A 128,128-nucleotide genomic window follows, 5' to 3' on the forward strand; every position below is an offset into this window, starting at 1 on the left:
GAACGGGCTTCACTATCGCGCCTGCTTGGGTTCGGGGCGGGCTTTTTTAGTCACAGTTTCCTTTTTTGTCTTGCGTGGTTGTGTCTTCTCTCCCTTCGGCAAGTGTATATCGCCGATATACGTTATATCGTATAACAGTATATGCCTTCCCTGTAAGTTTTATATTTTTACCGCTTCTTCGAGGAATTTCCCCGTTCCTTGGCTGCCGCCCGGCTCTCGGCGGCCGCTGGGCTGGGTGGATCCCTGCTCAGCACCGTGTGGCAACCACCCCCCACTCCCGGCCCTCCTCACGGGGAGCCCGGGGAGCCCAGGGACCCCCCCGCTCCTTATCATCCAAGAAGAAAATGTCAGCTGTAATTTATAATGACTGATGTTTAACCCCCTAATCCCACCACCTGCTTCGAACACCACAGTAAAGTCGAGTCCCTACACATGCCCTGGTTTCCTCACCACAAAACTTTAAGTCCTTATGTGTACATGGGAAAGTCACCATTTTGCAGTATCACAGATGAGGAAGTGACTTCTCTGTGCTGCAGGAGGCAGTAGTGCAGGGGGTCCCCACAATGTCCAAAATTTTCATAAGGAGAACATGCTCCTTCCCCGCTTTGTCACATTACAGAGCACCTAGCTGGCTAAATACATGTACATTACATGATCATGCTAACAGTTTTGCTCTATAAACTTGAATACTTGTTCTAAAAGCTCTTGGATAACTGGCCTGGTTTGACAATTGAAAATAAAGCCAGTCATTTTCCTGTAACTTTCAGCAGATTTGGCTTTCCAAATCAAACTTGTCAATCTTAAATCTCCATTTCCTTAATTTCTACTTCTTGTCTACTATCTCATTGGTCAGACTGGCATTTCTTCCACAAATCATCCCACTGGTTACCTAATGTTGAAGACAGTTTTCACGCTACTCTATTTACCTATTAGTTAGTGGCAGTTTTTACCTTCAAGTCTGTCTTGAGTAAACTTCATATTGTGTTATTCCTTTAAATATTTAGTAAAAAAATTCTCATGCATTTAAGTGTTCCAATCAATTAGCGTTATATTAACGTCTTTTCACAGTCTAGAATACCAAACAGTGGTATTTTTCTCAAGCTCTGACAGTGAGGGTTTTCATACCAAGTTCAGATAAAGCTTTCAGTCCCACACATTTACTGAAAACAACACAAGGCACATAACAGAATTCTGCAGTGAGACTGAAATATTGAACTTGATTCAAATATACAGATAAGGAAATTCCCTTTTCAAGGAAAGAAGGAAGGAAGGAGGGAAAGAAAGAGAAAAAAAAGAAAAAGGCTTTTACCTCTAGTCAAGACAAAAATGTCTTGGGTAGCCATGTTTTCTCTGGAGTCCCCATGATGGGAGACTAGCCAGGAAAACAGACCAGAAAATTCCCAAGTAGCTCTTAGAAGTATAAAAGGTATAATTCTTTCTAATCTGATGCTAACTCTGTGTGGCTTTTAGGTGTTGCTGTCCTAGCTCCTTTCATGGGAAAGGTGGTAACAGAAAAAGTCTTGTAACAGTTATGCATAGTCTCATTTGGCAAATAATCCAGAAGAGAAGTGAACGCCACATTCCTTGTTGAAAAACAAAACCAATAATTTCTGCATTGCTTCCCTTTGAAGTCCATAGAATGTTTTGAATGTCAATATACATTTAATCAAACTCCTAGTAAGATTTTGTGCATTTCCATGAAGCAGCAAATATATTGATGCTAAAAATAACATTACAACTGCAAGACTGTTCCCTTCATAAACCAAAGGTTATGAGAAAGTAGGTTCAGAGAATACTGAATGTACATGATGACTGAAGTAACATGTTTCAAGATTTTAAATGTTAATTGGATAGATTATCAGCAGACATAGGCATTTGATACATATTTGACTTCAGCTGTTGTAAAACCTCTTTTCAAAGTGGGAGTATTTTTGTGGTATAAATTAAGAACAAATTTATTTTCTCTTTACTGCACATTTACTGCATATGTAAACACTAAAGTACAAAAACACATAGTTATTGTGTCTCTACTTCTGCTCTATATAAAGATATACTTTTGTTGAGTTCTTACTTAAAGTGAAATTCTGGACCTCTTGAGAGCAATACTAATGTGTGGTATTAACTTCAAATTAAAATTAAAATTTTAATTTTGTGGACTTATTCACCACTCAGAAATTAGGACAAGAAAGTATTTTGTTAGTGAAAATAAAGAGGCTGTTTTCATCTGCACATTGCAAAACCACTGTTACCAAAATGGAAAAGAGAAAACAGCAATCAGGAAGAAATTTTAATATATGATGACATCAGCTGTAACTCGAAGTTGCAGATTGCATTTTCTGTAATGAACAGGAGAACCTAGAACTGTAGTCAGAAAAACTACAAATATGCAATGCAAGGACGATGGGAACAGCTGTATGTCACACACCACACAGCATTTCCTTTTGATTGCTCTGGAACTGACTACCACCTCTAAGATGAGGAGATGCCTGAGAGAAAATTGCAAGGGGAAAACTATTTGTTGTTGTAGTTTGCTAACCTGATGCATAAGGAGTGCAAGTGGAAAATTTCATACTGGGCATCTATTTTTCAGGAATAGGAAGTAGCATAGTATCCAGACCTCTTCCTCTACCCTTACTGTGTCTGGCATTCCCACTCGGCTCTGACACGCATAATTCCTTTGGCCTCTGCCAGCCTGGACATCTCCAGTCAGCATCACTGGCACCAGGCAGCCATCTCAGCCATCACATCCATCGAACCATGAGCACCCACGACGCCCCACCACCAGTGTACACTCAGGTACACGTTGCACATGTACACTAGGACTCCGACACAAGTCCTTCTCCGCTCCTTTCCGTGGCAGATCCACCAGCGGAGCGTGGGCTGTGCAGTCCAAGGTCTCCCCCCGGCCCGCGGCTGCCCCCGCCTCCCGCCGCCCCAATGCCCGGGGCGCTGAGCCCCGCAGCGGGCTCCGGGCCGGCGCTGTCCGCGGTGCTGATCGCCGAAAGCGGCACCCAGGCGGCATTGGCCGGGAGAGGAAAGGTATGTTGGGTCAGGCCTGTGGGTATAGTGGGAAATAAACAAGCTTTTTAGCCAAATAAGGCATTATATGTACGTCCAGTAAGGATTTTCACAAGTGAAATAAAGTGTTTAGCTGTTTTGCCTCAGCTGCCCGTGATGGGGTTTCTGTCTCTCCTGTGCTGTCAGATACATTCCTGCAAAATGTGTTCATACTCATTAGTATAGAGTGACCCAAGTACATCACTTCTCTAAATAAAGAACAATAAGTGGCATTTTAATGTCTCAGAACACGTTTATAAGAAGAGATACTTCATAGCATATTGTAAATATATTTATAATGTATATCACGTTCAGCTAAATGGAACGAGGCTTAAAGAAATAATTTCTTAAAGACATGCTCTTGGAACAGCTAATTCCTGTGCACACAACATGAGGGACTGTTTTCTGTTAAGTCCTAAGTAATACAGAGTAGCTGGTTCAAGTAGTAATTATATAATACAAGACAGAAGAGCAACAGTGACAACATTAATTTCAACATCCTTAGGGATAAAAAGGTCCTAGTCTATTATGGGCACACAGTGCCTGAAAGTAATATTTGCAAAGCTAAGAAACCTATTTAGGAGAGAGAGTAATGAGAATTACGTGCTACCATTTAATGATACTAAGACAAACATTAAGAATCACAAAGGCATGTTTATTACTGGGTAAAAATAAGAAGTCCAGGAAAAAAGACAGCATCTCAAACTCAAACACTATTTGAGTTAATGCTCCTTTAGAAAATGAAAATTTTAATGATATATTTTATACCATACCAGCCAACACATAGGATGCAAGTTATGAGAAAAAATTAAAGGTCTAATTATTAAATTAGCAATAGATTTGCTTGGGTTTTTTAAAGTAATATTAGACATAGGAAGCCTTGAAAATTATTTACTGCATCATCAAGAAGCAAATAAACCAATTAAGGTTAAGAAAATGGCAAAGAAATATAGTTACTGATTTCTTCACATCTCTCCTCAACACAGGTGAGTCTTGGAAATACAAGATGGGGGCACATACAAGGTCTGGTCACAGAAGATGATATCTTTATAAAAAGAAGCTGAAAAATTATGATCTAAGGAGCAAAAAGCTGCATGTACATTATAGTGTACCTAAATTTTTTTTTACATTTTCAAAACACTGTAGCTGACATGCTCTGAAGAGAAAAATGCAATTGCTCTTTAAAATTGTGCCCTATGCTGAAACATCATCCCATACTGTAACCATCATAAAAGCAAGTTTTACTATTAGGTTGGTAGCTAGGAATACATATTTTTTTTTTTTGGTACTGACTGATAAACTTGATAGGATGGTTGAAATGAAATTAAAACAGTCATAGATGCAATGAAATTAAAACAGTCATAGATGCATGAAATTTAATATTACATTTATTTGTCCTGCTTCTGCAAGATATATTACACCTTGATAATAAGAATTGTACTAATTCAGTAAACATTCATTCTAGATACTGGAAGAAATAGGCACCCTATTGAAAAGACAATGAACATGTAATTTTCACTATGCAGACAGCAGCTAGGGCTGCAGTGCATTTATTCACAGAAATTAAATTTAAAAATATCCTCACATAAGTTTCCTAACAGAGAGCTGGTAAAGGGATGGACAAAATACAAACTTTGAAATTAAATTCATCCATCATTGCTAGAGAAAGCAATAACTTCTTCCAGACAATACATAGCAGAAATAAATCTGCTTAGGACAGGAAGTGATGCAAGTACATCAGTAAACTGAAACTGCAGCTGAAACTGCAGAGGGAACACAGTTACTGAAAACTGTGTGCTGGCTTCCTTAGCCATTAGATGCTGTTACCAAAAGATCTTGGTGTAGGGTCTCTCCTGTAATCCCAAATTCAAATACCCTGACTTTTGAAACTAGGAGAATGGTTTCTACCATGATTTCACTAGCAAAAATTTCAGTCAAAGAACACCCAACACAGCACATGGGTGTTTTTTTTCTTAAAAAAAAAAAAAAAAAAAAAAAAAAAGGAACAGAACTTTCAGATTTAGTTCCAGATTTGAAGTTGCTTAAGTGAAATAATGTTTAGTATTAGTCTCAGAAGTTAGGCACTAACATTTTTATTCTTTCTTAAAATGTTGATCACATATTTTAAAAATTGGAGATAAAATCTGCGTTAGCACATTGCAGCAGTTCACTAAAAAAATCTTTTTAGTCTATAATTAATGAAAAAAAATACTGTGTTTCTGACTACCAACAATCTGACACAAGAATGCATTCTGAAGCCACTCAATGAACAGGTTTTTTCAGCAATGACATTGTGTTTACACAACATGGCTCCAGACACCACCACATGTTTGGATCTAAACAGTTTTTCAGCTTGCATTTTATGCACAATTATATGTGTGTCATTCATCTAGGTGCTCTGAAGATTTGCATCAAGCACCAGTACTTGATGTATAAACCTAAGCAGGCTTCAATGAGGTGCACAAAGAGAGTCTGATTAAATACCAGTGCTTTTTCTATCAGTAGATTTATGATGAAAATCTGGTTCTGGACTCTCAAAATTGATTGATTTTAACTACTGACTAAACTAAATAGAAAATGCAGCTTATTTTATGTTCTATTTATGTAGCAGCTGTCCCTGACTCCATTTTATGACACGATAAAAAACATTGTGAAGCAACACCTTCATTACATGCAGTAGTACTTTTTCTACCTGTTTTCAGGGTTTTTTCTTTACAACTGCAATAGTGTAGGATGATCAGCCCCAAAGTATGTTGTTAATACTGGGGGGGGGAAAACAATTAGTATTTCAGCTGGTTGGTGCTAATTATTACATTTAAATTGTCAGGTCAAGATTACATCTTTTTACACTGTAGCTGACAAGGTTTCAAAACATAATGCACAGTACTGACTTTGCAAAAGCTCTCACAAAGCTTAGCTGTCAAAAGGAATAATGAAAGAACTTAGCTAGAAGTCACCACATAGAATCAACATACAATAATGCAGGTTTATCAAACATTACATCATTTACCAGTGATAATATAAATATCTGGAAGAACTGAAGGAAATAAAATATTTAAGTGTTAAAAAAAAGTAACAGTATTAACGTTCATAGTACTGAGAAACTTAAAAATCAACTTAGCACTATTAACCAAGCAGTAGAATGCAAACCTTGAATTCATTTATTTCGTTGTATGACTTGATACTATTAGATTTGTCTAACCACCCGAGCAGATTGATGAAGGACTGGAATCAGTGGCCCAAGGAGGCTGTGAATTCCCCAGGTAACCCTGGTTTAAGTGGGAGGTTGAACTAAACAGCCTCCAAAGATCTCTTCCAACTTAATTCATTCTCTGATTTAGACACTCAATTCTGTTCCCAACAATCATACTGCACTCAAATCAGTCCTCTGCCTGAAGTAAAGTAAGCCTCTTTTAAGGACAACATATACTTCATTTTGAGTGATTTCTATTGCAAAAGAAAACAGGACAAAAGACTGTTTTATGATACACCTTTTCAGTGTAACCTACTGCAGATAAGTGTCTATAAAAAAAACCACTCCTCACAGAAGGAAAACAAGTTTTTCCCACATTTTTGCTATAAAAACCAGAAATTAATAATAAAGCAGACTAACAGTCCTAAAAGTAAGAAAGTAGAATTGTAGGCCACCTACATCATTTTTTGTGGGAATTAACAGGTATATATTAAATGATGATGCTGGTATGGCTTTGTAATTAATAATTTTTTTTTAAGTTGAGCATCCAGTCCTCAGCAAATCTTTTGAAATTTTTTGCAACCTGTCTTTAAATCAAAATAGCATACCAGTCTTTTTAGCATGCTACTGTTTTTTTATAATTGCATTGATTCCTTCTTGTGTGATGAACACCAACCCATATTCCTCATACCAAGGATTTGCATCAAACAAGAAATAGTGCCTCATATGAAACACTAAAGATAAAAAGGAAGGTAGCAATATCTCTTGAGAAACAATCTTACTATCTGTACACTGGGGGAGGTGTGGATCTGATCACAAAGTTTGTATTCAGTCCATGTGCAAACAGAACAGGACTGACCTAAAATCATACAAAGGTTAATGGCTTCGGATCTGAAGAGTATTGCTACCTGAGTTCTGTTATCAGCTGCTGGATGATATCTTTTCATCTAGACCATGGTAACCATGGTTAGGATATCATGTATACTCATCAAGAAGCAGTAGTGTTCTTATTTATGATAGCAGTAGTTGCTATTGATGAATACTGTTGACCTGGCTGGTCACAGAATGGAAGAGGCAGCTGTTACTAAAAATTACTTTGTCCAGTGCTGAATCTAACCCTTAGCAGAAAAGTCTGACTTTAATGCAATTTCATTTGCATGACCTCTCCTAATTTTCTACAGGCAGTAAGAAATGGGTTCTACATGCAAACAGTATGTGACCTCAACTTCAGCACAGTCCTTGCTGGTAACAGCATGGAGAGAGGGAACTTTGTGCTTTTCTGCCATGACTACCTTCCCAAAAAGCAGGCTCTTGATCTACCTGATCTGTAGTTCTGTTGAAATTCATTCAAAACACACAAAATGAAAGTTGCTGTACACTCTGTTGCTCTCAATTCTTCCAGCATCAAAATGTGAATCATTAGAGTGAACCCTTTTTGTGTCATCTTTCATGATATCAGCTCATGTTAAAAGGCAAGCCAGATGTCTCTAGCTGAGGCAATCTGCAGGTAGGTGTGTGGTAACATCAATGTTAATTTTCAAGTCTTTGCTAATTGTATTGAGAAGCAAATTACATCTTTCTTCTGTATTCTTTCATCTTGAGAGAGATAACTGACAGAAGCCTGCATCTGAGGGATGCTACTGAAGGATACAGGATGTTTTCTATAGAGTTGAATAAGAAATTCTAAGATAAGAACAGAATTTTAGGAACTATTTTTAGGTTCTATTCCTGGTTTTATCATAAGAATGTCAATTCATGATGAGGGATAAGGCCTAAGAGTTAGCATTCCTAGTTCAAGAAACAAGTAGGATTGCTTAGTGCACCAAAGACCTTCATAGGAGACTTACAGAGAAAGGCAAAGTCAACCTATAGTATCTTTATTTTAAAGGAAAGGGGTCTTAGATATTGGTGAGTCCTGACCTAGTCTTCTCTTCTCTATGCATTTAATCAGAAGCAAAATCATGTATCTCATAGTTGAAATGTTAAAACACTGTGAGAGAAGAGTCATAAGAACATTTCAAAAATATAGAGCATTTTAGGCATACCAATAGTTTATTCTAACGGACCAATAGATTATTCTGGAAGAGCATATAGAGACAAAAAACATTATATACATCTATCCTTTCCAAGCCAATGTTCAGTATCAGTTTAAAGTGCCCTTGTCTGTAGAGAAAAAAAGCTGTAGTAAAATTAAAGGTAAAAATGCAGAGCAGATTTAAATCTCTAAGCGACATTTAATCTTGACAATTAGTTGAACAATTAATTGAACCACAAGTGAAATCCATTTGTCTTGGGTTAGTGTAGTGGTGTTTTGGAAGAGGGGGAGCCCCAGGGGTGGCTCCTGTGAGAAGCTGCTGGAGGCTCCCTGGGTTCTGCTCCCTGCCCCACCTCTGCACAAGGCTGAGCAGATAAGGGAAGCTGGATGCACCTCTGTGGGTAACATATGAAAGAAAGGGGAAATGAAACTGCAAAAATATAAAAAAGAGAGAGGTGAGAGAGCAATGCCAGAGGAAAAACACCAAGGTCAGTGAAGAAGGAGGGAAAGGTGCCAAGCAGAGATTTCCCCACAGCCAATGGTGAGATGGCAGCTGTGCCTCTGCAGCCATGGAGGAGCACAGGGGAGCAGTCCTTGGAGGACCACGCTGGGTTGAATGCGGTGGGCAGATGTGAAGCTGCTGGTGGGCAGATGTGAAGTAGCAGCCTGTGCAGGATCATGGAGAGGGTCAGATGTGGATGTCCTGTGAGAGGGACCCCGTGTTGGAGCAGGGGAAGACTGTGAGGAGTCCTCCCCCTGAGGAGGAAAAGCAGCAGAAACACCACGTGGGAAGTGACCCTAAACCCCCCCTGCCCATCCCCTGTGCCCTGAGGGGGAAGCAGCAGCAAAGGGATCCGGGCCCGGGAAGAAGGGAAAAGCTGAGTGGGGAGGGTATTAAGATCTGGCCATGTTCTCTCTCTCCATGTAGATTAAATCAGTGTTTTTTCTTCCTAAATTGAACCTGTCCGTTTTTTGCCTGTTACTGGGGAATGCAAACCTCCCCATACTTGTCTCAATTAATGAGCCTTTGGGTGGATTTTCTCCTCCCTGTCCCATGGTGGGGGTGGGAGGTGGGTGAGCAGAGGCCTGGTTGGTATCAGCTGGGCCTGAACTGTGACACCAGTACACAGTTATAGATGTCAATAAAACCTACATTTTATAAAAAGCAGTTATACAAATCCATGTATTTTATGAATAAAGATAATAATGAATTCCTGATAGTCAGTTGAGCTCTCTGATACCTTTATTTAGAAATAACTATAATAAGAGTTCTGATTGTAGCCTATCTCTGGGATATTCAGTTTTCAAATGAAGAATAAATCACAGAAAGAGGAGTTAAACTGTCTCTCAGTTCTGATTCCTGAATTTTCTGTTCTTGGTTCCAATAAATGAAGGCAAAGCTGAAATGACCCATGAGAGAGTGGGTCACAATATCACAATAGTCCAGCTGTAACAAAGCAGCACCACTGAATTCCCTGTCCTTTCACAGAGGATGAGAATAGTCTCTCAAAACACACAAGGTCAGGTCAGGTCACTTCTAATACAATGATCTTGCATAGCTATACAAGACAAGCACATGTTTTTTTCTTTAATAAACCCTGGTGATTTCTATAGTTATATCACATACCTATCATTGTCCCAAAATAGCACTGATACAATGAACATGGAGGGATTAATTATACATGGCAGACGTTTGAGTAATAGGACAAAACCAAGCACTTCAACTTAAGATAATGGAAGCTACTAACCACTACATTACAAAACTTTACTCAAAGAATGCAGACAAGCCTGTGTTGCACTCAAGCCAAGCAACTTCCACTTTTCATATCACATGCAAACCCAACTTGTAAGTGGGTTTCACCCAGTGAAATATTTTTTTTTCCTATTGCTGTTAAATAGGAAATTTATATTGTTTTCTTCCCCCACAAATCAAGTGCAGCTGAGGTATAATTTCCCAAATTTATTTTGTCCAAATTTTCACAGAATAATTTTCCTAATTTTGGTGAAGAATGGGTGAAAGAAGACAATAGCTCTAGCGAGATGCTCAGACAGTGTTTTAGCCCTGAACTATGGGAAAGAAACTAAGCAGTGTCCACACAGATTCAAAACTATTATTTTTCCACATGCTATACACAAGTATGCCACAAAATAATTCCTGAAGTATACCATGGAGATTTAAGCACTACTATTTTTACTGAAACCAGCCACTACTTTTCCATGAGCCACTGCATAGATATCTTGTGATGGGTAACACTTCCAGCTCTCAGATGGGATGTCAAAATGACAACATGAAGGAAATGCTCAAGAGGTGGAAACTACTCCTTAATACCTTGCAGATATTAATGCCAGAGTCTGAAACATACTGTGTTCTTGGTTTTGTGGAGGGGGGCCAGCACGTCCAATCTCCCAGGCTGTGACTGTGCACTCCCAACAGAAAAAACTGTCATTCATTTGAATGGAGCTGAGTTATTTCACGCACTGCAGCCTCTGTGAGAAAACTGCTGAGAAGCCATACAAGCTCCCCAAGCTTCTGTCAGCCTAACGATGAATACAATTACATGGCAGAGTCATTTTATTTACAGGTCAGCTGTGTAGCATGGGTACATACAGGGGACACAGGACACTCATTTGCTGCCTGATTGGTTAAATTCTTTTTAGAGCTAATATATACAGCTTAAATGACTGTGGTTAACTTGCAAGTCACCAGTGGCTTACTCCATGCATAGAAGGGCATATGTACAAAGGACAAGTTGCAACTACAGGAAGCCCTGAAAGCAAAAAGCTTTGATGTTGAAAATTTTTGCTGACCTTTGTCTCCGACTCACCCAGTCCAACTTCGAGATACAGAGTGACTTTAGAAAAATGGGGTATGTGGTACACTGCACAACTATGCATTAGATGGAATTGGTCTTTGTGGGAAATGAGAAGAGCAAGATCTTTTTTCATGTTCACACAAGTCAGTAGTGGCAACTGCCCAGGGGCAGTGGCAGGAGCAGGATACTGCATTCTAGGCCAGCATCTGACCGGTGTTGATACTTCCTGTCTGTACTAACTTTTTATATACATCTCAGCTCTGCAGAACGGCAACTGCTGGGCTTTTTGCTTTTACTGGTGGCATCAGCCAACTATATACGATGCACTTTTTTTGGATAAGCAGCAGCATTTGCACATAGGCTGGTACCAGATACCTCAGCTGACAGGCTGGACTGATTACTATCCAGGAATCACCTGAGCAAACAGCAGCTCTGAAACAGGAATACATGTCTAAAAGGAATACAGCTCGCAGCAAACTTTCAAGGAAATAGAACAAAAAATAATCTGCACTTTGCTTTCCTCTACTGTAGAGGCCTTATAGTAGGGCTCTGAAACACCCAACATAGTTGGACATGAAACATGCTAAATTAATCTATGCTCTCAGAAGGTGACATGGAAAAAACTATTTACAAGCTCCATCTTGGAGCCTGCTGGCATTGGCTTTATAGGACACGGGAAGTTTCCAGCAGCTTCTTGCAGAAGCCACCCCTGTGGTCCCCTGCTGTTGAGACCCTGCCATACAAACCCAATACACCTGTGCACTCTTCATGAGACAAACAAAACCCAGCTGGCTACAGCTGGCTACTTCAGGCCACTTACTCCAGTATTAGAATTTCGTCTAATTTATTATTTCTCCATCTTTCCACCTGACACTGGTCTTGTTCGCTTGGATATCCATGAGATGGATCTTGGACGAACTGATAGTTTCAGTAAGACACAAGCAATAAACCCAGAATGATCTGTTAAAATGCAAATGACATGATTTTATCTATCGCATTAATATTCATCCATCAGAGATTTTCACATAACAAACTCACTTCTCCAGCCACTGTTGGGCATTTTTTTTTCTTCCTTTTACTTGGACTGTTGGTTGAAAACAGCATATTAGCAATAAATACAAAGTAAGAGTTAGTCCTAGTCCATCTTTATTAATCTCTAAAATCTTGGTCTGATTTTTTCTTTGCAAGAACCAATGAACTCAAGGAACTATTGGGATCTGCAAGATGGAGAACAGTGCTGTTCACAGCAACCTGTACTTCTAACTATAGAATCATCACGGTTGGAAAGGACCTTCAAGATCATTGAGTCCAGCCATCAGTCCTCCACCACCTTAACCACTAAATCATTTCCCAAAATGCCACATCTACCCATTTTGTAGATATATAATACCCCCAGGGATGGTGACACCACCACCTCCCTGGGCAACCTGTTCCAATGCTTCACCACTCTTCTGGAGAAGAAATTTTTCCGAACACCTAATCTGAACCTTCCTTGGCACAACTCTCCTCAGTCAGGTTTTCTGTGGCTTTAAAGGACAGTTTACCCAAATAAGGATTACAGCACTGTACTCTTATCGTCTAGGAATATATTCCAGTTCAAAATGGCTCTTGGTAATAGCCCAGCAAATTTCAGACAGTTTAAAAAGCGAGCTATTTGACATCTGTTGTTCTCAGTATTACAGATCAAACTCTGCTTTCAGGCACCAACCCACCAGCCTACGAGAGGCTCTTGCAGGGAGATCACGGCTCAAGAGCAAGACCACGGCTCGCTGCCCGGACCCGCACCGCTGCTCGCTGGTACCGCCCGCCTGCCTCCCCCGAGCCCTCACGGCACGGCGCGCAGCCCCGCCTCGGCCTGGCGGGGCCTCCCGTTTCCCCGGCAGCAGCTCGGTCGCTCGAGCTCCGCCCCAGGCTCCGCTCGGCAGGCAGCGGACCGGGAGGCGCCGGGGACTCTGGCGAAATGGGGCTTGAGCCGCTGTTCCAGGCCTGGAGCTACTTCAGGCGGAGGAAGTTCCGGCAGTGCTCGGATCTCTGCTCGCAGCTGCTGGAGAGGCCGCCCGGCGAGCAGGTACAGGGGGCCGGGACTGGCCGGGACGCCGGGGGCTCCGGATGGCTGGGGCGAGAGGCGGTGGTGTCGGTCGGGAGCGGGCAGCTCGCCCCCGCCCAGTGGGGCGAGCACCACCGGACTGCCCCTCTACCTGTTGCAGCGGCCGGAGGGGCCGTGTGTGACCGCCCGTTTGAGGGCCGGAGGGGGCTGGGCCGGCCGCGCCGAGCCCCGCGAGGAGGAAGAGGAGGAGGCCGGGGCTGCGTCCCCTCACTGAGCTCTCGGCATCGCTCCCGAAGCTGGTGGCGGAGAGCGCGGGGTCGCCGGCTCCTCCTCAGCCAGGCCTTGGCGGCCCCCGCCCCAACAGAGCCAAGGGCGGGGAGCAGTGCAACAAGTACGGGGCTGAAGGGAGGGGAACTGTGACGGTGGTGGGGCCCCAGACTCCTCACAGCGGTAATTTCACTTCACTCGATATGTTGCGAAGCTGAAGGAAGAAGAGCCAAGACTAAAAGTAATGTCTGTTTGAGGGTGTTACTGTTGATTTCACACGGATGTTCAGGTATCACAGTTGCTGTATGGACTAAGCCTCATAAGGTTGAAACAACCATTTTAGCTCAGCTTATTGCAGGGCATTACCAGCAGACAGAAGGCATCTTAGAGCTACATATTCTAAGAATATTGAAGGCAGTGCTTTTCACCACAAAGGAGAACTCTGTAAAGAAAGCTGCACAGTCTCACGGTTGAGTAAATTGTATAAACTGACTTAGGATGAATATTTAAAAGAATCTTTCATATGCTGCAAGGCACCAACAAGGAGTCTTTGGCAGAAAATTTTTTAGTGATGTTCTTGAACAAATGCAAGTCCTATATAATTTGTTTGCATTTATGTTATTGGATCTTGATACATGCAATCTTTGCATATCACTTGATTTGTGATAGAAAGTCTTGAGACAGCACAGGTAATAACAGGAAATAAGAGTCATAAAGATTATAGTGCTTTTGTTGCTATTAATTTATACGTTTTAAATTAGTAAAATATTTTCCAATCTATGATCTCAGCAAATATAAAGACTGCTGTGGTTCAACTGTGTCCTGAAGCTCAAGTATAAAATTGTTTTGTTACACTTGGCAACTCCCAACATTTGCTGGGCTGCTTACAGTAGCAATGGGAAACTTATTGAAGACAACTGGAACTGACAGAAATGTAGGTGTACAAAGCTGTGCAAAATGTCTAGGAGGAAAACAACAAAACAGCAATGAGATGATGTAGATCCATTTGCTTTTCCTTATTTCTTTCAAATATATATTGCACGTGCTGCAATATTAAGTATACAAATTAAGTTGTTTTCTTAAATAAAGCTACCTATTTTCCCTAGAGACTTACAACCTTACATAACAGCAACGTGAGGGTTATTCCAAATACTAGGTAAAGTTGGGACAAAAAATTGATCACTTAATTTTTGAAATGATCAGACCAGCCTATAAGTAAGCTTCACCTTTTGTAAGTATGAAAGAGTGAAAACATTTAAAGTACTTATGCTTCATAAATAAGTTTCATAGGTGTTTCCATGTCATGATTGCCAGCAGAGGACTGAACTTTATAACTTAAATATGTTCATCTCACAGTTTCTTATTAATGTAAAAACTGTACTCTTCAGCAGCAGCGTATTTCAAACTTACCTGAAAGTTTAGATGAAAGAGAAATGTATTTGCTTCCTGTAGAGGCAAACTTGAAATGTGGTTATTTTGGCTCTTGCCCCATGTAATCTTTTGGAGGAATCCTTGTGTCCTGGGTTTGTCTGGGATTTTTTATTATTATTATTATTATTATTATTATTATTATTATTATTATTATTATTATTTTCTGCCTTCAGTTCATTTTCACAAGAAGCCGGGAGAGGACAAAGCCAGTGTAGCTCCTGTGGTCATTTATGTATTCATTTATTGGTATTATTAATAGTATTATTTCTTCTCTTCCACTGGGCGGGGGAAAGGAGTGAGCAAGGAGCTGCTGTCTGGGCCTAAACCATGACACCGTATTAAGAGCACTTTTTAAGCAGGTAGTAATGGCTTCTAAAAATAACTAAAAATACATCTTTAGCTTGGAAAATATCAGTCATCCTCTTTAACGTTTTAGCAGTGCATGGAATGATGTTCCAGTCTTTCTCTGAAAATAGTTTATCCATAGACCAGTGTTTGAGGAATGCACATTGTAAGCTTGCAGACCACCAGCAGGTGGATTGCACTCAATATAAGTACTTTATGCAAGTGGAGTAGCAGTTTAGAGACTTTTAAAATAATAAAATAAATTGAGAGGTGTTTATTAAATGACAGTTCAGCAGGATCTTGGAGTATACTATACTCCAAGGTGTATAATGTAATGTCTGAACTACTTTTTTCTATCATTCCTAGCTGTTAGTCCAGAGTACAGCTCCTCATAGAAGACTTAACATGATTTATACCACCTGTTTTTTTTTGATACAGCAGGTTGGAGAAACAGTATCAGTTAAATAACTTACAAAAGTGCAACTGGAACTAAGCTCAAAAGTGCAACTGGAACCAGCTCAACATACAAAATCTTACACTTGAAATATCTTCAAGTAAAACTTTTTCTAATTATCTAGTTAAAATATAGCTTTAACATTCATGGCAGACAACATGAAATGGCATTTCTCTTCAATCAGCTGTGCTTATGATATATGTTTTAGATTGTACATTTTTTAGTGTAATCAGCTCAAAATCTTAATATTTACTGGTTATCTGTCCAAGTCTGTATTTTATTATTCTCCTTCTGTTCTGTAAGGCCTTGCAGGACTTTTCTCTGTGTTGTTGCACTTATTTTTATAACACTGCTTTCTGTTACCCATCTGTCGGGTGCTCCCTGCTAGACTTCAGGCATAAAGGAAATATTATAGTGACTCAAGAATGTGTTTTATATGTAGTTGAAAGATTATGAACTATTTTGAACCTACCTAATATAAAAGATTAAAAAACCACAAATGTTTATACTGTAGCATATGTACTTTGCATTTAATAAAAGCATTATTTTATAAAACCTTTGAAAGATACCAGACTCAAAGGCTGAGCACAGAGGTAATTGGAACTCAAATAAGTGACATACATAATTCTCTTGACTTGTCTCCTGACTTGCCTCATCTCATACTACTGTACATTATTATTCCGTATTTATTATAATGGTACTATATCAGTTAAGTTGTCCTGCACGTTGGCCACAACAACCCCAAGCAGCGCTACAGGCTGGGGACAGAATGGCTGGAGAGCAGCCAGGCAGAAAGGGACCTGGGAGTCTGGATTGACAGGAAGCTGAACATGAGCCAGCAGTGTGCCCAGGTGGCCAAGAAAGCCAATGTCATCCTGGCCTGTATCAGGAACAGCGTCGCCAGCAGGTCCAAGGAAGTGATTCTGCCCCTGTGCTCAGCCCTGGTGAGGCCACACCTCGAGTACTGTGTCCAGTTCTGGGCCTCCCAGTTCAGGAAGGAGATTGAGGTCCTGGAGCAGGTCCAAAGGAGGGCAACCAGGCTGGTGAAGGGACTCGAGCACAGACCCTATGAGGACAGGCTGAGAGAGCTGGGGCTGTTCAGCCTGGAGAAGAGGAGGCTCAGGGGAGACCTCATCGCTCTCTACAACTACCTGAAAGGAGGCTGTAGCGAGGTGGGGGTTGGGCTCTTTTGCCAGACGACTTTCAACAAGACAAGAGGGCATGGTCTTAAGTTGTGCCAGGGGAAATTTAGGTTAGATATTAGAAAGAATTTCTTTACGGAGAGAGTGATCAAGCATTGGAATGGGCTGCCCAGGGAAGTAGTGGATTCTCCATCCCTGGAGATATTTAAGAAGAGACTGGATGTGGCACTCAGTGCCATAGTCTATCAACTGCAACAGTGGTAAAAGGGTTGGACTCGATGATCTCTGAGGTCCCTTCCAACCCAGCCAATTCTATGATTCTATGAATACTACAAAAGTTATCTAAGATTACTTTTTTTTTTTTTTTTTTTTTTAAGTTAATTAAGAATCCAGGACTGTTCTTAGGCAGATTGTCTGTGTTGCTTTTGAAAGCAGCATGTTAATGGTACTAGCAGTTCCTAAATATTTTGATTGAACTTTATTTGTCTTCTTCATGGACCAGAAAATAGTTCTTTCATCTTTCATTCTAGTATAACCTGGAGAAATGTCTAAAATGAAGTAACTTTTTTGTTACCTAACCTTATATGTGTGGTTTATTATGCTTATAAAACACACAGAAATTCTACATTTAATCATCCAAACCTTAATGGGAACACTTCTGAACAGCAGGCCCAAGATACGATAGACGTGTGCCTCCCAGCCTCCTCAGGTAGGGAAGGAAGAATCTTATAAGAACAGTACCCTTGGTCACTGTTCAGGAATTATTTTCTTGGAAGCGCATTAGGTTATGATACAAACCCAGCCACAGGAGGTGATATCCTTTAAAGAGGTGCTGAGGAATGGTTGAGTTAAGCTGTGATTGTTAACAGGTCAGAACTTTTTCCTTGCTCAGGCAACTAGCCTGCTCCTTTCTAAGACACAATGTAACAACAAGTAAGGGAAGAGTCTAACAGGGCATAATCTTCGGGGTGTTTTCATGCCTGAAGGAGACAGCCTTGCTTGTCTGAAAGCCTGTCCCATTTTCCCCAGTGGCCAACTGGTTTGCTAAATGATAGCACCACTCCTGCTTCATTACAGCCACAACACTGTTACAAAACTATGGGCAGCTGGAATCTGCTTTCCACAATAGCCTTAGAGGTAGGCATTTTTGCCCTTCACACTTATAAACGTATTAAGAAATTTTCTTGACCAATGGATCTGATATATCTCTTAATTTAGCACTCAGTGTACGTATAGCTTAGTATTCAGAATTTGTTTTGCATAAGAAGTGTAATGATGTTTAGAAAGTTCTCTAAGAGCATGGTAAAAGATAATTTGAGATCTCCAGAGTAAGTTGGCTTATGCTTCCAGCTAGAAGCTGCCTTAGTTGGTGTAGAACTCTCTATGAACTCTGTCACCAGATGCTGTAAGCCCTGGGAAGACTTAAAGGTAAAGTGTTGACCTTTTAGCCAGCTGGGCATGAATCAAGAATTTTCTTACCTAGCAGTATCGAATGGCATTATAAACCTGAATTCTTAAAGAACACATCAATGAAATCAAAATGTTTTAAAATCAGTTATGTTTTAGCCTGAAGAGTTCTGAATGAATAAACGTGCTGAACATTTTTATAGAATAATTGCCTGCTACTGACTTAAATTTTATGGAAGAATGGAATATTTTTTTTCTATAAAATGTCCTGTACTTTTCTTCATTTAAGAATTAGGGATATACATTTTATTGATGGAGTTTGTTTCTGTTATGACAATCTCATCTGAGGATAGATAAAGCTATGTCTTCTGTGACTAGCATTTGGGCACACAAACACAGAGCACTGATGCTCAGTTTAGTTATTTCCTATTCTAAGCAAAAGGCAATGTCTTCTATGTTTATAGTAATAGCGTGACCTAGAGGAAATACAATCCAGGGCTGTCTCTGTTGATCATCCTGATTAGTTACCTAATCTGATTATTCTTCTTTGTGTTCCATATGTCAGATTCAAGGCAATAACCAATACTGATGTATGAGGCCTGCTCTATTTTAACAATTAAAAAAAAAATTGCCTAATGTAATTAATAGACATACAGTGGATCTCCTGCCTTTAACTTGATTTATGGTCTACTATGAGGATTTGCTTTTGTTTATTCGTCCTTGCTTTTGCCACAGTGAACCTTCAGCCTTGATCACCTGCGTACTTTTTTAAGGTCATAATAAAGTTATAATGGATATGTTTATGTATTTGGAACGCAATTTAAAAAGAGTCTTCAATTGAACCAGTTATTGGCTCAAAAGACTTAATTATTAAGTTTATGCGTAAAAATTAGTGATACATACCACTACTTTTTTATTCCTGGGCAATGTGTTTTCTGTGTTTCTGTTCTTAATAATTTGAAGAGCATTTTCAGAATATACTAATTTTAATATTCTCTATATATTAAATTAAAGCTGAAGTTAATTGTAGAATGCTCTGTTAGAATGTAAGGTATATAATCTTGTTTGATTCCCTCTTCTAGTCTATAAGTATCAGAAGCCTTAAATTTTTAATATTCTCTATACTCTTCAAATAAACTGACTTTACACATTAATTTTAAAATGCTCTCAGTGGATTTAGAGATCTGGGTTAAATCCTTCCTTCATTGCTTTTACAATCTTATTAATATCAAAGGGGCTTTATATATGTAAATGAAGAATAAATTTGACCTTTTGTTTGAGATACAAGCTTACAGGGTAACACTATTTGTTAATCCTCTCAAAGAAGTCTTTATTCAGAATCTAGTTCCAGTGGATTACTTGCATGAGTAGCAAATGCTGGATCCACCCATGTTGATGTGTAAGATTTTTCTGTTTGTTTGGTTTTGTTGTTCCAGAATTGTGTAGAATGGGAGGGTTCTATTACCCACTTGAGTGTGATTTAAAATAAGTTACTTTTGTTGTTGTTTTTACTAAAATAATATATTAGCATGTATGAACAATGCAGACTATCACCTACATTTATATGAGAGTAATGTTTTTAGTATTATTGGCAAACTCTACTTTTTTTCCAATTTTTTCTGAATTTCTTAGTAATATGAATGCTCCAACATAAGCAAATTTGTTTTATTTTTAAATTATTTTCAAACTAATGAAAAGTGCCTAAAATAAGATACACATCTGTATCATCAAGGCATTTTTGAGTTTGTGTAGATGTAATACTCCTAACCTTGTCTTCATTCATTAGTGTAGCACATATGGTATGGAAGATCACCTACTGTTCTTAAAACATTTTCTAGTGTGCCATATGTGCTGTAGCACTTGGACACAATGGGATGAATAAAATGGAGCTGAAATATCTTGATGTCCTTAATTACTTAGGAAGCCAGGACATTTTATTCTTTAGAAGAAAAATACAATAAATAAAACAACATATTAAAATAACTTGGAGTTCATTTAATCATATGTCTAAAATACAAAGGTAGTTTCAGTGGCCTTAGTCAAGCCCAAGTACATCAGAGACAGCTGAGATTATTAACATTTAGATCCAAATATAAGCTGGTTTATGCATTCTAACACCAATGAAAAAGTTTGTGATTTCACATACGATTTTTAAAGGACCACAGAAATTCCAGTGCACTACAGAAGGAAGAGGAGAGATCATCACTAGTCTTACAGGTCCCTGCTGTCACAGAATTCACTGAGTAAGAATGCTCACATTGAAAGTAGACCAAATCTTATACCATAGAGTTTAGGTCTAGTGCTAGCTCAAGCAGTAGCTTGACGTTGTTCACTTAGTGAAATGTGAGCAAGCAGGGTGCCCTGGCTGCCATCTTGGAGAAGACATTAGTGTGGTCTAATAGCAGCCTTCTTATACATATAAGAAGGTTATAAAGGAGATATACCTGGGCCCCTCACCATGGTGCATGGAATGAAAGACAGCAATAATTCCATTTTTGTTGTTTTTGTTAATGTTTGGCATTTCCATTCCTCAATTTCTGTGTCCTCTCTTTTCAGGAGCTTGATTCTGAATACTCCGTGTTTCAGGTAAAATTATTTTCATAAATACAATTACTAGATATAGTCATTAGGAATGACTGTTACACTGAATAATACTTGTTTTTTTTTTTTAAATCCGTAATGGAATAAATTTGTTTTTAATCATTGGTAAGGCAGTACATTTGATAAAGGGTATTTTAAATAGGCAGCTTTTGTATTTGATAGAAATGTATTTCTCTCATATATTTCTTATGAGTTTATTCAGCAGTTAAGTAGCTTAGTGCCTTCTAAAAGCTAAATTGAATCTATCTTGAACTGAATCACCTTCATCTGCTGATGAGATTAGAGAAAAGCCAATGTGTATTTCACAGACAACAATGTTTATGCTCTTAGGGCTCGCTTTCGTGTTTCATTTAATGAGGTGTAATAGTGGGCTGCTACCCATACCCTTTCTGCTCCTACAGCTCATTCTCACTGCCTGCCTTGAGTAGAGTCTGGTACTTTGAAGCTGTGTGATGATGTTTTGCATTAGCAATGGGAAACTGAATAATTGATTAGTTTTCATTCTGTTAGCACTAGATTACTGCAATGGGAAGAATAGCAATGTGCAGGTGGTGGCATCCAGCCCACAGTCAGAAGAAATTAGAGGCAATACGAAATTGCATCTTTAAATACAGCTCAAAACATATTTTACACATGTCTGATTACGTTCCAATGATGTCATGCAAGTTGTTGGTATACAAAATGGTTTCAGTGAAATACAGCCAGATATCTTCATAACTCTGCTCTTCTCTTCTCAAGGTAGTTTCTGTGTTCTGGAATAAAATGCATGATAATGGAAAGGACTGTTAGGGAATGAAATATCTTTTACCAGATTCAGGAAATACATTTAGATTTTAAGTTTATCCTTTTTTTTTTTTTTTTTTTTTTGCTCTTTTGAGTTTTCAGGAGCAAGAGGAAGGTACTCCATTCAGTGACAAACAGGTTCTCAGGAACAAAGTGAAAAGCATTTTGTAACTTTTCTTTCTGGAGTTTAGACCTCCTAAGAAATACTATATCACTTTTCTGTACTTACGGTACTTAAAATATGGCTTCCCTCTGTAATTACTATTAAGTTATTGTAAAATTTTGTTCTGATTATGAGTTAAACAAGCCAAATCTGTTATGTTGTGAATGTGTGGGTTGTCTGAAATGAGCTGTCCTTTCTTTATTCCTACTGTTTAAGTGCCCATTTCATACAAATGCAAGTTGTGTTCATGAACACCAGCCATGTTGCTTGTCAGAAAACAAAATTATCAATCTTTTGAGTGGACTAAGCCAAGGTGTAAGTAATGTCATGTGGTTACTCAGAAGTATGTGCATTTATTTTTATAGCTGTGATTGTAAATGGGCCTTTGTCACACTGTTGGCAGTAGGACTCTTCCAGTTTTGTGATTAAACCCTTACAGATTTTCACTTAGCAAAAAATCTGTGCATTACACCATAGCAAATTACTAAAACTGTATTTTCTTATGAACTAAAACCTGCAACCCAGAAAGCAGGCTTCATACAAGGGTGAAGTAGCAAGAGGAAATAAGTTGAAGTCATTGAGCTGGTAAGAAAATCTTTGAACCGAGCATGAATTTTATGTTTCATGTAACATCAAGTGATAAAAGAAAACTTTATGAGCAAAAGAAAAAAATTGTTAAGGAGGGTCGATTTTAAAAGAGAAATGTGCATGTCTTATACTTTCTTTTAAAAAGTAAGCCAAAAGCCATTTGCTGTAGTTCTAATTAAGCCCTATGTGATTTGGTGAGTAAGTAGCAAATTGTTTTTCATTTAAAAGGGTGTCATAAATTTCATTTAATTATTCTGAAAAGATGTTTCTGACGTCTCCATCAGTATGCCAATATGCATTGTTACCTCCTTTCCCACATTTTGATTTTTTAGGTATTAGATATTTTTAATCTACAGACTGATGTTTTAACTAAGGAATAGTATAGGATATTTGAAAATTTTTTCAGTGTAAAGCCTCAGACCAGGAGCTTAACACTGAAAGAGCAGACTAAGGAATCTATATTTTATGACAGGTATTTTTTTCAATACTGACAAAGAAACATTTTGCTTTTAAAAACACATTATCTTATGTTTGTTATTTGAAAAATCACAATGATATACTTATGCCTATGTTAAGAACTGTCCCCAGTTTTAGCAATTAATGTAGAAACTACTTTTAATTCCCAGGAAAATATTAATATGAGCAGCTTTTTGTATCTCAAGTAGGAAATTAGCCCGTGTTTGGCTTTATTGAGATTTCTAATTTCACCATATTCCCAGTGTAGACATAATTATGTTGACTTCAGACATTTATGTCTTTGAAAAAAGCAGAGTACCTTCATGGTGTTAAAAATTCAACAAGCTAAATACTTCTATGGAAAAATGAAAAACAGTTAAGGGTGTTGAACATTTTAACTGCACATTGCAATGCTAATTAAAGGCTGTCACCCTACTTCATAAGAAGAAACGAAAAGATAATAAAGCAGATCTGAGTTATGTATCTCTGGCCTAGATTCAGATCATCCTGCCCTGTTTATTTCTCTTCTAACTTGAACAAATGTTTCTAGTAGTAGTTTAACTGGCTGGCTAAATCCCTCCTGCTTGGAAGAAAGCACATTTAAAAGGGAGAATTAAATATTTCAACATTTTTAGATACACTTTCTTTTTGACAGACTGTTATAAAATTGCACAGAAATATGAGAGGAAGGGAGACATGATGAAGTCTGAAGACATAATGAATGAGACGTGTCCCATTAAATGATTACTTAAATTATTTATTAAGCCTGGGGTTCAGATCTTCTCTTACCTCTTATTTAAAGAACAAATGTTTGCATGTGTTTGATCTTCAGTTCTATTAAGGTGTCATCAGTGTGTTTCTACTAACAATCTGATTGTTTTGGCAGTGATTTTTATTCTGGAAAAAATCTATAATGATCTGTTTAGTATCTGAAGGAAGATCAGGGACTTGTCTTGTGGCTGTCTTTATCCTGCCAAGTCTATGAGTACATTACAGTCATATTAGGTTATCAAAGTTGTTTGATCTGTACTTATTTTGCTAGGACTTCTGTATAGCTGCCACCGGTTTTTCTTTTCCCCATTGATCTGCTGTCTCTATAGTCTACACAAAGCTTGTCACATAGGCTATAATTTTGCTTGCCTTTCCACTCTGCTTATATAATCCTCCAAGACATTTAATGTAGTAATTTGTCAGTTAAATTCACTAACAAGTACTACAATAATCTCACAATCTGAGATGCTTAGTCTATACATTTGCACATTTTTTACAACTGATGCCTTGAACAAAGGAGTTTTAGATTATCTTTCTAAAGACAGTTTCATGTGTGTAGTATTGTACTGGATCTTTAACTGCTGGTTAAAAGAGTTTTCTTCTTCCTCTACAGATGCCTGGTAAGGGCATTATTTTGCATTACAGTGTTTTACTTACTTTTCTTTCCCATCCCAAGTTAAATAAGGTGTCTGTCAGCAGTGGACTTTGGATTACTCTGGTAGCTGGGGATTTCTTCAAAAGCACAAGATCATACAGTGTTGCCTGTGAACTAAATTAATCATAGCTGTTCGTGAGGCATGAAATTCTGTCCTCCGAACTTAGTGACTGTTGTCTGAAGTTTTGGTGCCCTTTCCACCTCCATCAGGTGGATGTAACTGCCTGGAAGTCAAGACCTCACTCAATCCTATTAAAATTGCGAAGAGAATAATCTTTTGCTGATTAAATTATTTACTTGGTGTCTTGAAGGTATTTTTGCTCTGTACTTTATCCTTATTCAGGCTGCCTGGAGCCTGAAAACACGAGCTTTGACAGAAATGGTCTACGTGGATGAAATTGATATAGATGAAGAGGGAATTGCAGAGATGATCCTTGATGAAAATGCCATCGCTCAAGTTGCACGTAAGAATGACTTTCACCTAAATACATTGAACCAGCAAGAACTCTTTTGGTCAGATTGTCATCTAGCATAAAATAGGATTTACTGCAGTGACCTGATATGGCTTTTAGCTGTTGCTACAAGATAAGTTGTAGATTGTTTCATGGCTGCATGGCAATGCTGAGATACACCACATGATCTTGCTACAGTGCTTAGGCCTGTCAGACAGTTTCATAGAGATGGTGTTTTGTCAGCTTTTCCTCTACACCTCTGGGCATTCATTTCTTTTACTTTTTTTTTTTTTTTTTTTTTTTTTTTTTTTTTTTTTTTTTTTTTTGTCTTCTTTAGGTACTGTGGGAAACTTGAGAAAAATATATGCCCTTGAAACTGTGAATATAATCCTTATGCCTGTACTGTAGGCAACAGTCTTGCCAAATCTGATGTCACCTTTTTGTGTCATTTCCTGCAAGCATTTTATGAACTGATTTTCTTTCTTCTGTTTTTCTCTACTTTTCCCTCTATAACTTTCTGGGCAAGTTTTTCATCCCTATCATTTATTTGGTGTTCAGCTCTTTTCACCTTCGTCAGTTCCCTTCTAAGTGGCCAGTAATTAGTAGCCTTCCACTACTTTGGGGCATTATTTCTGTTTTTCTCTGTTTCTTTAATGCAGTCTGCATGGGAATTCATATGCATCTTATTAGCTGTGGTTCTCGACCTCATAAATGTCAAGGAATTCAAGGGAAGACCTAGATGTTGGACAGAACTAGTATTTGAAGCATGAAAAGCTTTTCTTGTCTGGATAGGAGTATGCAATTGCATATCTGTTTGGCCACATATTTTTTTTAAAATTGCTATTACATGCTTGGTCACATATAAACAGCTAAGCAGTACTCATTTTGTATTTATGTGTTACGGTAATCTAATTACATGTATCTGTCTTAAAACAGCAAAATAATATAATTTAGACTTTTAAAATTTTGTTTTATGCCCCCTGTGGGAACGACCATCTGCCAAGAAGTATAATTTGATTAATATTATTGAGAAATAAAGCATTCTGGAAAAATGCACTCAAACTATATTTAAACTGAAAAAATGTGACTTTCTGGGTAGCATGTCACAGATTTCAAAGCCAAAGAAAAACAGTATGATAGTTAGCATCCACTCTTGAATCATGGAGACAAGACTGCTATTTGGGCTTCATATCTACTAGGTGTGCCTGAACTAGTCTGTAGTTTTTCAGAATTGGTAAGAACTCAGAGAGAGACCTCCCTGCTGTCTTTAATAAATTTTTTATTTGCAAGATTATATCGCTGCTGAATGTTTACTGGGAGTCACCAACTATAGTTCCAGCTGTTGCTTCTTTGTGTACAATTTCTGCCTGATGTGAAGTCCTCCTTTTCAAAGGTATTCTGAGGTGTTCCCTCTGTCTCCTCCAGGCTGAACAGGCCAGGTGCCTTTAGCTGCTCCACATATGGCTTCCCCCTCCCCTCTAAACCCTTCACCAACCTTGTAGCCCTCGTTTGGGCACTCTCTAGTGGCTCTGTGTCCTTTTTTGTACTTTTGTACTGTGGTGCCCCAAACTGCATACAGTGCTCAAGATGGGGCCACACCAGTGCAGGGTAATGTGGGACAATCATCTGCCGTGCTTGATGTGCTCCAGGACTTGTTTGGCCAAAATGCAAGACTGGGTATGTCAGAGGTAGTTTCAGCCTGAAGGTGAGAGAGAGAGAAAACTGAAAAAGGGCATACTTGGGGTTTATCTTGGAGGAAGAAAAGAAGGAAGGAAACTATATAGCTACTAGTTTAGCTTCAGTTTTTGGAAACATTTTGAATAATAGCAGTTCACAAATATCTGAAAAGTAGATGAGTAACAGTGATTTGTCAAGAACTGGCTGTGTCAACTTAAATTTCATTTCTTTCTCTGCATGGCATGAAGCAGTAAAGGGACCAGAAGGCATAGATGTCATATATTGCTTTTAATAAGGTTTCTAAAGCCATCTCTTAGACATTGACTGAGGAGGTCGGGAAAACTGACTATAATCAGTGAAGGTTATGGAAAATCCATTGAGGAACTAGTCATTCTTAATGATCCACTGTTGAAACAGAAGTATATGAAAAGAAGGACCCTTCATCTGTTCATCTGGGCTCAAGCCAGTTCAGTATTTTCATGCTTGACCTTTGGATATGGATGACTTTGAGCTTTACGGTGCCCTAAACTGGGCAGGAGTGTTCTGCATGGGTCTGATAACATAGGATACCATTTTCCATTTGCCTTGTAGCTGAAGGCTTTGTTCTACTTACTCCAGTCTGATTACTATTTTTGTCTCAGATTATACCATTTCAAATTAGCATTATTTCCTTGTACCAGTAATATTTCTTACTTCAGTGCTCTCTGTTGCTCTTAAGATGTTCTTGAAAATTGTGGGTTAGCCCCAGTAAGCAGCTAAGCAGCACTCATCCACTCCCTCCCTCCCTCCCAAGTGGGATAGGAGAGAGAACGGGGAGAGTAAAAGTGACAAAATCATACTCATTCTAGTAGGTACCTCGTAATAGTCAATTAAACAATTTTTCAGTAGTATAGTGCAATGTTTTGGTTTTTTTTTTAACTTCTTTTTCTGGTGCTATGTCCCCTCAGTTTGAACAAAGAAATTTCCAGGGTATTGTAAGACACAATCATCTCTGAACATCTCCTGGACAAGGGTGTAGTATCTCAATGTGAAGTGAGAAATGCTCTTATTTTATAGGACCAGGAACATCTTTGAAACTCCCTGGAACTAGCCAAGGTGGAGGCCCCAGCCCAGCTGTTAGGTATGTGATTGTTTATTTTTTAAAAATATGAGTCATTGCAAGTAGCAAATTCTAAATTTAACTTCTGAAAATGAAATGATTCATATATAAACATTCAGATTCTCTATCAATAAATACCACTCAACATAAGGCTAATGTGCTTAACACCTTCAGGCCAGTAACTCAATCAGGAAGACCTATTACAGGATTTGTGAGACCCAGCACACAAAGTGGACGGCCAAGTACTATGGAACAGGCTATAAAAACCCCTCGAACAGGTCTCACAGCTCGTCCAATTACCAGTGCTTCTGGGAGATTTGGCAGGCTGGGAACGGTAAGTGATTTGTCTGTTGTTAGATGATGGCTTTCTTGAGCAGAGTATCTTGTACATTGACATAGTAGTTGACCTTAACTCAAGTTTGAAGGTGGCAAGCAGTTTTAATTTTTTGTTTAAATTCTTTTCAAAGTACAGTTCTTGTTACTTTTCTAGTATGTGCATATAAAAAAATATACAAAGATTTCACCAAATGCACATTAATTCCAGATTCACAAGTTATTTGAGATTTTTATTCACTGGAGGCCATGAAAAGACTATGGCATGATTTCACCATGTGTATTTTGAAAATTTCTCCCAAGTTTTTCAGTTTACTACAAAACAATTACTACTCTTTCAGTGTCTGTCTCTTCAGAACATAAGGAAAATAAACTGTACTACTTTTAGGCTGTTCTATTGGTAAAATTAATAATCTGCAACTTGTGTGAACATGTAATACAGATTATCGTCACATTAATGGCTAAATCTTCCGTGATGTTTTTGTTACATATCCCAGCTGCCTTCTGTGCATCTAACAGTCCAAGCTACATGCTTAGGCACATTATGGAAATAGAGGAGAGACGGAAGAAGAGGGTAGTTCCAGAAGATAGTTCATACAACTCCTTTCAGGGACTTTATGGAAGTAGCACAGATTACTGGCTTTCAGAAAAGATGAAATTCAGTAAGAGGGGTCTGTACTGCACAGTAGAGCAGTGCATCTACAAATGCAGTTGGGTATTTGTGTTTTTTTATACTAATAATACTTTGAAATTTTCCAGGAAAAGCATAGGGCATCTTCCCACTTAAAAAATTCTTCCTCCCCTTCAGGCTTCAATGATAACAAATCCAGATGGCCCTTTCATAAATCTGTCTCGACTGAATTTAGCAAAATATGCTCAGAAGCCCAAACTGGCAAAGGTATGTAATTATTTTGGTTAATGTTTTGATGCCTTTTTCTTATTTTCTGTCATTATGCATTATCCTCATGCATGTAGGATTGGGAATACAAACAATGATGAACATTTTTGTAGATGTGATGTTTATAAAGATAGCGTGTTACTTATCTTTCAACAATGATTACCAGATTTGAAATATGTCTGAAGAGGTTATGTTGAAACTATGATCTATGAAAAACATTTGTATAGATTAAAATACTCCATTGGTAAATAACTTTGAAATATTCATATGGGCATCATTTTGGGAAAGACCTTTAGGATTAAGTCCATCACCATCCCACTATCTCTTAAGGGAAATTATAAGTCAGTTCTTTGTCAGTTCTGAAAAAACTGACTGTCCAATTATGTCATTGCCAGCAATCAGCCAGCACACACGTTACTGTAAGTCCATCACAGTCTGTAAAATAGGGAGAACCCTGAGAAGGATTAAGAAACACAAGACACATATATAAGAAACTAGGGTTACTTCTTCTGCCTGAAGACAGATAGCTTTTAATTGTGTTTGGTAACTATTTACTATTAAAGTAGTAGATAGGTTATCTTTCAGATGAATTACTTATTCTCAGCAATAGCTCTCAGAAATGAGAAGCGTATGTATTTTTGACAGTTGTGATTTTTAATTAGCATTTTCTGCACCAGGGCGGCAGCTCTGTTTTCCTTCAGTTTTGTGTGAAAAGAGGCTTAAGCCAAAATTTGTAAAGCAACAGACATAGAAGCATCCATAGGCAGCAAGTGTACTTATGTCGCTATTATGAAGCTAATGCATTATGACTTTAACATTTCACACAAAATGGAAGATCTAAATTTAAATTTGGAGCTACATGGATTTATAATTTTTTTAAAAAAAAGTCTCAGGGGTTGAGACTGCAATCTGTGCTCTGTGTTAAGAATTATTGACTGAAGTTTTAAAATTTTGAGCAGTCACCTCTCCTAGGTGCAAAAGCAATAAATCTTGGAACTATTAAATACATGTATTTAGCTTGTGTATTCATGTTGACATATACTCCTCCTACACGCTTCTTTCTTATGTGTTTGCTAAGTATATTCATGGCATTTTTTTAGATTATTGATCTTTTCACTGTATGACTAAGTCTTCCAGAGTTTTGAAGTATACAGGAATGGGACTTCTCACTGACTAGCATCAGCTGTGTTAAGGACTGTCTCAGGGAACTCCTTAATTAACATATAAGCTATCATCACCTGTCTCCAGAGAAAGCCTCTGGTAAATCTCAGTTAGCAACTAGTGTATGGCAGGAAGTTTTATTGGTTTTAGCTTGTGGACTTTTAATAGAGTTAATAAATAAAAACTTTTATCCAAGTGGCTGTTCAGTCATTTAAATCCTGTTGAGGATCAGGGACTTTAGCTAATAGCAGTAAATTCACTGCACTGGCCATGCAGGAAAACACCTTTTGAGCACTTTAGATTTCCTCAATTCTACTGAATGCTTTTCTGTTATTGAACTGGAGGAGGAAATGGTGCTGGGTTTTTAAATCTGTATTCACTTTCAAAATATAGCTGCCTTTTTTTTTTTTTACTTTAAGGACCAAAGAGAAGAGACAATTCCACTAATCTATTGCAACAAATAAAGAATAAAAATGCCTTCCTGTAATGACACTGTGGCACATCTATATACGTTTTTGTCTATTCATGTCTTCATTAAATGTAAATGTCAGCATTGCAATGTGTGGATGTGATTGCTTTCATATTGAATTAATTTCTGCCTCCCATAATAAAGATCCTGTATTGCTCTAAAATTATACTATCAATTTTTATCTACAAATATGACAATGCTTTAAATACTCTTTTGACAGGCATTGTTTGAATATATTTTTCACCATGAAAATGACATAAAAAACGTGAGTAATTTTCATGTTCCATTTTTGTTTTTATTGAGTACCATTCAGTTATCTTTCTCAGTATTCTGCTAAGCTAAGGATCCAGGTATTATAGAAGTGAATAGGCTGATAATCAGAGATGGTAACTTGCAAATACCAAGATAGAGGTGCTCTCTTTTTTTGAGAAACTAAATATTCTAATGCTTCAAACCAGGTTTTCCATTGTCTCTAGTCATTTTAAGAGAATTTACTGGAGCCTGAGCAGTAGCTGCAATGTGTTTGGTGGCTGAACTGCCTGGGAGTTCAGAGGTCCTGAGGCTGGAAAGTAAGCAGTAAGTTTCAGAAGGCTATTGACACAAGAAGGTGATAATATCTAACAAAATAGTTAATAATTTAATGGAACGTCATTTGACATTTTAAACTACTAAGATGACTGTTTATGCATTTGGGTCAAGAGAAAGGAAATGTATTTGGTGCAACAGCAGAAAAATAAAATACCAATAGGACTTTGGACACTTACTGGAAATGTAATTACATAGTGCTGAGGTGTTTTGCTCCCTCAAGAGAAAGATTATATTGTCCATATGGTTGTCTATAACATTTATTTTCAAAAAAACTTTTCCTAATAATACAGCTTTTCTCTTACCTTATCCAATGCTTTTTTCCTTGGTTCTTCATATGTTCCTGAACTGGTAAGGTCAAGTTTGGGTACATATTGTTCCAACTTTCAGAAGTAGATAAAGGTTGCAGAACATTTTTGGAAGTTCACACAGGGAAATAATTCATTTATTCAGTGAATAAAGTGTTTTAGGGTGAGGCTCGAGTGGCGCAGCCGGTTAGCGCGTGGTACTTGTACAGCAAACCCGAGCAATGCTGAGGCCGTGGGTTCGATCGAGCCTCACCCTAAGGGTGATGAGCTCTAGTGGTGCAACCAAGTTAGTGCGGTGCTGAGACAGAGCTCCAATGGTGCAATCAGGTTAGCGCGGTGCTCATAGACGCAGTAGAAAGCCAAGCAACGCCAAGGTTGGGAGTTCATGAGTGAGCCGAGCCGGTGCCTAAGGCCTCACCTTTTATTGGCCCCCAATCCTGCTCATGCACAGTTAGGGCCCACCCTAATCAGGCACAGGTGGGCTTAACACAAGCTCATGCCCACTACCTGGTAATTAGTGGCCCCTGGTTGCCTCATTTCACTACAAAGTGTCAAAATATTTCATTACTATGTGCACCTGGTTGAAATGGAATAAAAATTTCTCCTTGAAGTTTGTTTGAAAGAACAGCTTGTGTCAATAATGAATAGCTGACTAACCAGTTATTGAATTATCTGCCGTACTACTAACTGCTGTGATTAGATTTTAAGTTAAACTCTCCAGTTAATAACACACACAAAAAAATATTTTGTTGTTGTGGACATAGATCAGAACCATTTCTAAATGTACTGCTATGTGAAGCTTTTTTAACTAGTATTATATTATTATGGTTCTACACTGTCAATTTATTGCATAGCATTCTTTTAAGAGGATTGAATTGCAATGCACTATTAATCCTAAATGTGGTTGAAACATTAAGTGCAAGTGTCAGAAATGTCAGAGAGATACAGCAATTAACATTTACATATTCTTATACTGAATATGTAGAAAGTGCCTGGAGTTTATTCCACTAATAATTACAATTTTTATTGTTTGTTACTGAGAACTCAGTTCACTAAGAATAAAAGGGTCACTTGATTAAATGCCACACATGCCTGTGACCTGCACTTTAAGAACATGCAGAATCTCTCTAGGCTAGAAAGATAATTTCATACAATGCAAGGAATTTTCCAAGCACTGCAGAAAAAAAACATTAAGGCTTTTTTTACCTTATACTGTATGTATTTTGAAATCTCTGTTGAGAATACTGATTTACTGTCTTACAGGTAAAGTTTGGTTTATGTTTTTTTGTACACAGTAGCCATTTGAATATGTATCTGTAAGCAAAAAAATGTCAACTTTGTCATCACTGTTTCTTGTGTAATGAGATGAACATCAACATGTTTGGTTAATGGTAGCATCTTGTAGGAAAAAAATAGTGTCACACTTCACAGTGTGAGATGCCATTATAGTGTAATGCTCTGAAGAATTCATTTTAACTGTTCAGTTTGCTTTCTCTTATTTGCTATCATTTCTCTTTTCTTTTTCACTTTCTACACCATTTTCAGTATATTATTCTCCAAACTGTCATCCTTGTCTTTTGAACCTCATCTGCATTGTTTTTTCTTAAAAAAAAAGTCTTTAAATTTTGCTTAAACTTGGCTGCATCGTTGTTTTTTCACCTCTCCTACTAAAAGCACTTCACTAGTTCATTTTCTTGCTTCTTCCTGAAAAATATTGCTTAGAATTCAGCAGAGAAATGGCACATATGTTAACTGCTTAAAAATTGATCTGAAACTTGCTTGATCACCCATTAGAGCATTTGCTGACTTCTCTTTCATCTTTGTGTTACCTGCAACTGTGTGATGTAGCACATTCTTAAACCACTTTTCTGCATGAGATGAGATGAAAGAGGTTTGAAGGCTTGGAAGCCTGGGAAGTTGGCTTAGGTTTGTGACCATATGGACTGAAAAGCTTCTACTTGGGAACTTGTACATGAGTAGAATTGGAAGACCACTGTTTTGCAAATGAAACACAAAAGTAGTAGTGACAATATCCTTTTGTCACTGGGCTGATCTGGAACAATCTGTACTGTTCAACTGCATTATTATTTAAGAGGCAAAGGCAGTTTTATTATTTATCTTCTGTTTAGTATTCTGACATTGTATAGAAAGAAATAAAAAAGCCTCAGCAATTTCAATTGAGAAATATCATTAATCATTGTGCATTCAACTAGACAAATAATGCTAGGAACTAAGTTCAAATTAAAAGTACATACATCTGTAATCTTATAAATTATTGGAAATGTGGGGTTGCAAGAAGAGAGAAGCACTAAGCTTTTTCAGAACTTGAAATTATATTGAGAACTCTTTCATCTTATTTAATGAAATATTAAACACTTCTCTGAAGAAATTACTATTACCCTTTCCATTATTGTTCTTGTCTTGTTTCCTTTTGAATACATTTACTTAATAACTGACTTTCTATACCCTTGAGCTGTTTCTAAAAGCCATTTTGTGGGGTAAATGCTGTCAGAGCATGACAGCTTAAAAGGCTTGTCCAGAAATAGTTCAGCTGCTCCTTTTTTCAGCAGTAGACTGTGACATCACATTCTGCTGTTATTCACAGGTGGGTGATGATGACAAGACACTTTGTCCTTCAGGAATTAAAGTGGCCGTACAGCATATACACAGGGCCACAAGGCCTGATCCCTGATAATTCCTTAGTTCTTCCTAATACTCTGAAGTTTATATTGCCTGATCAAAATCTATTTATAATTGAATTATGTTAATTTCCAAACTATAGAAATCTGGAAGACTAACCAAACCCTAACCTGAACTGTGGTAAGGAATTGTGGTAAATTGACTGTGGTTAATGTAGTTTACCCACTTTTATTATGAACTGGCTTGTGTTGGTTTGTCTACAAATAACATTTCAGTTAATAATTATTGCTGGGGTAAGTACTGCCATTCATAAGCAAGTGAAAAAAAGCCACAGACATTTGCTATTGTTTCCATTTATCTTAGTTTCTTGGTTTCTATGTATGAAATTACTAAGATTCAAACAAATTTACAATGACCAATTTATTTTTGCAATACAATAGTAAATTACCACAACCCTACAAACTGTACCTTATTTCTAGCAGGAAGGTTTAGTTATAATACAGTTTAACTAAGGAAAGTAACAGTAGGAAAGTGAACCTCAGAATCATGCTAAATACCATTGTAGTTAATATACAATCTCTTAAATTTTAAACCAGCTGTGATTTATTCTCTCAGAAAACTTGATCTTTTTTTAAATACAAAACCCACTAAGTATTAGGGGGGAGCATTATCTTTATTAGCACAAATATAAGAACTGGGAGTAAAATAAATTTGTTCTCAGGTCTAAAACTGTTACTGAAATATATTCCTGCTTTCATGAGTAACAAAGATACGTGCTCTATAGATTAACAATTTCCAACATTTTCAGATGATGAGTTACATCCTAAAATTTATTAGAACGTTCTGCGACAACCAGTGTAGGTTTTTTTCTGATACATACATTAGATGCAGACTTAAAAGGATGTCCCAGTATCTGCCGGTCTACAGTCCATGCTGTGTTTCCCTTCTAGTTATTAATATGACTGTACCAACATTCAGCAATGCATGGGAATGCAGGACAGGCTTACTGCTTACTGCTGCTGTTATAGACTGGTTTAAATTAATATGCTGTGCAGGTTGAACATTGTTGTGTCCCTAAATAGTGCAATTTAAAAAAAAAAAGTTCGCAGCAAATGGAAATTGAAATATGCTAGCAGTTGGTATTGACATGGCAATGTGAAGGCTTTGACTTTTAAAAGTCTATTTTAATCAATTTAGTAACATTTCAAGGGCCACATTGTCAAAAGATTTTCTTGCAATGCCAGCAAGAAGTCTAACTGCTAGCATACAAATAGGCACCAAGCCTTTTCAGGCAAATACTTTTTAGAAACATTGGTAACATATGTAATTTTTTTTGGATTAAAGTTTTTGTGGTTGCTTGTAAAGTATCAGAAACAGGATTTTCCCATGCCTTTTGTACTCACTTAGTAGGAGAGTATTAAAACAGGAACTGATTTCAGAAACTAACTTCAAAATGAAGTCATGCTTTTTATTCTTGAAATTAGTAATAAGATCCCAGTAAGAGTCCAGGATCTGAAGCGACAGAGAAGCTGCTGATCTTAGTGTCTGCTAAACCTGAAGCAGTCTTAATCCCCATTGTCCACCAGCAGCCAGAATTGTTAGCCTTGCATAAAATAGTTATCAGAAATAATTAGAGTACCAGAAAGAAAGCTGAATGTGTAGCTACAGGAGGGATCATTCTTATAAATTCCTTCTCCTTGAATACTTGTCATCAGAGCACTCTTGGGAAAGCTCTTTGCAGCACATGGTTTGCAGTATATTCCTCCCTCATTGTAAGTAGCTGCCCATGCTGCATTTGAAGTAGATGTGGGATTTGACATGTAATCACATTGTTTATACATTTTAAACACAACAAAAGTAACCCATATTTTAGCATTACTGCTTTACCAAATTTTCCCAGTACTGAGAAGAAATTGCTTAATGCACCTTTAGATGAAAGAAAGTGTTTGACTGGAGGGGAAACCAGTAATTTCAGTCTTGAAGCGAGCTCCTTCTCCATTATAGCTGTCACTCCAGAGGCCCTGTTGGGCAATTTGCAAAGCCATTAAGAAACAACTGAGATAACAGCTGGCTGCCCCCTGAGGTCTTCAAGAATTCCACCTTAACTGGAAGAAGCTGTAAGCTTTCCTCAGCTGTCTGTGTCCTGTCACAGAAGCAGGGAATGACAGCTGTCTTTCCCTTTGAGGACAGCATCTATGCAACTCCTTAGCTCAGATCTCTACAAAAAACACTTTCTCACAGAGCCAAAAGACAGCAACTTGTCCAAGTTGTCACAGTTCCACTGGTTTGCTGTAGTATATATCTGGTTATGTAGTTATATCTGGTTATATATCTGGTTATGTAGTATATGTCTGGTTATGTAATCCACTGGTTATGTAGTATATATCCCTGTTAGTGACTTCCAGTTTCGTTTTGCTAGCAGGAAGAACAGGAATCAAACCCAGAGGCAGATGTCACTAAATTACTCTCTTTCTAGGTTTTCAAGTATTCAGACTATTTTTTTCCTGGAAATTACTGTTTTCTTGCTTACTGAGTGGCCAGTGCACAGAACTTTTCCTTTGTTGTTCCTAGTAGATAGCTGGTTTCTGATTTCTGTGCTCTGCAAAATGTTTATGGAAAGAGAAGAAAGGTCAGTTCTTTGTTATAAAAATACTGTTAAAGGTTTTAGACTATTTTTTATGATATCCCTAAAATACAAGTAACAAATATAGTGTGGCTTTGATATCTTCTGTGACAAAATGGAATTTTTCAAAAAAGGAACACTGACAATGCTTCTTGGGTAGTTTTTTGTATAGAACACACATCTATTTGTTTTAACATAAATGTTGAAATTACACCTAAAACATGAAAAGCCATAGAATCTGTTTGTGTTGGCTGATGGTGGCACATTGCTTAGCATATGTGTTTTTACAATATACAAGATAAAAGAGATTTTTAGACTTCCACCCTCTTCAATAGCTCTCAGTTTCTTATGATATTTATCTATTTTTCTTGTCTATCATAAAATAATTATGTATGTGAAAGACTTTTTAAAGGAAGAAGCATTTCTGACAATGTATCTGAGAGTTCTCAGAAGTGCAGGCAGCCTGCTATTAGTAATGAGTGAGAAATTCTACAGTATTTTAAACTGGGTAAACTGATTTCTTTATTTTAGAATATTTGTACTTGTGTAACAACTTACAGTAAGCAAAGATGGGAGGCTTGGAACTGTGTGGCAGCTTACATAAATATTCTGTATATTCTGAAGCAACACTTCAATTCTCTGATCAAATTTTATGTTTTCTCTTTGAATTACCAGAAGCTATTTGGATTACATGTTCTTATAGGGACAAGTTATTCTTTCACATACTTTATGCACTTAACTATAAAAACAATTAAACACCAAGCAGTGCCCCCAACTCAAGTTTTTTACTTTTTTTTTAATTCTATTTTTCTCATTACATTTTTTTTTTCACTTTAATTGTCCTTTTAGATTTTACTCTTTACAAAAATCTTCACAATGTTTGCTTCGTGTTCTTTTTCTTTGTGTAAACATTGAAGGTAATAACGTTAAGTTGATGGGTTTGTTTTGGAAGGCTCTAGATTTGGCAGCCCTTGCCACTGAGCATGCACAATTCAAGGACTGGTGGTGGAAAGTCCAAATTGGGAAGTGCTACTATAGGTAAGCTCTTGTTCATTTATTCTGTGATCGGTGAGTATCAGTGCAGGACCTGAGTACTGGAAATATTATGCAGTGCTGAGCACTGAGAAATAGTTCAGTGTTCATTTGGAGAGTGCTGTGCTTACAGTTAAGTCTCCTTTAATATAAAAGGAAATTATGTTCAACTTCTTGAGGTAAAGGCATCAACACTGAGTACCTTTAAGTAACTGAACTAGTTGCATCTTCACCTTTGTTAATGTGTTTCAGAGCAGCTGCTTGAAAAGTTGACAATAAATGCAAAGAACTATTGTTAAAATAGACCACACAAAATTAATATTACAGAATTAATGTGAGAAATTAGCTATCAGTGAGGGCTTCAGATTTATGAAATAAGGAAAATTGAAATATTCATGTTAGACTGTTCCTGCCAATATTACATTTCTCAAGTACTAGTTCCAAAGAAAGCAAAACCTTAGGACTGGCACCCCATACTCGAGCATCTGATCCTGGTGACAACAGCAATGTGCCTCTCTGAGGAAAGTGGCAACAGCAGGAAGGAGAGCTGGGTGCAAGCAGTTTAGGCTGGTTGCTGAGTAGCTATGGTTGTAACAGCCAGTTCTTCAAAACCAAGTGAAACTCCTGATACAAACCCGCTTCCCGTAATCCAAACAAGTACTGAGACAGCTTCCCCTTTCATCTTTTACCAACTTTTTTTCCCATGAATGTAAAACATGTGGATATTGTACTGTTTGTTAAAAACCTGAAGCATCATCTGCATTCTTTACAGTTTTTCAAGCAATTCTTGGATGAACAGGCTGAAAATACAAAACATTGAGCCCTTTAAAATTCCATGTTGTATCTTGGTTTGAAAAAATTGCTTCTTTTTAGATGCCCAAACTAATTAAATTCTTCACTGTCCTTAACCTTTATTTGACATACTTTAGAGGATTAGACTGATTTGGTTTTGCTTTGCTTTTGAACTTGGAGGTCATTCACCCCTTTCAGGATTTTTATAGAGTGTTATAGAGACAAAAAAGTATCCAAGCAGGCACGTGCATTTTCAGGATCCAAAATTATCTTGTGTCCCCATTGACTGTGTTTCTTCATTTTGGCTGGCTTCTTCTGGCCATGTTTTGTGTCTCTCCACTGAGTATATGTACTCTTTGTCTGAAAGAAAAGAAGTGTCAATTTGTACATGAGAAAGTGCATAATTTTGTTGTTGCAAAAATGGTACAATCCACTTTATTTTGTAGTCTATAGAGCATTTATAGATTGCTGCAAACTACAGTAATACTACAAAACAACTGCTTTTGAGATGAAATAGACTTCTGTGAGGTTCATGTGCCATTTAGTGCCCCCTCCCAAGTGCCCTTCTTGGGCAGTGTTAAGCTGCAGTGACATTTACAGTACAGCATTTTTCAACACACAGCTGAAGGTTTTTAATGTCAGCAATAGAAATGTCACTGTTTCCCATATGAAGCTAGGAGAAAGAGTTTTATAGATGATTAAGCATTCCCTAAATTTTACAGTGAAGAGTATGTACATGATCTTTGCCATCAGTGTGGAAATTCAACTCCAAAACCATTTGGGTAGAGGTTGAGGCATGATTTTAATGGCTCATTTTTACTGTCCTTTCTGTACAGAGAGCAGAAGACACTACAAAAATGAGTGTCATTGCTTAATTAGCAGCAAAAGACTGCATGTGCAAAAGGGGGCCAAATTTAATGAATTTGCCTTTTTCATAGTTTTGAATGGTTGTCTTTGTAACCCAATATATTTTTCAGCATGTTTTTTATTAGCATGCATACAGATAAATGACCTTAGAGTATACTTTTGAGCAGTTCAAATTTGGTTTATTGTGGGCTGCTTCCTTATATAATAAGCTCGTTTTAAAAAAACAGACCAAAACCAAAACAACAAATAAACAAATACCCTCTATAACTTTTGTCTCTTTAGGTTAGGATTATATCGTGAAGCCGAAAAACAATTTAAGTCAGCTCTCAAGCAACAGGACATGGTTGATACAATCTTGTACTTGGCAAAAGTAAGTCATAGATTTGCTTGTTTAAGAACTAAGTGAAATTCCAGACTATCCCTGAGAAGTCCATACACCCGAATAGCTGAATATTGAGCTTGATACACCAGTAAGTTTTATAATGTATGATCTCCATATAGAATTGAGGGAAATAGATGCAAGCAGTTGAAATGGAAGTCTATAGTTTACAAAAAGAATTTGGAACTTCCAGATATCACATAAAAATAATCTAAATCTCTGCTCTGAACTCCAATGAGGATTGTATAGCTGAAGAATTATTTGACTTCCAGTATGAAGAACATTGTAGCTATATATGGTCTCCTGGGAAACTAATGCAATAAATCAGTAAGTGAAAAGTGAAGCTCAAAATCCTAGTTTCACAAACAAAATCAAAACACGGTGAGTTTAAAGGAAGCTATCAGAGACCTTGAAACAGAGAATGTTCTGTCAAAATAAAGACACTAAGCTTTAAAAAAAGCTTAGCCTCAGAACTACTTTTTATCAGGGTATACATTATAGAATTATAGAATGGTTTGGGCTAGAAGGGACCTTAAAGATTGTCTAGTTCCAGACCCCTGCCATGGGAAAGGACACCTCCCACTAGACCAAGTTGCTCAAAGCCCCATCCAACCTGGCCTTGAACACTTCTGGGGGGGGGACATCCACAGCTTCCCTGGGCAGCTTAGGAAGAGTTTCTTCCTAATGTCTAATCTAAATCTACCCTCTTCAAGTTTAAAACTGTCTCGTGACTCCATGCCTTTATAAAAAGTCCCTCCCCTGCTTTTTTGCCGGGTAATTAAGAAACGGTGGCCTGTGAAAAATGAAAACTGCATTTTTCTTCATCATGTCCTAGAAAAAGATTAAATAATTTGCTTTTTAATAGCTCCCTTTAAGCCAGCCATCACATACATATCCAAAAATTATCAGTACTAGTGATAATTAATATTCATATCATTATACTTGCTTTGCTTTTCCATTTCTCAAACAATTGATGTTTTTTATCATCTGTGCTGTCTGGAGACTTGTCTTAAGTACAGCAATTAAGGGTTAGTTTACTCAACTGATTTTAGTAATTTTAAGTTTCTGTCACTACCAGGAGCCATTCTGCAAAAGTCATGAGCTGCACAGTCACTAAATTGGCAGAGTGGTTGGATTAATAAACAGTGATTTGTTATGGGAGATATGCATTCCCCCACATCATTACTAGCTCAAGCAGTAGCTGCTTTTGAACTTCTACCTCCCACTCCATAGACCAGCTTGCTCAAGTATAAAGCACTGCACAACAGGATTTAGTGAACGTGGGTGGACAGGCAACAGAGTAGGGCACTGAGATACAGCTCAGTCTGACAGTGTGGGGAAGATAAGCCTTGAGTTGAGCCATTAAAAAAATAATAGGATTGCATCATGTTCTGTGCAAACAGACTCATACTAGGATAACAATTAGTTTTCTATTTATACTCATTGTTACAACTGCTATCTTTTTTCCAAAAAACATTCTCCTGAAATATGGCTCTTCTTTGAAATATAATTTATGAAAAGATAAAGACAAAAGAAAACTAAAAAAATAAAATCTTTAAAGAAATTGGGGTTACTGAAAAGTTGCAAAGTATCTAATGACCTATAAGAGCTGAAAGTGAAATATTTTCACCAGAGAGGAGATATAACAAAAAGAACATGGAGTGATTCTGCATTTGGCATCTAAAACTTAATGACTATGGTTTTAGTACTCTTAACGAGCAGCTCTCCCCAAGGCAGCTGTGAGTAAGTGCAAATTGTCTCACCTATCTTTTAATTTCTTTTGCTATACCAGCAGCATAAATGCTGGACAGCATATGCCACTGGATATGGCAATTACATTGTAGAATACTGTGGCTGTGTTGTCTTAGCATAGTATTTGCACAGAGGATTGGTAGTGAGTACATCTTTGGAGTGAACTTCCAGATGGAGCAATAGACCAGCCTTGAGTAATAATGCTCTAAAAACATACTTCATAAACAAACATAAATAGATTTTTTAAAAGGAGCAGATCTAGTGAAGTTTCCTGTCCTCTATTTTTTTAAATTTTTTTCCCTAGGAATATGAAGATAGCTGTGCTTCATAGCTAGATCGTGTTAAAAAACAAGCAATCAAGCAAAACTATCAGCTAATTGGAATTAGCTCTCAATTCAAACAAATAAAGTATGAAATTATTTATAGGTATGGCAGCATTCACTGGCCTACTATACATATTTAGGATAAATTGTACAAGTCATTCATATACGTGATGCCTAGGAGCTGAAAAAACAGCCAAAGTTCTTAATTAAGAAATCACACCCATCTATCATGTGTTCTCTTTCATCTGTGCACTTTCCACTTAAACTCTTTACAGTGTAATTCAGCTGTAGAAAACTGTCACAAGGGAGACATTTAAGGTTTAAAATATAATGCAGACATTCAATTAATGAAAAAATGTAGCAAATTTCTTGAGGTCTGTTTTGATTACAGCAACATAGCCAGATAGAGGGCATTATGAGTAAATTGCTGATTTGAAGCGTATTTATTGATGCTGTCATTAATGCAGTCCTGGGCTACGAAGTACCATGCCCCCCAAAAAAAAACAGACTCCTTACTCTTATTGCTTTTCACAAAAAAAGAATTAGTTTTCTAGCTTAATACAAGAAATGCTACTGACATTAGCAAAATTACTGGGGAAAATTGCCTGTGGGTTTTTGGTTTAGTTTTTTCTTTTTTTAGTTTTTTTAGGTTTTTTTTCCCCACAGTGTGTTTCCTGGGAAGGCACTCATAGTCAACAGCTCTTTAACAGTGGTCATAGAATTCCTAGCAAATGTCTACAGCAGTATATATTTATAAGAATGCAAATAAAGTACATAACTTCTTTCACTAGTATTTCAGTTGTTAGCACTCAAGTCAGTGAAGCTCAAGGACAGAAGCAGAAAACATGCTTGGAGATTTCTTAGGTGCTATGTTAATGCTGATATTTTTCTTCCAGTGCATTGCAAAATGTTTCTGTCAGGATACCAGTCACAGATACTTTCCCTTTTTCAGTCATATCAAGCATTAGCAGTATTTAATGTAATAATTCTCCAACAGGAGCACTGAAAACGCTTTTCCACCAACTGGGAGACAGATTAATTGCTCTAGCTATCCAGTTTCCCTAAGTGGGTATGTGGGATTTTTTCCTTTGATGTAGCTGTTTTTACCATACCCCAGAACAGGAGGGATTTGCAGTTGTAGTCTCAAACAGCTGCAGAGCTGTGTGTCAACACATTGATGTCCTCTGTCCAGTTCTCACACAACATTATCTACATCACACATTGTCATAATGAACACAGAAGCTCAAATCATGGAGACCAAACTGCCCTCTTTCTGCTACAGGATTTTATCTTTTGTGACAGGAAGGTTGGCAGAACAGTAAGGAAATTTGAAAGTCACTGCTTTGTGCAGTGCAGTCTTACTTGACTAAGTAACATATTTTGGTATTCCAGCACAATCAACTGTTTTTTTTTCAGCCTAAACAGAAGTTTTTAAAAATACATTTAACAGGAAAATATTTAAGGTGATACCTTCAATGTCAGAGTATGTTATTATTGATACGATAATAAATAACAGGATGCCTTTTGGGTGCCTTACATTAGTAATGTCCAGATTAATTAATAATGTCTAGATGATATGCATGCAAATTTAAATATCTTAATTAGTCTATTTTATCTTCATTACAGAAATCTATTCTGTATTCACTCCATTATGTTTCCAATGTTTTTCACCTTCTTAGCTAATGGTTACTGCATAAAGGGAGGTGTCATCCCTTTCATTTATCTCCCTTGTTAAACAGCAGTACATGTATATGGGGGAGATTTAGGTTGGATATCAGGAGAAACTTCTTTACAGAAAGGGTTGTTAAGCACTTGAACAGGCTCCCCAGGGAGGTGGTTGAGTCTCTATCTCTGAATGTGTTTAAAAATTGCCTGCGGACATGGTTTAGTGGTGGGTCATTGTGAACAGAGTAATAGCGTTAGGACGAGGCTGGACTTGGTGATCTTTAAGACCTTTTCCAGCCTGAGTAATTGTGTGATTCTATAGGAGTCAGACATTTGACATTTATATATACTTCTTGTTTACTTAGGTGTATATGCGCTTGGATCAGCCTCAGACAGCTTTGAACCTTTTCAAACAAGGGTTAGATCGATTTCCTGGGGAAGTGACTCTTATTTGTGGAATTGCCAGAATCCATGAGGTATGCACCCATTATGCAATCCTTATTGTGGCCAATAAAAGAGCCAATATTTGAATATAACTTAACTGTGCTGATTTTCAGTATCACTAATGCACTACAGGTAACATTACACACAGATACCAAACTAATGTGAGGGGACCCTTGCAGGCTTATTTGTTTAAGTGTTTAATCACACTGGTGAGATCCTGCTTACCCTTAACACTTGGAAGCAAGACTGTGTTAAGTCAGGTGGTACAGATGTTGTCCATGTAGCTAGGTCTGGTTTAAATATGTTTTATTGTACTAAGACTTCTCCAATCACCAATAGCCCACTAGGATTAGACAGCAAAACAGTCCTCTGGTCAGTGTTGTCTTTATTAACACCGTGTGTCACTGTTAGTTTCTTGGACCAGTGAGAACTGTTGGAATGTGAATGTTCCTTAGTTTAGGAAGTACATGTTATTTTAAGTAGGATTAGTTTTTTAAATTTTTTCATTAGAGCTTGGTAACCATGTATTTATATTTTTAAATTATGTATTTTCATGTCAAACAATGGACTTAATTTTGTTTTTCACTGAAAGCTAGTAATGATGCTATTCCAGAAAAAATGTTTTAAACAAAGTCATGAATTAATTTTTTTTTGGGTCTACATTCATACTTGGCATTCTTTCCTGTTCTCATCATTCTCATCTAACCCCTAAGCCTTAATCCATTTTCATATTAAATCCTTTCTGTCCTTCAGCAAAGAAGAAAACAGTTACATAATTTTCGGAGGCTTTTCTATCTGAATTGTTGAACAGTTTTTAATATGGATATTATTTTGCAGAGCTTCAAATAACATTGCATAACTCTTTAAGGAATTATTAAAGAGCAGTGTATAGTTGACAAGATCTGTTTTTGCACTGACACCTGAGTGCAAGATTACAGCTTCATTAGCAAAGATTTGTACTGCAGCACCAGGCTGTTCTCAGCACATAGACTCACAAGTGGAATATATGCATCAGGCATTTTAATCAGGCCTTTTCTTCTCTGTCACTAATTTTTGCAAGTAGCAAGAATTTTTTCGTTTTAATAAAACATTATTTTAAAGGGACTGTTTTAGTACGATTTCCTTTAATCACAGGAAATAAATTTTTTCATAGCTAAATATGATGCTGAGGTTAAGTAGAAGCTTATTCTTTAATCGTGCTTAGAATACATTGTATCTGCAGCACACAGGTAGAAATTATTCCTATCTAAACACAAAAATGTGTTTTGATCTTTTAATTTATTTTCTTCTATATGGGATAGTCCCGTAGTAACTTGCACTCCGCTGCATCAGTATGACTTTGTTTACAGCAATGAGTTCCCATAATTCGTATTCCAATTAGCATACATCCAGGCATGTATTTTTATACAATATAGTTCTTTTAACTAGTACATCCTAGCTAGTACCAGTTTTGGTGATAAATCCATGATTCCTGTTTTCAGCAGTACATAATAATTCTTCATATGCAATTATATTATCATTTGCATTTAGAGGAGTTAATGAGTTGGCTTACAAAGCATTGAAAATGAGACAGTGACTTGGGAAATATTTCTACTGTATGTGATTGTACTGGGAAACCACCTGCACAATACTGTGCATTTTAAGGCATTGTGCAAAAAGTAGCAAATGCCTGTTGCACAGGCTGAGATCCTGGCCAATCTCTTTCTCTAAAAAATAAAAACCAAACAAATCTCCTTTTCTAGCTATGGCCTAGAGTTAATGACAGCTACAGCTAAAATGGATAAATTAGTATGTATTCTTCTCATGGATGTGTGTGTCACTTGTAAAGGTGCTAATTCGTGATGTTGATCCTAGAACTATCATACCTAAGTAATCTCAGTTAGGCATTGTACAGGGCATGGGTAAAGCACTCAGTAGACTGACGTTTTATTAAGTTTTATGATAAAACATGGTAATAAAAAAGTAGAATTAATCTGATTTTTTTTCCAAATGTATAGGAAATGAATGATATCTCCTCAGCTGCAGAGTACTATAAAGATGTCTTAAAACAAGACAATACTCATGTGGAAGCCATCGCATGCATTGGCAGTAACCATTTCTATTCAGACCAGCCTGAGATAGCTCTGCGGTTTTATAGGTATCTACACTTGTGGGGAGGGAAGGGGAACTAAATGTGTGGGAGGGTAAAATAAAGGGTTGGTTTTTGTAATGCTGATAGCAAAAAAAGAACATTGGAGATTGGCATGGAAGGATGAATGAGTATTTGAACAAATATCATCAAAAAATAAGCATACTAACATACCTTCTCATATTTGCACTCTCATAAAAAGCTTGTCATCATTACATGTGGAGAATGTAGAAGTGTCAACAAAGGTTATCAGTTATTATTTGATTAATAAAAAAGGAAATTATTTTTCACAGCATGGAACAATTTGAGAACACTGGACCTTGCTCTCAGCTTTAGTTGCATTCAGAAGGCATCTGGTCTTCCTATTTAGCCCTTTGAAAAAGAATAGTCTTTGAAAAACTCCATCTGAAATCACAAGCAGTTGTGACCACAAAATCTCTTACTGGAATGAGGGCCAGGGTTCCCCAGTGTTTTAGCATAGAAAGATAGTGTTAAATGAGGATGCTTGCTTTTTATTTCCATACAGCCAGAGTGCAAAGGAGCTAGACTCCTGTTCTTTAGGAGCAGATTAAGTCAATATAAGCACTATCATCATATTTCTGTTAGACCTGGACTCTTTTGTGCTTTAGGTTCAGAATTTCATTGTCATGCTGCAGACAGCAGCCCTCTTTTTCCCTGGCCATCTTAGAATTTCTATTTTGCCTATATATATAAATAAACAGAATTTTTATAAGAAATCTCAGTTCTAAAAGCCACATTAAACAACGTCAATTTTGTCAAAATCTGAGTTATGCTTCAAAATGTAAGATTAATGTAAATTCACATACTAGATGTGGTAGTACTTACGTGAGCATTGCTGAAGGACAGGAATCAAGGGAAAAATGGAAATATTTTCTTTCAATCTAGACGGCTCCTGCAGATGGGTGTGTATAATTGCCAGCTCTTTAACAATCTGGGCCTCTGTTGCTTCTATGCCCAGCAATACGATATGACACTGTCCTCATTCGAACGGGCTCTCTTCTTGGCTGAAAATGAAGCAGAGACAGCAGATGTGTGGTACAACCTGGGACATGTGGCTGTGGTATGAAAAATATTACTATCCTTTCTGAGCAAATACCATTTTGCAAAACCTGGAAAAAGAATAACTAGTAAGGAGTCATTGCCCTACTTTGAAGTTTGAAACCTGATAGTGGAAGAATAAAGGTACAGATTGAAGGTTTCCTTGCACTTCAGTAGAGAGGAAGAGCCAAAAGAAAAACTTCTGTACATCTTCACACAACATGGCTTATTCCTCCTAAAAGGTTCTCCCCCCATCTTTAACTTCCCTTTCTTTCTAAAAACACTGCAAAACATACCAGCCCTGTAAGGACTTTGCTGCAATACAAGATATGAGAAAAAAACCCTGAATCCAAGATATTTTTCTCTGAGATGTTTCTTGTATTACATGGAGCATTAGAACGATTCTGTTGTCATAAAAATGTGTATTCAGCAGCACATAGCAGACACTAAAGCACTATGTCATAGTTGGGAAGGCATTTTCTTCTGTCTTATTGGCAGCTATAGAAATCTTCTGTAATTGTGTGATAGTTTGCTACATTTCTACACTGATTTGCATTCATTGCCCATTTTTGCTGATGTTCTTTCAGAAGTCGTGTTAGATTTCTGTGTGCCCAAAAGTTACTGAATAAGCTTTTTGACAGCTTTCTAACATAAGTTGTCTTCAAATGCTGATTATGATTTAACTGCAGTTACAGAGAAATCTCAACTGTTCTCCTTGATTGTGCTGCAACTACTTGACTGTAGAATAAGCACATGAATGTCTACTAAAACATTGGATTTGAACTTGATGTGCCTATATTTTTCAGTACTTGTCACTTCTAATGTTTAATGTGTTGTACAAGTATTGGTTGTAAAATTAGAGCATTAAAGAGTAGTCAGCCAGTCAGTAGTAATAGTAGAAAGAAATTAATCTCCATTAATTTGCATCTTCTAAAAACTAGGCTTATATGTGATTTTTTTTTTCTCTCTGTGAAGACAGGCAAGATGACTTCCCTTCTGAAGACATCTCTGTCTTTCTAACCGTACTATAGATGGTAGCAGATCGTGTAGTCTCTACGTGACACTTCAGTCAAATAAAAGTTTAATTATATGAAGTGATTATCACTTGGAGCATGGAAGTTTGTGCTGGAGAGCAACAATTCTGTCTGAAGAAAGACTAAGCAGCAAATGAGAGCGTCTAGCAAAAAAGCACATATGGTTCTGATCAGTGTGTTTTTCTTGTAATTTGTCTTTCATCGTAGAAGTACATATGGGTGAAAAGATATTCCAGACAACAAAACAGATGCATGTTGTTTCCAATCTTTTCACAAATTAAAAATACAATCTTGCTTTTAGGGGATAGGAGATCTGAATCTGGCTTACCAATGTTTCAAGCTAACATTAGTCAACAATAACGACTATGCAGAAGCTTACAACAACTTGGCTGTTCTGGAAATGCAAAAAGGTCACATTGAACAGGTTGGTGTTGAATCTCAGTCTAAGCAGATGCTTCCTTTGGATCTTTTGTACTTAAGAAAATTTAGTTCTCCTGAGGCAGAGACATCACATGAATATCTAGCTTACATTTACAGAAAAACATAGATAACTTTTATGCATGTTTCAATGTAACCAGCATGTTGTCATGCCATCTTCCATTAAACTGCTCATTCTTAGGCATATGCGAATGGTTCATCAAAGACGAACAAGGTTTATAGTGGCTTGGCAGTTATTGAGATCTTTTTTCCAAATGGATACCCAAAACAAACCTGTCACTCTGTAATTATCACTTCAGTTGCCACTTCTACTATAGGTTCAGTTTACAAATGTACCTTAAAACTCTACTTCAGTTTTTAATATACTTCGGTTGGGTATCAGAAGACAGCAGTCAGACCAGCTCTTAGAAGATTTTTTCAACAAGGAGATTGCTTCAAATTTTTGTCCCAAAGCAGCAGGTGCATGGTGGTTTCTCTTACCTAATGTAAGTACACTGTGTTGAGTCAAACTTAGATGTATGATTGACATGCACAGTGGGTTAAACACATTCATTTTTTATACAAATGTAGGAAATTAAAATATGTTTGTTGGACAGTTTAAACTACTGTGGGCTTACTTTAATCCTTAAGGGAACAAGCCTGTTTTGATGGATTCATATATACATCGGACAGCTACCAGACAATATAAAGACTTGAAAATTCCTTTTTAAGAGTAAATTCTCAAAGCTAACTTTCTTCAAATAACCTAGCAATTACCATGGAAACACTGAAATGAACCTAGCACTAACTGTTTCGAGTGACAAAGTAACTTTGGGTTTAGTTTCATTTTCATAATCAGGAAATTTACAGACATGTAATTCCAAGGTGGAACCAGTTGTGGAGATTGTAGTTGCTATTAGCACTGCAGAGCGCTTCCAGTATAATAAATTCTTTGCTGTTTATTTTAGGGTTTAGTTTAAAAATTTCTCTTTTCTTCCAGTATCACATGTATAATCAAAAATCAGGACCCTAATGGCAATAAATTCATGCACCAAATAATAAAATAAAGCGAGGATAGTTTGCTTGTCTTGGATTTTATTTTACAGTTTTCTTTCATAATTACATTTGCATGTACCTAGGGTTGTCAGATTTAGGGAGTTTTAATAAGTCCTTAATCTCTGCCTTTCAACGATTTACAGATACTTTTGGTTTTAAACCAAGGGTTTTTTCCACCAAAGTTCTCAATTTTTTACTAAATGTATTCAGAAGTTGACGTTATTTTATATTTTATATTGGATTTACAGAATGAAAAAGCACACCCTGCAGTGTAAATTTTTGTTGGTTTTTAATGATACTTGTTTTGCTAGAAAGTTGTTAAAATTTTTGAGAGTCAGCACTGCCATTTTTATGATAAAAATAAAGTTTGCAGGGATGCTTAAGACAGTGATGTCAGAAGCAACAGATTTAATTCTTTTCAAATTGATATATTCTGTCTAGTGTTTAGAACTGAACTGCTTAACTGAGTAAGTTCCAACATGTCTTTTCTTACTCATTTTAATGCTATTAAACTGTATCGTGCTTAAAGGTACTATTGGTGGAACTCATACGTAGTTGAAGATGGCTTTTTTATTAGAGGACTAGTAAAGACACTTGAGACTATTTCTTTTAAGAATTTTGAAAATTGCATTAGGTTCTTACTATCCTACATCAGATTTCACTCTTTTTTTTTCTCTACATAGGCAAGAGTTTTGCTGCAGACTGCTTCATCTTTAGCACCTCATATATATGAGCCCCATTTCAATTTTGCAATACTCTCAGAGAAGGTAACACATTGTCCTATTCCTATAAAACTAAGCCTTGGTGGGGCAGTTGGGTTTTTATTGTTATTATTCAGGATTCCAAATAGGTAAGACAAAAGAATACAGAGTGCATAAACTCAAGGAAAACTAAAGTTACATTTTCATTTTAATACCCAGAAGCTTTGTGTGGAAAAGTAGTCATTCAAATGTTTGCTTTTGAGAAGTGAGGCCAACTAGCTATAAAGTAACTTCATAATTTTCCAGATGCACAGAAGATGAACAATCCATCTACACACTTTGCAGTCACTGCTTTTCTCAGAATGTGAATTGAAATAGTATCATATGATTTATCAGTAATTATAGAAAGAGTGTCATCATACATCCCATGATCTTGCTGATCTCAAAAGAAAAGTCTGCTCTTCGGCCTTACAACTTCTGAATTTTGTGCATTAGTAATTTCTTTCATGCACAGTGTTCCTCAGACACTGATTTAAAACTATGTCCAACATTCCTCTTAATAAAGAAAAACTTTTACAAGTCCTTATTTTTTTTACAAGAAAAGGTGCTCCTTTGATTGTGCCTACACCTTCAGGATTCTGTTTTGAGTCTGTTTTGTGTGGGCAGCCCAACTCCTACTGACACTGAAGCACATGCATCAGGGAAAAAGCAACCCCTTAATTTGTAAGCATATCCCCTCCATTGTGAAACATAAGATGGTTTTGAATACTTGCATTCTGCACTTACTGATTAAGGAGTAAATCCTAGTCTGCAACGTGGAGTCGTGGCTGTTACAGAGTCCTGTTGGTTGTAGGGTTTTGCCTGTATATAAAGTAGCACTTCTGCAGAGTTTAAAAATCAAATCTTCGATTTTTTTTATTCCTCTTCACTTCAAGCACTGGGCATGGTGTATCTTGTCCATTCTCCAAGAAGTCAGGGGGAACGGGAAATACTGTCTTGAAACATCCCTCCCATTAAAATAATATTTGTCTTTTTTTTCTAATCCCTTGATTTAAGGATGACATAACCTTGAGTTCAAAAGCCTCCATACTGACACTGTTTTGTTTGTTCACGCTCAGAACCACCTGTGTTTAAACATTTGTGAGCATCAGAAATCTAGGGAACAGACTACATGATGCAAATACTGCAGTACTTAGATTTGCAAAATTGTGTGTTTCTTACAGGTTGGAGATCTTCAGAGGAGTTACACAGCTGCTCAGAAGTCAATAGAAGCATTTCCAGGCCATGTTGATACACAACAGCTCCTCAAACAGTTAAAACAGCACTTTGCTATGCTCTGATAAGTGTATTTTCAATTATGTAAAACCAGTTAGCCTGAGCATGTCATATGCATCTTTTTGAAAATACTAGCTCAAGATAAACTCCACTTACTTCATTCCTGTGCAAAGCCTGCATTACATAGAGTAGCAGGAATGTTTTGGAAGCCCTGATTAATTTCTACAAGTTGAAAACATAGCTTATTGAAATGCATCTAAAACACATGTTGTAACTACATGTCTGAGAGATTACAGGAGTATCAGGATAGTGCTGGTATGAGAACCACATACAATAATGGTATGGTATATGAGCTAGTAAATCTCCCAGTAATATTAATGGTCATTTTAGAGGACTTTTTTCTGACTTTTCTGCAGAAAAAGTGTGTGACAATCTGTCAAGTAACACAGAATAAGAATACTTCCTAACTGGTTTTCAAACTTGGCTTTTTGTAATATACTTTCTTACAGAATGTTGAATTTTTAACTAAAATACCTAAAAAGAATTCAAAATACATATGTATTATGTAACACATTTATATATGTAAAGCAGAAATTCTTGTATTCTTTATTGTACTGTATGAATTAAATTCCATTTTGTATGGTTTCTCTCGTTTGTTATATAAGCTAAAATTACATATTTATTCTGAGATGGCACATCCTGAAAGAGGCCTTTAAAATCTTGTCATGTTTCTCTGATGTATTAAGGGATTACCTTGGCTTAGGGAGTAACTCTAATCATGTTTATGAATATTGTGTCTTTAACTGTTCTGTACTTCTCCACCCTCGTCTTTTTATGGCTGTTGTAGTTGGTGGGGGTAGATGCTGGGGAGCTTAGAGAAATGCACCCACAGGCTGCCCCACAGAGCAGTCTGTAGGTGACAGTAACAAACTTAAGTGGTGTCACATGTTGTGAAATGCAAAAGTAGTATTGGCTGAATAGATGCAGCATCTTTAATGGAAATTTTCTTTTTTTCCACATTGATCTTTATACTGTCAGGATTTTGTCACAAACTAACCAAAAGAGCACCTTAGTTATTAGTAAATTTAGTTACCTAAATAAGGTTTTACTTGCTGCTAAAAACGAAGAATCTAAAGGGAAATTCCATCATTTGATCGATTGTATTTATGTCTTTCCAATTGACAGTAGAAACGTAGAAAGCTGCCAGAAAATTTTTGTCTTAGCAGCTTAAACATAACTGTTGACAAGTTTTGAATGTCATATTATTAACTCAAAATATTTTTTAGATTGCATAGTAAATAAGATTATTTCTACATGACCCGGAACAGAAACTAGTAATGCAACTTCAGTTTCTAATTCAGTGTGGCAGCCTGATAGTTCCTCATAGGAACAATCCCACTTAGTGTGATAACTGCACAAGCTATGATCCAAATAACTCTTCTTTTTAGCAAATGGTACTTCTTAAAACACAGGTCTGCCATGATTATTCTTACAGAATTGGGGGATGTGTGGAGATCAAAAGGGGAGAAGCTCGTGTATGGTAAGAAAAGCTTTACAAAATAAGATGCTTGTGCAAATTAATTATTAAAATTAATCTTAATTTTATTTTTAATTATTAACCCCCCATACACAAAGATCTATATAAAGATTAAAGCCCTTTTAGCTTCCTAGAATGTGCAGCATCTGCAAGCTATTCCAAATTTATCTTAAGTGGTGTGTTTTGGTTGCTCCAAAAGACAGCAATTTGCTTTGTTGACCTTTCATGCCCCAGAGCCAGTGTGACAAGGTAGAACAGTGGGGGATTTTGTGACTAACACAGGTCCAAGTTAAATCAAATGTGGTAAGGAGAAGGGAACCACGGTGAAACAACAGATGAATAAGCAGGCTGTTTGTCGTGGAAGAGTCATTGTTTTTTGTTGTATGCAAGCTCCAATGAACAGATGAGTCTGCAGGCCCTGGGGCAAACAGCCTGTAGTGAACTGAGGACAATATAGCACAACACAGTGCTTCAAAATCTGTATTCATCTATGTGGATGGTGTGACCTTAATTTTACAAGCAGCATTTCCATACCATAGAAATCTTTTCTCCTCTAACCTGTAGCACAGCTCCAGCTATGCCCAGCCAACATTTTCAAGCCCCTTGGGAGCAGAAAATAAAATACGATTTGAAAACAACAAACATTTTTTTAACCTACAGGGGAGATGGTGTCTACAACAGTGCTCCCTGGAAGGAAGCTCAAAGCAAATACCTGGAAGATCTTGAAGTTTCTGTGTCCCTGCACAGAAGGCTGTTTATGGTTGTTACCACCAGTTCCAGTCAGTCCTTTGTTCAGCCTTCTTACTGGGTGTTTCGGATTGAGGAGGCCATTTCAAAATTGATAATGAAGGGTAAGATTATCAAGACATTCTTATTGTTTTACAAGATATTAAAGCCACAGCACCAGGCAAAAAAAATGTGTCTTAAATTAATCAGAATTTATAAGGGCTGTAGAAGGATCATTTGGGCTGCCAAAAGCACCCTCAGAGGTGGTTGGGCAGGGAAGGAACAATTTGCTACTAGATGCCAGTTCAGTCACTCTGAGACTTTTGATTAAGAGCCCATTTTGTTACTGCTGCTGCTGTGTTGCTGGGGCTGTTTTTCTTTGATTGCTTCCTAACTTTGTAGGCTAGAGGGAGAGATTTTTTTGGTCATTCAGACTGATCTCTGGTGTTTCACAGGCAAAACATTTTAAACCAGGAGCTCTTTTTAATGAACTCAGATTGTGCTTGGCTTGTGATTATCTGCCAGAGCAGCAGCAAGTTGGGGTACAAAAAAAGCCACAGCATCTTCCATGAATGATGTTGTATTTATTCACTCTCACTACCATATGTTTGTCTTCTTTCTGAGGGATGATTGCAAGCTAATTCATGTCTCGCAGCTTCACCTGCTTCCCAGCCAGTGAGTACTCATTATACCCCAGCAGCTGAACCATCAGTAGTATCTGCCACACCTGAGGGGGACCGTGGCCATTTTGCTTCCTTTAGATAATACCCACAGTAGCTGCCTTTGGTATTTGTCATGGTTATTTTTGAACAAATACACTGTTTCCCTACCACAGTGAGCATGAAACAGAGAGCTTATAAGAACCCTTGGTGCCAACCCACTTGACTGAACTAGGACGTGGTGGCTTACTTCAAACAGCAAGAAGCAGTTGCTGTGAAAACACAGTGGCAGGAATCATCTCTGCTTCTTCAGCAAAGACAGCTGGACAGGCTGCAGTGCAGGTCCCCAGATCAAGATAAGTTTGGGGGTAAAGCCATTTCTTAACAGGGAACTAAATAACCTGACTGAAAGGCTTTGTGAGGTCCCACCCTGTTCTTCATCTGCTCAGTACTGAAGTGCTGCTTATCTAAGTACTTAGATCTGCCCAAAGCCCTTGAGAGTGTTAATGAGGGCACAGTAAACATGAGTCCTTCCAGATACACCTAACACCCTCACCTACCCATCACCTGCACATCCCTTTTAGCAGAGAAAAAAAAACCAAAGAGGAATAGGAAGCCCTGAAGAGTTTATCAAAAGCAAATTGTGGTGAAGATCTCTGATTTACTGATTCATCCTGCTGCTGCACACAGGCTCCATCTGGCTGCTGCTACTGGCCTGTTCCCTCGTGGTAGCAGCAGCAGCTTCTGTGCTGGCCATCCCCTGGTGTGGGGCAGAGGGAGGACTCATGGAGAGGCACCCAGACAGGGATACCCCACAACCTGCATGAGCCCCGGAGACTGGCTTCAACTTGTACTTCAGCTCTTACAGCAATGGAGTAGTGTTTTTCACAGATCATACTGGTGTAAATAAAACAGGCTTTCCCAGCCTTGTGCCATGGCTGGTGAAGCCACAGTGTCCATTTTCTGTTCCACAGCTCTCGTGCCTCCTTATGTTGTGCCAGCCAAGGAGCATGGATTTGTCTGAGCTCATTACCAGGGTGATCCTGGTGAGTGCTTGGTGTCAGCCCAGAGAAGCTGAGTGTTTCTGCTCCTGAGGGCAGCAGAGGCTGAAGATGCTCAGCATTTTTTCTAATATTCTTAGCACATTCAACCTCAAAATAAATAGCACCTTTCACTATCCAACATTTCCTATCATCCCACAGCAGTGTGGAATATTTTCTCTATGACTTTGTCCTTTGTCCTCAAGAGGCAATGTTAACATGACTGAGGGTCAATGAGGATATGTGAACCTGAAAGAGCTGTCCTGACAAGTTATAGTGACACTTAAGCATGACTGTAAGAAGATTGGGTACCAATCGTATGTTGGAATCACACATTTTGTTGTAGTCATTAGAAAAGAAACCTGGAAAGGGGACCACTGTGTCTCAGCCCCAGCTGGCTTTCCCGTTTCCAGCACACTGTGCTTTTCCATGCCTCCATTTCCACATGTGTAAAATAAACCTAATGGAATTGTTGCTGCTATCATTACTATAAATGAAAGCATTTTGTGTCAGCCAACCTCCCCTTTTTCAATGCTTACACTTAGAGAGCACTAGGTTTTTTTGTATAATTAGTCCTGATGATGAGATGATGAGAGGCAGTGTGTGTAGGGGAGGTGGGGTGAGAGGGCTGAACTCTTAAGGATTTTGTCTTTGCTTTCCCTCAGTAACCCTCACAAGCACAGGGAGAACAAGAGCTGCGCAGGAAGCGGGAGCGCTGCGGGCGCACTGGGCTCACAGCACTTCTCTTGTACAAAGGCAGCATCTTCCCTCACCCCCCGTCACCTCCCATTAGTGTCAAGAAAGTTCACTAGCTGCAGCTTCTTGCAAGTGAAAAGCTAGTATGTTCGTGAGGTGAGAGAAGAAGACATTTTTTTTTTCTAAGACAATGCTAGCACCACAAATGGTAAGCTGGTTTTCAGAAAGCAGCATTTATTTTCAAATCATGCAGGAGGTCCTCATTTTATTTATTCAGAACCTGAATCAACAGCTGCCCAGACAAAGATATTTAGAGAAAGCAAACAAAAGGCTGTTTACCCTGGGCTCCAGATACAAATAGAGGAGAAAGAAGAAAATGTCAAATCTGCATAAACCCTGGATGGTTCCCTGATGGGTATAAAAATACCTCTTTCTAATACCATCTTGTAACTGCAAAGAATATGAGGTAACCTTTTGCTATTTTCAGCAAATATGCCCCTTTTAATGTCCTCTAATGTCATTCTTCACTCGGTAAAAGTGCAATCAAATCCCAATCTGTACATCATTCTGGTGTTCAGATCTCCATCCATTCAATTTATTCACAAAAACGTAAGTGTTTTCTTGTCATATCTTTATTACAAAATGTGGAACATACAGTCTGTTGTTCATCCTGAAATGTGTGATGTAGAATGGCAAAATAATTGCTGGTAGAGTCAGGAAACTCCAGACAAGTGATTAATAATGATGAATTCTGATAGAATAAATAAGATTGCTGCTCAGAAATGAGAAATGAAGATAAGAAAAAAGCATATTGCCCTAGAGACAAACTGCACTGCCTCAGGAACTTCTGCTTTCATAGGAATAGAAGATTTTGTCAAGGTACAAAATAGTTTTGTGTCAAATAAATTATTCATGTCACAGATTTCCTCTCTTCATGCACTTCACAAACACAGAGAGACAAGAAAGAGTCAGCTATTCATCAGATTATTAAGAATATCACAATGTTAATTAAATCTCATATAGTCCACTCCATGGACAGTTTTTGTAGCATATTTAATCCGTAAGTCAGTGGAAGGCCTCAGGACGAGCTAAGCAAATTCTTCCCATGAAAAAGATGGTGTTTTGAAGAAGGAAACCATGTATTTAAGGCAAGTAAAACTCATGGTCACAAAATACGCAAATCCTCATGAGAACTGGAGTTCACTCATCAGCAACTGGAGTCTTGACAGCCTTTCTACTGCTATCTGAACAGCCAATCACCTCTTTTTGCTATTTGGGTGTCACCTCCTGGAGGAAGGTTGACATTCATCGTGATCATCCTCTTCCTTGAAACTACCTTGACTCTTCACAGCCCAAGGCTGAAGGCAACTTCCACACATCTCTTGCCCAGCACAGGTACAAGCCTCTGGAACAGCTTAAATAAAAGCAAAACAAGAAGGAAACAACAATAATCTTTATTTTCAGAAATTTAAAATGGAAAAGGTTCTTCTTACCTTTCAAAAAAACCCACCACTTTTTGAGGAAGTGTTTTAAATGCAGAAATTCATTGTCTGTTTGAAATATAACTAGATAATAAACAGAGATTTAGGAGCAATGAAAAAAGGTACACATTTAAAGAACAGAACAAAAAATAGCATTCTCTGCCTCCAGGACCCTACTGCTACCGACTGCAGCTCGCTTCATCTGGGCAAGGGTGATAATGCAAGGAAATCTGTGGGTGTTATTTCACAGAAAGATTGCCACTGCCCAATAAGGAGCACAGGCACAGGATATCACATGTACTGTGCAGTTTGACTCAATTGCCAACAAGAAATAAAATCAGGCCAAAAGCTGGGGAAAGGACACATCTCCCCTTTGCAAACCCAAGCAGCACAGGAAAAAGGAGGGCTGGTCAGGCTCTCCTGGGTTTGCCAGGCTCAGGTTCTCTAACCATGCTCTCTCAAAAATGCTGCTTCCCATAGAATGTCTACAATGCAGTTTACAAAAGTGGAAGTAATCTGGGCTGCACAGTTGACTTCAGCTCTCATAAAATAGTTGCATTATGTGTAATGTTCATGCTATTGCCAGTGTGCCAGTTATGTCATTGCTTTTTTTTTTAATGTATCATGTTAGAAAATTATCAGGCATGGGATTTTAATTTTCTCATTGGGTTCAGCAGCAGGGGAAGGTTTTCCTCACCGCATGTCAGCAGATCAGACAAGTACTGCCCTGCTGCCCCCCATCAGCACGTGGCACAACAGCTTCAGTCCTGGCAGCTGCAGCTCCCCCATCCATGAGTTAAATTGGCATTTGTGTGTTGTGGCCCCTTTTTTCCTCTTCAGTGAAGCATTACAATTTTTTAGGCTTCAACAACAGTGACAGAAGCCCTCAGCACCCTGTCAAAGCATTGCACTGTTGAGATGTCTTTTTGGCAGCTCTAGGTTTCGAGATGATGAGTTGAAGAACCTGTATCCCACGGAGTTAGGGATGCTGGGTCAGTGGCTTGGTGGGCAAATCCAAAGCCCCCAGGTCAAATCCAGGACAGATATACAGTCTCAGCTCCAGGAGTTTAAAACCTGGAAAAACAGCTGAGATGCCTGCCCACCTTACTTACCTGGTGGAGTGCCCTTTGGGAAAAACTCCCTGGTGCTAGTCCAGGGAGTCTACATGACATTAAACACTTCACTTCTCGATGTTTCAGCTCTTTGCTCATAAAAACAACATGGCTTAGTTCCTTCACCTACATGGAATTGTGGAATTAATTATGAATGGCTTTGAGTTCATTATCTGAGAGGAGCTATAGAAGTGTGGCTGTTATTTTTAATAATGCATAAGTAATAATTTATTTAACATTTCTCTGTACTCCTCATCAGGTTCCTGAGCCTGACTGTACTGTCCTGCTCTTCCTCCAAGTTCTCTCATGAAAATTGGCAATAAGGTGCAGAGTTTTGTTTTGATTTGTTTTTTTATGATAATTTGTTTCTTATTTTAGGATAATGGGATATCGTGCCTCAGTCATGGGTGGGCATTGGGTAACTTCCTTAAGTTTACCTTTCCTCATTAAGATGCACTCACTAAAGGCATCCCTGGAACATGTGCTGCAGCATGCTGGTTGGTATTACTCTTTCTCCATTCAGACTGCTCAGACATAGGCACTGCAGACAACTGTAAGGGTTACTGAATTCTTTCACTTCTGTTTTCACAGAGCAATGAGACCATCTCTTCTTCCTCTGCTGTAGGTACAGATAGAAAAAAGGGGTATCAAGGGACCAACCCCCAACACCAGTTGAAAGGTAGCAAAATCACCCTGGCTCTGCACACCTGGTCCTCCCTGGCTGCAGATTCAAATCTCCCCCTCCATGATCCTGCACAGGCTGCAGCTCCACATCTGCCTGCTGTGATCCTTCATGGGCTGCAAATCCATGTCTGTCCCACTGTGGTCCTTCAGGGACTGCTCCCCTGTGCTCCTCCATGGGCTGCAGGGGGACAGCTGCCATCTCATCATGGGCTGTGGGGAAATCTCTGCTCAGAAACCTCCTCCTGCTCCTTCCTTACCGACCTTGGTGTCTTTGCTCTGCCATTGCTCTCAGCTCCTCCTCTCTGTTTTTTGTTAATTTTTACAGTTTCATTTTCCCTTTCTTGAATATGCTACTTGCAGAGGTGCATTCAGCTTCCCATAGCTGCTTGGCCTTGGGCAGAGGCAGGGCCAGAGTTGGAGCTGGGTGAGCTTCCAGCAGCTTCTCACAGGAGCCACCTCTGTGCCCCCCACCACTTCCAAAACACCACTGCACTAACCCAAGACACCAGAGCCATCCAAGCCAGGCTGCCTGCCACAACTTGTCTCCCACTCCAAGATGCTGCTCACCAGTGCAGTTGCTCTGGGGAGGAGGCAAATCAGGCACATGAGCTCACACAGTGATGGAGACCTCACTTGAGGCATCTGTGGGTCCTGCCACATGGACAACAGAGACTGGAACCAAAGGAGCAAAGCTCATGCCAAAGATGTGGGACACTGTATTTCTATAGAGAAGGAATCACTCAGGTTGAGGTCCTGCTAAAGAACTTTCTACTGAAATCCAGCTTCTGAATGCTCTCAGAGAAGTCTTGGTGATTACCAATGACATTATGCACCTAAACATATAACTAGCTAATTTCCCATGGAAATATGGTGGTATTGCCTATTGCTACTTAGCCAAGCCTTCTGCAGTCTTGCTATGCCTGATGCAACCTTTTTTAGAGTATACCATTCAAACTGCAACTATTTTCACTTAAATGACATGGACCTTGTAAAAGAATGGAAGGAATGGTGGTACATAGAGTAAAGACCTGGAACTGAGAAGGAAAGTTCAGGCTGATATAACAAGGTGGCAGAAGCTGAAAAGAAAACTGTTGTATTATAAATAAATTATGTAAAATGGTAACACTTTTGGAAATGTTTTCAGTGCAAGGTTTTGAAGATTATAAACTATTTAGAGCTAAACTGCAGGGGGAGAATGATGTGCTGAAAATAAGAAAAACAAAGCACTGATTAGAGTACTGAAATTTGCACTAGAGCTCACTGGAAAGTCCTTTTTAATTGTTTTCTATGTGGAAAAAAGCAATGGACAGTATCCTTCTCAGCTTTTGACTCGGGAGGGTTTTTTCTTCTGCTGCTTAGAATCAAGAAAGTGTCAACAGACAAGAGTGGAAGGTCTTAAGATCACTTACAGAATCACTGACAAAGATACCAGGATAAGGTGAGTTTTAATGAAAAAAAAAGTGTCAGTTAACAGGTTTTGTTTGCAAGGTTCACTCTGTTGCTTATGAACAGACTGAGTTGGGGAAACTGAACTGGGAACAGGCTGGAGTGATTTGCACAGGAATTTCAGGTAGGGCTAGGGAGTGCCTAATCAGCCCAGTCAGTGTGTTTACACTAGGATGGAAAGGTTCCCAGGTATTGAGGCTCATTACTCCAGTAGGCAAGATCAGAAAGTGCTGGATGCTATCAGCCTCCTGCCCTTGCTACTGAAACAAGAGCAGCTTTAGGCCCACTGCACTTGTAACTAAAGCAAGGGCAATATTGGCTGATGTTGATATTGCAGTGAACAGGAAAGTAGCCTGTTGCACCACCACAGGAAGGCATCATTTCTTTCGGTAAGAGTCCAGTTCATACACATGCATTTGCTCCTTCTATCTCCTCCCCACTCTCCCAAAATGCCTGCAAACACCCCTCTCTGCTCTTTTTTGCTCTTTACACTGACTTCTATGCAGCTAAGGGAGCACTATGCTGTGTTACTGCCAGGGGTGTAGCCTTTCACAGCTGGCTTCTGAGCAGCAACCCAGGACAAACAGTAGAAGAAAAAAACAAAAACAAAAAAACCACACATCAAAGAAGAGGAAAACCAGCCTAGAAAACAAATGCAGACAAGAAGAAAATGGCAGCTGGTGCCTTAAAAGTACTTTTCTCTCAGGTAAGTGTAATCAGAGCTGCAGCCCTGTGTTCCCTGGCAGTCTCCAGCCCCTGGTAACTAAACCCAGGTGTATAACCCTGCCATTGTTTCTGCCAGGGGATGGCAGAGAGCTAAACAAGGTCAAAAGTTCATGAGAGGCTGCAGCTCTTCTGACATGTGGAGGGGAGCATGTTTGGGCAGTGCACACACCAGTGCCGTCACTGGGAAGGTGAGGACAGTGTCAGGCTTAGTGCCAGCCTGGGCAGGAATGGGCTGAGCAGGAGCTGTGCCAGGAAGGGCAGAATTAGAGTGGGGTAGGGAGTTAGGGCTTGTGTGGGGAAAAGAGCTAGTAAGAGATGGGCAGACACGGAGAAAGGAGATGGAAAGGAAGGAAAGTAATCCTGACAGAGGAGCATCGCAGGCTGAGGTGACAAGAGACTGGTCTCACACTGGCAGATGTGTTTGGGAGGGCTGAACAGGAGACAGAAGGCCTGTTTGGTCTCCCAGGGCTGGGAAAAGGTCAGAAGCATGGACATCACCCTACCAACAATATTGTTTAAGTAATTACCATCTGTCTTCAATTATTTTGGAAAATAAGAAAGAGAGCATGATGCATGGAAGCAAAGGGGTTGCTAGGTGCTGTGCCATGAGGAGGGAAGCACCACTCTCTGCTGTATTTGTGTCCCACACCAAACAGTACCAGTTTAAATGCTAAGAAAAAACCCAGCAGCAAGTCCAGGCTGTCTGTGGCAAGCCTCAGGCTGTGACCTCCAGGAGGTATCCCCAGCTGTGCTGCCTGCAACAGCAGCAGCCAACGCTGTTCTGCAACCAGATGACTTTTGTACATAAAAACTTGAAAACAAAAGCTTTTTACACCAATGACCACAACGGTGGGATAAGATACATTTGGGAATGCATACTCCTTTTCTGTGAAGCAAATACAGTATTTTTTCTTCCATTCTTGCTTTTCATGCTCCCTTAACTCCAAGCAAATGCAGTATAAGCTAGAACTGCCAGCCCATGACACTGACTTCACCCTTTCTTTGTGCTTTAGGTTTCTCATAGGAAAGACTTACAGACAAATCAGTCTCCATTATGCTGGAATGAGTTTCAGTCTCATCTTTGTATTTTTCATTTCCTATGGTAATAAAGAAATCTTTAGTGATCAGCCTGATAGATCTATTACTGTTTCATGGCAGGCAGGCTCCATTAGTGCATAGCTGTCTTTGTCCTGGAAGAGCCCTTGACTCAGCTGAGACTGCTACTGACTGTGCTAAGTATGGACATGCATTAAGAGACAGTCCTTATCCCCAGGAGTCATCCATGTGGATAAAACATCTCAAAAAGGCAGGGAACAAGCAGATTCCTGAACACCAGGACTAGGCACACCTGATTTCACAAGGATATTATTTTTTGAGGTGACTGCCTTTTATATAGAAGAAGGTATAAATTCTGGACATTTATCAGTGATTGGAATATATAAAAAGACTTTATCACTTGAACCTCTGCTGTCTAACAAGGCATGAGATTCCCATCCCGACTCCTTCTCAATAAATGCACTTAAGAGTTGGCCTCCTGCACAGAATCACCTGTGCTTATGAGAACTGTGTAAACATCTTCTCCTTAAGATCATTACCTCTCTGCCAAATGTCACTGAAACTGGAATGCATACGAAGAGACATACAGATAGACAGCACAATATAGACAGCACAATCATGCCAAATGTCATGCCTACAGGAAAACAGTAACAAAACCAGAAAACAGAACAGAAAACAGGGTGGCAGGAAATATCACAAGGTTTCCTTCATTTTTGTTTGTTTATTTATTTTTCTTGACTGTTTGTTCACTTATTTACATCCCTCTGTGACATGATGTTGCATCACTTGTTTTTCTCTTAGTAGAAGCTGTCAGTCAAACATCTGAAAGGCAGGCCATCCAATCCAAAAAATGTCATTACAAAAAAAAACCCTCAAAAAACCCTGACATTTTATTGCATAATTATGAAAGTAGTCTTAGCAGATCAGGGCTCCAGAAATGGTACAAATCACTAATTGCATACTTGGTCATTGCTATGGGCTTCCCTTGCAGGGAAGATGTAGGCTGCTGCTGGAAGACAGAACCACTTGCATGATATATTTTGTAATTTATTACAAATACTTCATAACAAGCTGTCTAGCATTTAGTAGCAAAAGACAGTCACTTATGTACCATGTAGTATAATGCTTAAAAACAGATTTCTAGTTTGTATTATCACTAGATTTCACTTTAGGTGCTATATATTTCAGTTTTGAGATCAAGCTTGCTATTTAAATGATTCTCCAGCACCACAGTGAGGACCACTATACAAATGCTTAAAATAAGTTCAGGGATCTAGATGAAAGAAGAAAGAAAGGGCTTTGGCTAATTATAATGGCAGTTACCAGACCTGAGTCTCTGAGGCCAGAGTGCAAGCACAGGCTTTAGCACCTGCCAGCAATGCTGCACAGTGGCTCCAATGGCAAATTCAGCTGAGAGGATAAATGAGAAAAACTTTTTAAGAACCTTTGAGAAATCAGTTGTGAAACCCACAGAGACAGGAACATGTGTCTTGCACAGCAAGGAAAACCATCTGGGGTCTTGCAAACTTCTTTATAATCTCACACATGGTGAGATTTTGGGTAGACATACCACAGTGACTGCTCAGTAAATTTTATTGGCCATTATTAAATATCTAAGCCCTAAGAACATCTGCTTTCTGATATTTTTACACTAGGTGCCTTTCTTTTCATGTGACATTTTGGAGGCTTTTGGCACTCCAAAATCTTTCTTCCTATATCTTTGTAATAACCAGAGGGGCAGCCTTTAGTACACACAGAACCAATGATATTATAGTCTTAGCGATCTTTTGCATATCTCAGTTTCTATGCCTGTGAAACAGAACTAAAATATTTGTCTCTGTTTGGAGAGTTATTGTCTTAAAAGTGAAAGCAGTTGGAGATTCTTTGAGCAAGCCTTGCCGGCATGAAATTTTAAAGAAATGAAATGAAATAAACCGAATCCTTGGCTTTCTTTTGTCAACATGTCAAGTTTAAGCATGAAGCATGAGAGGCATTTTACCATACTTAATATAACAATGTGTTTATTAATTTATCCAGTGGGCTAGCTCATGTTCCCACTGAGGAATACACAATCCTTAGCTATTATTTAGAACCTTGCATCCACAGATGTCAAAATACATTACAAATGCTGCAGTGCCTTTTGTGAATGCAAAACCTTCATTAACATTGGTGGAAGAAGGATTAAGCCCAGTATGTTTCCTTGAAATACTTATTAAGAAATTACCTTGTTTGTTCCACCTCACTGTCTTTCAATTGTGTCATCTTAGCATTCACTGCTTACCCAGGGGCAGGGACTCATCCTGGCTTTGCAGGGGACAGCTCAGAGGCCAGCAGTCATCTTTGTCTGAGGACAGCGAGTGCTGGGGGAGTGAGCGAGTGGCTGGATGATGCTGCCCAGCTCCACCAAACACAGCCTGCAAAGCAAACAAAAGCACAGACGTAAATTAATCACACAATTGCATTAGTGCCCTCTGAACCAGCACACTCAGCTAGTCCTCCAGTGAACTCTGCTGTACTGAAAAGACCTTCGGCTGGATTATGCTTAACCAAAAGCATCGGCACTGAGTGCAGAGCAGGTACCCCACTCCTTCCCATGTGGACTCTTGTTAACGTAACCTGGCCACAAATCTTTTGCTGTGATGGATGCACCTGTGAATGCTTTGCCATGGAATAGTTCAGGTTGTATCTATCTTCTTTTAGATCAGTGTTCAACAGCTAAAAGGCAGCCCTGTGTTCAGGCTGCAAGGGCAGGTTAATGCTGAGCAGCTAACCCAGTGGCATGAACCCTCTCTCCCACAGCATTGCTGCTCTGCAGCTGAGTGCTGCTACTTCTGCTCAGCATGTGAAACTGCACCTTGTAGCCTCATGGTGTTAGGATGTTGGGAATTACCACAGGATAATTTTGCTGCTATCTTTCCCCTCCTCTAGATGGACATTTGGTCCATTTTCCCCAATGCATTCAAATCCCCATTTCAATGCAATTTTAGCTTAAATTAATATTGACCTAAGAAGGGTGGTTTATTTCTGTTTAATAGATAAACTGACAACTGGGGCAAGGAAACGTAACTCCAGTGGGACCAGCACAGTTGATTCTACTCATGACAGTCAATGTGGCCTTTGAAAGATCTTAAAGCAATTGGTGTAACTGGGCCTCTGAGGTCACAAGATCTTATTAACTTTGATTGGCAGGCAGGAAGGCAGAATGAAGAGGTCCTCGTGATTCAGTGTGTCAGTCTGACCTCTGTGTTTACCTCCTGTGCAAATTCATGCAGAACAAATTGTTGCTCAAACACTGCGTCTCCACCAGAGATGCAGAGATCTAGTGTCTCTGAGCTGTGTTCCCACAGTCCAAAGCCCTATCTTGGACCGTGCATGACAAGAATGCAAAGCCCACCTGGGACAGAAGCTCTGGTACAAAACTTGAAGTCAATAGACATTGATTAATTTCACCAGGAAAACCTGTATGGATCTGGAAGTAAGAGGAGTTTCTCATGCTGACCATGGCCCTGCAGGTGAGAATCTGCTCCCCTCCCTGGGCCAGCACTGGCACTGGGCAGCACACAGAGATGGGTGCACACAGACTGTCAGTGGTTTAGCAAAGGACAGAGGGAAGACTGCAGGAGGGAGGGATGGGGAGGGATAGGAGAGCGTTGTGTTGCTTCCTCACTTTGCAGGAAGGCAGGGGGACAGGCAGAGGGCTGCAGCCAACATCAACACTGCTGCCACCAGATGCCCAGAGGAGACGCCTGAAATGGCTGGTGTCTGGAAAGCAGGACTGGTGGCATTTAAGCACCATGAATTATTTAGGAGGTCCAATGAATCAGGCTGTTCTCCACCGACTGCTGTGGTGAGTGATACCTTATACTGTGGGGCTGGAACCAGGTTACGCAAGGAGGGGAAAGAACAGTGAATGGCACCAGCCAGAGAATGGGAGTACTGCAGGTCCTGGCACCTTTCCAGAAAGAATGAAGTGAAATAAAATAAAAAGTGACTCTCCGTGATTCAGTCCTTGATTTGTCCTAAAATAAACAGTTCTCCGAGGCTCCCAAATCATGCATTAGAGAAGCTCCCCCTCCACCCCCCCCCGGCACGCAAACAGAAAAAGCTCATTTTTGTTTCCTTTGAACCCTCCATGATGTTTTTAACAGTGAAAAGCCAGAATATATTTTCACAGCTTTTCTTTTGTGAACAATAAATCCTTCTCCAAAATACATACAAGCATGGAACAGGCAGCATTTTCAGAAAAGGATTTTGATGTCTGTATTAATGTTTTTCTGCATTGTATTTCACATCATTATCATATTAAAATCATTTTTATGTAAAACTGTGGCATTTCATACCTCTAAGGTGTGCCTGCTTATTTTAAATCAGCATATTGGGTTTTAGGTGTTAACGTTAGCTGGAAGCAAAGATTTTTTGACTGGGCATATTAGTGCTCCAGACTGACCTGAAGATTAAGAAAGAATACACAAAAGTAAGTATTTCTTGAACTGTGGAATGTCTTTGATTTGTCCACATTTTTATGCTTTATACAGAAAAGAATAAAAATGTAATTTTTTCCCCAATTAATCATTGTTTCTTCTATATATATTTTAATTATCAAAGAAGTCAAAGATATGATCATACAATATAAACAGAGACATAACCTCATTTATCCTGAATAAAAAACATTTTAAAATGTATCTACATAATGGTAATGGCAGGGGTTCCACACTTGCATTTGATAATACCAGATGCTGTATAACTAACAAGGAAGAATCAATTCCTACAGAGAAAGAAGATTTTTAAAAGAGGGCTTATAAGAAGCAGGAAGGACAGAGAGGGTTTTTTTGGAAACTGTGACCTTCCCACTTTCTAGCATGCCTCGCTTTTTCCATCATTTAGTGTGCGATTGTAACTCCTGATCAGCTCAGGTTTTGGAAGAAAAACACTTAAGCTGGGAGCTTCTGCAAAAGGAGGAGTATATGTAGAAAACAGAGAGAGTCACATCTAAAAATTGGGACAAGCTGGGTAATGTATTCACCATCTGCGGTACAAATAGAAAGGCTGAATTTTCTGCCTGGAAATGACAGTGGGTGAGGATTTGTCTGGTGTTTCAGTGCAACAACCAGAGCTCCCACTGCTCAGGTAGAATCCATCACCCAGTGCATCTCAGTACTGTTTGTGCTGCCCACGTGTCTCAGGCAGTGACCTCCATGGTACTAGGCTGTCCTTCGGTACCAGACTTTCTGTCACAGGCTGGCTTGTCAGCCCTGCTGCCTCTTCCCCCGGGCAGGACGTGCAGCTGGGCTGGAAATGTCCTGACCCAGGACTCTGACTCATGGTGGGGACTGGAACCAGGCAAGCTCTGCTCCTCTTGCAGCCCCCTCATGCCCACTGAAGGAGAGGAAAAGAAACACAGAAAAAGCCCAACTTCAGGGAGACCTTCCCAAGACAAATTCAGCCTTGAAGGGAAAGGAGCCTTGTGTTTACCAAGCAGCCACAGAGAGGTGGGTGACAGTGGCAGCTGCAAAGGGTGCAAGTGCGCAAAGATGAGAGTGCTGAGACGGGTTCCTGCCATCCATGCTGCTGCTGGCAAAGGTGGAGCAGCCTCTGACTCCTGTGCAGAGTTTGAGCATACATGTTTCTCCTGAGACTCTCTGAGCTACCAGAGTGACAATGACAGAGCAACACCAGCCACTATTTAGACCTGCAGTGAGCACCTGAGATCTGGAGGAGACCAGCTCGCAGGGCCAAACGAGTAACCAGCTGCAAACCAGCAAGGCTGCTGATGCAATGGGAAGATACCTGACCAAAATGCCACTGGCATTCAGTTTTGCTTGGTGTATGCTGAGCATACATGTTCAGGGCAGCTGAAGCATCTGCACAGGGCCAGCAGCTACAACACGGGACCTCTGGGAGACCAAGGGGGATCTTCTCAAGCATTACAGCTGTCACTGGCTTCCTGACTTTGGGCTATGAGACCCTCACTGTCTTCAGACTGCTGTGTAACTTCCTGCTGTTCATTATTTGGATGCCATATTCTATCAAGACATGATTGCAGTCCCATACTGGATGGTGTGAGTCCCAACATCTCATGTAGACAAGTATTTGCCAAACTCTTCTTTCTCATGTAGCTGAAAGCATCACAAGGCATCACTCCACAAATGGGCCTAATGCTACAAGCACTGGTTGCACTGGGAAGGGTGGGGAGTACTCAGCAGGTCGTTGGTTCAGGGCCAGAATCTGAGTTACCATACTAGTATTTTCTTTTAATAATCAGATTCTCCAGTTTCCACAAAAGCAGCTGTTAGAAAGAGTTGTTTATTGATTATTCTCTACTTTATCTGATATTCTCAGCACCTTGTAATTATCTCATGCTCTGGTTATTTATTTCATTTTACTTTGGTTGTCAATGTATTAGCAGTAAAGCTGCTAGCATCACCTGAATGTTTCTGTGGATATTGGAAAGGATTAAATACTCTCATTTTCCAAAGAAATGCTGGCTGTGATATATCTCCTAGTACAGATGGCAATATATAACTTGCCAAGAGAACAAATAACATTTTATTTTTTAAAATTAGTAATTGTAATTCTAGCATGGGTCAGAGCTGTCATGCCTGACTGGCAGACTATAGACCATTGCTTTTTATCTGAGAATAAGACTGGGCTTCTAGTGCTTATGGGGTACACTACTTTATCTCCATCCAAAACTTTTCTCATTTGGGCTTCAAAGCATCCAATCTGCAAGTCTGGGGTTTAGATATCCAAGTTGCATGCATGCAGGGCAAAAAAACGGGAGTGGGATTAGAAAACCTGGTCTACACTTCCAAAGCAAATTTCAGATTTAATAGCACCTGTATATAGAGTTATACCTCAAACGCAAGTAACTTCTTAGTGAGTTACAGCTCTTTGCATAATAATTGCATTTGCACACTGAGGAATAAGGGGAAATTTTCTACAGGAAACTTCTCAGCAGCTCCTGTAAGATTACTGTGAATTTCCCCAACTGAGGATGAAGTCAGGTGGAGACACATATCATAACAGATATTCACTTGAACACCTTTTCTCAGTTAAGCTGTTACTCTGAATGGAATCCAACTGTTATTATGGAGACCAAACAGCCATCACAGTGTACATTCAATTACTCTCTTGAAGTGTGCACACACACACCCCTTACCTGCTTAGAGCAACAGCTCTGGGGTCCATCCCAGCTGGTTCCTCAGACACAGGGGCTTGTACTGACACACCAGTGGGGCCAGCAGAGCTCTTGGGGATCCTTTGTTTCATTAGGTGTGTATAAAGCCTGTAGTTTTTGTCTGCATACAGCAGCCACTGCCTTCTTGGATGTGATCTGAGTTATAACCATGATTAACACTGGTGTGTGCTGGTGGCTTCATGCAGATTCAGCAGCCTTTTTATGTCCTGAGTTTATCAGTTCTTGTGAATTCAAATCTCCAGCATTTCTCATCTCTTGGAAGGCTTTCACATATAAATTCTCTGTGAACTTCTCTCTTTTCAGCCTCCTGTTTTCTGGGATCTGTTTCTCCATCCATGTGCAGGGGCACCCACAGTGACCATTCCCACCAACTCATGCAGAAATGGCTTCTAGAATGGAGTTAGGAAAACAAAGACCAGAAAATGCTAATTTTTTTTCTCTTGTATATAGACTGAAGTGTAGAGCCAGAAATTCTCAGCTGGAGGAGGCAATTCAGTTAATTCAGCCTGGGTTGCTACCTATCTCAGGCAGAAAGTCAAGCTACTGCAGTTCTGAAGTGATGGGGCTGGAGTTGGCAACACTGGGGGCTCGATGGGGTCCATCTGCACACCTCCATCTGGCAGACAGCAAAATGGAGACAGCAGCCCTGGGTTAAGCTCTTGTAGGGTCTGCAAGCCCATTGCAATATATGGGTAATTTATGGTGATAGTAATCTTACAAGATTCTTATATGGTATCTTACTTGGTTTTGACAACTCAGTTAATTTAAATTTGTCAGTAGCTGCAAAGGGCAACTCAGACCTTCTGACTGAAAGCTTTTTAAAGGAATGAAGTGCTTCACTCTAGCCTTTGCTATTGTATATATTTTTTCCTTTTCTTCACAGTTGTACATGATCTCTAGCATAGCTAGTCATAGTAAGAACCATGTGTGTGTGCATACCTACAAAGCCCTGATATTTTCAGATGCTGGGCAAATGAAGGCTGCTGTAACCCAAATTTATGAGAAAGTACAGATCACATTCCTCCTGAAACTACTGAATTTCCTTGGGGTTTCCTGCCTAAAATCAAAGTACTTCTGTTCTTCTATGTTGCATTTTTAGATCTTTGGCTGGACAGTCTTAAAATAACCATCAGCCTTAGTTTTTTCAGAGTGTGGATAGTGTGGATATTTATAGTAAAATTGACTTGATGAGTTAAGACTGAAAAATTAGAATTTGTATTACATTTCAAAATATTACTGCACAATTTTGAGATGCTGCCATGGTGACTGCAGCATTACCCTGCTTTACATGCACGCTCAGTCACTAGGTCTCCCCAGGCTTTCAGAGCAATTCAGTATCCTGGGTGGTTTTTTTCATTCTTGCTGCAACTTGCCTGTCTGATGGCTCAAATATTTGCAAACCTCTGTCACCTCTGTCAGGGGAGCAGAGACCTAGACACTTACTTAGCTGTGGCACTACCAGCATGGTCTGAAATGCTTCTCTTGTAGCAGCTTCTAAACATGGCAGGAAAAAAGGGGCTCTGGACACAGACATTCCCTCTGACTCTAGTATAGATCACGAGCACACAGACAATTAAACAACATGGGTAAGAGCCAGTTTAAAATTTTGATAGAGAAATATTGCCCCCAAGGCTTCAGCTGAGTCTTCCTTTTAAATCATCTCACTTGGCTATCAGTGACCCACAGAAGGATGTACATACCCAGCTAGCAGCTCATAACCTCCAGGCCAGACATTTCAGTTTGCTTCTGTATTTCTAGCCACAATCCCCTTACAGCTTCCAACTGTGATGCTTCAATTCATTCTTCAATGCAAAATAGTCACCATAGCCATTACAGTAGCCTAGTGCTAGCTCTCCAGTGACTTCCTGGCTTGGTCCTCACTCTGCTACAGACTTGGTGCTCCCGATTAGGAAAATGCCATCATCCATTCATGTCTCCCAGAGAGCAAAAGTAGGGCTGGCATCAGGGAGCTGCAAAAGTCATGCACACTGCCTAGAGAGGGTATGCACACACACACATGTACATGGCCTGAGAATAGCAGGAGCAATTTTTTTCGTATTTTCCAATCTAGCCCATTTTCACCCAAGCTACAACTCCATCCCCTAGTCTGCACCTACCTGGCAAGGTCTTTAGTGTTTTTCAGGGGATGTGATGGAATTAAGATACAGAAATGGATCCTTTCAAAAAAAGGGTCAAAAATGATGGGAAATAGGCCCAGAAAAAGTCTTGTTTATACCTTCCTCCTTGAATTTCCTTTGACTCTTTTAATGTACAGTGTGCTTCCTCTTGTTCTTTTATTCCCTGCACTCTCATTAGAGCAGAATATTATTGATGCAGTCATTCATAAAGTGGCCGCATAAAATATCTGTCCTGTTGTCATGCTTGTCCCAGTGGGCAGCAGCCATACAGTATCCTCTCCAATGTACTTCCAAACAGCTCAAAGCATGTAAAGCAAGACTTGCAATTGAAGCTATCAGGCAACTACTCTGAGCAGACACTGTTTGACAACACCAAGGCTTTTTTTAAAAATGAAGGAATAAAAATGTCTGAAAGAAGAAACTAAAGGTTTTAATTCAGCAGACAGGTTTGGGGAGGCCATGAGCCTGACCTCATAAGACTCATAACAATGCCTGATGTCTGTTACTTCTCACATGGCATCCTTCCTCTGTATCTAAACCAGACATTTCTAAAATATCTAAAGTGAGGTACATTTTTGATCTTAAATAATACACTGGCAGCATAACCTAAAAGTTATTGGACTACAAAACTATACAATAATCCAAGTCAAGGGGAGTATGTTTGTAATATGGCTGGTGACCTCAGAGGTGATTGAATTAATCACCTAGAGTTCATTATCTCAAAGAGTTTCCCAAATTTTTTGCTTTTGAAAGATTGCCCTCCTATCACGGTTTTCACAAAATTTATTTCCTGCAATGGTTTAAGATGATGGCTCAAGAGTTAGTGCAGAACTCCTGGTACCTGTGGATAGCCAGCAGGCTTCTGTTTTCATACAGGACATTTGAATGTTGATGTGGAGAAACATAATTGCCTGATTCAGTGGGAATGGCCTGGCACACACTGCAGTACACTCAAGTTTTCACACTCTCTGCTGTGTTGTCCTCTGAGGCACTCTGCTGAGTGGCAGCTATCAACAGACAGCACAGCCTGAGTTTTTTCATACAATGGCAGTGAAGTTCCCTGTAAGAAAACACTTTCCCCAATCTTGTATAAGAGAACAATTTACTATTAAATGCAAATGCTTCAGAGCATGGCTCACCTTCCTGGCTGCAGGTAACAAAGACAATTTAATAACTGCAGCAGCTGTTGCCCAAACATCCAACATCCCTCTCTGTGGTGGGAAGAAGAAATTCTGTGTTAGTTGCTTTCAAGCTACATCACATCACTCATGCAGTGCACTTTAATGTGGCCTAATGCAGTAGGTAATAGGATTTGTGCCATGTTAATGCATAGAATGAAAATTTTTTTTTTTTTCATTCAGACTATTGTAACATGTTGAATACTGCTGTCATGTTGGGCATGGTTCTGATGCTTTTGTGGCCAAATAAAGCATTTATGCCCAGTCTGTGTGCCTTGTTTCCAAACAAGAGAAGCAGCTGGCTATTACAGCCATCACACTGAAGATTATCACCTAAATTCATAAGGTCAGTTGTCCAAAGGACAATAGTTATAGGTTTGTCTGGAATTCCTAGATTAGAAAGTATTGTGCCACCAGGAGACACCTCATGAATGACCAGAAGTGAAGCACAAGGCAGTCAGAGCTGCAATGAACATTGTAATCTCCTCTTTCCTCATTCCTAACCTGTCAAGGACGTGAGATAGGAATCCCAGCATATTCACTTGCATTTTGTGGATTAAAATCTCAAATAAACCACCTGTTACAGCACAGCCAGGATTCTGAAGCTCTCCCTGTCTGGGTGTCCCATGCACATATGTTGCTTTGAAGTAGAACTGCACAACAGGCACCAGTACTATCCTTGTGAAGGGAAATTCTGAAAATGTGGCCTTATGTCCCCCTTGTATAGTAACACATTCTTCAGCCGTAGTAATCTGGAGTACAGTTACATTCTGGGAGAGCTCAGGGTCCCTGGACTTCCAGATTTTGGGCATGTTTTTCTAACTACTGAGCCATGTCTGCACTGTATACACATTATCTCAATGACACAGGATAGGGTATGTGCTCACTTCAATGGAACTTTAAAAATAATTTTTTGGAAATCACCCACACAACTTTCCAAGTCAAAACCAAAAGACACAAGACAAATAACTTCTGCTTAGATAAAGTCATTTGAAGTGGTGAACTCATTGCTTCCAGAACAGTAACCCTGGGGTGGGGAAGTTTGGGGTAGAGGGACGGTATCCCTCAATGGTGAAGAACATTCTTAGCATTTAAGCCACTCAGAGACAAGCAAATTTCACAAGAAATCAGCTCCAGAGCATCTGGGAGGGAATCCTCCTGAAGACTCTGGCCAGCCTCTCTAACAGCTGCCTAGATGCATTAATTTGTTCCGAAACCTGCAGGCAAGAGAGGGACAGCATCAAAGTGGACAGTGCTGCTTCAGTACTGACCCAGCAGCACAAGCATTGTGCCTCTCCCTGATGCAAATCCCATCAAATCAACTCAAGAAAAATGTGATTCTATCAGAGAAGGTACAAGACCCACTCATAGTCTGAAGAGCAGTCACTGTCTGCAGATATTTCTAGAAATTATGTCTATTTACTTAGGCAGAAGAATGATTGTGGCATCACCAGAATGCAGCATTACTACTGACAGGTATCAAGAGAATTTCTGCATTCCAGAAATGTCATTGGTAAAAAATTTTCCCTCATACTTCCTTAAATGCTGTCTTGCAGGTAGAGACACTGATGATACTTCTTCTTTGGATTGTGACACAAGATCAGGGGAATCACCAAGTGCATTGAGCTCAGAACATGACACCTTTCTTGATTTCATGCTCAGAAGAGAGCTCTGGGGCATCCAGAGCTCCTGCTGAACTTTTCTGCTGTTCTCAGAGAGTCTAAAAAAACCCTCTTGGTAGCTTTGAAGCATCATCAGTAATAAAGTATTGCCTAAAGCTGCCACTTTATGATGATGGTTCTGGTGACGTACGGAAGTGCTTTCAACATGCTTCAAGAAAATGTCAAAACTCACCTTCTCTACTGGGCAAGGGATACAGAACATTCACTATTTATTACTGGAACTTCCATCTACATCAGTGCTTTTTCCACCACCACCAAAGATATACAGAGAGGCTGACAAAACATGTACAAACCTTGATCTTTTAGGTAACAAAGTCATTAATAAACCTGTTACTTCCTTTCACTATGCCAGATACATATAAGGAACCTGATAACAGCTTCACTCACTGACTTAAATTGAAACCCTCAAAAATCATATAATGCCTAGAAAATTCCAGTAATACAACTACTGCCTGGCATATATCTGAGATACTATTTACCACCAGAAGTACATTCAAGCTACATCTGTTTTCAACATCCATTGTCTCTTACAGAAAGACACTTCGGTTCTCAACAGAAAAACAAATGCAATTACTCTGTGAATTTTTAGTATGAACTCTGAAAGGCAGCCCTACATGCTGGTGGAAGGAGGTACAAGCCCTGTTAAGCACTGATCTGCTGAGAAGAAACAAATTACTTTCAGATTCATGTTTTCTGATTCCTTTACCTGTGTTAAATGGCATCATACTTCATCTTCATCTGGGTTTGAAGGGAAGAGGAAAATTTTGTATTTTGTCCTAGAACTGACTAAAATATGCTCATTACAGTGCATTTTCTTTACAGCTCCTAGATATCAGACAACCTGGTCAACATTTCCTGGTGAAAAAGAAGACCTCTCTGAATTATAAATACGAGCTGCCATGGCTTCTCCAGATTGTCACATCATGGTCATGTACCTGCAGAGCAGAGCAAGGCCACAGTTCCCACTGCCAACTCCTCCATCCCCGAGAGAGCAAACAGGACAGAAAGATGAGTGCAACCACCTACTTGTGCAAATAACTCTTGCTTCCTGGCTAATTCCCTTAATACAGCACAGGCAGAATTCTACAATTGATCATCTTCATGAGACAGCCTTTCAAATAGGAACAATATTTTTTAAATCTGATTTATCAGATAAGTCTGATAAATGACTTTTATATTTTTGACAGTGAATTAAGCCTAGCTGTTAAAGAGGGTGCTGTCTTGACTCTTCTTTCCTCCATTCCCCAAAAAGCAGGAGTGTGCACAGTACAGAGACAGGAAGCATTTGCTGCTCTTCTTGGCCTTCAGAAGTACAATGTTCAAAAAACCTATTCTCTCATGTAATCTGATTTGTGTCCTTCTACAGATAATCATAACATTCCAGCTTATTGGATGTTGCAAGGATGGGTAGGCAAGAAAACATCAGATACATGAATTCAGCACTTGCAGTTTTCAGGGTGAAGTCTGATACTTGGCAGAATTAATCCTTACTAGCAGAACTTACATTTAGAAATATGAGCATGAAATAGAGGCCATCAAAATACTGCCCCAAAACACTAGCCACTCAGTTCCCATGCTATTCACCCTCTCTGTCCTGGGAACAATGGTATAGGCATGAAGACCTAAGTTAACGACAGTTTTTCCCTAGTTTTTCTCCTTACTATTTGACAAGTAATTTTGATGTCATCTACTCAAATAGCAGTAAGAACTGACTTTGAAGAACCTAGACATGGCTTAGCTTTCATAATCCTCCCATAAGTTCTGATTTGCTAAAGGGAGATTAGGCAGGGGTGGTTTCAGGCATACTTTTAAATATATTAAAAATTTTATCTGTGATTCATCCTACTTTTCTTGGAGGGTTGGTTTTTTGGGTTGTTTTTTTTTTCTGCCAGAGGGAACGGTTTAAGTTTGTTGCATTATTCATCCATAATGTCAGTTGCTAACTGCTTCAAGACAGGTAAGTAAAGTATAAGAACTAACTGGTATGTGAGCATTAATGCTTAAGGCAGGATCTTTTTGAAAAGATGCAGAGATCAGGTAAGCAGTAAATAGGATATCTGGGTGTCCCTCACTTGCACGTACCTGAATGGGAGTCAACATGTCCGCTATGTATGGGAAAAAAGGATAATTTATATGTTTGTCTATTATTAATTTCCTGACCTGTCATTCAGTAACTATTCATGACTCCATAGTTCCCTTTCATGACACTTCAGCAAGGCAAACACCAGGAGATGTGATTTTCAAGGTGTGCAGCTCTGGTTTTGATGACAAGCACTGAATAAGCACTTTCTCAGAGGCAAAGCTTTTGTCCAGGCATCAGAGAGCACATAAAACATAAAATTACCAGTTTGGGGTTTCCCAGCCAGTCTGTTACAACTGGAGTCTGTGTTTGTCTTAGATTCAGACCTTGTCTACTACCTATAATTTCAAAGAATGGAAATTATACAGGATGATAGCAGATTTCCTGCTCTTAGGAAAAAGTGTCCTCTGTAGAAAACAAGGGAAACGCTGTCAGTCCTGTTTGGCTGATTGATCAACACTGGTGCTGTCACTGGGACAATCAAATGGCAGAAAAGTAAATCCTTCAGAATCAAGGGCAGGACACAGGATTATTTTTTCTGATTGGAATAGTTTCATCCAAGGTTACCTGACCTGTTTCCTCTCCTAATTTCATAATTTAACTCACCCTTACAGTTCCAGTGTGGTTCGAGTAGGATTGCTTCCCTTGTCCTTGATATTTCACACATGTTCAGCAGTGCCAGATGGAAGCCAGGCAGCATGTCTTAGGAAGTGTAAAATGGTATTAGGAATATAAAGTCCAGACAACTGAATCCTACCCACATTCGTGTAGATACCAACAAGGTATTGCTGTAAAACTTTCTCTATTTATCTGTGACAATAAAGCTGCACCATCACTTTGGCAACATTTAAAGCTTGAAAAGACAAGAACCCAGTAGGAAAGAATCTTTGAATAGATCAGAAATGTATAGATTAAATGGATGCCCCTGCCAGTTCTACAAATTTATTTCCATTTATGCATATGTCATATCAACATTATGGGCACTTAGAGGAAAATATAATTGAATAATGAGACTGAAACCACCACAGGAACACTCTCCATTAAAAAATGCTAAGATTTCTTAGTCTTTGTTTTAAACAAGCAGGATATCTCCTAAATTCAAATTATAAGTTTTTTTTGGGGGGGAAGGGTTGTTGTTTATTTCTTTTGTTCTGGCTTTTCATTTCTTTAAAAAAAATATAAAGGAAAAAAATTGTTAAACAATCATCAGAGAGGATGGAACAAAGCAGAATGGGGAATCAAGTGGATACAGTGTGAATTGGTGTGAGACAAGTCTGCCTCAGGTTGATGCTGCTCACAGATGATACATAGCTCCAATTAAGTGATTTTTTTTTTTATCTAATAACTTGATATAGTTGGTTTAAGTGACAATAGAGGTGAACAGACTATTCTCAAAGTTAACCTTGCATAAACTAGCTGAGAATTTGGCTCTTGATCTGGATCTATTCAATGTTCTAATTTTATCTTCAATTCTATGAGTGCAACTGGCCAATAATTTCCAGTTATCTGTATAAAAAGAAATTATGGCTCAGAATATTCTGCAGTACAAGAAAACTCCAACAACAACACATCTATTCCAGTCATACTGTGAGTGGGAAAATCACCTGCCTGAATGTTGATTTTTACTCACAAGAAGGTGTCTGTATTTCATACTCATTGGATTGGCAGGTGTCCTATTAATTACAGTAGAGTCACACCAAGTCTGCACAAGTGAGAAAACCACCTCAGTGGAACCATCTCTGCAGGAATCCTTCTGGAGTAGTGATCACCTTAGCAGCAGCATCTGAGCTGTGTTTTTTGTTTGGAGTGAAAGCCAAATACCAAGCACATGATTCCTAACATAGGCTTCAGCTCTAGGGCTTGAAGTGCAGGTGATTTTATCCTTCACACCTTCCACTTACTGAAGTAGGAAATCTGGCTAATTAAGAGGAAAGAATTAAAAATAGCAGTAGGTGCAATCAGAGGAATCTGTGCTTGGCCTCTAGCCCAGCATAGTGAGGATTGATTCCAGACAGTGCTGCCCAGAATCCTAAGGGAGGCTGATGGCAGACAGGTTGTCACCCTGATCACCCTGAGATGGTGCTAGACACAGTCAGGGTGCCCACCCAGACATGGCAGCTTGAAAACATCCCTGTGTCCATCAGTTGACAAAGAGCAGAAGAATTTCAGCCTCATCTTGAGCTATTAATTTCCTGTGGCAAATTTCTAGTAAGCATTTAGTGATGTACAGATTGGGTAGCAGGTCAGACCTGCTAAACAGGTCTGACCTGTTAAACAGGCTTGTCAGAATTCCTCCTATACATACTGGTCTGAATCTTCAGTCAAGTATGTTGCTGTCATGTGGAAAAAATTCTACAGAAAATCAGGTCAGGATAAAGATGAACCTTTGATTTTCTGGACCTATGCTCTTAAAAGCCTCTTCCTTTCTTTCACTACCTTATCCATCAACATTGCAAGTGGAAAGAAGGAAACTAGAGAGGGTTTAGGACTTTGAGTTATCAGCATAAGGCAGAGAAGGTTTCACCTGCTCATGAGTGAGGATCAAAAGCATCCTAGAAGCTACTTCACAAATTTTCAGCCACAAGGAAACCTGGGAGGCATTTCCATGGCCCTAACATAATCCTGGACGTGTGGGACAAGTCAGGCCTTTAATGCTAGTGGGGCATACACAAACAGTAATTCATTAAAGCTGCTGGAATTACATGTGGTCAAGAACAAGACTGGCAAGCAGAAGTGCTGGTTTTGTCTTCAGGCCTTTAGCAAGTGAGCCAGGAGCATTCCCCCCTTGCTCCTGTTCTCCTTCTTTCAGTGTAACTGACAATACCAGCCTACCCTGAAGATCTTTATGAAGCCTGCCTTGAAGATCTTTTATGAAGATTTCAGCATTTCCCTTTCATAAAGCAATTTGAAATCCTGTGCTGGCAGATACCAACAAGCCCTCATACATGATAATGTAACTTAATTTTAAAGCAGGAGACATTTTATGCCTCTCCAAATCTCTCAGAACAACGTGATTCATTAGAATAGCTAATAAATGGCATGCATGTTTATTACTCCAGTTTCTGAAGTACGTGGGTTGTTTGGGGTTTTTTTTAGCTACATTAAGTTATGCAGTGAAATAGTCAGTAACTGTTAACTGCATCCTCATTTCAACTTGTGAGAGGTTGGTAGAGGGATGCAGGGAAAGGAAACAGAAATTCCTCATCATTAAAGATTTTTGGAACCAGTTATTCTTAACTACTTGTTTCAGTATTCCTCCAAGTGCTAGGATACGTATTGTCAAGTGCCTTCCCAAGAGATTGCCCTGCCTATTAGATGATTCCTATTGGAGGAGAGTACAGAAGTTTTCAGGTCAGGAAACTTACAGTATATTGGTGGGAAACAACCGGATGAACCTGAACTGGCATCGTACACATTGCAAATAGTGTTAAAATTGAAAATGGATTAGTCAGGGTCATATTGCCTTAAACTTGGAGAATGAGTGATTCACTTCTCTTCCAAAGTTATTTAGATATGGGTGTCCAACATCAGAAGTAATCACACCTGCAGTTTTTCAAAATTAAGGGGCTTTTGAAAACACAGTCCTCAGTGTACAGATGGACAAATAGCAATTTTTTACTTCACAACTAAAACTCCCAGCTTAGCTTTCTGATGACATGTTTCAGCCTCTGGCAATTTTTCACTGATGAGGTATTTAGCCAGGAAGACCTGGCAGAACTTTCTCTGTGCAGCAGTGCAGGCACTACCAACCACAATCCATTTGTAAGGGCTCCCCCCTCTGTCCTTCTATTGCCTTCTAAATTGAAATTGAGAAATGGGCTGACAAGCAGAGGTGCTGAGCCCCATTTGCCCTCTTTGCTCTTTTTCCAGGTTTGGGGTGTGGAGGAAGAGGGCTGAGAAGCACAAGAGTAGGCCTGAGCTGCTGTGGCCTGAGGGATAGCAAACTGGGCAGAGCTGCAAGAGGAACATCAATCTCTATACTTTAAGACAATCTTAGAGTGAAGTATATGATTTAGTGAAATGTATATTTTTTTTAATGCCTCTGAGACCTGGGTTTTGTTTATGGTCATAGGCAATGCATTTTCAGTTTTCCTTGCACTGTCCTGAGGATGCTGAAACACCAGTATATCACAGAAAAGTTCCAGTAGCAACAATTCCATCCCTGGGAAGCACAGCAGAACCATACCCCAGGGTCTTAGTCTGTGTCTGTCACTACTGTGACCTTGGACCCATGGGCCTCTCAAGATAGCATATCCCATGCAGGGTAAATTGCAGCAGGGCTGCAATAAACTGCAGAATGGAGAGGGCAATGTCAGCAAAGCAGGGGGAATGGCAGATGATGGGAAAACATTCCCTGTGTCTGCAATGGCCTGGCAGCTTTACCTTCCTCACCCCCTCCCCATGCTCTAAGGATGCTGGCTGTCATTCAGAGTATTGTTCCATGGAGCAATTTATATGATGAGGTGGATTTTTGTTGACAAAAAAGTTGTACTGCAATCCTTTTATAGCTGTTTTACAGAGACTTGAAGGAGCTCAAGGCATAAAGGGATGTCGTGCAACTAGGATAAAAGAACAAGTCAGAAATAAATAAATTTTTAAAAGGGAGAAAATAAAAGCTAATACTTCTGAATCTTTGTGTTCCCCTTTATTTGAAGTCCATTGGTACAGAGGCTTCCTTAATTTCTGTTTAGCAGAAAAGACAAAAAATGGCTCATTATTCCTTTCCACTTAGAATAGACAAGACGTTCTGATTTCCTTACATATATACCAGCCACATTCCATACCAAGACCATACCTGAAATTTAATTATACAAAGTGAACTGTTCTCATAATGGCAGGACAATTACATGTGGCAGCTGAACAGCAAGACAGCAAGAGAGGTCTCCTTAGGAACCAGTGCTTTATTGTCAGTCACCTTCCTGTTGAGGAGCCTTAGGGCTCACTGAGGCTTGAAAGATAGTCCTGCTGAGAAGTCCATGTGATAATACCTTCACCAAAAAAGCTCCCCTGTTCAGAAGTACATCAGGGTTAACTAGAACAGCAGTTTCCTTTAGCCTCTAGCTATACTCTCTGTATTGTTAATATGGCCAAGAGCAATACATGCACCACTTGACAAGTTGGAGAGATTATTTCATTGTTTATGCACAGCTACATCCCATAGACATCAGTATGCATTTAGAGGACAGCCTTCTGATGGAAAGGCACCTTGAACATGTACTTATTGCCTTTGATCCATGATACAGATACTTAATTCACAAAAAACCCCACCTTTTGTTACTCCATGTGTTTCCCTGTCCTCCTTACTTGGATCAGTCTGAAAGTTTGATCTTGGAGAAATATTATTACCAAGCTAGGAAATGAAAGCTGTGGTTCTCCGAAGTCCCCATAGGCTCCTGTGCAGTGCAACAACACATGATGGATATTCAACAGCTTATTGTTTGTAATGGTTTTCTTTTTCTCATCTTCTGATGTAATACCTTCACGAGAAAAGGTGTTCCATAGTGCACTTGAATGTTTCCCTTATTCTCAGTGTTATCTCAGAGTATGATAATTCTCATAGAAGATAAAGGTTTCCATCTAAAGAATGTACTTTCCATCTGAAGTGGACAGAGCAACAGAAGCAGTAAGAAATACCAAGCTTGCAATGAAAATAAACACTGTCAAACTGAACAAATAAAGCAGGTGCAAAGGTGCTAGTAACAGTGGATTTTATGCATATTTCTAGCTAATCACAAGACATTTTGCTCATTGCAATCCTAGCTCCTCTTACTGAGAAAGGATCTTATTTCATGCTCCAAGATCAATACTCTTTGTTATTCATCACTCTGAGAGTTGATGAGTTCTGAACATAAATACTAGATATTAGTCCATGATATAGCCTTTTGATTACAACTACGAAGTCAAGGTCTTTTGAGGAAACCGTATGAACACTGAACAAACATGGATTTGACTGCTCATTTTATAGCATACCATCATCTACACAAATATCACCTTTTCTACTACACAGTATTCTGAGTCCATGTGGTGAATCCAATCCATGGCCCAAATGCTATATCGTGGTTTGAAGTCTCCTTCCTCAAAACATTCCCCTGTAGATGGGGGCAAAATATTTCAATTTAAGCTTTTTATTATTAGTTTTGTAAGCCACAATTAGGCTGTCACTCATTCAATCCATCTGGCAATCTGAATATATGCATTTTTACAGAAGGAATGATTACAATTTGTTCTAAATAAATGCTCTTGGATATAACTGAGCGAGCAGATAAACACAGATTTCCTCTACTTCATGGCCCTTGGGGGAGGTTTAAAGTACTGAGGCTCCCTTGGGAGATACTTCCTTTGAACTTAGCAGAGAAGGCACAGCCCTCTAATGGGTTACTACTAATTTACCATCAACTGAAGGGTGTATCTACACTATGTTAAGTTCAGATCAGAGGGCATTCTGGAAGTGAATCCATAGTAATACTCACTTTAGTGTGCTTTGTGTCTTCACCAGAAAGTGTCTTGGCACACACCAGCTTGGATTATTTGCAAATTAAACTGAACTGGAAGATCACCAGAAGAACCACTACTGGCAACTCAATTCTCAGACCAATCTAGAAATCGACTCACGTGAAATCCCCTGGAAGGTATTTAGTGTGACAACCAACCCAAAGCATCAGCAGTTTTGCTCTAGACAACAGAACTTATGCTGCATTGTTTGGCAGGACAATAATTTTGTAAAATGCTAGGTAATTGTCCTTTGAAAAGGTTTTCACAGAAAAAAATCATCATATAAATATGGTAGATGGTGTATTTAACCTTATTCTCCCAGCCATGAGCCTGAAGATAAATTGTAGCTATGGAAGTTATAGGTGGACGTTATTAAGCTATCATAAAATATATTAGAGGGAGAGGGCCTGCTCAGTTACAGGGCTTCAAAATCTGTCGCCCTCACATTTTCCCTTAAAGAACACTTACAGGTGAGAACATGAAACAGAACAAAATATGAAGGCTAATTTAAAACACAAAGTTCATATAACTATTTCAGGCATGTGGTTTGAATACAGAATCAATTCTTGTTTTGAGTTAGCCTGTTGTTAATGATTTCCAGGCAGTTAAAGCATATTCTGCCCTGATTCACACTCTGGTAAATATTCTGAATACCTGGAAGCATTCAGTGGGTGTGCTGCTCACCATTACAAGTGAAGCCAATGGCTAAGCCATCAGCAGCACAAAAGAATTTTGGCCACAGTCATTCGTGATTACTTTAATCATAAATGTTACTTTAAAGAGCCTCTGGCTAATGACAAAAAAACCACCTCATGCTTTAAAATCTCTACTCAAATTATTCAGCAATTAGTGGGGGAAGGCAGAGGACTGATGACATTCAGGCCCGAGTAACTCTCTGCCCCATTAGTTTTCTTCCCATACCCTGCAGAGTATTTAGCAAGCTTCACCTTCATCTCTGCCAGCACTTCACCTTAATTAGCCAGATGGTTGCTCTGGCTCCAGCCTGAGTTCCCTGCCTGTGCTGCACAGGCAGGGTGGCACTGGGCATGGAGCAAGGTGGATGTAGCAGGAGAGTTCCAAAGGGGAAAAAAAGTAATTCTAGTAGGTTTTGTCAAAGGACTCCTTTTCTGGAAAGTACTCTGTAACCAGAATGAACAGCTCCCTGATCTTTAGACCCTTCTGTGTCACTATCAATTACCCGTGAAGCACCGCTAGGACAGGCAAAAGCACTCAAAGTGCTGGAAGTGCCTGGATTTTACAGGATCTTCCATTATCTCATTACAGAAAATTAATAAAACAATAGCTTGAACCAGGAGGGGTGCTATACTGATAATTGGTCTTGATGCACTCTTTTATTTAAATAGGAAAGTGATGGTCCAAGTTACAGACAGGCTTCAGAAAAGGGTTTGCAGCATGATGTGAAATGTCCCAAATTATTATCACGTGTACAATGAGTTTTACATTCCAATATCTGGGCACAATTCCCTTACTACTCAGAACCCAGACTTAGCCCCATTAAATTCTGGGGGCAAGAAAAGTATTCCAGGATTGCTGGTTGCTTTTTCCTACTTTACCTTGCTGTTTCTCTCAGTTTGCCTTCTTGGCCTGAAAAGAGCCTTGATTTAGCTGCAGAAAGACAAGTGGTTACCTTGGGAAGTGTGTACGTGGGGGTGGCTTTATCCGCAAAACACGAAGTTCTGCTGCAGGAGCTGGTGCTGACACAGAGCTACTGTAACCTCTGAGCACTGGGCTTGAAAATCTCAACCTCATGCTCTGATGGAGAGATAATTTGTGTCACTTAAACAACCTCATCCTTCACTGCTTCCACTACAGGGACTGAGACAAAGGTTTCTGTGGTGCAGAACAGCTCTGTGCATGCTGCAGTGAAATCGGAACCAAACCCTTCCACTCCCTGTAGGGCAGGTCCTACCATGCAGCTGTAGCTGCTTATCCATTAGAATATTTCCTCAGATCTTCAGAGATTACTTTTAAGGTGCATATCTTTCCTTTTTTTCCTGCAGAAAAGTTGGCAACATATGGCTTTAATATGGATAAATTAATAATTAATATAATAATTATATTGTAATTAGCATAACTAATTACACTGATGGCAAAAGCAACAATGAGGAAAACAAAAAACAAAACAAGAAAACAAAACAAATTTAAAATATTTATATCCATGGAAAAGTTTCCTACTAGGAAACATGATAGGTTCCCCAAATTGGAAGCAAATCAAAGGAAAATATGAGCTTCCTAATGGTACTAAAGAATCCACCATCATCTCTGTTTCCACAAGCTCTTAGCAACCGCTAAGTCCCTATCTCCACAGGGACTAAACAGAAAAAGAAAACTGAACAAAAGGGCCAGTGAATCAATGCAACCCATACTTGATGTTTCAGAAAAAGGAAATTAAAACCCAAAAAACAGTAGTTTGATCAAATGAGTGAGCATAAGTAAATGTTTCTTCTTCACTATAGCAAATGAAAGGTTGCTATCTTGAAAACTGGAAGTCCATCAAATTTTTGCTCCATTTCTCAGAAACAATGTAAAAACTTATTGCTTTGAATACCTTTAAAAAGGATTTCTTTAAGCTTGTATTCTACCAAGATTATACACTGTACAGAGCAAAGACTTCTCATCAATTTCAAATGCTGTGTGTATTTATATATAGCCTATTTTATTACATTCCATTATGTCCAAACAAAATATTTTTAGCTATAATTGGTGCATATATGCAGATATTTTCCTTCTAGTTTGAGCCAAAATGAGCCCAAAATAAATCTTGATCAACAGCTTCTCAAATTTTAATGGTATTCTAGACCAGCAAACCTAGAAAAAGCGGACCCTGAAGCCGCCTCGGATTTCACAAAATAACCTCAGTGTTTATAATGGATAAAAAGAAGTTCCAGAACCTTAGTAGCTAACGGGTGTTTGAAATTGAACATACGTATCTTGACACAGTCTCCTATTTTAATATAAATGGCAGAAGCCTGTTCACCCACCATGCTCAGCCCAGGGAGCAGGACCTTGTCTTGAGCTGTGCACACAACAGAACTGAACCTGTGTGGGTCCACCCAAGCACTCGCTCAGAGACAGTAAGGAAAGGGCTAGTTACAGGCAGCCTTAATGGCACACAAACTGGGAAGAAAATCCTGGAATGACAGGAACTTTTAAAAAAAAAAAGGTCCATAGAGAATAGAAGGAAGAGCACAACTAGCATCTTCAGCCAATTTAGTACTAATAAATTTGCCCTCTGTCACTTAGATTTATAAATATCTTATGAAGTAAAGAATCTAAAGAAGAGAAAAGCAGTAAGAAACATTGTAAATTTTATAAGAGTCCTACCACCAAGACTTGGAAATCTCTTTTCCAAAGCAACCGACAGTGCTATGACATACTCAGAAGTTACAGGACACTTAAACTTCAAAAGACATTCCTCTAAGGAGCTTGCCAATGGGCTTGGTACACTTATTATGGAGTATCCAAAATCAGCCAGCATGTGATTCTGCAAACACATCTCTTGCTTAGGCTCTGCCCAAGATACTTTGACAGCTCTGTGTAAAGGCCCAAGTACTGCAGATCATTGCACGTCCATAGTTTTATCGAGACAGACCATGGAAATTTACAGGAAATCCTTTAGCAAGAAACCATAGAAAAAAGGTTGCTGTGCTCCTTTATCAGTCTGTGTGGAAAAACAACTCAAGGAGCAGACTGGTGCATTAGGTTAAAAAAGCCTCAGAGTGCCAGGCTGTAGACAGATGAGGATTTTTTAGACCTAGATATTATTATCTTACCAAGTGGTCTTGCCTATGTAACACCCATGCCATCATGACTGCTTGTGAATCTGCCCTTCTGGATATTTTTTTTTAGCATTGCCAGCAAAGATACATATTTAAGACATTCAAGTCCATGTGTATGCAGGGGAGAAATCATTGCACAAGAGGACATTTTACTGTGAATCATGTTCTTTGGGTAGAAAATCAAGTAAAGGTTAAAGGTTTCAGGGGTTATTCTTCACAGTATTGCACCTGGAAAATTTCCATCAAGAAATAAACCCTGAGATCTAAGAGACAGACTGAAAGCTTCTCAAAGACAAAATGAAAAGATGCATTTGGCTCCTTTAAAAAAATTATACCATTTTAGAAGAAATGCAGAATATAAATCTAGTCAGAATGAAGTTATAGCCTGATTGAAAGCTAAATTTCTCTTGTAGGTTTTGTGGCTTTGTATTTCCACCACCATATTTCAGCTACAGCAAAAACAGAAAATACAGCCTTTAATGCCAGGCCTAAAAGAGAATTATTCCCTTTCTGAACAATGCTTTCCCAGAATTCTAGATACAGAGTATTTTGCAGGTTTTTTAGCACTATCCATTAGATAGACAGTTCCCTAAAGTGTTGGTTTTTTTTCAAATTCTGCAGCTGCCTCTCAAACCTTCTCTTTTAGGATTTCTAGTTGAAAGATTTCCTTTTTTTATCAGAAGAATGTCACAGATTAGTGAGGGCGGCTCCTTCTTTCCCCACCCCCGTTATCCAAGATTTTGTTGCATGTGGTTAGTTTCAAGTTTTCATCCTCTGTTTTAAAATTAACTCAGCTCTGGATGAAGATATATATCCTATTAGTGCTATCCCTTTGGGGAATGCCTGCAACAGCTGCAGCTGCCATTTCATTTCTCCTTAATACCCTTGTGTCCTAGAATACAAATGAAACAAATGTTGGTATCTTGTCCACTGCACACCCCATCTTGTATTATTTTAAACATGCTGCACAGCTACATAAAATGTTCCTGATAAGGCATTGTTAGTCACTCCCAAAGACGCCATTAGAATAACAGTTTGTGCCTCCATAATCCAGCCTGGAATAATGAAATTCCATACTGAATACTGATAAATGATCCAAGATCTCATAAGCCTTCTTAACTCTGAACAGTGAAAGATTAAAATACTGCAGAAACCATGACAGCTGACAGGTGAGTCATTAGAGAAATGTATGCAAATCCAGCAGCAAATGATGCTGCACAAAGCAAGGCATTTACAGCTGATGACTTGTACTGATGCACAGCCCCATATTCTGAAAATATCTAACATTTATAGTGCTGACAAGTAAAACAATAATGTATTTAAATTCATATATTTTTGTCCTGCACTGCACTCAGACCTGGAAGGCAGACTTAAAAACACAATAATAAAGATCTTAGATTTTGCTTATACTTAATTTTTGACATGTCAGCTTATGTGCTTAAAATTCAGCTAATGATAAGAACATAACATAGCATTAGCAATGAATTTCCATCTGCAAGTAAAGATTTTGTTACTGACTAAAACAAGACTGTGTCTTGTTCCTGAGCAGTCAAGTAGCAAAGAAAAAGAATTTTAGAGTCTTCGGCTGATGTTGCCTCATATAATTGCTATTTCCCTCCTGCTGTAGTGACATGATATACCAAAAGAGGAACTGATGATAAGCAGTACAGTAGCGGGGATGTGAGGGCACACTCAGTGAAGTGCTTGTGTCACCTAATGCATGAATGGCATTTATGATGCTACATTTCCTCTGATGTAAACGGGGATACTTGGATTCTCTTTCTTGAAGGGAAAGCATTTCGAAAGAGAAATTTCTTTGTAGTATCTTATCTAAATCATAGAATCATAGAATCATAGAATCCTTGGGGTTGGAAGGGACCTCGAAAGATCATCTAGTCCAACCCCCCCTGCCAGAGCAGGGCCACCTAGAGCACTTCGCATAGGAACGTGTCCAGACGGGTTTTGAATGTCTCCAGTGAAGGAGACTCCATGACCCCCCTGGGCAGCCTGTTCCAGGGCTCTCTACCCTCTTTCAGTGAGAAACTTCTACCCCTTGTCACAGAATCACAGAATTGTTCTGATTGAAAAAGACCTTTGAGATCATCAAGTCCAGCTATTTAACTCTACAAAATGAGTGCTACACCATAGCCCCAGGCACCGCACCTACAGGTCTTTTAAATACCTCCAGAGGTGGTGATTCTATCACATCACTGGGAAGCCAATTCCAGTGTATAATAACCCTTCCAGTGGAAAGGTTTATTCTAATATCCAATCTAAACCTCACCTGGTGCAACCTGAGACCATTTCCTCTGGTCCTTTTGTTTGTTACAGTGAATTTGCTAGTTTTGAATTTGGCCAGATTTTTATGGCTAGATCCACTGCACTACTGGGAGGGCAATCTTGGTGTGAGAATTGCATTCTAGCCCAGAGAAAAACCTTGAATTCCAGTTCTAGTAACTCATTATTTATACAGAAAGAAACAGGTCAGACAGAAGTTTACCTGCACAGAGAGGAGGAAAACTAGAAAACATGAGATTAATCCTGCTTAGAAAGAAAGGACTAAGCCTGAGTTCCCTGTGTCCTGGGAGAAAATTCTCACCACACAGTTACTCGCTGCCAGAATTGCTACACTAACCATCTTTTTCAGCCTGATACCCACACAGGACATTTTATTGCACATGCACTGGAACGCTCCATGCAGAAGTACCACTCTGATTTCAATAGGAAATGGATCCATTTAAATGTCTTGGTCTTCATTGCTATTTGTTTGGATAGTCCTCTTTGTTTTGTTCAGTCTCAAGGATTTACTTGGTGCTTGAGAAGTAAACAACTACTTGGTCTTTTATAATGTAATAAAACTACAAATGAATCAAAAAGGTTTCTCAAAGATGAATTTTTCAGGAGGAAAAAGAAAATATAAAAGGAATAAGAAGAATAGGCAGATAAACCAGAACTGTTACCATGTATGACTTACAGAAGATACCAGACACCTGCAAGTACAGTCCAGAGAAAAATTTTACTCTTTTTTGTAACTGCTCTGAGGGCAATTCTTTTTAATCTGCTAAGGAAGGAGCTGTATTGTTCCACAACTATGAAGAGTTCCTCTGAGCATCATAATGACAGATCAATCTCACAAGTACAACCTTCAATTTTACAAGAAATGAAGCTATAGCATCATTTCTGCTCTTGGTTGTGCCGATAGTATCCATAATCAGCAAAGTGATTTCCAAAGAGAACAGACGGAGGAGAGTTTGCAATATGAAACACAGAATCCACAGACAAAAACAAGAAATGGATGCACAACGTGTGTGGCAAAATATGCTATCAATGATGTGTCATGTTCTTCTGAAATGACATATGGCACTTGCCTACAACCCTGGCTGGCTGAACGCCCAGTGCAATGTGGATTATACATAATTGCTTCAAACCAGTGAAAAGCCCCTTCTGCACATTATAAACATATTCTTGTTGACTCCTTACTTATGAGACAGCAGATAGTGACAAGGAAAAAATAATTTTTAAAGCAGTACAGTGGGTTGCAGGACAATCATTGCAATATTTTATGCAACAGATTACACTGTCTATTTACATAGCATATCTTGAGACACATCCAAATATAACCCTTTCTAATTTTCATGCTCTCTATACAATATGTATTATCAAATAAACAGGGTTCATTTCTATGTGTTGTGCTGGAGTGTGTGACTGTTAAAATACTTCTTACTGGATACAAAATGAGACCCCATAGCAACTGGCCCACAGACCAGTCTTCCTCAAATTTTCTGCAATGTGAAAAAATGTAATTTTCTGCAATGTAAAAAAAAAAAAATAGCCCACTATAGCGGTCTTAGTAATTTAAAACAGAGCTGCAGCAAAAAAGAAAAAACCACGTTGCTCCTTACATCTTAATGCTTTATATTTCATTTTCAAAAGCAATCTATTCAGAGCTACTTACATAGCTGCAGCCATCTGCCAGCCTTTAGTTCAGATCAGAGGAGTCCTGTTCATATCTCCTAAGATAATTATGAGCCAGATACCCTTGAAATCCATTTTATTCTATTTGCTTGTGTTTAGGATGTGCTCAGTGTATGCTGTTATGTTTTGAAGGTTTCCTTCAGTGACGTCTGGGGACATTGTGCTGCAGCAGCAGCAGGATACAAGCACCCAGCTCTGCCTGTTTGCTGAAAACCTTTTCCATCATCTCCCAACACAGCCCCTTCCTCACCTATAGTTATGCTATTCAGTTCTTCCTACCAAGTTCTAGAATTATAGAAACAGCTCATTTGAAATGTGCATACTGCTTGCTTGTAAAACATTTGGCTCTGAAATAAAGCTGGTTTATGCTGTAAATAAGGACTATGTTGCAATGCCACATGGCTGCTTATTACCACTACCTGAAACTAGCCATAAAAAAGCATATGTCCCATGAGTTCACTCCTAAATGGACTGGCCTCAATTTCTCTGACTCTTCCATTTCCACAGTTCAACTTGTGTGATTATGAGATACCCAGCACCATGGCAGGAGAGGTGGGACAGATGTCTGCCACTTGTTAACAGGAACCAATAGCAGGATGCAGGTCACTGATTTTCATCCAAATTTCTTCAGCTGCTTTCATGAACCATATCCTTTGATTTTCATTACATATTCACTTGCATCCTTTGCTGTTTTTCTGCTGCTGCTGGTATGCATCTGAGTGTTGTCAGGGTCCATAAAGCTGTCTGAATACTGCCAACTGTTAACCATAGGAATTATAAAACATGATTTCACTAGATTTAGGTGTATCAGAAAAGTCTGCCTAATTTCTGCCATGGATATCAAAGAGAATAGATCACCTGGAGAGGCCAATAATATTTTTGTACACTTGCTTTTGAAGTGACCATTTTATTTTTCTTTTAGGAAGTCTCATTTCCCTAGTTCTACCTTATTGTGACTTTAAAAAAATAAAGCAATGATTAGGAGTTTACAGTTTTGATGCACTGGGTAGTTATGACTGAACTGAGTTCTCCCTGCTTTGTTGGGAAGATGGTAATTTCCTTAATCCCATTCTGCAGATGGCTAAACTGAAGCAAAAAACTGGTCAACTTTATCATGAGAAGGTTGTTAAATTTCTCAAGACTGCTCTTCACAACACCCATGAGACTTGAGCACTTTGTTAAATCTTACATTATCTTTTCTTTCTACATCTTTAGAATTATTTTGAATAATAAGATTGTACAGGGTAAGGTAGTCCTTGGTACCAGCTCAGCTGGATGAACCACCCAGGCCATCTTCGGAAGTGTGAAAGGACATGAGAAATCCACACAACTGTTTCATTTTCACCTCCGCATTGATCAGAAATATGATACACAAATCTAGGTGCATGCCAGTCAAATCCAGTCTTTTCTTCACTGCCCCTTATGAAACTTATTTTCCTGCTGGCTCTGAGTAACTCTTGACATTGCCAAAGTTGTCTCTTGCAGAAACAGAGAAAGAAGAAAAGCTGCAGCTGGTCCACAGACAGCATCAGAGTTATGATCCTGTGTTTAAGCTGTTTGTTTAGTGCCACTTCTAGCTGTGTCTGTGTATGAAGTTGTTCCAGAATTACACAAAAAAATGTGCCTTCAGAATTTTAACAGACATGGTAGAATGCTAGATTATATATCTGTGGATATAAAAACACCCACTGTTGCTTGTGTTTAAGCATCACTGAAAATTAGTAGAGAAAATTCAACCAAATCCAGTGATATTTTTTTCCTCTATGTCCTCGTGACTGCAGAAAAATGACTATTTGAGTAGGATGTGTCTTCTGACTACTGTTTTTTCTACACTTAGAGCTGAATACCATCAAAATACAGAAACCAAACAGAAATACCATTTCTGTACATTAGCCCACAAGACTTTGTAGTGTTCAGAACCAAGGCTTATATATTGGAAATGCAGATTCACCTCCATAAGAGGCCTGAACCTGCCTAATAGGAGAGCTGCATTCCCGAGTCCTAGCTTTCTGACTTCAGAGAAGCATAAAAATCTCATTAGAAATTTCCTGTGCAGCAAATCCAATCTCTTCTGTCAACTTGACAGCTATCTAGCAGGCATGGGTGGCCTCCCAAATGACCAGCCAAAGATCAAGCCAGTCAGTAGCTCCAGCTGTTTCCTCACTGTCAGCAACTGCCCCTTGTGTCTCACTCCAAGGTGCCCCTTGGGCATTAAAAGCTCAGACTTCTGTGGATGGCATAAATTAAGGAAAAGCTCAGCAGAAATTAAAGAGCACTGAACTGAAAAGTATGTGGAGGAACCAGCTGGACTGTGGTGTCAGCATGTGGATGAACCCAAAGTGAAATTTGCAATGAGCCACTTGGTTCATTTTACGTGCGTATGAAATTTGAGACTGGGCCCATCCCAGCAGGACATCCTCTTTGTGTATGAGGCATGAAAGAGCATTCCCAAATTACCTTTATGTTGACCTTTATGGCAAAAGTAAATAGCAGCATTTTCACATTTTGTTAAGAAACCCAGCTTGGTGTGAGTAGGCAAGGGGACTGGGGAGGCAGCAGGGTGCAGCAATGGCTGGCAGCTCCCTGGGGCAGTGGGGCAGGGATGGGCAGCCAGGAGCAGGACACTGGGGGCAGCAGGGACACCTCTGCCCCTACGTGCCAGGACAACTCCCTGGGGATGGGCCACATCTGGGCTAACCCATGGTCCTGCAGGTGTGCCCAGCTCAGCTGGGCCCATGGCTGGGCAGGGCAGGGGCACCTGGAGCCCGGTTCTGCTGCGGTGTCACAGGGCCAGGGGCTGACATGGGCTGTGGGTAGAGTGGGAGAGACCCCTCCTCATCTGTGTCTGCTGCTCCTGAGCCCAGTAGCCAGGGCTGGGAAGCAGGAGCTGTGGGGCAGTGTGTGTACTGCTGAGGAGTGCAGACACTGGGACTCTGTATCCAACCAATTCCTGTGTCAGGCAGTCATGCAGTTAAAGTTCAATTTGTGGCAATGATGAAAGCGACTGAGCTGGGATGTCAAAAAGGCCACTGAAATATCCAAAACAAGATTTAAGGGGTGGATGCTAAATATGTAGTTATTATGTAATGTCTGTCATATCTAGATTATTTCCTCATGGCAAGGAGATTTGCACCTCGCCATTACCCTTGCCCAAGACCAGGACAAACCTACAGTGCTGTAGATAGTGGATCATTTCAAATTCCTTGACTTTAATATTTAATGAACCACCTACTCTTTCACAACAATAATTATTTCCCACATACTGCTTATTCATAAAATATATATCTAATTCTGACTCTTCACTTCCTATTTACTCTGGTAAATAGATCCTCTGTGCTGCACAGGCAGCCTTGTCACCATGCTTTAAGTCTAGAGACATGTGCAGAAACATTTGTAAAATAATTATGGAAAGTTAGTGGGGTAGAAGGAAATGTTATCAGCCATTATCTCTTGCTCCAGAGAATGTGAGGAGAATATAAATAAATACAGACACTGCAAATGCTTTGCTGCAAGCTAGGTGATTAAAGTATTTCAGATTCCTACAAGTCTATTTAAAGCATCTTAAATCTTTCTGATGGCCAGCACTTCACTACAGCTATGCTGCTTACACAGGCTAAGCTTCCTGAACACACTGCACAAAGTCCACAGGAAAATGGTTTCAGCTCCTGATGAATATTAATATAGATGGGCTATTGTTTTAGAGATACAGCTATGGAAAATGTTTCAAGGTGCTTTTTATTTACTTCAGGGATACAGCCTCACTTATAAGGCTTAGTGCAGTTTCTTAGGTTCATTTACTTCAACCTCCATTCATATTGATAAGGCTTTCACGGTCAGAGCACTGACAGGTGAGAAGCTGGTTTTGCTACAGCTGAGGAACACTTTAACTCTTTCTCAGTCAGGAGGTACTGCCTGGAATTTGCTGACAATAGTGAAAATACTAAGTCTACCACAGCTTGATTGGCCAGGATATGTGCACGCTGTTTGGAAGGCTGTGCAGTGTCTGAAGCTGCTCATGGCTGCTGAGAAGTGAACTCAGATGCTGCTGAGGAAGCTTGGTGTTAGCAAGGAAGAGGAGAGAAGGCAATGGGAGTGGGTGGAAGGGAATAATATTGCTTGCTTGCATCAGCTCAGCTTTATCTAATAAAACAGTAGGAAAAAAAAAAATCTCTCATTTTATAGCACATTTGTCTGTCTTCCCCACCCTGCCCTGGAATACAGTACAGGCTACAATCAGCCTTAAGAAAAGCGAGCAATATAAGAGTGATCCATCTTTAGGGATAAATCAAAGGAAGAAAAATATATTAAATCAGAAAAAAATAGGCACATAATTGCCTAAAGAAGCCTGGCCAGTTGGAGTTATGCAGGATAGCTTCTGTATACTGCTTCAGGAGAGGCTGGAGAAGTAGGGGACTTAAGAGGAAGAACAACAATTTAGAGCATGCAGCAGAGGAACAGGCTGATGAGATATCACCCTGGGAAGAGCCTAGAAAGTCTAGAATAAAGTTTTGGGAGGAAGTCTTATTTGAATAATTTGGAACTAAGAGCAAAGGTTAATGCAGAGAAACACTGGTTTGTAGATATTCTTTTGTAAATAAATTAAATTGCATCAAAGATGTCAGACTCCAGTAGGTTGCAAAAATATTGATAATGCTTGAGAGCTTTACACTCCCAAGTGATTCCAGTGCACTTTATAAACTCAGCAGTAACTTCATATAACCAGCAAATTGCTCCCATGGAGATGGAATGCAACAGATCATCAAATAGCTCCCAGTGACACTCCACATGGCATTACACAGTAGGAAAAATGGAGACTCTTGCCACTGAAATAGTGGGAAGTGGAGCCAAGTAGGACAGAATTACACAAATGATAAATGGGCCCACACAACAAGCTAATGGCTCTGTTTTTAGGGAAAGAGAACTGGAATATTGTGCTCATCTGGAGCCTGCCATCACTGACCTCACCTAGCTTCTATCAGCATTCTGCAGAACTGGTACTACACTGATAAGAAAATGTAGAATACTGTTAAAACTTACTTATGTTGCAGTTTTTCTCTTAAAGTACATCTTAGTTGAACGCTAAACATGCATGACCATGTTTACCTAGAAATATCTAACAAGAATCCAGGCCCAGAAACCATATTTCAGTCCACTGAATGTATATTGAAAGACAGTAGAAAAAGTCTGGCAGTTTCTTTTTAAAATAAGTAAATTGTGAGAGATAGAATACTGGGAAGAAATGTTTTCCATAACTCATAAAAATGATGTATTAGATATTACCACCTTGAACATATCAAGCTGTCAGATACTAGCTGTCCCCACTGGAAGAGGTTTTTTCTAACATTTCTTTCATGGGGAAAATGCTGGACCTTTAACAGTGAAAACAATTATTAGACCCTTTTGCCTCAGCTACCTGTTTATGTGTTTGAGAGGGTAAGTTGCAACAACAGGCAACACAAAAAACCCAAACTGTTTTCAAACAGGACAAGCAAGTTCTACCCTTTCAGTTTTCATCATTATTTTCTTTGTATTTTTTATTAAAATACATGAAAAGCATAGTAGAAGAACTCCTGAATTTCTAACCCATAAACAAGTTTTCTTCCTTATTTTTTGCATTTGTGTCAAAAAGAACTTGAGGACAAAATATTTTCCACATTTCTACTTCATGTCTTTGGAAATGTTCTGTCAAAATTGTTTCAGGCTGTACTGCAAAGAGAATCTAAAGAACAAACTTTTATTCTACGTTCCCCATTTTTGTTTCTTTCAACTGCAGTTCTTATCAGACTGTTATATATAAAGGGGACCAAAAACCTTGAAGATATGCTCTGTGGTGAAAAATCTCACACTGCTTAGTGAAGTGAGCAAGGTTAATCAGCTGATAAGAGCTACAAAATCAAAAATCAGCTCTAGAAGTTCTAAAGTGAGGGAAAAAACAACCAGCCAGATAATCCTAAGAGGTTTGGTCCTTTTCAAGTGTAAGAAAATCCACTTGAAAACTTTTTTCTATTTTTAATTTCTTTTCCTGGGAAATTTTGTGGTAACTAAGGGGATATAGGGTAGATACACAAACAATGAAGGATATTTTGGAGTTAATTTGCTATTTCTTTTTCCCTTCTGCCAGCACATAAGAACAATGAATCATCACCAAGTTGAGTGGCAGTAATGGCATCAGATTTAAAACTCATTATATGTATTTTTAAAGTATAAGTACACTTTGAAGTATGTGGTCAAGGAAGCAGAACATTCCATTCACAAAATTAAATATAGGTATGCTTAATAGAATTGTTTTTATAACTATAAGCAAGGGCAGCAATCTACAAAGGAGAAATTTGTCAAAAGCAATGAGACCTTATCTTACTTCAATCAAGACTGAGAATTATTCACAGCACCAGATTATTCTGACCAGCTTCAGCATAAGCTCAGAAGAAACTCAGGCACAACTGAATATTGCCATTAATGTTTCAATTATTTATTTCCATCATTTCCATTAATGCTGTTTTCAAAGTTCATGAAAACTTCCTTTTCCTTTCCTTCAATACCTTACTCTTTATGCCCACACCTCTATCATGTTAATCCCCAATTTATCTTTGTATCCACAATTAGTAACTCTGGTAAATCAGACAGAATTTTCAGCATGCAGCCTTGGTATTTGCCTTAAGCCCTTACAGTGTAATAACTTCTGTATGTTTTGCAATAGCCCAAATATTTTAACACACAGTAGGGTTGGGTATAATTAAAAGAGGCAAAAAATCTGAGATACCTCAGAAAAGCAAATGTGCTCCAGTCAGAGAAATGCAAGAGGCTTGAGATACCTTCCTTTACTTTGTTTTTTTGATCTTTCAAGCTTTTTCTAATGAGCTGCAAGAATTATTCAGTTGAGGTGCCAGCTGTTCTAAGAAACTCAGGAGAGTCCCATCTGGCCTAAACTATGAGGCATTCTGATACTATCAGCTGCTGTGCAGCAGGGAGGCTAAGGCACACCAGAGCCATGAGCTGTGTCGAATGGGCAGCCTGCCTCAAGCACATTTGCAAAGCACAAGGCAAAGCTGAGTGCTGAATAAGAAACAAATGTTCTCAGAACTGGCAATATGTATCATAACCTGAGTCCTGGAATGCCTTGGTTAATTCCAAGAAGCTGTGTACAGATCACCACATCTGTACAACTTGCTGTGTACTGAGCAACACACTGGGCTGGCTGAGAACAGCTCTTTACTACTTCCCTGTTTTCAGACATACAAGCCACAACATGTAAACTCATCTGAGAATTAGCAGAGCTGGACATCATCAACACTTTCTGCTCAACATCTCATTCATATGAGTGTTTTCAGTTTTAAGAAAGGTTTTATTCTAACTATGCTAGCAACGTAATGTATTTCTTCTGAGGTGTATTATGCAGCTTGGAACTATTTATTTTTTACCAAGCAATTGATTCTCCATGAAAAAAAGTATCCTTTGCTTTGTGTCAGTCATAAAGTTCTCCTCTGACAGTCTGAGCTGTCTGTATAGACCCATATAGTCAGTTTGACTGGATCAACTCTCCATACGGCTATAACCTTACTTCTGATTGTTACTCCATACTTCCAGCTACATCAGAAAGACCTCAGCCTTTGGCTCAGGGACTGTGTACAGGCTGTCAGGAGAGGTAACCCAACTGTGCTTGCCTCAGGTTGGTCTGTTCTCCATCGCCGTAGCAAGCCCCCTGACATCATCCTGTCTTGTCAAGCTGCACAGCACAAGTGCACATTTATATTCCACTTTCTTCTGTCACCTCCAGGACTCAGTATCACTGAGTGAGTCTGTGGCATTCACCTCTCCCCAGCCCACCAGAATGAACCATGGGGAACTGCTCTTCCAAGAGGACTGGATCCAGCTCTGGCACATAATTCATTTAGAAGAGCTGAATGTTGTTGCCTCAGTGTCTGCCGTGAAATCTGAGGAGACTGATGGGCTGTTGGTGACAGCAGAACTCTGCCCTAGCAGGAGAATGAAGACAGACTGCCAAGAACTACTGATTTGTTAATGATGCTTATATGCTGTAACCATCAAGAGAATTGGAAGTGGCAGTGTGGAGAGAAAAAAAAACCTCAGGGAAATCAGTCTAAAAGAAACCTCTGGAGCTGGCCAAAGGAGTTGGAAAGCTCTAATTTGTGGAGGACTCATTACAGTTAGACATTAGATTACAATTAGACATTCTCTCAAATAAGTTACCAAAACTTAGAGTTGATTTTGGAGGCTTTGGCCATGGGCTGTCTTTAGAGCTGTAAGCCTCATGCACGATACCTACTGGCAAAATAATTCGAATTTAAAAGAACTTCCACAAGGATGTACAAAACTTAATGAAACTTTTCTAGTCTTTGAAAGATGCAATTATTAACCAGAGCATCAATGAAGGTGGGGATGGAGGTGATATGCTGGAAGGTGTCCTTAACCTAGCTGGGAAGTCTGCACAGCTCTCGGGGCTGGCTGAGGACAGCTATACCATGGGGCTCCACATACCCAGAGGAAAGCAACTGAGAAATGTTCTGCCACACCAAATTAAGACACAAAGTTCATTGTGGGTCAGATGCTGTGGCTGCTTCAACACTGTGGTTGAGTACAGCAGTAGAGTGAAATTCCAGAACAAGGATCTAACATAGATTATAACAAGGTATAATTACAGTCTATTCAAGTTAGAGACAGATGTCCAAAAATAATTCATATAGAAACCTCAGATATACATCTATTTGGCCTAAGCTCTTCTGTTTCCAAGAAAGCATTTCCCACTATTTTGACAGTTCTCACTGACTTGTTTGTTCTTATTTGGACTTTCTTCACCTGAAAAAATTCACCATTTAGAACAAAAAAGTCTGAGTTGCCCAAGAAAATTGCACACAGTTCACCTATAAACCAGGCCTGGCAGATTATCAGGGATAACTAGGGCATATAGAAAAGGTTTTACAGTTCTGCCATCTGGTACCAGATCTGCATTCCCCATGGAAATGGCCTTAGGGCAGCATGCTTGTTCCTTGATACAGATCTCCCACATGCACTTCCATCTTGCAGAAGGCAAGAAGGGCTTTCTTTGCCAGATCTCTATTGCCACTAAGTCTTCAATAGCACTGCTGTAATGGAGCATTATCTGATACTGTTCCCCATGTTGATGTATTCAGAACACTTTTATTTCCTCTTTCTTTTCTGCTGTTCCCACAGATGCTGTCCATTTTTTAAATACTATCATGAAAATAGCAGTTGGCTGCAAAAAGTTTGATGAAATCTTACTGTAGTTTTAAATGCACTCTGTCAAAATCCACATTTTTCTGAAAAATGATTGGTTGGCTACAATTTCTTTTTTTACAGCATAAAACTTGAAGAAAGTTCAGCCAGTGTTGAAATATCTTTTTGATATTTTTTTAATACAAAAATGTTCTATATTGAAACAATAGAAAATATCCCTGTGCAGAGGAGATAAGATGTATTGTAAATGTTCAACATCAAGAACATCAGAAGTTTGCAAATGACCTAAAAACCAAAAATTGTTGTTTAAAAATGGAAACACAGATGCTCACTGAACATAACTTAGAGTGATTTGCAGATAACATCAGAAAATCTCAGTCAAAAAGGACATAAAAGGGAGTGAGAAAAGCTTTCATAAACACATTCAGGATAAAAGGTGGAGAGCATTGCACTGGTATTGAGTAGGAATAGTGAAAAATGGATGAAGGAATGTAAAAGGACAAAGCATTCAGTGCCTGAGCCTTCATAAAAAAACTTGTTTTCAGCAGATCAACACATTCATTGGCCTGGAATACCAGCTAGCATTAGGAGAGAACAGATAGCAAAATATTTAGCTGAGGCACAGGTGCACAATCACAGAGCTTGCTGAAATTTACCTTAGAATATTAAGAAATAACTGAAAAATCTGAACTACTTTGAGGACACACAAAATACAACTACAGTGCTCTGCCAAAGAGAGAGAAAAAGAGAAGCTAGAAAATTGTAGGCAAGTCAGCTTAAGTTTAATACCCAGAAAGATAACCACAACAAAATGTGAAATAATCTGTATTTAAGTATCTAAAGATACAACCATGATAAGAGGCAGCCAGCTTGTATTTATCAAATAAAGTGTCTTAAACCAAGCTAACTTCTATCCAAGTGAATAACTTGGCTTTTAAGAATAACTTGCCTTTTGGGTGGAGGAAGGTAGCAAAGCAAATTTATGTTCAATTCAGTGAAGCTGTTTCAGTCTCAGACAACCTCCACAAGCAAACTCAGGGAATGTGATATGGCATCAGCACAAAATAAGCCTGTCAGCTGTGGAAAAGACATGCTCAAAGAATAGCCAATAGTATCCTCATTCCAGTTCATAATTGCACCAGCTTTTTGAAATTCTGAAATCCTCCACAGTGTGGAGGTTCTGTCCCCAGCACACCTGCAGTGAGAAGAGGGGATTTAAAGGCAGCAACAAGAGCAGCCCTGGTGCAGAGAAAGTGACCCAGACCATACCTGCACTATCACAGGACAACTGATGGAGCTCGAGGCAGATGCTCAGTCTGGAAGCACTAAAACATCTCTGTGGGAGAGCTCCTGATAAGCCAGTTTTCTGCCCATGCAGGGTGACTGCTGCTCTCAGGGGAGAGGGAAGCAGTCACAAATTAATTCCAGTGGTCCTGACACTCAAGCAGAGTCATTTATCAGTCATCAATCAAGTCTCTGACAGCCATGCAATTAGCAGATTTATCTCCACCCACAAACCAAAGTATTCCTAGAAAACAATGGTTACTATTGCTCTGCAGCATTGAGGCACCTGGCTGTGCTTGAGATTCTCTTCCCTGGTACCCTTTGGCCTGAAGATCCTCTGGAGAAAAATTACTTTGGCAGGTCAAAAAAAATGCCCTCTCAGGAGGACACCTCAGAAAGGACCTTGTTCAGCATGGCAGCAGAAAGGAAGGAGACAAATTCCTGTCTCATATACTTGAGGTACAGCAGACAAATTAAATCAGGTTAGACCAGCCCTGTGATGAATGTCTGGTAACACCTCGTTCCACATGCAAAAGACTCATTCCCATATAAATTCATTCAGCTGGTCTTTACTGTTTGCAACTTAACATACCTATGACTTCATCAAAATATTCACCAATTCACAGATTGTACAATAAGGTATTTATACTCACAGTGACTGAATTGATACTTTCAGGTCCTTAAATAAAAGTCCTAAATTTGTATATATATCAAATTCTTGTAAGAGAGATAATTTTTGGACAAATTAAGATATTTTTGGAATACACAACATGCATTATTTGGCACATGTATATTTGTTTTCCAAGAGATGCACGTTTGTTCACAAGGAGTACCAGTAAGTTATTTATTATTATGTTCTGATGTTACTGATCTTTATCGAACAAGATACATGACCTGAGCAATTAAATGAGCAAATGAGGTGTATATGCAGTCCACTACAGCTACTTTAGCTGACAGGCTGCCATAGTGAGTTGGATCACACTGTATTGGATCATATGTGCCTCTGTATTATATCTGGATGCAGTTCACTGTATTTTTGTGTCTTTCCTAAATATTCCTAGGCTTCTTTTATAGTATATAATAGTAGGGATTTTACTAAAAAAAGCAGCTAAGACCTTTTCTTGTCTTTAAAGACAGGAGATCAAGCAATAGGTTCTATTCTTATCATGAAGCAAAAATACATCTTTAATGATAAATATTATGCAACTAAAATGCTTCTTTTCCTATCAGCTTTCCTATGGGTCATTTTCTTTTAATAAGCAAGGTCAGGGACAGCTACTAGACCATGCAAGACTAATCTCTCCCTCAGGAAGGTTATTAATTATAACTTACCTTATCTGATTTAAGTTCAAGTAGAAACTGATCTACAGGTTCTGCTTGAGGTCCTCATGGTGTCATAGAAATGAAGTTATTAGCAAGAGTCAGCTAAGGGCTTGTCTACAGAGTACACCAAAAAAAAGGGTAAGATTCCATCCAAAGGCAAATAGAAAGGCAGAATGCCTGTAATTAGCAGCCACTTAAGACAAAGGAATGATGGCAGATGACTGCCCCATGTCAAGAAGCAAATGCTTTAACATCTTTGACTTCTTAGATTACTGCTCTCAGCTTGATGATGATGATGAGCAGGGAAGGGACTAATCTTCATAAGTTCAAACTAGCCCTTCGTTATCTTTGAGTCAACAGAAATGTTCTTTACCAAATTTGCTTCTACATATCCATCCCATCATAGAAGTACCGCCTACATCTTTGCAAAACAGCTTTACATAAAATACCATTTGTTCTGTTGGGCTTGGAGGGTAAGAAGAGTAGTGACAGGAGTCTAAAATTTCCATGCCAAGTTATCATCCAGCCAAAGCCATTCTTAGATAGAAAGCAACTGCAGTCAAAGAGGCAGTAGCTCAGCAGAAAATAATTAGAAAAGCAGCCAAGAGGCCAGGCAGAAGGGGAAAAAGAAGCCTCTGGTTTTGTCCACTTCTAGCATTCTGAAGAAACCTCCAGTGTGTCCTCCCTCATTCATTGGTAGCAATGACAGGAATGCTAAAGTAAAAGGTTTGTTAATGATAGTACTACAGGATAAGTTGATAAAGGGGATGTAGAGTAGCTTTTTTCTACTCTACTGTGTACAGACTGAATGTCCAGGTAATAGATATGTAGCCCTTGAGGCACTAGAGAGCTCACTATTGTTGATATCACTGCTGAGACCTCATTAGGGATGACTTGCAGCTCAGAAATTTGCTAGTCTGACTGTGTGCCTTGTCTCTGGATTCAACAGACTCATCAGTCATTCCTCTGTAACACTTAATTTCTCTTTGTACACTCAGCCTCTACAGCTTCTTGTGACTGACTACAATTTCCATGAATTCTTTTATCAGCTTTAGGACAGGAGGGCCTCTGGTCCACACTTCACAAGATTGCAAAGTCCTGGCATTTGTTAGCTAGGGTGAAGGAGATACACTAGCATTTAAGTTTGAAATATAGGCTCTGTGGATTAGATAGTTAATTATAATAACTTCAAGGACAATGTTTTGAATACTTCTCCTGAACCCATTAGTTCACTGGCTTTTTAAAGCTTAACCATTAATAATTTATTGTCACAGGTAATGATTTGGGATGCAGTTAACAATCAGTGTAATTATATCCTTCACTAATTTTTCAATAGGTAAGCACTGTCAAGATAGCAGGTCTGCTCAGCCTTTCGATTAGCTGGCATGTTGCATGGCCATTGTGCTTTGGAAGCTTCAGGAAAAAGCAAAACCTGGTTTGGGCAAGCATGTCTCAGTGTCTGCAAGTTTCCTTTTTCCTGTTTTCTTACCTTCACTCTTGGCCATCATAAAACACATTTCACAGCTTCAATATATGAGAAACCTTCTCATGTTTCTTCAGGACAAAACCTACTGGCTAGCATTAGAAAACACATTTTCAGGTTGTGGGATCAGAAAAGGGAGGCAAATAAATGTTTTGGGGGTTTTTTGAAGAGTGTTTTTGGCACACCTAAATCTAGAGAAAGCTGAGACAATATTAAATGAGGCATGAGTGACTGGGCATGCAAAGGTAATTAATTAATTAGTAATCATACAATAACCTAGAATTACCCAGAGAAGAACAGTTTAACTGATGACAATTTTATTTGAGATTTAGGAAGATTTAGGAGATTATTTATTTAGGAATCCAAACAATTTTAGAAGTTGTCTCCAGCTTTCACAAAACCAAGCTTAAGAAATTCAGAGCATGTGATAACCAAAGCTAAGCCCTGTGCCTGCAACAGAACTTTGTAACTGTGCACTCTGATGTTCCAAGCTAAAAAGCAGTAACTTTTAACTTACCTTTAAAAACCCAGCTTGTGAAGATCTTAAAGTGTAAATCCTGTTCTTAGTCTTGCATTTATTTCACTGACATTCAGTGTCAATACAGTTCTTTCTATCCATATACTTTTTACATACAGAGTACTGAACCTGTCATCACTGAGAGACAAATGCTGAAGTTCTTAGCTAGCATCAAGCCAACATTTCTTCCGGATGAAGTCAGTGGAAGTTCTGAGGAAAGTACAAGCAAAATGCTGACTGATGATGCTGCCACAGAGCAGAGAATGTATGTAAACTGACATTGATTTCATTTGGTTGAAATATGCTGAACCAAGAGGCATAGCTGACCTAAGTAGGTCTAAAAATCTGGTAACTCAGTTCCACTGGATTTTACATTTATCTACTCTCTTACCTGTCTTTAATTCAAATGTCATTAAGTAACCAATGTTGATGTCCTTTTGACTTAGGAAAATATGGCATAAATTTTATTAGACAAATGAATAAAGATGTAATCATAATCTTATTTTAAGCTTTTATTTATAACTTAAGCTCTGTGGACAACTGTGTTTCCAAGTTCAGGAACTGTTGACAGTAGGAGACTATATTTAGTTCAAGAGGGTTTATTAGAAAGCAGCCTTGGTAAATTGTTTAGCAGAGAACTGAGGAAAAGGCAAATTACTCAGCCTGAATCCACATTGTCTGCGAATCTGATGTTTATAAAGGTCTCTCTATTGCCCAGACCTCTAGCAAACTATTTTAGTTGTTAATTGTCCAGCTGCATTACATCTTCACCTGGATTCTCTTTCTTAACCAAAAAGAAATTGAACCCCTAAGGAAGCAGAAAACCCAAGCCGAATATTAAATGACATTGGAAATGCCAGAATACTGGAATATAAATGTCTTGGAAAAAAAAACCAACTGTAAAATCATCACAGGAAAAATCTATCTATTGGGGGGAAAACAATTTTTTTTCAAGAAGAGACTGAACTTGCCTGTGAGAGTGTGGTGAAAAAGCCTATCTAAGGGCTTTTGTGGTGAGATAAAGCAACAAAGAGATATAAATTAAAGACCGGCTTTTAAAAAGCAGATTAGACTAGTAAGAGATAAATGCAAATGAAGATTTGAAGCATCATGAAACCAAGAGAGCAAGGGAAAGCCCAGGGAGGATGGAGGAATGGATAAAAGACAAGCTGGATCAGAGGCTTGAGCCCTTATAGCAGCACCACTGAGGGCTGGATGAGATACAGGCTCCTGTCAGTGGTGGTTTAGGAGTATTAGGTTTGCCTGAACCAGCCTGACATTTCCTCAGATGTGTTTATCAACTCTGTTTGAGGGCAGCTGACCCCTGGGACTTGGCAGCTCTGAGGGGAGGAGCAGGAATTGATTCTTCGTGATTGATGTTGCTGTGCCTGAACGCAGTCACTAATTCCTCTGCACAGCTGCAGAGAAGTTGCCCTCAGCCCTGAAGCACAGCTGACACACAGTCACTGTCTGTGCTATGTGGGGCTCTATGCTCTAAGAGCCCCAGTTTCTCAGGGACACCTGTAAGACTTCAGCTGCTTCTTTCTCATGAGCTGGCTGGAGGGGAACTGAGCAGACATTCTGTTGAGCTAAGCAAGCCATGCAAAATGGAGCAGAGATAAAAATCACACTGAAAACTAGGCATTAAAAATCCCCAATTCTAATTTCAAGGGTTTTTCCAGACTCAGCCCTGTGTGGAGGTTTCTTCTCTGCTGCTCAGAACTTGGAATGTGGGCTATTTGTGCTAGCACTTTAATTATAATAAAATCACAGGCAATATTGTCAAGAGCTTCACCAAACTAATTGGCTGACTGACATTTTTAAGCTAACCAAGCAGCAGTGGTGTTGCAGCGTGTCACAGCTAGCATGCTGTCTGCAGTTACATCTCCATTGCTGTGCTTGCTCACGACTTGAGCTCTCTGTCAGACACTGACTACTCCTTTACCATCCACAAAGCCCATGGTTTGGGTTTCTTCCTGGATCAAATCTGGAACAGCCAAAGTGCTTCATCAAGTGGGAAGAAAGAGCCCAGAGGGACCAGCTCAGACTCCCAGTCTGTGCATGGGACTCAGTGAGCTCAAGCTTCCAAACACCATCCATGAGGTACAGCTGGAGCAAATCATGAGTGGCTCAATTTGGACTGAAAAAGCCCATGGTGCTGGACACTGTCTCAGACATCAAGCTCCTGGATTCCATATTGCTGGATTTTCCCAGATATTAGTATCTAACATGGACATATTACAGCTCACACAGGTATTTCAGCACTTCTGCAAATCACATCAATGGCAACACAAAAATTGCCACAGAGCCTTTGAACTATGGTCTTGATTTTTAAACAAAGCAGACGTGTTTCCCCTCAGATTACTCAGAGCAGGCAGCAGAGATACAATGCCCAGGCCACCAACCAGCAGAAATGTTTTCAAGGGGCAATGACATTATTTTAGAACAGCCATAACAACACTTAGTTTTGATCCCACTGTTCTGCTGATGAGCTTTCAGTTATTAAGCAGTTAATTGTAATACCTGAACAAGCTACAGTCTGGCTAATTAAAAAAAAATCTAGTAAACTCAAATGGCCCTTCTTTACAAGGTGATGTAAATGCTCTGCTGACACACACACATCTGATTGCCCTGGAGATCTGCTGCCTGTGCACCCAGATTTTAATTTTTAAAGTTTTACACTGAATGAGGGTTGCTATTATTAATTGAAAGGGGACCTGAATATACCAGCATTTCCATCAACCTCATGGAACAATGGCCTGCAGAGCCCAGGAAACTCTTTAAAAATAAAGAAAAATATAAAAATCATAGAAAAAAAGTCCTTCTGTTCAAAACATAAAAGCAGGGAGAGCTTTCTCATACATCTTCTCAGTAGCCTGCTGACTGGGTGGGTATGCTACCATAGCCAGGGCTCTCTACAACAGAAAGAAAAACTCTGATTTATTAAAAACATGCACAATTTAACTAACAATCAAAAAGCAATGAACAGTCTATAATACATAATATATGCAGGTTGACAGATGGATGTGAACAGTCTTGTTTCTTTGCAAATCTAAGATTAAAAAAAAAGACAGCCTTGCTTCTGCAAGGTAGTTACTCTATACATAGTGTGCTCTTGGGGATTATTTTAATCTGGCTTCTAGAATAAAACACATTACAAGTAGTAACTGCAAGAACTGCAAATTCCTTGCTGCAAATTAAGCATGGACATCCCAAGTTCTTACACAGATAATTCTAAAATGACAAGGCCAAACAAAGGGTGGTACTCAAAATAATCACAGTTCAAGAAGTTATAAACAGCCAAGGAATTTCTAATCTACGGAAAAAGGTATCCCATGGATCATACTTCACCGTCTTAAATTTAAGCTTTCTCATGTTACTTTGTTTTAGAAAGCACACAGTGCTTTCAGTGTAAATTAAGCATAGAAACTCCACATTTTCATCTCAGAGAAAACCTCTACAGAAGAAGGTGGTCATGTTTCAATTATCATCTCTTTACTTCATAGTCCAACTGCATGGATTTTCAATTCTGTGTTTTATAAATAAACAAAAAATATTAGCATGTTGGTAGAAACAGCTGTATCCATACAGCTGCTACCTGAAATGAGAAATCCTTACGGGTTTGCTCTTTATTAATTTATATTGCAAATGGCTTTTGGTATGGGTTATGCTTCCTGTTGTAGCAATGCAATCAACAGTATCAGTCCTCTGATGGAAGTAGCAGACATATCTGTAGCCTCTTTTCAGGAGGGAACATAGCATGATTTGAGACTGTTTACACCAGCAAGTCTCATGGATAAAGCAGCAGGATTCTTGTCCAAAAATAGTCTGCAACTTAGTGACCAAAAGGAACAAATCCTTTATCTTCAGAAGAAATGAATGTGCTCTACTTATGAGATGTCCATGTGCAGGGTCTGTCTGAAAGGTAACCAGATGTGTGGGTGGGCAGTCAGACACATGCAGCATTCAGTAGTGTTCTGCCTGCTCTGTCATCAGCAGAGCTGCCTTCTGCTTTGGATAGAGGTTGACACAGTTGATACCAGGCTTATTTTATAGTCCAAGTTCTCCACTTACAATCACTTGATTAATTTATGTTCATATTAAGGTAAGCTGGAACTGGACAAATTTAGACAACCATTCCTAGAGAAGCAGGAAAGAAAGATTAATTATCTTTTTATTTTTCCTAATACTTAAGGGCCACCTTTCTAAATTTTATTTAACGTTCACCTTGTCCCTAAGACTAGTTCTATTTGACAACTAATTTTGGTCACCTGAAAAACAGAAATATTGTAGTAATCTAAAGAGTCCATTGAATTCAGTGACATAAGCAGGGATTTATTTGTCTATACATTAGACACATAGGTTCTAAATAAACAGTGTTTTGTCCTTTCTTAATTCAAGGTCTCTTGCTCTTTTTCATCCATTCTCAAGTTATAATTCATTACACACACACAAGATTTTTAAAGGACTCTACCCCTCTACTGCTCTATGCTTTTATTACATACAAATCTATTGTATTGTGCCTAGATTCTGTCCTGCCAAGAATTGGTATTCCCATCATTAGATTATAAACTGCATGAAAAAAGGGCTGTGTTTGATCTTATGCAATATCTCTCTACTGAAATGCACCACTGAAACCTGTAGCAAGACATCAATGTTAAAATATAAGCAAGGTTAGTATCATACATTTTACAGTTGGTTAAATATCTTGAGGACTTGCAATAAGACATTTCTGTTTGCTTTTCTTCTGTTCTTCAAGTGTTAGAAGATTATCTAAAAATACAAAAAACATTACCTTTTTTTTAAAACACAAGTCATTCTCTTGGTGAATGCTGACGGATTTTATTCAGCTGCACTTTCTCATTACCAAAGAGGCCCCTGTTCTTTTCAAGCATCCTTATTCATATGCTAACATCACAGTAAAAAAACATCCATACTAGCAGCCAAATGGGTTCATTACATTTCCCTCCATCCATAGCTAACTGGCTCAGAAATATGGACTTTTGCCAAGCATACCCATGAGCACGTGTCTTCTGTCACCCCTGCCCTGTGAAGATTGCCTCTCCCCATAAAAGTCCTGAAGCACAGAGCTCCCAGTTCAGCTGGTGATACATCTGGCCTGAATCTGGCCTTGAACAGCAGAATTTCAACTACTTTCTTTTAAAAGGCAGAGATTTCTTGACAGTGGAGAAGGAAAAGGGGCAAGGAGACAGATCGGTCTGGAAGTCAGGATATCCCAGACTGGATCAATATATAGCTAGTGACTGTGACATTTAGGCTTCTTTCTAGACACCATCAAACAAGTCTTGCAAATATGTTAATGACACTCTATGAAAGGAACTGTACACAAAGTACCAAGACTCACACTTATCAAAATTAATGGTCAGTCATCAAATGGGAAACATTCTGGAAAAGCCTGAATAGGAGCATGACAGCTTGTCATGCAGAAGGAATTTTTATGTTGTTTTAGCAAACAGAACAACAGAATTAGAAGAGCGCTAAAAATAATATCTTTAGATGACAAGCACATTTTTTGTTTTGCTGTTACTGTTAACACCTTAGATTATTACAAGTAGACATTTTCACTGTTCATTGAAGACTTGATGGCTGCATTTGCATTGCGTGAGGAAAAATGTCTCAGCTTTCACTTTTTGGCTTTGCCTCAGTGGCACAGATCCAAAGTGATCAAACTTTAAGAACTTGCAGAAATTCCAGAAACAAGTTAGAACTTCTTTATCTCTTTTCTGACAAAACAAATGTAAACATTCTTTACTAATCTTATATTATTAAAGTGCTTTGGTTTGGAGGAGAGAGATTGTTTGTGTTGTCTTAGACATTTTTGATGTTTTGGCAGCATCTGTACAATATTAAAGCATGTAGAATTTTGAATGAGTTTCTATTTCATCAGTCCTCTGTTGGCTAAGCCATTTTCACAGTCATTGACTTCAATTCCCTGTTCTTATTGTCAAAAATATCATACTGCAGTAAGCTATGCTTAGATTATGTCGATCTCTGTTACATGTTTGGAAAGAAAAATAGTAAACTCATAAAGAAAGCAGCCTCTTCTTGTGTCAGATCTCCTGCTGTTGAACAAAGCTAGATGGATACAAATTTCCCAGAGAAAAAAACATAAGAAGCCAAACGTATCCCAAGAACACCTCAGAACTCACTGATGGCAGGTTATCCATCTTTCCAAACAGAGTGGAAATTCTCAGGGGCTTTGCTAGAAGCTGTCCAAACCAAAAACACAGTTAGTACTTTCCAGGCCCCTTACCACAATTTGAAGAAACAAACAACAAAGTCATATTCTAATGATATCACCAATGACTTTAGCGTCAGACCCGAGCTTTTCTGAGCAAAGCTTTGACAGGTTTCTGACTTGCAGCAACAGCTGCTAATAAAGCTTCATTTATAGCAAGAAATGGAGTGCTGAATATCACTTGCAGAGGATGGAGGAAATTTTGGCGTCACTCCTTGGCTGGGGTCAAGGAATAGCATGTAGGTGCCCTGTGAGGATGGAGAAGGCAGGGAAAATCAGCTCAAAGGAGGCCTGGGTGCATCTCCTGCTGCCCCTGCAGCCATGTGCACAACTGCACGGGAGGCTGGGGAGGGGACACCACTGTCCCCTGACACTGGGCTGGTGCCACAGAGAGGCAAAGAGCGGTGCCTCCAGGAGTGGCCATCCCCAGCCCTGCCGGGATGCGGTAGGGTCAGCTCTGGGGCCAAGGTGTCCCGCTGCTCCCAGGAGTCCGCAGGTTTCCACGGGGTCAGCTCCAGCCCCGTCCACTCTGTGCAATGTGACAGTAAAACAATCGTAAAAGCCAGTCCGCCCTTTTAAAACAAGCCCTTTGGAAAATCAAACTCCAATCCACCAGCAGAACCTGGGAATGTCAGGCCGCACGCTACAAAGCTCCTGCCCTCTGGCTCTGCAGGGAGAGTCGAGGCTGCCGAACCAGGCACAGCCCGGTCCGGTTCACCCCAGCCCCCGCAGCAGGCACTTGGTCCCCGCGGTGCTGCTGGGGCTGCTCAGACCCCTTCCAGCCCCACAACCTGCAGCACCTTGTAGGTGCGGGGATCTTAGACCGCCCAGATTTTTCGGATCCTAAAGGAGGGACCGTGGGCCCTTGTCCCTTATCTCGCCTCGGCCTCCTCTCCCTTCCTGACCCTCCTCCCACGACAACCGCCATCCCGCCCGGTCCGGGCAGTTTCCATGGCCCCCTGCCGGCGCCCATGGTGCCGTTCCCCTGGGCCCTCGACCGGTACCAGTAGGCCCGGCCCGGCCCGGCGAGCCCCAGGGCTCCGGAGCGCCGGCTCTGAGGAGCTGGCCTCTCCCTCTGGAGGCCTCCGGCGGCCATCGGCCGGCCTCCGAGAATGCCAAGGGCCTCGATGGGGAGGCATTAACATGGGAACGGAGTTTAAGTGCAAGCATGTGGTGCCTTTGCACCCATTCCAGCTCCCGAAGTACATCCCGGCACACGGGGCAACCTGCTAGCGTCCTTAGAAAGCTTTCGTGGCAGCTCAGATTGAGCTGCGACATAACGGGAGCAGTCGAACACTTCAGTGTACTGCGGTATTCGTGGATGTGGGGACTCAGCAGCACTAAGCTGCATCGTCCCATCCCCCTGAAGGCAGACACCGATTACACTGGCTGTGCTGGGCCAAGATGCAGAGGATAGTTCCTGCACGTTCATTCTGGATGATTCTGCAGGAGACCTAAAACAAAATCCCACAGTCTTTATAAGTACACGTATGGTTTAAGGCCATATGTGGATGCATCCTAGGGATCTGATAATGCTCTGGTTGGTTACGGCAAAACCCAGCTCCCTGACAGCTGAGAAACACTGTACCCGGACTTCCACGAGATCCCTTGGAGAGCAAATATCTCTCAAGGAATGGGTTTTATCACCACTTCCATGAACCTACTGCAACAGCTCTGGGAGGACTGAACGGGGAATTGCCTATTGATGATAACCATCTGGTAACACTGAGATTAGGGCCCCAATCACTGTTTTCCCAGCTGGGACAGGGAGGCACTGTTGCTGACAGCAAACAATCCCAAGCAAACTCTTCTGTGGAAGAACCCTAAAGCACTGCAAATTCAAATGCTTTTTGGGTCTCGTGGTGTAGCACAACTGCCATAAGAGGGAATTACCCTGTCAGTCCCACGCTCCTCTGAGCATGGCAATGGCAACTCGTGCATCTCCGCAGCTCTCATCTACCCTCCGCAAGGGAAGGAGGCTGGGGAGGAGCTGTGCAGAGAGCCGGGAGTGCTTCACTCGCAGTGCTGTGCCACAGCCCACGCCTCTTTCTCGACACACCAAGCTGCTGAGCCACAGCCTACAGCAGCGTGTCCAACAGCCCTGCCACGGTTGGAGCCCCTTGCAGCACCTGCGATGTAGGTGTTGTCCTTTCCTCTCACCAAACCGTATGTATTAATTTCCCTGCTTGATGTCGGTAACAATTACCATAATGTTTTGCAGTGCAACACTAGAAACGAAATGCTTTGCTAACAAAGTTTCTGAAAAAAAAACCACACCTGAATGCATATTTTTAAAGTGTGCTGCTCAAGAGGATTTGTGTGGAGGTTTCTAGGCCTTTCTATAACCTTAAAAAAAGGGGGGGGGGAAGGCAAAGAATTACTACACCTCCTCTGTCGCAGCCTCCAGCACAGAAATAAAACCCACAGCTCGGCTTGCCTGACAAGCTGTGAGAGTCAGAGTAATCCTGTCCAGCTTATATTCTCGACTCAGGGGCAATTTGTTCCTTTTAAACCCCTTAACAGCATTTTGCCAAAGCCCCATCAGGGAAATTGTGATGTGAGCTGTACAAATATTTACTCAGACATCCCCACGCTGCTTCCCAAAAGGCTTATTTTCCAGACCTCCTCCAACCTTCCCTGCAAGGAAAAAGGCCGACCATGAGTTAATTTGGTGATCAATGTTATCATTAGCAATTAGCTTTTTAGCCAAAATGGTTTGTTTCTAAAGAGTTACTCTTAATAACAAACACAAGCACTCTCTAGTCGGATCCACCACCGGAAAGAACGCAAACGAGGGACGGTGCTCAGGTATACGGCCAGGACACAAGGACCCAAAAACAGAGGCCGCCAGCGAGGATCGAACTCGCGACGCCCTGGTTTACAAGACCAGTGCTCTAACCACTGAGCTATGGAGCCACCGCGCCCATTCAGGTCGCGGCATTCTTAAACTCCTCACCAGCCGCCTTCCTCTGCCCGCAGCCGAACGGCCACGCACTCTTGTCCATTTCCTCCCGGACCCAAACCCAGACCCAGATCCAGACCCACCCCGGACCCGTCGGGAAGAGCCTCACGCTGCGGAGCGGGTTCCCGGCCGCCGGGAGGAGCCGCGTCCCCGCTGGCAGCCGCTCCTCGGGCCGGGAAGGTGGCGGCTGCGCTGCCCCGCCCGGCAAGAGCCCTGGAGCTGAGCGGCGTGGGCTGCGTGGGGAGCGTGCCGGATGCAGAAAGGTCCCGGGGACAGTCGCAAATCGAAGAACAAACCAGAGGGCAAATGGACGCATCCAGACATGGAAATAAACCCACAACCAACCAACCAACCAACAAAAACAAAAACCAAACCAAAAAACAACAAAAACCCAAGCCCCAAAAACTAAACAAAAATCACAAAGCGGAGAAATTATAGTAGGCAAATGCTTGAATTTTTACAAGGTAGCAAGTCAAAATCGTCACCATAAAAGCTATGTGAGATGGTGCAGTGTTTTTTTCTGAAAAGGCTGGGTCATCTCTGGAAGTCTGAGAAACCGCTGCTGGAGGACAGGCTGCACGATGACTTCAGATAGAAACAACGACTTGCTGCGTGACCTCCCCCGGGCAACGCTAAGCATTAACTCACAGAATACCAGAATCATAGAATGCTAAGTGTTGGGAAGGAGGCCGCCTGGGATCATCCAGCCCACCCCTCGGCCAAGGCAGGATCACCAAGGGGAGGCCACAGAGGGATGCACCCAATCTAGGTGGGTTTTGAAAGCCTCCAGAGGAGACTCCACAACCTCTCTGGGCATCCTGTTCCAGGGCTCCATCACCCTCACAGTATAGGAGTTTCTCCTCTCTCGCTGAGGTGGAAAGCTTCCAATATTCTAGTTTAAAGCCATTATTTCCTTGTCCTATCACTGGTCACCACTGAAAAGAGATTTTCACTGAGATTTCTAGCTTGTTCTCTCACCATCAGAGGTTATGGGGTTCAGAGCTAGAAAGTGGAAGCTGAAGTTAATAGCCAAAAGTTGGAAAGCAGCAATGCAGCAAGACCCATTAAGGTGTGCTACACCTAGGCTGCTTGGGTGCGAGTAGCTTCACCTCCAGTCGACACACATTAAAGCAAATGCCTTGCAAAGAGTTTTGCTCACCTGTGGCTGGACTGTTTTTTTTTTTTTTTTTTAACTGCGCACAGATAAAATTATTAAAATTCCATTCGTATTTCTTTCTGAATGCAATGTCTGGGCTTTTTCTTTAATTCTGTAGCAATTTATATTTCAAACTTGGATCAGCATTTGCGAAAGGAATGCAGTGGAATAGGTTATAAACCTGGCTTGGCTTAGAGAGGTCTTATAAAGAATACTATACAGTGGAAATAAACACTAAAGTCCACAGCAGAATCAGATTCTGCAGGACTGTGGGTGCTAGATCTATAAATACATTATTTCTGCCTGAAGAGTTTTCCCATCAAAGGATTTTCTCACCATGAGCCCCTGATAGTTTGTAATAAATGACAACAGTAACATTTGAAATTAAACTGTGGACAATTACTGTTAACTCTTGGAAAACAAAGCTCCATGAGGTGGGCAGCTAGATAGTAGATACAGTGAACAATGCAACAGGGGCAGGACCCAATGAATAATATTCCTTACATGGTATGAATTCAAATTCTTGTAAAATATGCAGTGAAAATAAGTGTTAAAATCCAAAGAGTTTCCTCTTAATTCTGTATTAACTCTGGAAATAACAAGTTACATTTTACTATGCTGTTCACTTAAGCCTCTGTTGCATTCTTTTACTACAGCAAATCACTGCTTGGCCTAACTAACAAAAAAGATTTCAGTAAGGTTTTTATAAAGTCCTGGCTGGGAGGAACCTGTCACCCCTAGGGCAAGAGGTTGCTAGTGCAGCAAGACGAACCTCTCTTAGGGCACGGCGCTCCAAGAGTCCAACAGGGTCCCCAGCAGAAGTGCACAGACAGTGCCCTGAGTTGGTTTGCCTCAGGACTGGTCAGCCTGGCTCAAGTGCTACAGCTCCGGATTCAACTGACCCTCTCTGCTAGCTTGCTCAGGACTGAGCCGAGCCTAGTGCTTCAAGCCTCACCTTTTATTGGCCCCCTAATCCTGCTCATGCGCAGTGGGGCCCGCCCTAATCAGGCACAGGTGGGCTTAACACAAGCTCATTGCCCCACTACCTGGTAATTAAGTGGCACTGGTGCCTTCATTTCACTACATGCTAGAGGACAAAAGGACCTTCTTTGAACAAGAATATCGTACAGGTTAGTATTTAAAATGCTTAAACCCTTCAGAAAGACAGTCCTCAAGAACTAATGGGCATTTCACTGATTAAATGAAACCTGGGAAAAGCAGACAATCTGCACTGGAAAAAAGCAATGCAGAATGCAGATGATACTTTCTTTAGGAGCTGAGACTCACAAAGACAGGATTGTACAAAACCTGTATGAAGCTGGCAGCACAGCTGAGACAGTTGGCACTTAGCTTCTCACTTCAACTGGGACTGACTGCTGGAGTCAAAGATGTTCACCTTCCCTCACTTACAAGAAGAAATACATCAGCTGTGATGCTTGTGGGGAACAAAACTGAAAGTGGCAGCACATATCAGTGAGAAGGGTAAGTGTTTTCTGCATTCTTCAAAGGAAGCATTATCAAAAAATCCACAATGATTATTAAAAACAAATTCTTTACCTCTATTATCATCATGCTAAATGACTAAAAATGTGGATTTGGCTTTTTCTTTCCTTTTCTCTCTTTATTCTACACTCATTCACAGCAATAAAACAAGATTGGCTGCTTTTCATTTGGTCCATTGAAGACATATGCCAAAACCCTGTAGCTGGCTACTGGGAATCAAGATCAAGCATTTATTTAATCCCAAAATGAGTGACAAGATCAGAGGTGTCTGAATTTAAGATAAGAGAATGGACCCAGTTCCTACAGTGGAGCCAATTGTGCTTTAAAATTTTCATGCGCTGGCACTTTGTTCCTATGTTTGCACCACTTTAGGGAATGTACAGATCACCTCTAAACCCCTCTCTGATTACTATGGAAATAAGAATCAAAAAATAAACCAATAAATCATTTGCATTCCTACCAGTACTCTTCTTTTCCTCTGCATTGTTCTATTTTATCTCTCCCTCCAATGTTTCAAACATTTTCAGAGACAAAACATTATCTAGTTGTATTTCTTTAAACACATCTTCCTATTTCACTTTAATATTACTGAGTTTCCCATATTTTTATAACAAAGGGTGATTCTTTGAATATGAAGTCTGAAAAAAGTTGTCTAATTTAAGCTACCAAAATCTATTATTGCAGCAATCACTCCCTCACTAAGTGTACATCAGTGCTTGAGCTGGAAAACCCTCCATTTCCTCAATGCATTAGTATTGACAAAAGCTAGTCCTTTCCAAATACATTTTTTAATAAACCTTTTTATATGGGCAATATCACTGAAAGTTCACTGCATTTATTTTTGTCAGTTCAGAATGGTGGGATTTCATATGAAAGGATTGAAAAGAGATTTTTCTCTGTTAGTGCTCTTCATTTTAAGGACCCCAAAACAATTAATGCTGTGAACATTAATATTCTGGCATGATAAGTGATCTGGTATTCTGCACATATTGCAGTTGGGCTGAATGGGGAGGAACCAGAAAAACTAGCTTTGTGGATTGGGAGCACTGCCAGATTGCAGGAATTTCCTCTACCAGTCAATGATTTCTCTCTCTTTTGTGCTTTAATGTCACCATACCCAGAACAGGAAGCTTAGGCTGCCTTTCAATGTTACCTGAAACATCAAAGGGACGATGCTAGAGGACCTGCCTCTTTACTGTTTTCCACCTTTTTCAGGCACTGAACAATCAAGCCTAATGAGTCCAACACACTGCAGAAACAGCAAGTCCCTGCTGCAATGAGTGGCAGCAAACTGGGCTTTTATTTGTGTTTTGACGGCCTCCATCCTATACAGACTTTCCAAAATCCTTTAGATAGCTTTTGAGTCTAACGTACCTGGTACCACATGCAGCCACAATGGTAGACAATCCGGGTCATGCCTTGGCCGCATGGGCTGGTCCTGCTCCCCAAGGCCCTCACCAGACGTCCTTGGTATGCAGTTGGGACCCAGGACATGAGGCTGCTGGAGGGGGGCAGCAGTGCCTGATATTCTCCTTTGCATTGCACTCAGCTGCTTCCTTCCCACAGCAAAACCTCCCTCTGCTCAGCAAGTCAGATGCCAAAGGCAGAAGGTTCCTGCTGGAGCTGTGATGCAAATGTTCTGAACAAAAAGTCCCCTGGAATGAAGAGGAGGTAAGGGAACCCTGAGTTTGCAGGGTCAGCACGTGTTTCCAGAGATCTGCCCCAGCCAGTTGTTTGAATTATGATGTATACACACTTGAACTGAAATACAAAATATGTCTCTTGAATCACCCTTTATTTTCTTCGCTCTTCCTGCTTGGTTGCAATTAACATATGTTTACCTCACCGTATGCCTGACAGACACCTAAAAGATAAGATTGCTTATCAAGTCACCTCCTGGTGCATGGTGGAGACAAAAACAATGAAAGTAGCAGAGCACCAAAAGACAAAAAGATAAGGATGTCTCATCTCCGGGAAGTCTGGAATCTGTATGTATCAGAGACTTATGCAAAAAAGACCCCTCTTTCTTTCTGCTGTATAAAAAACCCTAGGAAAAAAGGGAAAAAGTAGCAACTTCATTCTAGACTCCTCCTTCTCTCGGCACTGCGGTTTCCAGCCACGAGGCAGACACAGCGGAGGATCCAACAGGGAGAACCCAGAAGTAACTCCAGCCTGAGGCCAGGTCCCGTGCAGACGGTGATAAAACCTCTTTGTTCTTTTCGTTTACCTTAATGACTCTCTCTCCAAGGTGACTAATTTATGCAAAGGCTTTCTGCTAGCAAAACCAGTTTTCCCTGTTTAAAATAAATCCTTGTAAACTTGTTTAAATCGTAACGCCTTGTTATTTTTGTAAAATTCATGCGTCGTCTATAAGTAGTGGCTGAATTTTCCTCGCAATCAAAATATAAATAATAACTTGGATCGTAACAAATTACCACAAAGTAAGGGAAGAACCAACTCCCAAGTGGTAACTTGGGGGTGGTCACATCTCTGAAGCTCTGTGCACTTCAGGAGCCATCAATGAGGCTGACAGAGTCTAGAAATCTTCCTGGCAGGACTGTGCAGACAAGCCAAGGAATAAATTGATTTTCCCTGCACATCTACAACATTGCTTGCTGATTTGGTTCCTTGGTCAGGGGTGAGGTCCCTTAGAAGAGGACAGGTCTCTGCTGTCAGTCATGAGAGGATTTTGACATCAGCCAGTGTCATTCAAGAACATAAAATTCGGTTTCCAGCTGTCACTCACAATTAATCTATTTATTCCTGCAGGGGGGTAAAATTAAGTTCTCCCACATTACACAGCTATAAAGATCACCTGTATGTTCACTGTGTCAGTCTGTTACAGTTTATAGTAGAAATAAAATAATATTGGTTGTAAAATTTTAAAAGTGGACAAATTAAGAGTTAGAAGGGGCTCGGGTAGACTAAAACTCTTGGAAATAAGTAACTAGTTAAGAATGAGCTAATCCTTACAAGAACAATAATCAAAGGAAAATAAGGAGTGTGTCGACCCCATCGAAAATAAGGAGTGTGTCGACCCCATCAGCAAAAACATTAATCAAAGGAGAATAGTTAGGTAAGCTGATACAATCTACCAAAGAACAAGGTGAAAATTGTATCCAGGTGGTGGGCCAGGTGGTAATGACAGCTGAAATGGTAAACCGTGATTTACAGTTTAAGATATGACTATCTATTGTTATTTGTAAGATCTATGTGACTGTTTGTCTATTGTTATCTGCCATGATCTATGTGACAGTTTGTGACTAAAAATTTATGTAACTCTGTATGTGGCCTGTAATGAAAAAAAGTATAAAAGCTGAACCAAAAATGAGAGTCTTCGGAACCCTGACTTTGGACGCTAGTCCTCAGGCTTCCCGGGCCTGAATAAAGCACCGCATAAACTGACTCTGTTGGTTTGTGTTTTGGTTACGGGCAACAGTTTTCTGGCGACCCAGATGGGACTCCGGAGGCGGCTGGGCGGTTCACGTGCTGATTCACTCCAAGCCGGCACCAGGTGATTCCTGGAGGAGACATCAACCCGTGCCCGACCCCGCGCCTGACGGACGACCATGAGGTAAGCCCGAAGGTGCTTTATTCCTTATAGAAATAAGTTAGTATTAGGTTAGTATTAGGATTGGTTGGTTGGAAGCCTAGGCGCTGGTCGTAAGACACAGCAAGTAGAAAGCTGTGCGGATCCAGCACTTGCCACTCGCGGCGACGAGAATTAGGCAAGTTTGGTATTTGGTATTGGGCGCTGGTCGTAAGACACGGCAAGTAGAAAGCTGTGCAGATCCAGCACTTGCCACTCGCGGCGACGAGTATAGGCAAGTTTGGTATTTGGTATTGGTAATCGGCCGAATATTGGTTTTGTGTGTGTGTGTGTGTGTGTGTGTGTGTAAGAGCGCGCAAATATAAGTGTCAGCATGCTGCCTTTTAAGACCTTTAGAGCTCTGTCTTGTAATAGCAAGGATATCCCTGAGATTCATCTCGGTTGTCTGTTAAAACATTGGAAAGAGGGTAATTTTGGGCAGGAATTGTGGAGGAAAACCTTGATTGATTACTGTAATCATGTGTGGCCTGAATATGAAACAGGGGGTATGCAGTGGCCACGAAATGGTACATTAACACCTGAAATATTAAGCCCTATGCATGAGTTTCTTGGCGGGAAACTGAGAAGAAAAAAGAAAAAAGAAGAAAGGAAAAAAAAAAAAAAAAAAAAAAAAAAGGAAAAAGAAAAAGAGAAAGAAAAAGCATGTGGATTGTTGGAAGTAGAAATGGTGATAAATGTCCTGGTTGTAAAGAGCGTAAGATACGATTTTCGGAGGAATAGGAGGATGTGTCTTTGTTGGTCTCCCCGAGCGCGCCGCCGCTCCTACCTCCTGAGGCTCCCCTGGTAAATACGGCTAGGGTCCCTCTTCCTTCCTCATCCGAGGGAGGGGATAGAGCAGAAGGATTGGGTTAATCAGCCGAGAACGCCGCTTGCGGAGCGGACTCGGAGAGGGAGGCTGGAGAAAGGGGGCGGTTTTTCGCAGCCTCAGTTGATGGCTCCGCTGCGAGAGGCAGTGGGAGCGGATGGAGGGAAGGCGATGATAAAGGTTTCTTTTTCACCGAATGGTTTAATAATATGGAAAACAATCGGCGGGGGCGGTACAGGGAAAATCCTGAGAAAGTGGCTCGGGTTGTGAAAATGGTAATAAAACTTAGAATCTTGATTGGAATGATTTGCAAATGTTGCTGGACACTATAGAAAAGGAGAAAGGGCGCCGGCGGCGTCGGGGGGAGGAGGCCGCGGGCCTCTCCCCCGGCCACCCGCACGGGCGGGCGGCCTGTCTGCTTCGGGCGGAGCTCGTCCCGCTCGGGTCGCCAGGATTGACGTCGGGGCCGGTGGGGCCCGGCGCGGCGGCCAGGGAGGTCCCTGAAGGAGAGGTGACGCTGGATTGGGGAAAGGCTTCGGGGGTTTGGGAAACAGGGACCCCAGGTAAATCAAAAGCGGCAGTACCAGTAGTAGCAGGAAGGGGCCCAACCAGTAAGGGTACGGCAATACCCCATCAGTCTGGAAGCTAGGAAAGGGAATAGCCCCCATGTTAACTCAATTCTGAAATTTAGGAATTTTGCAGGAGTATGAATCTGAATTCAACACTCCTATCTTCCCGGTCAAAAAGCCTAATGTAATTACAGGTTAGTACAGGACTTAAAGGGCAATTAATTCAATCACCAAAGATATACATCCTGTAGTGGCAAATCCGTACACATTGTTAAACATCTGTTTCTGAGGAAATTTCAATGGTTTACAGTAAGTTGATTTAAAAGATGCCTTCTTCTGCATACCCCTGGCACCTGAAAGCAGAATATCTTTGCATTCGAGTGGGAGACCCCGACACAGGACGGAACGCACCAACTTACATGGATCAGGCTTCCCAAGGATTTAAATCCTCGCCCACATATTCGGTAACCAGCTGGCCAAGGAACTTGAGGAATGGAAGATTACCCAGGAATGATCGGCTGGTGTCGACTGTGGATCCCCGACTTTGGGCTGACAGCCAAACCACTGTATGAGGTGTGAAGGAACCGAGATTTAAGTGGGACCCCACGGAAGATAAAAGCATTTCGGGAGTTTAAAACAGGCCCTCAAGGAAGCACCTGCCCTGGGTCTGCGGATCTAACAGGACTTTCAACTGTATGTACATGAAGGCAAAAGTTAGCCTTGGGGTGCTCACTCAGAAACTGGGGTCTTGGAAAAGGCCGGTCAGGTACTTTTCTAAACAATTGGACTCAGTTAAGTGGGGGATGGCCAGGATGTCTAAGAGCAGTTGGCAGCCAACAGTAAATCCTGATCCAAGAAGCACGTAAGCTAACATTGGGCAAGCACATGACAGTTTTATGTCCCTCATATGGTCATCACAGTATTGGAACAAAAGGGGGGGCCATTGGCTCTTGTCGAGCAGGATGCTCCAATACCAGGGGCCCAATTGACGGGAAACAGGATTGATGTGGAGCTGAAAATAACAAATCACCTTAACCCAGCAGAATTTCCTCAGGTCCACCCAGGAAGAAGGAGAGCTGGAACATGGACTGTGTGGAGGGTAATTGAACAGTGTAGCCAGCCGGAAGGACTGAAGATGAGCCACTGGCCGGACCCTGATGGGAACTGTTTACGGACGGGTCCAGTCCAGCTTTGTGGAACGAGAAGCTGGGCTCGGATGTTGCAGCCACGAAAGAACATCAAGGGTGGTTGTGTGACCCCAAACAGCGGACAGGTGATCCTGCCGGTGAGGATCATGAAAGATAGTACTGGAAACAGAACACAATAAGTGTCACTGGGGCGTGCGGAGGCAATGGTTAAATTTTTTGAAAAATGAAATATTCTCAAACCAGATTGTTAACATTGGCAAAAGAGTAAATGCAATGTGTCCGGTGTGTATTCAAAAACAACCCTGTGGTAAGAGGCCAGGTACAAATTGGTAAGTTTACAGGTAGTCCCCAACCAGGAGATTATTGGCAAATAGACTTCTCTGAGTTTACCAAAAGCCCAAGCATACAAACATCTGTTGGTGTTATGTGTGCACATTTTCGGGATGGCCAGAAGCTTTCCCTTGCAGGACCAATCAGGCAAAGGAAGTGGTAAAAAACACTCTTGAAAGGAATCATCCCTAGATTTGGGTGCTGTTGGGGGCTATCATCTGATAGGGGTTCCTCATTTCACTTGCAGGGATTGTGCAGGAGATTTCTGTAATGTTAGGAATAACTTGGAATCTGCACACGCCCTGGAGACCCCAATCAAGTGGTAAGGTAGAGCGGGATGAATCAAACATTGAAAAATCAAATTAAGAAAATTTGTCAAGAAGCAAAATCCAGTGGCCGCAGGCATTGCCTTTAGCTCTGTTAAGAGTTAGGAATTAAACCAAGGAAAGGATAGGGGTAAGTCCGTACGAAATTTTTGTACGGCAAACCATACCATGCTGTTACTTACCAAAGGGGACCCTCATCTGGTAGGGGATCAGGTTGATATTAAATTATGTATTGTCTCTGAATAAGACCCTTACAGCACTCCGAGGAGCGTTTGCAGTGGAACCGACTGTTTACCCCTGGAAAAATCCGGTCCACGACATCCTTTCCAGGAGACCAAGTCTACATCAGGAACTGGTCAGTGGAACCACTGAAGGCTATAACCCGGAAGGAGGTAATATCTCCAGAAGAAGGGACGCCTGCACCTGCTTATCAAGAGGCTTAAAGGTTGAGCATCCTTGCGAAGGAATAATCGAAGGATGCTCAAAAGGGGGAGTTGTTACAGTTTATAGTAGAAATAAAATAATAATTGGTTTGTAAAATTTTAAAAAGTGGACAAATTAAGAGTTAGAAGGGCTCGGGTTAGACTAAAACTCTGGAAATAAGTAACTAGTTAAGAATGAGCTAATCCTTACAAGAACAATAATCAAAGGAAAATAAGGAGTGTGTCGACCCCATCGAAAATAAGGAGTGTGTCGACCCCATCAGCAAAAACATTAATCAAAGGAGAAATAGTTAGGTAAGCTGATACAATCTACCAAAGAACAAGGTGAAAATTGTATCCAGGTGGTGGGCCAGGTGGTAATGACAGCTGAAATGGTAAACGTGGATTTACAGTTTAAGATATGACTATCTATTGTTTTGTAAGATCTATGTGACTGTTTGTCTATTGTTATCTGCATGATCTATGTGGACAGTTTGTGACTAAAATTTATTGTAACTCTGTATGTGGCCTGTAATGAAAAAAGTATAAAAAGCTGAACCAAAAATGAGAGTCTTCGGAACCCTGACTTTGGACGCTAGTCCTCAGGCTTCCCGGGCCCTGAATAAAGCACCGCATAAACTGACTCTGTTGGTTTGTGGTTTTGGTTACGGGCAACAAGTCTGTTTCCTCAGCAAAGAAGGAATTCCCAAGGGAGGATCCAGACTGCTTCCTGCAAAAGGATTGCCACAGACTCTTTGTTTCCCATCATAATAAAAAAATCTCTTTGCACTTCTGTCTCTTTAATTCTTTCCGTGTTCACCACCATTGTTGGTTTATCTTTTCATTAGGAGGGTAGGTCAGGAGGGAGGCTGGCTTGGCAGCTCTGTTGTGTGTAAGAAATAATACTGTAGCAAATGAAAACACCAAAGCAAGTTTCTTTTTTTCTAATAGGCAAGCTGATAGGATGAGTTCCCTATGGGATAGAGTCAGGGGGGTGGGGGGAAGGTGGAGTTCATATAAGATTTTCCACACCATTTCGTATCTATCCATTTAAGAACAGGCATCAAGCTACAGCAAGGGTCAACAGGTAATTTTCTCTGACACAGAGTGCATGCTGCTCATGGCATTAAACCATGTCAAGGTAATGCAGTGAATATTACCCAGGCTTGCCAGACTGCATTAACTGTAATGCCTTCTCTCCAAGACTTTAAGATGATGACTCTTGGAATAATAGCTGCACAAGGTTGCTGGGAAATCTGACCCAGTCTTAGCATCTTTGCGAAGACTCCATCAAATCCTTCAGACTTTTTGAAGGAGGAAAGAATCTCTTGCTGTGTACAAGCACCCTGATATTTATGTAAAACACTATATCAGACATTTGAAAGGAGCAAGAATGAGTTATGAAATGAAATTCAGCACCTCACCAACAACACAGTAGGACTGGTTTTCCTTAAAAAGAAAAGAAACCATCAAAACCTTGAATATAATTTCAGACAATCCTGGCCGAAAAATACATCTACATTTTTTACTTTGTACAGTGCAGTATTATAAGGAGTAGAAGCAACTCGCTCCTGTAGTCCTATAGAAACATCATCGGGCATTGCTGAAAGACTAGGAAAGTACAACAATCTCTTTGAGAGCCCTGAGAGCAAAGACACATCTCAGTTTTTCTGGAATTTCAATGTAGCCAGTATATATTTCATTGCAAGCTTTATCATATCTCAAATTCCTGGGTTATTTTCACTATCTGGGGGGTGAAGAGAGGGGCAAGGGGGAAAAGTGAACCCACATGACTTACCACATCTATTAGTCCTACATTTGATTTCAGCTACATCCTCCAGAAAGCAGTATATCACTCTTTTCTACCTACATTTTATGTTGACATTCTCCTGTGAAAAATGACAGGTGTGATGCACAGATTTGTCTTGCTTACACAAAGACTTCTTTTTTATAGGGTAATAAAAATTATTTTTTGTTCCTGTCCACCTTGCTCTTAGATGGCTAATGTGGAGCTCTTCCAGTTTCTAGTGGGAACCTAGGAGCTCTGTGTCTAGTAACAGGCTCTGTACCAGTAGCAACCATATTCTCCTGCTACAATATCTCAATTTGACTGGGAGTAGAATTCAAGTGTTTGCTTGGGGCATCTGTTGAAACTCCAACCGATCTCTTGCTCCTGCTTACTTACTGGCAATAGCAGTATCTCCACCAACGCTAATACACTCTCCACCACTTCTAATACACTGCAAGAGGGATCACTTAATCAAACCAAGCTGCATCTCAACCTCAGCCCTAGAGGAACCCCTAAATTCATGAGCCCCTGAGAGATTTCAGAGGCTAGGGCTAAGCAATATCATCACAGCCCAACTGCAGTGGTCTGGAGTTAACACCAGTGTGAGATCTGGAGAAGGAAACAAGTAGCATTTTTCTCTCTGTTCTTAGAAATGAGACACATGGTACCAGCACTTTCTTAATTACAATGAAGAGGCTGTAAATTTCAGTAGTTTCCCAGATGGAGTTTTGTCTGACAGAAATAACAGTTTTGGGGATCTGGTTATGACAGTGACAAAGAAAGGCTCTAAGTCAGACATTAATTTACATGGAAAGGTCTGGCTTTTTCGTTTCAAAAAATGAGTTTACAAATAACAAGTCCAACTTCCAAAGTAGATACATATAATTTTCCAAACATGGAGAGTTGTTTTTAAAATTGGCACCTGCACATGCCAGTATAATTTTCTTCTTGTGCATGTACTTTTAAAAAACATGTTCTCATTACAGAATAAAGTGGCTTGGAGGAGCTATTAAGCATTGTAAAGTAAATCAGTCTGTTTTTAATATAGTAATACCATTGCCTGCTTTGGCAGGGGGGGTGGACTAGATGGTCTTTTGAGGTTCCTTCCAACCTCTAACTTTCTATGTTTCTATGAAAGTCCTATATTAGAATACATTTATTATAAGAAACTACTTGGATAATGAAAGAGAAAAAAATCTAATTTAATTTTCAATGTTTATGGCGTTTATTTTCTTTTTTCATTTAATTCTGCTTGGATAATGAAAACAGACCAGTTTTTCCCTTGGCAATATAATTTTTCTGGTTGTTAGGCACTTACCAAGGCTGCAGTTGTTGGGTTTCAGACACCTCAGGGGAAATGGAGTGTTCAGTGAAGGGGTGAGCAGGGCAGTTCTTAAGAACAGTTACATGTAATTTGGTCAGAGCCTGCCCATGACCTCATTGGTGACAGTCAGCCAAAGAGCACATACCAGACTGTGCTGTGAAGGTTTGGGTCACACATTCCAACACTCAAAAATCAGTTCAAGACCTACCAAAAGTTAAAAGTCTACTTACCTGTGACAATCTGGGCAGTAGTTCTTGGAGGACAGCTAAGAATATGCCTCTTTTTAAAGTTTCTGTTAATTGGAGTAAAGATCCCTGTGTGAAACTCAGCTAAAGACTTTATCTCACTAATGGGCTCAAGATGGATCCCAAAATCCTGAGTTTAAGGAAGGTCTGGATTTGGATTATCTGTTTTTAATGCAGTCACATTTTTTCACTGTAAATCCCTACTGTATTCCAGTGGGTTAAAAATCCAAATCAGAAAAACCTGTTTTCAGATCCTACAATTGTTGGGTATGGGGCTATGAGGGATTACAACTAGGCTGATCTTCAAGTTTACAGTCTCTTGACATTGTTCAGATTGTGAGTGGGAGATTTTATTATGGTTTAATATTAAAACATCCTCATTAAGCTAAGGCTGTTATAAGAACCTGATTTCTTGTGAAGTCTTACACACTAGGGGGTGCACACATCCTTTTAATGAGTCCAGAAATAAATGGTCTCATCAGCACCAGAAAGGAAAGTGCCTGGTCCTGTACTAAAGCTTGCGTGGAAAATATCTAATTTTTAAAGTCAGATTTGGCTCATAGAAATGAATAAATAAGAGCACTACTTTCAGTAACAGCTTTTTTGATGTTTTCTGAGTTTATATGTGGAGCAGAGAAGATGCTAATGTAAGAGTTACATAAGAGGAGCAGGAACCAGGCTCCCTCTCATGCCACTGCCTGAGCTCTCACGTCCCGTGATGACTCAGGCATTGGCGTCAGCTTCACAGAGGGATGGGCTCAACTTTTTACCCCCACA

The 128,128-nt window shown here is 39.9% G+C and overlaps 1 protein-coding gene and 1 non-coding gene across 3 annotated transcripts; one reads left to right on the plus strand and one right to left on the minus strand.

Moving 5' to 3' along the window:
- The first annotated feature begins 12,975 nt into the window (after nt 1–12,975).
- On the plus strand, nt 12,976–51,898 carry TTC8 (tetratricopeptide repeat domain 8). Of its 2 annotated transcripts, XM_030451950.1 has the most exons (15): nt 12,976–13,166; nt 20,748–20,777; nt 24,552–24,672; nt 27,394–27,457; nt 27,611–27,770; nt 28,578–28,667; nt 30,518–30,562; nt 37,406–37,491; nt 39,427–39,514; nt 43,629–43,739; nt 45,705–45,844; nt 46,742–46,916; nt 48,230–48,352; nt 50,085–50,168; nt 51,326–51,898. In XM_030451950.1, exons 1-15 carry the CDS (start codon nt 13,059–13,061, stop codon nt 51,440–51,442), a joined length of 1,542 nt encoding a protein of 513 aa, XP_030307810.1. In that variant the 5' UTR covers nt 12,976–13,058; the 3' UTR covers nt 51,443–51,898. The 2 variants fall into 2 exon arrangements, with proteins under 2 accessions (XP_030307810.1, XP_030307811.1); XM_030451951.1 differs by lacking the exon at nt 43,629–43,739.
- A 62,105-nt stretch (nt 51,899–114,003) lies between these two features.
- TRNAT-UGU lies at nt 114,004–114,078 on the minus strand. The gene has a single exon. It is a non-coding gene; the product is annotated as a tRNA-Thr (tRNA).
- Between the last annotated feature and the right edge of the window lie 14,050 nt (nt 114,079–128,128).

This window comes from Calypte anna, chromosome 5A (assembly GCF_003957555.1).
Source record: "Calypte anna isolate BGI_N300 chromosome 5A, bCalAnn1_v1.p, whole genome shotgun sequence".
NCBI classification, from domain to species: domain Eukaryota; kingdom Metazoa; phylum Chordata; class Aves; order Apodiformes; family Trochilidae; genus Calypte; species Calypte anna.

Excerpts from the sequence above, each read along its gene's own strand:
- TTC8 (XM_030451950.1), top strand. The coding sequence starts at position 13,059 with ATGGGGCTTGAGCCGCTGTTCCAGGCCTGGAGCTACTTCAGGCGGAGG. Across the intron at positions 46,917-48,229 it reads ACCTGGGACATGTGGCTGTG|GGGATAGGAGATCTGAATCT; the intron begins GTATGAAAAATA and ends TCTTGCTTTTAG. Across the intron at positions 50,169-51,325 it reads TTGCAATACTCTCAGAGAAG|GTTGGAGATCTTCAGAGGAG; the intron begins GTAACACATTGT and ends TGTTTCTTACAG.